Consider the following 144,179-nt stretch of genomic DNA (forward strand, 5'->3'; position numbering starts at 1 on the left):
CTTCCTTTAGCTTCCCCAGCTGCTTCATGAGCAAGAATCTCTTCTTTCTGAGCCTCCAGTTCCATAATAAAAGGTAGTCAATGCTATCCTTTCCTCAGAGGAGCTCTGAGCTCATGATCTAGGAAAACTCAAAAGCACCAATCCAAGTCTCTGTAAAACTAAACAGTAGAAAAGGAAAAAAGAGATTCAGCCTCATTTATTAACTTAATCAAATGGTTACTTTTAAGAGATAAGTATAGAGCAGGCAGAAGCTATGGAAACACAAAGTCTAGTCTTAAAGTCCAGGCAGAGCTATTGGGAAGTGAGATTACACTCAGGCCCCAGCTCTGGCATCGGCCACACTCAACTGTGTGTTGGTGTTTTAAAAGCAAGTGTTCTTCTCTTTGCTGTTGAGAACCTTCTGTTCTACACCTTGGAAGGAACTCAGTATCATGGTTAAGACTCAGCATGCTTTCTCCATTAGCTTTACCTACCCAGGGCGGGGTCATCAGGGGAGTACTAGAGGGGAGAAGGAGGCAGGCTAGGTAGAGAGGCAGAGCTAGTAATGTTCAAGTACTCACTATATGCCAGGCGCCATTCTATACATTATATCAATTGACTCTGAAATTTTCACAAGAAACTCATAAAGTAGGCACTATTATTGGACCCATTTTACAGTTGAAGGAACTGAAGCACAGAAAAGTTAGGCCACTTGCCTAGGTTCAGACAGCTAGTAAGTGGCAGTCAGGATTTAAACAACAGCAGTGTGGCTCCAGTTCTTAAACATTATGCTATATTGTCTCTACCTTTTTCTCTAGTTTTCATTTAAAGACAGCTGACAGCTCCAAGCAAGGGTAAAGTTTTCACATTCTACACATAATCCTACTCAAGCACAAGACTTGGAGTGGGCGCAAGAGAAAAGAGGGACATGAAAGACTCTCAACTTGTGAAAATTCACTGCCCAAAGCAGAGCAATGGGACATAATCATGAGCCCAGAACATATGGGGGTACTGGTGAGACATAGAAAAGCTGTTTCCACTGGGGTTAGGGGATTTAGTGGAAATCTCACTTTTAAAATGCAAAATCAAAAGTTAGGCTGTTGCTGAGTAGAATGAGACATGGAAGCAATGATCAAACTTGGAGCAAAATGCTCCCTTTCTCCCTCATCCCTCCAGGGGGGTACAGGGGTTGTGAAAGGCAGGAAGCAAGTTATGGGCAAAAGGCAAAACACAATTGAGTTCATTTGGGAAGTGTCCAGTCAGACAGGGTCTGTGGTTCTAAAGGCACTTATTGCACAGTGGGCCAAATGAATGCCCTTCCTTGTCTTTATCATTCACAAGCCAAATGGCAAGCCAGTACACATGAGCAGGTTAAAGGCCCAATGATAACATGAAGGGGCCCCAGCCTTCTCCTGAACAGAGTTCCCACCTGGGCTTAACTCCCACAGATAAATGCTGCTCTAGCTTTAAATATTGAAGAACTTTTGTATTCTTTTATAGAATAGTCAAGTCAAGGCAATCTTGCTTTCTTTTAGTATTACTATAACTTCTTTTGAACTGTGATAGAAGAAATCTCAGCTCCAGTAGGGAAAGCAGACAGCAGCAGAATTAGGCCCACTGCCAGACCCAAAGGAACTAGCCTGCCCCTGCCCATACTTCTGCTTCTGTTCTTCTCTATGCCCTTCTCTGCCACCCTCCCCACAAACTATACAGTTAGTCAATTGCCTAGGTACTTCCAAAGCATTCTGATTCTTATTTTGTAAACTAAATTTCTTTCTTCAGGATATTTTAGCAGAGAGGAGTCATTTCTTCCTTGGAATCTTCACCCATAACATACATATCATTATTGCAGGGCACAGCATGGTACTGTAAAGTCAGACTTTGATTCAAATCCCAACTCTTGCTTTGATTTTACTCATCTGTAAAAAGGTAAATTTTCCTACTCTAAAGGGAGAAATTAAAGTAATATAATGTGCCTAGCATAAAGCCTTGTACACAAAAAGCATTCAAAATATACCAATGCCTGTTTGGCTCAAGAAGAAGAAGCATCTGGGCCTACCTAGAAAACCCAGAGCCTTATTTCTAAAATGGCTTACTTAGCATCTCTGTTATTTATCTCTCAAAAGTAAATAATGGTGGTAGGATTGAAGGAAAAAGGCCCTATACCTCCTAGAGAAATTGAAAGATTAATAAAAAAAATATTTACAGCTGGGGACATCATCCCCTGTGTACATTGCTTTCCTTTCTCCAGCATGTGTGTTGGGGGGGCACAAAGCTAAAGGAGGAGTTCTCTTGATACCTGAGAGAGAAAAAGAAAAGTGGTACTACTTTTAAGATGGCTTCTTAGTTCTTTCCCTACATATTAACAGAAAGTTCAATGGATAAGAGCTCAGTGGAAGCATCTGAAAGCAATGTGGGGAAAGGGAAGTTTTCTTTGAATTTATGCAGTATGGTTAGGGAAGGGCATTTGTCACTTTGGTTCTTATCTTTTAATCCACATGAAAAACAACAACAGAAACTCAGGACATCAGTACAAAAGCATCTATAGCCCTAAAAAATGCAAACACTTGATAAGTGAGAACACTTTATTACAGAACATATACATTTCAAGGGGTGGAGAACAAAGGAGGATGTTACAGTCCAGTATTCCAAGATATGCCTTCCATTACCATATCAATCCACACCAAATAAACCTTTTAAAAACATGCCTCCATTCAGTTCAAACTTACAATAGAAACTACATTAGCTTCCCTCATCCAGCAGCTTTATAGGAGACTCAGTGAGCAGATGACTGGACTGAAAGATTTGTCTTCTCTGGTATAGACTCCTTTCTCAAGTGACTTTGTGTAGATACACATGGAAAAGTACAAAGGTCAGTTTGGAACAGTGAGTTTCTTCTTAAATCACTGTACCTTTCTTAGAAAGACCTCAACACACTACTCCCATGTTACACAGTACTTCCATGTTACATCCAGGTCAAGTTTAGGAAACAACAGAGAAAATGAGAATTGAAACCACTTTCTACTATGAAGGAAGTCATAGTAACTGGGAGATTCTCTGAACACATTCTTTTGGAGCACTAACACTACACAGTCTGGAAAAACACTGATCCACTTTAGACAGTACTTGGCTATTCTGGTGGAAATAATGCTGTATAGACCATATTCTGTGTGGTAACACATTGTGGGCACAAATTTTAAAAAAGATGTGGTACATATTGAGAGTGAAGATGTCTTGCCTTTCATAAGAAAAATGAGCTAACAACTGCTGTGTCACTTTAAATGCAAAGAATTCAACACAGACTGGAAGACATTTCAGCCTGTAACTGTGATCCTTTGGAACAAGCAAAGAGTATTTGCTTGGCATGTCCATGTCTTGGTCAAAAGGCTATTATTTAAAATGTTCTTTTTTAAAGAAGCTCCATTATGAAGTAGAGTGAAGATCTCTAGAACCAGAAGGAACTGAAGTGTTTTCGCAGAATTTCAAGAAAAAAAATTACACTCAAGCAAGGTGAAAACTTCTTCAAAAAAAAAAAAAAAACAACAAGAGGAATTAAAAGCCAAGTTCCAGAAACTTATCAAGGTAGAAAATGAGCCAAACACATAAATTAGAGAGGAAGGAGAGGCCCTACTCACCTTTCTACAATCTTGTCCTATCTTAGTAACCCAACCCTACTTCTCAGAGCCTTGTCCTCAGATTGGGAGCACATTTAAACATAGATTGGTACTAATGCCAGAGCCAGGGCTTCCTGGGGAAGTAGACACAAGGATAGTAAGACAGGTGATAAAAAGTTGCTTTAAAACATTTATATAAGTTAATTAAATCACCAAAAGATATAAGAAAAACCAGACTCTGAAACTGTACTAAATTTTGCACAAATGAAAACATATTGAAGAGACCCTTATTTTTGAGCCTGCTTTCAAACCAGGAACAAGTCTGCATCACTGTGGCATAATGAGATCTGTAGAAATGTATGTTTGTATACACACACGTTACATTATAAATCTTTGCTCTGGATTTCTTAACTTCCTCTGACTTGCTCTGGCCAGGGCCGGGACGGCAGAGAAGGGCAGGGACTCATACACCCAGCTTCTGCTTGGCCATCGAGGAACGGAGCTGCAGAGTCCCTTCCGCCCAAGACCCTGGGTACTGTCGCATCTTCTGCCACAGGTTCACTTCTTCCCCAGTCGAGTCCATCCAGTCCACCACTTCCCCATTACTGATCCCTGAAAAGAAACACCAGAGGAGGCTGAACAGGGACCCCACCCTTCAGCCCACCCTTCAGCTCACACCAACAAGGGTAGCCACCGCATAAAAGACAGTGTGCTATGAAGATGTGCTGTAACGGACAGCAGTCTTGGAACTATTTCCTAATGATTCTGCACAACTATTTCTGGGTTCTTGAGACTCTATCAGGAGACTTCTGATGGATGAAATGGGACAACAAAGGAGACAGTAGTTAGAGACCTCGTATACTAAGGCTGGTATGGAGCTCGGGTGTCTGACACCTCATGCCAGAGCTACTGTCCTTCTGTTATTGCCAACTTGACTTAAATTTGTTTTTAAATGAAGAAGCTGAACACCTTTTACTCTAGCTGTAAACTGTAGGCCTGAAGATAGGATTGTATCTGTCCTCACTCCTATTCTCTTGTACCTTTGTTCCTTCAATAAACACTTATTGAATGTCTACTGTGTGCCAGTACTTTTCTAGGCTCTGAGGAATACAGTGGTGAACAAAGCAGAAAAAGTCCTGTCTACAGGCATCTTACATTTGAAGAGGAAAGACAGAAAATATACAAGTAAATCAACAATAGTATTTCAGATAATGAGATAAATGTCATGAAGTTAGTAAACAAGGTGATTTGTAGCACCTGGATCAGGTCATCCTTTAGATAGAGTAGTCTGAGGGCCTCTTGGAGAAGAGAGTTGAGTCAAGATTTGAAGGATGGGAAGGAGCCAGCCTTTCTAGACAGGGGGAGTACTAATTGCTGAGATTTTAAAGTAAGAATAAGAATAGTATATTTGGAGAGCAGAAAGAAAGTCATTGTAGTTGGAGTATAGTGAGCAAGCAGGAGAGTGAAATGGGGATGGATTATAAAGAAACATAAAAGGTCTAGGTCATATGGGACCTGAAGGCATGCTGAGAACTTTGTTGTAAATACAACAGGACATCACTGAAGGTTTTTAAGCAGGGAATTGACTTGAACTGGCTTACATTGTTGTTGTTTTTTAAAAATTATACTAGATGATTTATGTTAAATGCTTTGTATGATTTATTAATATACAAATATTGTTTAAGGGCACAGGAATGCAGAGACTATAGAGAGAGAAAAGAAAAGGATCCAAGACCATGCCTTGAGAAACACCATTTAGAGTTTGGGTACCAAATGAGGAACCCACAAAGAAAATTGAGAAGGTGAGCAGTGAGTGAAAAAAGAATCAAGAGTGTAGTGTCAATAAAACCTAAGTATTTAAAGAAAAAGGAAGTGATCAGTTATGCTAAATAGCATTAATAATTCTAGTAAGACGAAAACAAAACTTTGGCAGAAGTAACTGCTCAGTGCACTGGTGGGACACGTGTCAGACCACAGTGGATTGAAACTAAAGGAGAGGTGGAGGAGTGGAGACAATTATTTTTAATAAATTAGATGGGAGCTGTGGGATCAAGGGAAGGTTTATTTCTGTTTCTTAAGATCAGAAATATCAGAGCATATCTGTTTTCACCTCCAGTAAGGAGGCAAAGAGAATAAACTGATCAGACAAAAAAGATAGGAAACTCCAGAAGTGAGGTCACTGACAGATGAGCAAATAGACTGGCCTGTTGCTAAAAGGACACTTCTTTCATTATAACCGGATGGAAGATGGAAATTATAGGTACAGATATAGGTGGGTTTTCAGATTTTTTTTTGTGTGTGTGTGTGTGTGTGAGTGTGTGTGTAGAGATGATGATGGTATTCCTGGCAATCAGGGTCACGTGTTTCTATACACATAAGGGTGCACATGAGGTTGTAGGTTTGATTCCCAGTCAAGGCACACACAGGAACAGATCAATGTTTCTGAGTGTCTCTCTCTCCATTCCTCTCTCTATAAAGTCAATAAATAAGTCGAAAAATTTTTTTTAAAAAAGGAGTGCATGAGCTCGACCTTCTTCTAGGCCTGCACATAATAGGTACTCAGTAAATATTGGTTGAACATTAACTTAAAGGAAAGCAGACAACTCTTGTAATAGAGAAACTTTGTAGGAAGGAAGTTGGGTACATTCGGAGTGAAATATGAAAGAGGCCTTTAAGATAGTGAAGGAGGGGTAAAAGCTCTCACCAGTGCCAACACCCAGCCTGACCCCTCCCAGGAAGTCATTGCTGGCTAGGGGCTCCCGGTCCCACACAGTCAGTTCCAGGCACATGTGTTGTAGATCTTCCAGCCTCACACCATTGTAGACAAATGTATGGTTGTAGTGGGGGTTCAGGGTCTTCTTCATCACAGGAGTTTTACGCTTACTGGCCTTGTTCCTCATGGGAAGGAGGTATCTGGCAGAGGGTGGGGGAGAAATCAACAACCTACTCAAGTCTGGAAATACTATCTAAATTCTCCTTTCTCCTACCACAGGCCTAACCCAGGAAGGTGAGTCAACTTTCCGATCCTAATACACATAATTCTGCCTTTGAATCTCCTGAAACAGAGTTCCTACTACCTCCATTAGATCATTCATCTGATTCAATTCCTTCATCCTGGGGGGGAAAATAATATAATGTTATTATATTAAAATGCTATATTGTATTAAAAATGGGTTTTAAACATGTTTCCATTCCAATTGGGCAAGGTCCTCTTTAAATAAAACCAGTGGTAGTAACTATAGGCATAGCCAAACATAATTTACTCAAGAACTTAATTTAGTAGATGATCTATAATTTGTGGAAAGCTAGTATTACTTAAATATTGTGGGGAACAAAGTCATGAGTCCCCAAATCTTGCCAGTCAGGGGACAGAGATGTTTTTTATTAAGAGCACACGTCTATAACAAAGGAAAAGTCAGACCTGTCTGTCTACCATCTTCCTCTTTGGCAATCGGCACTTCTGTCCAGTGCAAACTGAGCGCAGACCAATGTAAATGTGGTAGCGGAGGTTTTGGCCTTACCTAATTTCAGGAACGAAGTTGGGTGCTGGAAGTGGCAGAACAAACAAGTACAACATCCACAGAGAAAGGTTCGACTGGGTTTCTCTTTTAGCTCTTGTCCTGAAACTGGTTAGTTTCATGTTGGTCCAGGGACTCACCCCTTAACAAAGCTGTCTGAAGTCCCTCCTGATTTGGCAGCTGTCAGGTTCTTGGCTTCTTTGATCCATACCTGGAGCTCTCCCCCGTCCCCACCTTTACCTGTAAGGGATGTCAGCCAAAGCAAGTAAGCCCCTACTTTTCCAAAGTTCTCCTGAGCTCTGTCTACACAGCATCTCCTTTCCTTGCTCCTGAAGGTAGCAAGCTCCATAAATGGACCACACCTGACCTGGATTCTCAGTACCTAGCAGAGTGCCTGATGGTAAGCAACATATAGATGCTCAGTTAACAAAAACAACAGCAATAAATGCTTATCAAAATCTCGCTATGTGTCAGATTCTACATTAAGCAGTTAATTCTTAAAACTACCCCATGAGATTATATACTATTATTGTCCTTGTTCTATAGATGAGAAAATTGAGGCCTAGAGAAATAAAATTGCCTAATACGTATTGAATGACTTAAAAAAAGAAAGAGGACTCCTCTACTTGTATTCTTGATCCAACCCCCACTTCACAGAATTCATCAGGAATCATCAATTTCAACCCTGACCTCCCACTTTCTGTCTCTCTCTCCACTGGTCCCATCCCTTCAGTCTAAATATCTGATAATCTCAATCTCTCCTTTTTAAAATATCTTTTTTTAAAAAATCAATCTTATATGGTTTTCAACCTATTTCCCATGTCTCTCCATTCTTTCACCATCAATGTAAGAATCCACACTCTGCACCTCTACTTCTTTGCCTCATTCACTCTGCTTAGTTTCTAGTGAAATCTGATTTCTGCTTCAACTAATCCACTGAAAATGTAATCTAACGCTGATAAACCGTGTCTTCTTATTCTTCATTGGGCCTGTCTTCCCAGTACTCTTCAATACTCTTGACAATAACTGTCCCAGCTTCAAGCTCTCTCTTGGTGTTGCTTTCTCCTGATAACCTTGTATCTCACTGAATTCTCTTCCTCTCTTCAACCTTTATAATGGCAATGTTCTCTAAGGCTCTGTCCTTGCCTCTCTTCTCGAGTCACTTTGCACAGCCTCAATGGAGATGTTATTGATTCCCCACATCCTATAGTTAGACCTTGCTATAAGTATCTTTTCAAGAACTTTGGCTTTCAATTGCCAATAGCTCGATTTCAACCCCTTACCATTATAGGAAAGGCCCTTTATAGTCGGGCTCCAGCCTCATCAACAATTCCAGCCCCACTCCCACATCTACACAACGTAACTCCAGCCTCACCGAAATAAGGACTTCACTCCCTCACACTCACGTGCACCCCACATTTACCATGCTCATGCTCTTTCTTCTGGAAATGTTCTTCCCACTTATCCTCTTCCTTTTCTGCCTGGTAAAGTCTTAAGTCCAGTTCCATCATTACTTCCTCTTTACAGCTCTCCCAGATGTAACCAGGAAGAATTGATCACACCTGCATCTGTGTTCTTTTGGTATATAACTGTGTTTCTTGCTAAACTAATTCCCTCAAGGGAGGGCAAATGTCATGTCTCATTCATCTTACATATCCATAGTCACTAGATAAGAGTTGATTCACTCTACCCTGGCCTTCAACTTCCTGCCCCCTTCTTCCAACCAACCCTTTCTCACCCCAGAAGTTTCTGTTCTATTCTTCCCTCTTAGTAGCTTTCCACAGCTGGACCAAGACCAACTCAGTATAATGGCCTAAAAAAATTAAATTCCAACCCTAAGGCATTCCCTTCTGGTTGACAAAATGCAGATGAAGCTTACTTAGTAAGTAAAGGAATCTTCCGTAGATGACCCAGAACTCATCTCAATCTGGTCTTTCCAACAGTGCTAGCCACTAGACAAAACCACAGCACAAAGATCCTGTACAGAAGATAAGAGCTAAGTCCAGGCCCCCCCCCAAAAAAAACTCACTCTTTTTCCGGTCACTTCCAACAGGGAGTTTGGAGGTTGGGATGTATTTCAATGAAACCACCAACTCGCCTTTGTGTGATGGCAAACCAGTCGGGGACTCAGCACTGATCTGAAACACAGGGAAACCCAACAGGTCAAGCTGGGCTTGTTAGGAGTTGTTGGGACCTCTTGCTGAGGAGATTATAAAATTATCCCCAAGAACAGCTTCACAGCATGAGGATCCTTCTCCTTATGAATACAGTCCAGGTTCTCTAAGCCATGGCAGCCACAAGTTTCTAAGGCAGTTTCTTCAGTAGGAGATGCAGAAGAACCAACAAAAACACTCTGTAATGCCCACTATTTTGCCTCTTGGTCATACAACTACTAGATTTTAAATACCCTCAAAGGTCTTCCAGCAAGGTTGCCACACAAACTCCCAGGGGACTGGCACCATGATGAAGGATTTTGCTTCCAGTATTGTTAGTAATAGCCAAAAAGTGGAAACAACTTACATGTCAATCAATATAGGAAAGGTTAAATAAGTGATTTTAATGCCCTCATATGGCATGTGGCATGCAAACACCAAAGAACACAGTGAAGCTGTACATGCTGACATGGAAAGATATCCAGCATGAGTGTTAAGTCACCAAAGCAAGATGCAGAAAAGTATCCCACTTATACTAAAATATATTCATATTTGTACATGTGTATATATGTGTATGTGAGTAATGATTATTACCATTATCTCTTAAGTAGTATTTACTCTGTGCCAGGCAATGTTATAAGTACTTTAAGTATATCATTTTGTTTAATATCCAAGATAGTCCCATTATTCTCATTTTACAGATTGTGGAACAGAGGAACAAAGAGTTTAAGCAATTTGCCCAAGGTCACACAGTAATTGACAGAGGCAGGATTCAAATTTAAATGGACTGGTTTCAGAGTGCAAGCTTTTTTTTTCCTTTTTTTTTAAACCACTTTCACCCCTTTTATTCGACATAGTATTGAAAGTCCTAACCAAAACAACTAGGCAAGAAAAAAAATAAAGACATTCAAATCAGAAAGGAGAAATTAAAATTTTCTCTGATTGCAGATGATATGATATTAGATATAAAAAATTCCTAAGATTCCACAAAAAATCCTGTTAGAACTAATTAAAAAATTCAATAAAGTTGCAGGATACAAAATCAACATACAAAAATTAGTTGCATTTCTATACACTAACAAGGAGGTATTGAAAAAGGAAATAAAGAAAACAGTCCCATTTATATGCACTTCAAGAAAAATAAAATACTTAGGGATGAATTAACCAAAGGGTAAAAGATTTCTACACTGAAAATTGTAAACTTTGATGAAAAAATTGAAGAAGACCCAAACAAATGGAAAGATATTCATGTTCATGAGTTGGAAAAATTAATATTGTTAAAATGTTCAGACTACCTAAACTAATCTATAGCTTAATTCAATCCTTGTCAAAAGTCCAATGGCATTTTTACAGAAATAGAAAATAAACCCTTAAAACTTATATGGAACCACAAAAGAGCCCACATAGCCAAAGCAATCCTGTGAAAGAAAAGGAGGGCTGGAGATAATATACTTTCTTCAAACTATATTACAAAGCTATGCTAATTAAAACAGGGTGGTACTGGCATAATATATACACTGAGAGCAATGGAACATAATCAAGAACTCAGAAAGAAACCCATATATATGTGTCAACTGATGTTTGACAAGGAATCCAAGAATCTTTACTAGAAAAAGAAGAGTCTGTGTGTGTGTGTGTGTGTGTGTGTGTGTGTGTGTGTCCTTAACATGTTCACCAAGTCCAAGTTCGCCCCATCACCATGCCAAATCCCTGAAAAATGCAACCCAACCACAGTTCAGTCTGTTAGGAGCTGTCACAGGGAGCAGGAGTCCAGGAAAGTTCCCCACAGGAAAAGTCCGCATGGCACTGGAATTGTTGTCACCATTCTATACTTTGCAGCTCATGTCCAAGTCCCAATGACCGCTGCTTCTAGCTGGTAATGATTCAGGTAGACTGGAAAAAGCCATTTGCAGCATGTGTGGATATGGAGCTTCTGTTCTCCTCTGCCTGGAGAGTTGAGACCAGGTTGCTTTTCCCTGGAGCTCTGTGACTGTGGCATGGTAAAGAGAACCTTGGGATACACTAAGCTGGGTGACAAAGGTAAATTCATAATACAAGTTGGCAAAAGGAGGAAAGAGAGCTCTAAATTAGGAGTGGGTCCCAGCCTGAAATATGAGTGGGGCATTGAGGTAGGAGGGATAAAGGAAACACTATATATTAAGCAAAGCAGCAGAAAATAGGACTATCAACACCCACAACAGAGATCTTTGAGGGAAGAATAAAAAACCTGGCTATTCAGGCAAAACATAGTTAAGTGGCCCTTGTGAAAATGAGATCAGTTTACCTGCTTCTTGGAAGAAATACCCTAGGCTCGTCCACAGTGTCGTAGATGAGGCTGATGGCCCTGGGCACTTTCAGCCTTCAGTGGCAAACCCCAGCTTTCTGGGCAAGGTTAGGTCATAGGTGGTTGGAGCAGGGTGGAAGAGACTGAACCCTCCCTTAGAGGAGCGAGGGGGAAGCCCACCTTCCAGTGTCCCTGTTTCCTCACAGCAGAGGCGTGTAAGCCTGGCAGGCTTTAGCTCAATGACCTTCCTTTCCACTATTGGAGCAGGACACAGATGGCATCCTATGAGACCCCTTTGGGGCGTTGGAGCCTTTAAGGGTGTATCCTAAAAGCTGGTAGTTCCCCTGATCTCTATTGGGCTTTTTCTGCCTCTAGGTATCTTAAAAGCCATTCTCAGAAGATCTCGCTGAGGGGTTTGAGGATCCCCATCCGCCTATATAAATCTTTTCCATATATCTGGAGCTATTTGGAAAAAGACAAAACAGTGTTATTAGCTAGATCTAATAAAGAAGGTAGTAGTTTGCAGGCGAAAAAGATTTGGTGTCTCCTGTTCATCAGCATTCAAAAGAAATGTAAAAAAAAATTTTTAAGTAAAAAGCATGATATGGTATACCCGTCAGAGTCATTGGCCTGGTGTGCAGGATTCCCGGGTTTGATTTCTGGCCAGAGCATACAGGAGAAGCGCCCATCTACCTCTCCACCCCTCCCCCTCTCCTTCCTCTTTGTCTCTCTCCTCCCGCCCACAGCCAAGGTTCCACCAGAGCAAAGCCACCCCGGGCACTAAGGATGGCCCCATGGCCTCTGCCCCAGTCGATAGAATGGCTCCGGTTGTAACAGAGCAACACCCCAGATGGGCAGAGCATTCCCCCCTGGTAGGCATGCCAGGTGGATCCCAGTCAGGCGCATGCAGGAGTCTGTCTGACTGCCCCCCCCTTTTTTTTTTAAGTGAGAGGAGGGGAGGTAGTGAAACAGACTCCCACATGTGCCCGACCAGGATCCACCCAGTAACCCCCATCTGGGGATGATGCTCGAATCAACCAAGCTATTCTCAGTGCCTGAGGCCAACACTCAGACCAACGAGCTATCCTCAGCACCCAGGGCCATGCTTGAACTAATTCAGCCACTGGCTGTGGGAAGGGAAAAGTGAGAGACAGGAGAGAGAAAGGGGGAAAGAAGCAGGTGGGTGTATCCTGACCAGGAATCGAATCCAGGATGTCAGCAGGCTGGCCAATGCTCTATCCACTGAGCCAAACAACCAGGGCCTAGAGTTCATGCTTTTAACCACTCTACTGCACTGCACAGAAAAAACCCCAAAGAATACAGACAAACAACACTTTTTTCTTCTAAGGAATGGAGTGGAATAGTGAAAGGAAAAAGGACTTTCACATTTCACTCTGCATATATCTACAGTCTTTTTAACAAGCATAGCATGTATCACCTAAATCAGGGGTCCTCAAACTTTTTACACAGGGGGCCAGTTCACTGTCCCTCAGACCGTTGGAGGGCCGGACTATAAAAAAAACTATGAACAAATCCCTATGCACACTTCACATATCTTATTTTAAAGTAAGAAAACAAAACGGGAACAAATACAATATTTAAAATAAAGAACAAGTAAATTTAAATCAACAAACTGACCAGTATTTCAATGGGAACTATGCTCCTCTCACTGATCACCAATGAAAGAGGTGCCCCTTCCAGAAGTGCGGCGGGGGCCGGATAAATGGCCTCAGGGGGCCGCATTGATAAATCAGGGTACATATGTTGAGGGAAAATATCTCCAGATTATTTTGACATTTGATTATGCTCTATACCCCCCACCCAAAGTCAAATTGTCTTCCGTCACCTTCTATCTGGTTTTCTTTGTGCCCCTCCACCCCCTCTCTCTCCTTCCGGCCCCATCCCTTCCCCCCCCCCCCCCGTTACCATCACATTCTTGTCCATGTCTCTGAGTCTCATTTTTATGTCCCATCTATGTATAGATTCTTATAGTTGCCCTGGCCGGTTGGCTCAGTGGTAGAGCGTAGGCCTGGCGTGCAGAGGTCCTGGGTTCGATTACCAGCCAGGGCACACAGGAGAAGCGCCCATCTGCTTCTCCACCCCTCCCCCTCTCCTTCCTCTCTGTCTCTCTCTTCCCCTCCCGCAGCCGAGGCTCCATTGGAGCAAAAATATGGCCCGGGCGCTGGGGATGGCTCCTTGGCCTCTGCCCCAGGCACTAGAGTGGCTCTGGTCGCAACAGAGAGACGCCCCAGAGGGGCAGAGCATCGCCCCTGGTGGGCAGAGCGTCACCCCCTGGTGGACGTGCCGGGTGGATCCCCGTCCGGCGCATGCGGGAGTCTGTCTGACTGTCTCTCCCCGTTTCTAGCTTCAGAAAAATACAGGGAAAAAAAAAAAAGGTTCTTATAGTTCTTAGTTTTTTTCTGATTTACTTATTTCACTCCGTATAATGTTAGCAAGGTCCATCCATGTTATTGTAAATGATCTGATGTCATCATTTCTTATGGCTGAGTAGTATTCCATAGTATATATATACCAAAGCTTTTTAATCCTCTCAACCTCTGATGGACACTTGGGCTTTTTCCAGATCTTCGCTATAGTGAACAATGCTGCCATAAACATGGGGGTGCATTTCTCCTTTTGGAGTAGGTCTATGGTGTCCTTGGGGTATATTCCTAAAAGTGGGATAGCTGGGTCAAAAGGCAGTTCGATTTTCAGTTTTTTGAGGAATCTCCATACTGTTTTCCACAGTGGCTGCACCAGTCTGCATTCCCACCAGCAGTGCAGGAGGGTTCCCTTTTCTCCACATCCTCGCCAGAACTTATTCTGTGTTGTTTTGTTGATGAGCGCCATTCTGACTGATGTGAGGTGATATCTCATTGTGGTTTTAATTTGCATTTTTCTAATGATTAATGAAGTTGAGCATTTTTTCATATGCCTATTGGCCTTCTGTATGTCCTCTTTGAAGAAATGTCTATTCATTTCTTTTTCCCATTTTTTGATTGGATTGTTTGTCTTCCTGGTGTTGAGATTTACAAGTTCTTTATAAATTTTGGTTATTAACCCCTTATCAGATGCATTGTCAAATATGTTCACCCATTGTGTAGTTTGTCTTTTTATTCTGTTCTTATTGTCTTTAGCTGTGCAACAGCTTTTTAGTTTGATATAGTCCCATTTGTTTATCCTGTCTTTTATTTCACTTGCCCGTGGAGATAAACCAGCAAATATATTGCTCCAAGAGATGTCAGAGAGCTTACTGTCTATGTTTTCTTCTAAGATGCTTATGGTTTCACGGCTTATGTTTAAGTCTTTTATCCATTTTGAGTTTATTTTTGTGAATGGTGTAAATTGGTGGTCTAGTTTCATTTTTTTGCAGGTAGCTGTCCAATTTTCCCAACACCATTTATTAAAGAGGCTGTCTTTACTCCATTGTATTTCCTTACCTCCTTTGTCAAATATCAGTTGTCCATAGAGCTGTGGGTTTATTTCTGGGTTCTCTGTTCTGTTCCATTGATCTATATGCCTGTTTTTATGCCAGTACCAGGCTGTTTTGAGTACAATGGCTTTGTAGTATAACTTGATATCGGGAAGTGTGATACCTCCCACTTTATTCTTCTTTTTTAAGATATCTGAGGCTATTAGTGTTCTTTTTTGGTTCCATATAAATTTTTGGAATATGTGATCTATATCTTTGAAGTATGTCATTGGTATTTTAATTGGTATTGCATTGAATTTATAGATTGCCTTTGAGTAGTATAGACATTTTGATAATGTTTATTCTTCCTAACCATGAGAAGGGTATGTGCTTCCACTTTTTTGTATCTTCCTTGATTTCTTTTATTAATGTTTTATAATTTTCCGAGTACAAGTCTTAGTCTCCTTGGTTAAATTTACTCCTAGGTACTTTTTTTTTTTGGTTATAATAGTGAAGGGGATTGTTTCCTTAATTTCTCTTTCTGACTGTTCATTGTTGGCATATAAAAATGCCTCTGATTTCTGAGTATTAATTTTATATCCTGCCACTTTGCTGAATTCATTTATCAGGTCCAGTAGTTTTTTGACTGAGACTTTAGGGTTTTTTACATACAATATCATATCATCTGCAAATAATGATAGTTTTACTTCTTCTTTTCCAACTTGAATGCATTTTATTTCTTCTTGTTGTCTGATTGCTGTGGCTAGGACTTCCAGGACTATGTTGAATAAGAGTGGTGAAAGGGGGCACCCCTGCCTTGCTCCTGATGTTAACAGGATTGCTTTTAATTTTTGCCCAATGAGTATGATGTTGACTACGGGTTTGTCATAGATGGCTTTTATCATGTTGAGGTATGTTCCCTGTATTCCCAATTTTCTGAGAGTTTTGATCATGAACGGATGCTGGATTTTATCAAATGCTTTTTCTGCATCTATTGAAATTATCATGTGGTTTTTCTCCTTCCTTTGTTTGTGTGATGAATCACATTGATTGATTTGCGGATATTATACCAGCCTTGCCTTCCCAGAATAAATCCCACTTGATCATGGTGTATGATTTTTTCCATATATTGTTGGATCCGGTTTGCTAATACTTTGTTGAGGATTTTAGCATCTATATTCATCAGGCATATTGGCCTATATATTTTTTTTCTTTGTGTTGTCTTTGCCTGGTTTTGGAATCAGTATTATGCTCACATCATAAAAGGAGCTTGGAAGTCTTCCTTCCTCTTGAATTTTTTTGAAATAGCTTGAGAAGGATAGGAGTCAGTTCTTCTTTGATTATTTGGTAAAATTCAGTTGTGAAGACATCAGGCCAGGACTTTTCTTTGTTGGGAGTTTTTTTTATAACTGTTTCAATCTCATTTGGTGTAATCTGTCTGTTTAGGTTTTCTTATTCTTCCAGATTGATTTTTGAAAGATTGTATGATTCAAGGAATTTGTCCATTTCATCTAGGTTGTCTAGTTTTTTGGCATACAGTTCTTCATAGTATTATCTTACAATATTTTGTATTTCTGGTGTGTCAGTGGTTATTTCTCCACTCTCATTTCTAATTTTATTTATTTGAGTCCTCTCTCTTTTTTTCTTGGTGAGTCTAGTTAAAGGTTCATCGATCTTGTTTACCTTTTCAAAGAACCAGCTCCTAGTTTCATTGATTCTCTGTATTGTTTCTTTAGCCTCTATGTCATTTATTTCTCCTCTGATCTTTATTATTTCATTCCTTCTACTACATTTGGGCTTTACTTGCTGTTATTTTTCTAGTTCTTTTAGATGCAGGGTTAAGTTGTTTATTTGAGCTTTTTCTAGTTTCTTAAAGTGTGCCTGTAGTGCTATGAACTTCCCTCTCAGTACTGCTTTTGCTGTGTCCCATAAACTTTGAGTTGTTGTATGCTCATTATCATTCGTTTCTAGGAATTTTTTTATTTCTTCTTTGATCTCATTCTTAATCCATTCATTATTTAACAACCTGCTATTTAGTTTCCATGTGTTTGAGAATTTTTGAGCTTTTCTGTTTTGGTTCATTTCTACTTCATGCCATTGTGATCAGAGAAAGTGCTTGATATGATTTCAATCTTCTTAAATTTGTTGAGACCATTTTGTGCCCTAACATGTGGTCTATCCTACAGAATGTACCATGAGCACTTGAAAATAATGTATATTCTGCTGCTTTAGGGTGAAAGGTTCTGAAGATATCTATTAAATCAAGTTGATCTAGTGTGTCCTTTAAGTCTGCTGTTTCTTTGTTAATTTTCTTTCTTGAGGATCTATCTAGTGATGTTAGTGGGGTATTGAAATGCCCTACTATTATAATATTGCTGTTGATCTCACTCTTTATGTCCATCAAAGTCTGCTTTATATATTAAGGTGCTCCTATATTGGGTGTGTAGATATTTATAATAGTTATATTGTCCTGTTGGATTGCTCCCTTTATCATTATATAGTGGCCTTCTTTATCTCTTACTGTATTCTTTGTTTTAAAGTCCGATTTATCTAATATAAGTATTGCTATCCCAGCTTTTTTTTAAATTTCCATTTGCATGAAATATTTTTTTTCCATCCTTTTACCTTCAGTCTACGTGCATCTTTTGTTTTAAGGTGTGTCTCTTGTAGACAGCATATGTACGGGTCCTGTTTTCTTATCCATGCAGATACCCTTTGTCTTTTGATTGGATCATTTAATCCATTTACATTTAAGGTTATTATTGATATGTAGTTGTTTACTGCCATTTTCTTCTTTAAAGCTGTATTCCTCTTTTGCTATGTTCTTTTCCCACTTTGATCTGTTTACACCATGCCCTTTAACATTTCCTGGAGCATTGGTTTGGTTGTAATGAATTCCTTGAGATTTTTTTTGTCTGAGAAGCTTTTTATTTCTCCTTCAATTTTAAACGATAGCCTTGCTGGAGAAAGTATTCTTGGTTGTAGGTTCTTGTTCTGCATTACTTTGAATATTTCTTGCCATTCCCTTCTGGCTTCAAGTGTTTCTGTTAAGAAGTCTGATGTCATCCTTATGGGAGCTCCTTTGTAGGTGATAGCATTTTTTTCTCTAGCAGCTTTTTTTTTCTTTTTTTTTTCTTTTTTTTTAAATAATTTTATTTTTTTAATGGGGCAACATCAATAAATCAGGATACATATATTCAAAGATAACAAGTCCAGGTTATCTTGTCATTCAATTATGTTGCATACCCATTACCCAAAGTCAGATTGTCCTCTGTCACCTTCTATCTAGTTTTCTCTGTGCCCCTCCCCCTCCCCCTTTCCCTCTCCCTTTCCCCCTTCCCCCCGTAACCACTACACTCTTATCAATGTCTCTTAGTTTCACTTATATGTCCCACCTACGTATGGAATAATGCAGTTCTTGGTTTTTTCTGATTTACTTATTTTACTTCGTATAAAGTTATCAAGATCCACCATTTTGCTGTAAATGATCCGATGTCATCATTTCTTATGGCTGAGTAGTATTCCATAGTGTATATGTGCCACATCTTCCTTATCCAGTCATCTATTGATGGGCTTTTTGGTTGTTTCCATGTCCTGGCCACTGTGAACAATGCTGCAATGAACATGGGGCTGCATGTGTCTTTACGTATCAATGTTTCTGAGTTTTGGGGGTATATACCCAGTAGAGGGATTGCTGGGTCATAAGGTAGTTCTATTTTCAGTTTTTTGAGGAACCACCATACTTTCTTCCATAATGGTTGTACTACTTTACATTTCCACCAACAGTGTATGAGGTTTCCTTTTTCTCCACAGCCTCTCCAACATTTGCTATTACCTGTCTTGTTAATAATAGCTAATCTAACAGGTATGAGGTGGTATCTCAGTGCAGTTTTGATTTGCATTTCTCTAATAACTAAAGAAGATGAGCATCTTTTCATATATCTGTTGGCCATTTGTATTTCTTCCTGGGAGAAGTGTCTGTTCATGTCCTCTTCCCATTTTTTTATTGGATTGTTTGTTTGTTTGTTGTTGAGTTTTATGAGTTCTTTGTATATTTTGGATATTAGGCCCTTATCTGAGCAGTTGTTTGAAAATATCATTCAAACAACTTTCTGTTGGCTTTCTGTTTATTTTGTTATCAGTTTCTCTTGCTGAACAAAAACTTCTTAGTCTGATGTAGTCCCATTCATTAATTTTTGCCTTCACTTCTCTTGCCTGTGGAGTCAAATTCATAAAATGCTCTTTAAAACCCAGGTCCATGATTTTAGTACCTATGTCTTCTTCTATGCACTTAATTGTTTCAGGTCTTATGTTTAGATCTTTGATCCATTTTGAGTTAATTTTAGTACAGGGGGACAAACTATAGTCCAGTTTCATTCTTTTGAATGTGGCTTTCCAGTTTTCCCCAGCACCATTTATTGAAGAGGCTTTCTTTTCTCCATTGTGTGTCACTGGCTCCTTTATCAAAAATTATTTGACTATATATATGTGGTTTTATTTCTGGACTTTCTATTCTGTTCCGTTGGTCTGAGTGTCTATTTTTCTGCCAAAACCATGCTGTTTAGATTGTCGTGGCCCTATAATAGAGTTTGAAGTCAGGTACTGTAATGCTCCCAGCTTCATTCTTTTTCTTTAGGATTGCTTTGGCTATTCGGGGTTTTTTATAGTTCCATATAAATCTGATGATTTTTTGCTCCATTTCTTTAAAAAATGTCATTGGAATTTTGATGGAGTTGCATTAAATTGTATATTGCTTTGGGTAATATGGCCATCTTGGTTATATTTATACTTCCTAACCAAGAACAAGGGATATTCTTCCATCTCATTATATCTTTTTCGATTTCCCTTAACAATGGTTTATAGTTTTCATTATATAAGTCCTTTACATTCTTTGTTATGTTTATTCCTAAGTATTTTATTTTTTTTGTTGTTGCAATTGTGAAGGGGATTATTCTTTTGAGTTTGTTCTCAATTGTTTCATTTTTGGCATATAGAAAGGCTATTGACTTCTGTATGTTAATTTTGTATCCTGCGACCTTACTGTATTGGTTTATTGTTTCTAGTAGTCTTTTTGTGGATTCTTTGGGGTTTTCGATGTATAGGATCATATCATCTGCAAAAAGTGATACCTTTACTTCTTCTTTTCCGATATGGATGCCTTTTATTTCTTTGTCTTGTCTGATTGCTCTGGCTAGATCTAGCAGCTTTTAATATTTACTCTTTATCACTTAGCTTTGGTATTTTAATCATGATGTGTCTTGGTGTAGGTTTCTTTGGGTTTCTCTTTATTGGAGTTCTCTGTGCTTCTTGAACTTGTGAGAGTTTGTCCTGCATTAATTTCGGGAAGTTTTCAGCTATGATATGATTGAACAAAGTCTTTATCCCTTGTTCTTTCTCTTCTTCTTCAGGAACCCCTATGATGCGGATGTTATTTCTCTTCATGTTGTCACAGAGCTCTAAGAGTTTCCTCAGACTTTTTGAGTCTCTTTTCTTTTTTCTTCTCTGCTTTCTTGCCTTCATTCAAGTTATCCTCCAACTCACTGAGTCGATCCTCAGCTCTATCCATCCTGTTTTTAATTCCTTCCATTGTGGTCTTCATTTCTGATATTGTGTTTGTCATCTCCGACTGATTCTTTTTTAATATTTCAATATCCTTTTTTTTATAATTGCTATTTCTTTTTTTAGGTGTTTGTAATGACCATCCATTGTTGTTCTAAGGTCCTTAAGCATCCTTACAATCATTATTTTGTACTCCGCATCCGGAAGTTTGGTTATTTCCATATCACTCAGTTCAACTCCTGACGGTTTCTCTTGTGGTTTCATTTGGATTGCACTTCTTTGTCTTCTCATTTCTGTGTTTGGGTGTTTTGCTTGTAGAATTGGTTGAGTCTAGGCTTGGTGTTGTCTGCCTCCAATTTTCAATTGTGCTATTTCTAGGTCCTCTTGGGTTGGCATCAGCTATTTTTTGTAACCCACTTTCAGTTTTGGGTCACTTTGAAGTCTTGATTTGTTTGTTTTCTTAACAGGTGATAGTCTTGTTTACTGATCTCAGCAGGGGACTTCCTTGAAACTGTATCCAGGAATGGGATGGGTGTAACCTGAGACTCTGAAGGCCTCTTCCACCAACTAATCTCTCTGGGGGTAGGGTGTTTTCTCAGCTTCATTAGGGGGATGTGTATCTCTGATCTCCATGGAGACCTGAGTTACTGCCCCTCCTCCCCACTTCTTGTTTTCAGCTGTGTCTTGTTGGGCTGATTGGAGCTGGAGAGATGTCTGGAGATCTGTGATCCGGAAGCAATTCAGTTCTGTTTTGTGATAGGATCAGTCCCTTCCCCAGCTATGGCTGCCTCCAGTACTGAATGAGTCAGCTTTTTTAGGTCATCCCCTGCATTCTTTTGCTCCTCACCATCTGTCCCTCTCTCTCCTCTTTCCACTTGGAAGATAAGCCAGTCCTTTCAACACACCTCGCTCCCTGGTCGCCAGGCAAGTGGCTGTGAGCAATATTTTCTGCTCTTTTCCCTGGAGTGAGAGCCCCTCTGGGCTCTCAGCCTCACCCTCCCCTCCATTCCTGTAAGCAGGGGAGATTCAGGCGCTCCTTACCAGGATTATTGTGGCTTCTTCTTTGCTCCTTGGTTTTTGAGAGCTGTTCTTATAGTCCAGAGTTGGTTTTTCATGCTGATTGTTCTTAAGTTGATTTGTATTCCAGTTTGGTGGTGAGAGCTGGGAGTCTGTGCATCTGCCTACTCCACCGCCATCTTCAGGTCTCTCATGATTGCATTGAAACATCATGTCCGATAAACAGTATTTTTTAAGAGAAAGCTTACAAAGATTTGAGGGCTAGGTGGAAACTCTGTTTCAAGGATTTGAATATGCCACAATTTTTTTTGTATTTTTCTGAAGCTGGAAATGGGGAGAGACAGTCAGACAGACTCCCGCATGCACCCGACCGGGATCCACCTGGCATGCCCACCAGGGGCGATGCTCTGCCCACCAGGGGGCGATGCTCTGCCCCTCGGAGCGTCGCTCTGCCGTGACCAGAGCCACTCTAGCGCCTGAGGCAGAGGCCAAGGAGCCATCCCCAGTGCCTGGGCCATCTTTGCTCCAATGGAGCCTTGGCTGGGGAGGGGAAGAGAGAGACAGAGAGGAAGGAGGGGGGTGGGGGTGGAGAAGCAAATGGGCACTTCTCCTATGTGCCCTGGCCAGGAATCGAACCTGGGTCCCCCGCACTCCAGGCCGACGCTCTACCGCTGAGCCAACCAGCCAGGGCCTGAATATGCCACAATTTTTTTTTTTTTTTTTTTTTTTTTTTTTTTTTTGCATTTTTCTGAAGCTGGAAACAGGGAGAGACAGTCAGACAGACTCCCGCATGCGCCCGACCGGGATCCACCCGGCACGCCCACCAGGGGGCGATGCTCTGCCCACCAGGGGGCGATGCTCTGCCCATCCTGGGCGTCGCCATGTTGCGACCCTCCTGGGTGTCGCCATGTTGCGACCAGAGCCACTCTAGCGCCTGGGGCAGAGGCCACAGAGCCATCCCCAGCGCCCGGGCCATCTTTGCTCCAATGGAGCCTTGGCTGTGGGAGGGGAAGAGAGAGACAGAGAGGAAGGCGCGGTGGAGGGGTGGAGAAGCAAATGGGCGCTTCTCCTATGTGCCCTGGCCGGGAATCGAACCCGGGTCCTCCGCACGCTAGGCCGACGCTCTACCGCTGAGCCAACCGGCCAGGGCAAATATGCCACAATTTTTAAGTTCCCAATTATTTTTGTTACTTTTGATTAATAACTGTCTCTATCTCTACAGTCTAAATGCCGGGACAGGAGTCAAGCCTATTTTTGTTCATCTTAGAATGTCTGGCCCTTAGCCAAAGTACCTGGCACATAGTAGGTGCTCCCAAAATATTCACTGAATGAATGCAAGAGTGAATGGCTGAATGTCTAGGATGGGCAACAGCAGCCTGCCATCTCTGGTTGTGGGCAGCAGAGCTGCTTCACTCTATCGACCCTCTTGGCATGGCTCCATTATTTATGCTTTGCATCCAGAGCATGCGCTATACACACTAGAGGTGTCCTTTCACCAGCCTCTCTTCACCAGGGCTCCTCTGAACTAGGTCCTCATCATGAGCACATTAATGCCAGGAGGGCATATTCCTTATCACTTTAGAAAAATGTACCACATATCCAGAATGCACAAAGCTTAGTGTATGGAAGAGATGAATAAAAGAAGAGGTAGGTAACAGTGGTTACCGGAGGGGAAGGGGGTGAAGGGAGTGGATGAAGAGGTTAAAGGGGGTCAAATACAAGGTGACAAAAGGAGGCTAGGCTTCGGATGGTGAGCACACAATTGAGTACACAGATGTATCATAAAGTTGTACACCTGAAATTTGTATAATGTTATTGACCAATATTACTCCAATAAATTCAATTTTAAAAAGAAAAGAATGGATGTAGATGCCTGGAAGAGAAAACTGACTGGGAGGCAAATGGATTACTGGGCAGCAAACAACAACAACAATAATTGTACACCATTTTAAGTTAAAACAGATATGTAATACTGAAATGGTCTTTGTGTTGTTTAAAAATATTTACAAAATTTTCATTTCTAGATTGTGAACTTCAGTGAACTCAAGACTTAGAGTTTAGCATAAGCTGGAAATGGTGTTTGTTTCAGTAGCATATTTTCACTCTGGCTCAAAGTAACTGCAAAGGGCAAATACCTCCAGTTTAATACAGCTTTTCATTTGATGTGACATGTTTTCATTGGTGGTAGTTCATGATGGTTTATAGTAACATTTCCAATATAATTATATCAACCACAGGCCCCTGAGAGAATGACTTGTATGCCAAATACTTAAGAAATTCTAAATTGTTAATAATATGCTATAGTTTTGTGATCATTTATTTCCTGTTTTTACTAGTATTTAAAGGGACAAATTTAATATGTTACTTTTTTTGGAGGGCACTGCATCAAAATATTGGATGTATATTTCCTTTGATTCAGCAATTCCAACACCAGAAATTTTTCCTAGAGTTCCATTAGAAAAAGAAGGCCAAGATATATTACAGCATAGATTTATCAGCAGAAAAAAAAATTCTGAACAATTTAAATGACCATCAGTGGGGAAATGGTAAATAAATTATAACACAGGGACATGAAAGACTACTAGATAGCAATTAAAATGAAATAGAACTATAAGTGATGACATAGAAAGATGCTCATGATAAAGTATCAAATTAAAAAATCAAAATATATATACACAATGAGGTTTGTGTGGGCTAACATGTGTAAAAAGGAAAAAAAATGTAAGTCTATATGTGTACCTGTGCTGCTTCATACAAAATTTTTATAAAGATATCCAAGTAGTTGATAAATAGTGATTATTTCTAGGGAATGGAGCCTACTGTTCTTATACATATCTATGTGGTTTTAATTTTGAACCATGTATATATAAATCCTTTTATTCTAAATTTTCTTAATAAGTGATATTATATATACATACATATATGCATACGCATGGTAAAAAGTTCCAACATTATAAAAATGGCATATAGAGAAAACTAAATTTCCCTCCTACCTCAGTCTCTCTTCCTAGAGGCAGCCACCACTACTAGTTTCTTGACTATCTTTCCAAAAATAGTCTATACACCATGTCCTATTTTTAGCAGTTAAAATGCTAGTGTAAAAATTTTTTACAAAAGAACCTTGCCATTGAACGGTTCAAATAATCAAGATGCCCTAACTCTGTTTTAGCAACTTCATCTTAACTAGAATAACAATAACCTATTGAATGCCCATTATGTGTCAGGCACTAATTGATGCTTTGCATAAAATCCTGCAAAAGAAGAATATTTTCTCCATTTCATAGATGAAGAAACTAAGGCTTACAGAAGTTAAATGACTTGTCTAAGTTATTTTATAAATTAGGTGGATTCACTAGCTGGCAAACAGCACAACCAGGATTCAAATCCAGATCTGTATTCAGGCATTATTATTCACTGCTACACTGTCACCTGTGGTGACATCTCCAGGCCCCTGGCTTGTGTGACCAAGAGTACAGCAACGGGAACTCTATGCATTGCTTCACTTCCCACTTCTTTAGTAAAAAGCTTAGCTTGGCAAAGGAGTGCAGATTAGGATACCAAAGGTTAGCTTGGAGAAGAGATGCAAGTTAGGATGTTAGGATGTTCCCAGACTGTGGGAGGTTAAGAGGCAAAGGGAGGCATACAGAAGAAAGACTTTTCAAAGGAAACTACAGCTTCATCCTTCCCCACCTATACAAGTGCAACTGAAATTACTGTCAAACTCAAAATGTCCAGCAGGGTGCACTAGAACTCTACAGCAGAGCGCATTCAAACACATTAGAAGCATGTACCAGCAGAGGACACTGTAGACAATTCTACCTCAGATCCAAACTGGCAAGTTGTAAAAGCAGACTACCTTTCCATGCAAAGGGAGGCAATGATCCAACTTCTTATCGAGCTTCCAGGAATCCATCTGTACATCTGCTTCTCCAAGAAAAGTGTTTCTACCGAAATGACCGTGATGCCAAACTGAGAACTTCAACGTCCTCTGAGCCAGGAGAGATTCTGAGATCTCATACTGTAAAAAAAAAAAAAAAAAAAAAAAAAAAAAAAGCCCAAGATAATTAGTGATAATTCCTCAGCAAAGATTATTCTAAAATCTGAGCAACCATACCCAAAGTCCATAGTACTAAATATCAAATTACCCTAGTTCCTAAGCACTGTGAGTTTCCTCATTCAAAGCCTTCACTTACCGATGTGTTGGTTCTGGGGTCTCTTGGGAGGGACTCCAGTGCATGTCACTTTCAGACACTGTCTGTAGCCAGTCCAGGGCTACCTGCTAGGAGTCACAAGGCAATCCTAGGCTTGTAGCTGCCTTTATTGTGCCTAGGTTCTCACTGGGGAGGTCAACCTATGTACCAAGGCTGCTGCCACCATTAATGAGCCTCAGGAAGGTCAGAAAAAGTCCCAAGGCACCCTGACACTTGTCATCACCTGCTAGCTGTCCATTAGACTCAGCTTCTAAAAGAGCTTCTGGGAGTACATGAGTTACATGAGGCAGGTTCTCGGTGAGTTAACAGGTAGGGGTGAGTGTTTTATACAGAATCAAAGTAGGCACCAGTAATGGGTCTGCAGTCACTCAGCAGAAGTCTCAGTGTATGCCAAGGCCAGCTGCTACCTATCTGAAACCTGCAGATTTGGCAGTGAGGTGTACCCTGAGGGAGTTGGCAGAGAGGAGCTAGTATATCTCGCTAGGCTGATGCTGTGGAATTGTGGAGAATGGCCAAACACAGGAACAGTGGCATCTTCTCAGGCATATGTGGAAAAAAAGATTGGTCTTCAACCTAAAGCCACAGAACTCAGTCTTTCCCTGTGTGTCTCTGGCACTCCCTGAATTTGCCTGAACTTCCTTGAGAGTTTTCAAGAAAGACTGCCATGTGGGTCTAGGCTGGAGGTGATGAGCTGATCTCTCCACTGGAAGTGATCTTGGCAGGGCCCAGGGCCTCGGGTGGGAAGGGACTGGTACATCTCTCCTGACTGATGCTGTATGGAGGGGAGTGCTTAGTCTAGGAAATATGGCACCTGGGGGTGTATAAAAGAGAGACCCAATACGGAAACACCACTGGCTGTTTCTCTAGCCCTTTCCCCAAAGTCACTAAACCCACTGTCTCCCTGTGTGATCCTGGTCTCCTATGAGCCATTGTCCCTTCCGTAGAGCCCAGGGTGAGTGCCTGCAATAAGATTTTGTGCACTGCTCCTTTAAGAGGGCACCTGGGTTTTGAGCAGTCGCCTGTCACACCAGAGTAGATGCAATTCTCTCTGATTTTCATAGCCAGATATTATATGGGCTCTTCTCCCCAACTCTGGTGCTCTGGCCTAGGTAGCCTAGCATGGGATTGAGGCCCCTTGCTCTTCTGGGGGGAACTTCTTCAGCCGAAGTATCCCTTCAGATTCCAAACCACCACATATGAGTACATGGCCAGCCCTTTTCATGTTTCTGCCCATCTTTCCAGTCTCAACACGGCTTCTTCTGTATGTCCTTAGTTATGACTTTGGTTCGGATAGCCTTCAGATGTATATTCAGGTTGATCGTTCCATAGTTTAGTTGTAATTTTGATATGGTCCTAGGAGAAGGTAAGTAACTTCTATCTACTCTGCTTTCACCTTGGATCCTCCAAATGACTTTTTAAACCAATATTTGTGGCCATGTGAGTCCAACCTGACAACAATCCAAGAAAGCCAGATCACGTTTGCTCTTTTTGCCGGGAAGTCTGGATGTGAACAGATGCCCATAGTGTATCCTCAGACACAGACATGGCTACTGAAAACCATGTCAAACAACCACGTTGCAAAGGAATAGCTACAGCTTACTTAGTGCACAAGGCAGAGCACCTTCTTCTGCTCTCAGCGGCTAGATACTTACCTTGAATATCTCATCATATAGTGGATTGATGGTGTCACGCTTGATGCTGGTTTTTCTTTTTCCTTGCCGGGACTTGTCAGGCAGCAGATAAGTCTTTACATATCTGGAAACCAAGGAGAATACTGAGTAATTACCGTCTTTTCTTAACCCGTTCTTCACTTCCCTGCTATCCATATACATATGCCATGAGGAATTTAAAATGTCACATCAAGTCCTCTTAGAGATGCTATTCTTGCATTTTCCCAATTCTGGTCCCTTTCCCACATCTCTCCTAATCACTCTCAACCACACAGCACTGTCCACCCAGGAAGTGATAACCTCAGTTCAAGGGTTCCCGAATAGATACCAGGGTCTGAGCTCACCTCTCAGAGTATCGGTTACACTATAGAAACACTCACGGATTAGAGCGCTTCTTAGCTTCATCAGCGTAAGCCAGCTGGTGGCACTCCTTCACATGGACAACGAGAGTCTGTGTTTGCTGCTCATACTTCAGGGAAAAGGCAATCTTTCCAGTAACAAAGATGTTCCCGAAATCGCCAGCTTCACTGTAGATGCTCATGGTGCTGCCTATCGTACTCTGAAGATAAAGTACCCACAAACATCTGGCGAAAGCATACTCCCCTGCTCACCTGGCTCACATTCTTCTTCATGATAAAAACCACAGTCACTGAATAAAATAAAAGTTTCAAAAGTCCCTGCAACCAGCCAGTACTAACAATCTTGTACTCAGAGCATAAGAGACATCTAGTAGCACTCTCATAATCATTTAGGTTGATAAATCAGTTCATGCATGGCTCACACAGGCTCTTAGCTTTTCCTTTCCCATCTTTTTCCACATTTTTTTGTTAATTGTCACCTGCCCCAGAAAGTGGACATGGTATACAGGCAGGGCAGATCTAAGTTCATTATTGGTATATGTTATGTGTGCTAAAACACTGGCCAGAAGAGGACAGCTGCTAATTAAAACAAAGTGCCTTCATTATCTATGGATTGCTTTTATCTGCCTTATTCGTATCAAGGCCTACAGAAAGAAGTAAATGGGTCAGAATTGGGGAGAAAACCACACCAGAGGCAAAAAGACATCTTCCTCTCAAGTAGTGAAGCCTGCTCTTCCCTTCCTGTGTGTAAGTAGGAACAAACTCTAATATCCCTGGTTCCCAGCTCTTGTTCCTCCTAAACATCAATCTTCACACTTACGATGTAACTAGGCCCTGATTCTTAAAGGTTCTTTAAATTTCATGATTCTGATCAATATCGTTGCTTCTTAATCAGACCCTGATGCCAATTAATCCTGCCAGGGCCCTTCTTATGACACTCAGTACCTGTGAATGTGAGATTTGGGTTGAGGTCTGATGAAGAAATCTGGTCTTGCTTCCTTCATGGCCTCAGTAACTCTTTAGCGGAGAAGTTACAGGTTACAGCTCCCAAAGCTGTGACGAAGTACATCTCTAGCCCTAATTCTTACTTGACATAACAACCTCTAGGGCAGAGGCTCAGGAAGTCACCTAGTTGTATAGTAAGCAACTACGGTCTAATCTGAGGACGAGGACAAATGCATCTAAGTTACCTGGAAAGAGGGACTAGAATGATTTCCCTAGCTCATGACTCTGCACCAAAGAGGTGCTTTCTTCCTTCCTGGTATCGCAATATATCTAGAGCCAAAGAACTAATAGAACTTACCATGGAGGAGCCACTTCGCAGGCTGCTTCTGGCTAGTTTCTGCCGATGCAACTTCACCAGGTGGTCAATGTCTTCTTCTTCTTCTTCCTCTTCCTATAGTAATAAATCAAGATTCAGAGTTAACAAAAATAAGAAATAGCTCAAAGGCTAATATCCTTCCTTTAGTGGGAGCTGTAATTGTCGCTAAGCTCTGAGGTGTCATGTGAACATGCATACTCATATCCTAATTTTTATGTCCTCCCATTTCAGGCTTCTAAACTATATTCCAATCATCTTTCTCAAACATCAACAAACATGATTATCTTTTTTTTTTCACTTGACAGCCCCAGCCTAGCCATCAATTTACATTTTATTCAAAATAAGTATTTATTTGAGTATCTAACAATATATCAAGTACTGTATGGAAGATAAAAAAAGTCAGTGAAGGCCCTGGCCGGTTGGCTCAGTGGTAGAGCATCAGCCTGGCATGCGGGAGTCCCGGGTTCGATTCCTGGCCAGGGAAAACAGGAGAAGCACCCATCTGCTTCTCCACCCCTCCCCCTCTCCTTCCTCTCTGTCTCTCTCTTCCCCTCCCGCAGCCAAGGCTCAATTGGAGCAGAGTTGGTCTGGGTGCTGAGGATGGCTCCATGGCCTCTGCCTCAGGTGCTAGAATGGCTCTGTCTGCAACAGAGTGACACCCCAGATGGGCAGAGCATCGCTCCCTGGTGGGCATGCCAGGTGGATCCCGGTCGGGCACATGCGGGAGTCTGTCTGACTGCCTTCCCATTTCCAACTTCAGAAAAATACAAAAAAAAAAAAAGACAATGAAGACAGTCCTATTCTTAGTAATTCAGCAACCAGATTGACTTTAGTAATTTGGGAAAATAAAGATTCATGTTGCCTTGTCCTAAAGAATTACACAGGTAGATAGAGATTACCAGGTACTAAAATCAACTCTAGATATACAAAATTTCTTATGGTGTCCAAGTAAAGTATAAAGGTACTTACCATATCCACATTGAGACCAGGGACAGATTTGCTTCTGTCTCCCAAGGAGCCACTTTCATGCCCCACATCTTCTGGGCGAAGATCAATCACAGATTTAGTATATTCTGAGTGGAAGACCAAAATCCCAAATCAAAAGAGACCTACTATTCTCCATACCAAGAACCCATCAAGGGTATTCAGAATGATATTAAGAGGCCATGAAGGGAAAACAGCTACCTGAAGGCCTGAGAATCCTTCTGGTGTTCTTCTTGAATATCATTTCACTCTCATCGACATTTTGACTCCCAGGCTGAGTTTCCTAGGAAGGAATAGGGCACAGCAATAGAAAAGGATAGCTGAGTAAGTAAAAGAATGGAGTAAATAAGGATGGCTTCAAAAAGAATAAGGTTTGGGGAATTGATCCAGAATGGTGGAGTAGGTAGATATTATACGCACCTCCTCCCAGGATCACATCAAAATTACAGCTGAACTATAGAACAATCAACCTGGATAACCACCTGAAGACTAGCTGATTAAAAGTTTTATAACTAAGTATATACAGAAGAAGCTAATTTGAGACTGGTAGGAAGAGTGAAGATGCAAAAAGGGCTGGCTTTACACCCACGTGCCATGGTTGAGAATCTAGAGGGGTATCTCAGCTGCAGAGTCCACTCTGCAGAACTAGAGGTCTCAACCCCATGCCAGGCTTCCTAGTCCAGGGTACCAGTACATGGAAGAAGAGCTCACATAACATCGGGTTTTGAAAATCAGCAGAGATTCTGTCCAGCTGGGTGAGATGGGAGACTGCTGGAAACCTAGGTGACCTCTAAGAAAACAGTGCACAAAATCTCGCTGCAGGCACTCACGCTGGGATCCAGTATAGGAACGACAGTTCAGAGGGTACCAGCATCATACAGAGAGAAATTGAGTTGTGTGTCTTCAGAGACAGGGTTAAAGGGACAGCTACCAATGTTCCTGTGTTGAGTCCCTCTTCCACACTACACACTGACACCATCGGATCCAGGGTTGAACACTCATCTCCATACAGCACCAACCTGGAGAGCTACATAAACCCACCCTGTCAACTCCTTTAGGCACCACCTTGCCAAGCCTGCACTCAGTTGTAGGCTTTGCCAGCAGCAAACAGCCTACACTTGGATGGAATCATTTAAAAAAAATTCTCAAGGCAAGTATGGGGTAAAGACAGTCTGTTCAATAAACGGTGTTGGGAAACTTGAACAGATATATGCAAAAAAAAAAACCAACTAGATCATCTTCTTACACCATATACAAGAATAAACTCAAAGTGGATTAAAGACAAGTATAAGACCTGAAACCATAAAAATTCAAGAAAAAAAGGCAGTAAACTTTCTGACATTGCCCTTAGTAATATTTTCCTGATATATCTTCTCAAGCAAGGGAAACAAAAAGAAAAGTAAACAAATGGGACTATATCAAAATAAAAAAGTTTTTGCAAAGCATCAGAAACCACCAACATAATAAAAAGAATACAAACTGAATGGAAGAACATATTCAAAATTTATAAAGAACTCAGAAAACTCAACACCAAAGAAATGACACAATTCAAATTAGAAATGTGCAGAAGTCCTGAATAGACATTTCTCTAAACAGAACATACAAATGGCCAAGAAGCATACGAAAAGATACTCAATGTCACTAATCATCAGAGAAATGCAAATTTAAACCACAATGAACTATTACCTCACACCAGTCAGAATGGCTATCATCAATAAATCAACAAACAACAAGTGCTGGTGAGGGTGTGGAGAGAAGGGAACTTTTGTGCACAGTTGGTGGGATTGCAACGTGGTGCATTGACTTTGGAAAACAATGTGGAGGTTCCTCAGAACATTATAAATGGAACATCTTTATGACCCAGTGATTCTACTTCTAGGTATTTGTTACTTGGCCATAAATAAGAATGAAATCTTACCATTTGTGACAGCATGGATAAACCCAGAGGATATTATGCTAAGTGAAATAAGTCAGACACCAAAAGAAAAATAACATGATGTCACTTATATGTGGACTCTAAAGAACAAACTTAAAAGAAACAAACAAAATAGAAACAGACTCATAGATATAGAGAACAGACTGACAGTTGTCAGAGGGGAGGGGCATTGGGGTGGCTGAGTAAAAACGGTAAAGGGACTAAGAAATACAAATTCATAGTTACAGAATAGTCAGAAATGTAAATCTCAGCATAGGGAATATAGCCAATAATACTGGAATGACTATGTATGGTGCCAGGTGGGCACTTGAAACATCAAGGGGATCGCTTTGTAAAAGTACAGGATATGTAAGTGCTGTTTTTACACCTGAAACTAAAACAAAATAATATTCAATGTAACTGTAATCAAAAAACAAATTTAAAAAAATAAATAAAAATAAAAAATAATAAAGCTCAGAGTTTCACTAAACTATTACAAATTTAAAGAAAAGCTTAACTTAGAAATTTAATTTAATCCTAGGAAGTTGTACAAAACCTATATTCTCACATGTTTCAAGAAAATTTTTTTAAAAATGCTCTGAAGTGAATCTGAACTAAATTTTGTTTAGTTAAAATTTTTATTTAAATTTTTCTTGAGAAATAAAGTGAGGGGAGGAGTAAGGGATGGGGCAAAGAAAAAGAGAAAGAAAGAGAGAATGGATGAGAGAAGTTTACCTTTTCTACTTGAGATTTGGGAGCAGACATCTTCTTCCATTCTGGAAAGAGGCCAGACTTATCCAGAGAGTCTCTCCTGGAAATAGATACAGGAGTTGTAACAAAACCACCTCCTCCCTATCCCCTTCTCTCTAGGGACCCAAACTGTACGTATGGAAAGAGAACCACTGGCTTGGAATCACTGTAATAACCAAATCCAGAAGGTAAACTTCACATCAAATTTTCCTTGAAGGAACACAGATGATCAGATAAGCAACTTTGCACAAACGCAAACACACCCCCATTACTAAAGGACAGCAGCATCTGTTGCTACTTGTCCAGGAAGACTCCTCCAAGTCACAGCAGCCTGTGGAAGTTACCGTGCTCCTGCAGGCTATGATTAGAGACAACAGCTGAACTGCTACTGAAGGACTTGGGGCAAGGTCAGAGAAAAGACTTCATCTGACTTGCTTAGGAGAAGTCAGGAACACGGAAGGCACAGGAGCCCTGCATCCTGATGCTATAGAACAAAATGGGAACTTGGGTTGAATAGATGTGCAGGGACTTGGTGTGTGTGGGGGTGTCTCACCTGGATGCGCTGTCTGAGTCAGCCGTGTAGCTGTCCAGACTCTCACTTTCAGCTTCCAGTGTACTCTTTCCACCTTTTGGCTTGGGCACTTCAAATGGCACACTAGAATAAAAGCCAAGAGCCAAGATATAAAGGAAGGAGGCTCTCCTGCTGGAGGAGCTTCCTTTTAATCCATTCAGTGTTGACCTAATTGATCTTTCTAAGAGAAATACCTGAGTATACTTTCAAAACCGTTCAGCAGTTCCCCAGTGCTTTTGGGACTGAGTTCAAACTCCCTAGCATGTCAAGAAAATCCTTACGACCTGACCCCTGCTCACCTCTCCAGACTCATCTTTTACCCTCCACCTCACCTAATACTTTACTTTTCATAATGATGAAGCTCTTTTGGTCCCCTGAATATGACAATGCTGTCCCTCCTCCCTCTTTTCTCTGCCTGGGATATTCTTTTCACAGCGGTCATTCTTCTTCATCTGGCTGAACCTACCCCTTCTTCAGGTCTCTCCTTATATGTCAGTCTTTCCAGATCTCTCTGCCCATGCCACCCTAAGTCTATGTATTCTTAAAGCATCCTGATTTCTTCATAGCAGTCATTTAATTTGATCAATAACTTAAATGGATGATTTGTTTAATGTTTTTCTCCATGTGACTAAGTTCCTTCAGATCAGTGATAATGTATCTTATTCACTGCTGTGTTCCCAATGCCCAGAAGAGAAACTAGCATAGAGAGGGCACTCAAATATTTGTCGACTGAATCCCTGACTTAGTGCCCATAGTGAGACTTACATTATATACATAAATAGGCAGTGTGGTTTGAAGACAGTATTCAGAAAACCAGAATTCTTTTTCAGCTTAATGAAGTATGACCTTAGGCATTCAAAAGTACAGCCCTGATCTCTAAAGGAAAGGATACAATTCCTGGGCTTCTTACCTTAAGGATTTTGTGAGAGCATCAAGGAAAGAAAAATATATATTTTTGTTCAAGTATCTGAAGTAATTTCACTTGGTTGTCAGGACACCACTCTCCTGATCCTCTGACCTCACTGGCTACTCCTGATCAGTCTCCTGTGCTGGTCTTTCCACCTCTGGTCCTAGACCTCTAATCTTTGGATGTGTCCAGGCTTATTTCTTAGACTGCTTCTCTTCACTATCTAGAATTATTCCTAAGTGATCTTATTTATAGCCTCTTATTCTTTATAAGTTAATAACTTCTAAGTTTACCTCACACTCAAACACCAGACTTTTATTCCCAAGAACCTACTTGACATCTCTGTTTGGCTGTCCAAGCACAGCAAGCCCAAAACCAAAGCCCTAATCTTCTCCCAAACCTGCTCTTCCCTCAATTTCATCAAATGGCAAATCTTTCCTTTCATTTCTCATATCAAAACTCTCAAGAATCATCCTTGATTCCCATTTTTCTCTCACAATACAAATGCAATGTGTTGGCAAATCTTCTTGGCTCTATCTTCAGTGTATATCTAGAATCTGACTCGTTCTTACTCCCTCTATTGTCATTACTCTGCTCCAAACCACCACCATCTAGCTCCTGGATAGTTGCCATAGCCTCCTAACTAAACTCCCTACTTCTACTCTTGTCCCCACACAATCTATCCTCAATTCAACACCCAAAATGAGCTTTCAAAATATGAATCCAATATAGAATTACCATATGACACAGCAATCCCACTTTTTTTTTGTATTTTGAATTTTGTATTTTTCCAAAGTTAGAAGCAGAGAGACAGTCAGACAGATGCCTGCATGCACCTGACCGGGAACCACCCAGCATGCCCACCAGGGGGCGATGCTCTGCCCATTTGGAGCATTGCTCTGTTTCCACCAAAGTCATTCTAGCACCTGAGGGGGAGGCCATAGAGCCATCCATACTCAGTGCCCGGACCAACTTTGCTCCAATGGAGCCTTGGCTGTGGGAAGGGAAGAAAAAGATAAAGAGAGAAAGGAGAGAGGGAGGGGTGGAGAAGCAGATGGGCACTTCTCCTGTGTGTCCTGGCTGGGAATTGAACCCGGGACTTCCACACGCCAGGCCTACACTCAACCGCTGAGCCAACCGGCCAGGGCCGCAATCCCACTTTTAAGTATATACCCAAGATAAGTGAAAATATGTGTTCACAGAAAAATGTACACAAATATTCATAGCAGCATTCTTTACAATAGGCAATAGATGGAAACAACCCAAGTGTCCATCAATGGATGAATGGATAAATGAAATGTGGTCTATCCATACAGTGAAATATAATTGACAGTAAGAAAGAATGAAGTTCTGATACATGCTACAACACGGATGAACCTTGAAAACATTATGCAAAGTTAAAGAAGCCAGACATGAATGGCTACATTTTGTTGACTCCATTTACACAAAATGTTCAGACTAGACAAATATATAGAAAAAGGAAGCAGGTTAGGGACTGGGAGAAACAGGGAATAACTGCTTAATAGGTAAAAAGTTTATTTTTGGAGTGATGAGTATGTTCTAAAATTAGATCATGGTGATGGTTGTACAACATTCTGAAAGTACTAAAAGCCATTGACTTGTATACTTTTAGAGTGTTAAAATGATTAATTTTATACCATGTGAATTTACCTCAATTTGAAAAAAGAAAAGAAAATCATGTCACTAAGAGATCTCCATCGCACATGGAGTAAAAGACAGACTCCTTACAAGTGTCGACAAAGGCTTACATGATCTACTTTTCACCCCATCTGTGTCTCCATATCCTACCATTCCCTCCTCCTAACTCAGTTCCAGACTATTCAAACAGGCCGAACACAAACTCACTTTAGGGTCTTTATATTTTTTGCTTTCTCTGCCTAGAATGCTTTCCCCCATATACTCTCAGGAGGTGCTCCCTCATTTGTTTCATGTCTTTGTTCAGTGTCACCTTATTAAAACTTTTCTCTGGATAACCTTAATAAAACAGCGTATGCACACACATGTTGTCCTAGCACACCCTATCCTATTAGTCTACTTCATTTTCTCCATAGCTCTTGTCAACATCTTATATACATTATATTTACTTGATTATTTATTGTCTGTGTTTCTTACGACCAAATTTAAGCTACACAAGCAAGGGGCTTTGTTGCATTCATCAATGTGTCCTCCTACTTAAAACAATGCCTTCCAAGTAGTAGACATTCATAGATACTTGTTAATAAATGAACTAAATAACAAATGAACAAAGACTGAAGTAACCAAAACTTATGTTTTAGGCAGTAAACAATAAACTTCTCAAGTTATCATATGCTGTTTGAGATAGCTCTATGAAAACAGACAGGAGTGGTTGAAATCCTAGGTATGCAAGAGGTGAAACAACAGTCATTTCTTAAAAGATGTATTAGCTTTTTGGTCCAAGACACAGAAGGGAGCTTGATTTCATTTTTACTTTAAAATTATGCTTTTTTTCCCCTTTGCTCCAAAGAATAAAGAAGACAAAGTGGAACCATTCCTCCAGAGAGGCTGTTTAACAATGGCCCACGGAGATTGTTTTCTTCTTGTATTTTTCCCTAAAGATTAATGCATACAGATCCAGAGCTGATACATACAACCCTAGGGCAAAAAAGCAATTATTTGACATCAGTGCAGTAAAATAATAAACTAAGAGACGGGAGTCCTGGGCTTTAACTATCTGTATGATCTTAAATAAATCACTTATCCTGCTCTTTTTTTTCTGTAAAATTAGAGGGTTGAATTAAATTATCTCTGAAGCTCCATAATTTTATGAAAAATATCATTTATGGCCACTTAATCTGTTTTCATGTTTAGGATAAATAAGAGTCTCTGGGTCCAATGAGACAAGAGGTCATACACAGCCAGAAGCAGTAGGATTCAGAAATTACATTCTGACCGATGATGTCAGATATGTTAATCAGGTTCAGGACATAAAAGCCATTCTTATCCTACCCACAAAGGAAAAAGGGGGTCTCATCACCTAAAAGAGTAGAGCCACCCACCCAAGACTATGTGGATAAAGTCACACTAGTATAAGTCCTCATATCACGTCATCTATAGGTTCTTGGAAACTGTGATTTTAAGTGAAACAAGCTATAACAAAACAAATTTTACCACAGGATAACTGAAATAAACAACAGTTAAGTACTTGTGGCATATTTATGGTCACAGAAACACCACCAAAGTTCTAAATAAAGACCCCAAACACTTTAATATTAAATACTGAAATAAATGTGAGCTATACATACATTTAAGAAAACTTAATAAAAACAAGTAAGATCATTATTTTTCAACCTGCTTATTCCAGTTCAGGGCCATGGGTGGCCAGAGCCTGTCAGTTCCTGGCACAAGGTAGGAACCTGCCCTGGACAGGATACCCTTCCATCATAGAGGACACTCACACACAGCCACATTCACTCACCCCGGGACAATTTAGACACACCAATTAACCTAACACACACAGGTTTGGGATGTGGGAGGAAATTGGAGTACCCAGAGAAAACCCACACAGACATGGGAAGAACATGCAAATGTCACACAGACAGTGGCCCCAGCCTGGAATCAAGTTTTTGTTTTTCTTTTCAGTGTTGTAAGAAAATGACGTTGAACAAAACAATGTTATTCAAGGGTCTGCTATATATACATACAAGGAAACACTATACAAAAAGCAAAAACTGAATGATATTGATAGACCCTTGGTGCAGACACAGAAAGATATTGATGTTATATTTTCATTCCTTTTACACCTTGAATTATAACTTACATAAACCGCATGTTTAAGGTTGCAATTTGATGAGTTCTGACATGTGTGTACACTCATGAAACCATTACTACAAAAAAAAGATAGTGAGCACATATATCACTATCAAATCTTTCCTTGTTCCCCTATGTAATCTGTCCAGCCTTCTGTCACTAAAATTTGTATTTGAATTTTCTAGAATTTTAGATAAACTGAATCATACTGTGTATCTTCTTTTTTGTTTGGATTCTTTCACTCAGCATTATTATTTTGAGATTCATCTATACTGCTGCATGTATCAGTAGTCCACTCCTTTTCACTGCGGAATAGGATTCCTGTATAAACAAATGCCAATTTATCCCTTCACCTGTTGATAGACATTTGGGTTGTTTCTAGGTTTTGGTTATTACAAAAACAAAACCTGCTATGAATATTTATATATAAGTGTTTATATGAATATATGCTTTTGTTTCTGGTTGAATCACAAGATAGGTGCACATTTAACTTGTTAAAAACTACTAAACTGGCCTGAGCAGGTGGTGGCACAGTGGATAGAGCATCAGACTAGGATGCAGAGGACCCAGGTTCGAAACCTTGAGGTCGCCAGCTTGAGCACGGTCCATCTGGTTTGAGCAAAGCTCACCAGCTTGAGCCCAAGGTTGCTGGCTTGAGCAAAGGGTCTGCTGAAACCCAGCAGTCAAGGCACATATGAGAAAGCAGTCAATGAACAATTAAAGTGCTGCAACAAAGAATTGATGCTTCTCATCTCTCCGTTCCTGTCTGTCTGTCCCTATCTATCCCTCTCTCTGACTCTCTCTCTCTGTCTCTGTCAAAAACAAAACAAAACAAAAACAAAACAAAACAATAAAAACAGCTACTAAACTGATTTTCAAAGTGGCTCAACTGTTGTACATTCCTACCAGCAGTGTATGGTTATCCCATTTGCTCTCCATCCTCACAAACAATTAGTATGATCAGTCCTTTAAATTTTAGCCATTCTAGTCAGTCCACAATAGTATCTTACTGTGATTTTAATTTACATTTCTGTAGTGAGTAATGATGTTAAGTATCTTTTAAAGTACTTATTGCACTTCTGTACATTGTCTTTGGTGAAATATTTGTTCAAATCTTTTGCCCATTTTCTATTGAATTACCTGTATTATTGATTTGTGTTTTTATTTTATTGGGGTAAGACTGGTTAACATAATTATACAGGTTTCAGGTTCCTAATTCTAAAGTTCTTCCTTGTTCACTTAATGTGCATATATTATAGCTTTTTTTTAATTAAAATTTTAAGAAACCTCTAGGTCCATCCATACTGTTGCAAATGGTAATATAAGTCAGTCAGAGAAAGAGAAATACCATATGATTTTACTTATATGTGGAATCTAAAGAACAAAATCAATGAAATTACAAAATAGAAGTAGACTCATAGATACAGATATCAGACTGATGACTGCCAGAAGGGAAGGGGGTTGAGGGGGTGGGTGAAAAAGATGAAGGTTGGGTGGTGGGCATACAACATAATCAACAGTTCAAATGCTATAGAAATGTTTACCTGTAACCTATGTACTCTTATCGATAAATGTCATGCTGTTAAAGTTAATTTTCTAAATAACATTTAAAAAAGAAAAAATATGAAGGGATTAAGAAGTACTAATTGGTAGTTATAGAAACAGTCACAGGGATGTAAAGGATAGCATAGGGAATATAGTCAATAATATTGTTAATAACTCTGTGCCGTGCCAAGAAATATCAGAGGAAACAGTTTGTGGAGTATTAGGTTGTCTAACCACTATCTGTACACTTGAAACTAATACAAAATAATATTGAAGGCAAACTGTAATTGAAAAATAAAATTTAAAAAATTAAGAAGCCAATTCATGTGTACATTTAGACAGTCTGGTAGTCCATTCACCAAAACTACTAACAACTATTAACAGTAACTGTGTAGGGCAGATGCACCGGGGTTACTCATTTGATATATTTCTATACAGATTTTCAACAATCATATAAAATGTGAAAAGGCTATTTGCCTTTAGCTGAGGGAAAGTTAAAAATAAAACACAAATAAAAAGCCAGAAATTCACTAGCAGCAACGAGATGAGGAAAGGAGCACAAAGTCTTAAGCCAAACCGTTCAAAAGATCATGGCTAAGAAAACAGAAAAGTGATTCTGCTCAGCAAAACTCCTTCCAATGTGGAGATGTACAGAATGAGTGAGTGGCTAAGCAGTCCTGGTATAAGTAAAGGAAAACAAAAGTCCTCAAGATTTGTAGTCCCAGATAACCCTGGAAGACCCCAGCAGAGGCAGACAAGACTACTGGGGTGTGCCATCTCTCAGGGTGCTGGTATGAGCTCGAGTGCACATTCAGAGCTGGGTTGAGTAAACTGAGACATTTAAGAGAATTTCAGGAAACTAAAACTCAGCACCCCAAGCTGCCTTTTGCCCCTCCCCTAGGATTACAAAAAAAGTATACAGAAAGGAAATTCTATCCTTAAAGTATAGGTAGTAGTGGGAAAGAGCTAAATTGTTTCAAGTTGAGCTGAGAAGCCTATCAAGAAGAATTCACACATACTATATCAGAGGTAACAAAATATATAGGCAGAACTTCCCATGTTAAATAAAAATGAGTGAAATGGGAAAAAAATAATCTTTCAAATATAGAAATATGCCAATAGGTGGGAGGTGGATAGAAATAAGTTGCAAAATGAAAGAAGAACCCATTCTGGAGAAGAATATAGCCCTAGAAAAATAAATCACTTTCCTGTGAGTCTTACACTGCATAGGAATTGAATAAGAATATAGGTTTGGTAAAGCAGAAGAGCTCAAATACAAGTTAAAGTAACAAAATTAGAGGAAAAGGAAGATTGAGAAGAAAGAACAAATTAAAACCTGAATAAGATAACTCATTCAAATAAATAAATGAGAAATAGCATAAAGGAAGACAGGGAGGGAATAAGAGAGGAAGAAGAGAGAAATGGCTGAAAATCAAAGTAATAGCACAGAGGAAAGGGTTAGGATAATCATGCTTAATTGTATTCACCTTTCTCTTTTTTCTCTTGCATTTAATGAAAAAAGAAATGAACAGAAATGGAGAATAAGGAAATCCAATGTCCCTAAGGTAGAGAACTTAACAAGTGAAACAGAAAAAGAGTTCAGAGTGTATGGTACAAAAAATATTTTCCAGCAATGAAGGGAGAACTCATCAAGGGTACACTGTTACTAGGGAAAAATGATACATTGCTGAGACATATCCTTATTAAGTCACTAAATTTCAATAAAAATAAAGGGATTTGTTCAGGCATATCCAGACACACACACACAAATACACACACACACACACACACACAGAGTAAGTTACCTACAAGGGAGAAAAACAAGAGCTAGCTAGCTAGCTTCAGACTTCTTCACAGTTATATTCAGTGGCAGAAGACAGTAATATGTACAACATTCTTAAGAAAGCATGATCCAAGAATGTAATATCCTGCCAAGATATCACTCAAGTATAAAGGCACTAGACAGACATTCTTAACATAAAAAAATAAAATAAAAATAGCACCTGCAAGCCTTTCTTGAAAGAACTTCTCAATGAAAAATTTCAGGTAACTAAGGACAAGTAAAGAATTCAGAAATACAAAGAAATCATGGTACAATACATGGTTATAAGCATACAATCATTTTAAATATGAACTAAAACTAAACAAACATAAAACAAGCAGATGATTTATGATAGCATAACAGAATGTAAATGACATAATAATTTGAGTAATAAAAATGGAGTAGGGGAAAGAGTTGAGAGGAAGTGTAAGAAATCTAATCTCTTGCATAGCAAAGTGCACTGATAATGTATAATACCGAAACAGGTAGATTTTAAAAATGACTAAATGGCTGATTCAGCAGCTACACTCCTAATATCTATCTGCCTAAGAGAAATTAAAGCATATGTCCAAGCAGAAACTTGTAATGAATGTTCATAACAGCATCACTAACAAGAGCTCAAAATTGGAAACGACCCAAATGTCTATCAACAGATAAATGGATAAACAAATATGGTATCTACATACAGTGGAATATTATTTGGCAATAAAAAGAAATGAAGTACTGATACATACTGCCACACGGATGAACCTTAAAAACACTATGGTAAGTAAGAGAAGACAGTCACAAAGGACCACATATTGTGTGATTCCACTTAAATGAGGTAAATATATAGAAATCAAAAGTAGATTATTGATTGCTGAGGGATTGAAGAGGGTAAGAAAGCTGCAAGAGTAACAGCGAAAGGGTACAGGTTTTCTTCTAAGGTGATGAAAGTTCTATAACTGATTGAGACGAGGGTAGCCCAATGCTGTAAATATACCAAAACACACTGCATTGTACATTATAAATGGACGAACTGTATGGTGTGTAAATTTTATTTCAAAAATTTTCTTTACAAAATACATTTAAAAATTACTAATGGCTCAATATTTTCATAATATTTTTTCTTAATCTTAAAGGGATGTTAATAACTAAAATATTTTATGGTAAAAAAAAAGTACTGAAGATTTGCATTTTTTTTTTACTTTTTTTTTTTTTTACAGGGACAGAGAGAGTCAGAGAGAAGGATAGATAGGAACAGACAGACAGGAACGAAGAGAAATCAGAAGCATCAATCATCAGTTTTTCGTTGCAACCTTAGTTGTTCATTGATTGCTTTCTCATATGAGCCTTGACCATGGGGCTACAGCAGACCAAGTAACTCCTTACTCGAGCTAGCGACCTTGGGTCCAAGCTGGTGAGCTTTGCTCAAACCAGATGAGCCCGCGCTCAAGCTGGCGACCTCAGGGTCTCGAACCTGGGTCCTCAGCATCCCAGTCCAATGCGCTATCCACTGCGCCACTGCCTGGTCAGGCAAGATTTGCATTTCTTCAACTTTACTTCAGTGTCTTATTCTGATACAGTCAAGTAAAATTAAGCAAGATGTTTTTAATTTAATATATTATGATCCTCTATTACAAAGTTTTTTTTCCTGCCTCTCCATTTATGCATCCCTTTATCTCTATATGTACACAAAAGATATCTGAAATAATTTTCACATAATGTGGACACTGGGGGCGTAGAGATTTGGGTGATTTGTTGCTTTCTTTATTATTTCCTATACTGATTAAATTTTTAATGATAGGTATGTGTTATTTGTATTTGTCTTCAAATTGTCTTTAAAAGGTAAATATGCCAAAGTGTTCATGTTTACATATGGGTAGTAGTAATGGAAATATTATTTCATCCTTCTTTATTCTCTTCTATACTTTCCAAATTTTCCTATAATGAATATCTATTATTTAAAAAAATAGAATTAAAGGGATGAGTAGCAGTTCTCAATAGGATTGTTTGGGCCCTGGCTGGTTGGCTCAGTGGTAGAGCGTCGGCCTGGCATGCAGAAGTCCCGGGTTCAATTCCCGGCCAGGGCACACAGGAGAAGCACCCATCTGCTTCTCCACGCCTCCCCCTCTCCTTCCTCTCTGTCTCTCTTTTCCCCTCCCGCAGCCGAGGCTCCATTGGAGCAAAGATGGCCCGGGCGCTGGGGATGGCTCCTTGGCCTCTGCCCAGGCGCTGGAGTGGCTCTGGTCGCGACAGAGCGACGCCCCGGAGGGGCAGAGCATCACCCCCTGGTGGGAAAGAACATAGCCCCTGGTGGGCGTGCCGGGTGGATCCCGGTCGGGCGCATGCGGGAGTCTGTCTGACTGTCTCTCCCCATTTCCAGCTTCAGAAAAATACAAAAAAAAAAAAAATAGGATTGTTTGGTTCTTACCTGGGATCCTTCTGCTGCTCCTGAACAATCTTTCTTCCTGGCCACACATCACCTAGCTGTGACTGATGAAGGAGGGACTGTCCCGCAGTCTCTCTTTTATTCACTTCAAGATAAACAAAAGCATGGCAAAGTGGTGGTGATGTGGGGAGAAAGGGGAATGCATCACATTTGCAGAAGGGATAGTATAGAATCCTTATATTACCCACAAAAAGGTTGAACCCATGAAGGGAAGATACCACTAGTAAGAATACACAAGGATTCCACACCAGAGGATCACCCATGCAGGTCAAACATCTCAGGGAACCACCTCCAGAAAGGTCTGGTACCTGCAGGTTTGCGGCGCAGGGACATCCTGATTATCTCGCTGCCTGTGCGGTATGCAAAGCGATTTACTTTCTGGTCATAAAACCAGTCTCCAGTTGCCTTCTTCAGCTCTCTGGGAAGGAATAAAAGAAAATGACAGAGTGATAAAGAATGGTCCTTGACATTCAACCAACAAAGGGCTGATGTAAGAAATTGTCACCACAGCCAGGGCCTCATTTCCTCTCCCTAATCAGACATAGGAGACACTCACATTTCCTTGGTGCACACCTTGCACCTCCAGGTACCATTGCTTTCATGGATACGGCAGTCCCGGCATACCAGGTGATTACAACCCCGACAAGTGTTGGTCTTAGGAGTCAAACGGCCCATGTTCTCCTGGCACCGGGCACATGTACGATCGCTGTAGTGTTGGCTGCCCCTCTTGGCCCCCTTCCTCTTTATCTCCAGTAACTCATTCTTCAATCGCCTGCCAGGACCCAGAAGAGAAGCACAAGTGGATTTGGGATCTGTATACAATAGATATATAGGGGGGGTAGAGACAATAAAAGTATTCTGTTCTGTGAAAGCAACTACCTCAGAGCCCAAAGTCAATGAGGAGTTTTAAACCTCATGCACAAGTTCCTCTGAAAGTCAGATGAGAGGTATAAGAAAAAGTCCAATTCGGCAATACATCTAATAAGAGGTTAATAACCAAAATTTATAAAGAACTTCTAAAACGTAAGACCAGGAAGGTCAATAATCCAATTAAAAATGGGCAAAAGAAATGAATAGACACTTCTCCAAAGAGGACACACAGATGGCCAATAGGCATATGAAAAAATGCTCAACATCACTAATCATTAGAGAAATGCAAATTAAAACCACAATGAGATATCACCTCACACCAGTCAGAATGGCGCTCATCAACAAAACAACACAGAATAAGTGCTGGCGAGGATGTGGAGAAAAGGGAACCCTCCTGCATTGCTGGTGGGAATGCAGACTGGTGCAGCCACTATGCAAAATAGTATGGAGATTCCTCAAAAAATTAAAAATCAAACTGCCTTTTGACCCAGCCATCCCACTTTTAAGGAATATACCCTAAGAACACCAAATCACTGTTTCAAAAGAAAAAAAGGCACCCCCATGTTTATTGCAGCATTGTTTACAATAGCCAAGATCTGGAAATAACCCAAGTGTCCGTCAGTGGATGAGTGGATTAAAAAGCTTTGGTATATACACACAATGGAATACTATGTGGCCATGAAAAAGAAGGAAATCTTACCTTCTGTGACAGCATGGATGGACCTGGAGATTATTATGCTAAGTGAAATAAGCCAGGCAGAGAAAGACAAATGTATGATCTCACTTATATGTGGAATCTAATGAACAAAGTGAACTGAGGAACGAAATAGAGGCAGAGGCAGGGTCACAGGGACCAGAGAGACAGCTGTCAGAGAGAAGGGGATGAGGAGATGGGATCAGAGAGGGTGAAAATATTAGTGAAATTATATACACATAGCACACAGATACAGATAACAGGACAGCAAATCCTAGAGGGAAGGGAGGAGGAACTTAAGAGGAGGGGGCAAAGGGGGTATACAAAGGGACATGGGTGGGGGGTGAGGGAGTTATATTTGGTGGGACACTTGAATCCATGTAAACACAATAAATCAAAATTAATAAAAAAATAGATGTTGGATCTGGAAGACATTAAAGAGATGTCAAGGACAAACACATTTTGATTTGTAGCCTAATGAAATATTTTGCCAACTTTTAAAGATTTTTTTGAGAGTAGAACTCATTTGCTTGTGTTTCTGGCATGGTTAGGTTATTCTTGTGTTTGTTACATGATGAATCCAAAGTGAAAATGGGATAATTTTTAATTAGCAAAATTATAAAACCATTTGCAGCCAAAAAAAAAAAGTCCAGATATCATTGGTCAAAGGCCTAGGAACCCATGCTTCCTTCAGGACTCTTACCTAATCCTTTTCTCATCAGCTTTCCGGAGCTCCTCATCTCGCTGTAAAACACTGAGGATCAAATCCCTTTCCATCTCAGACAGAAAAGAAAGGTCAAGTATCTCCGACATGACTTAGTCTATTTTTTTTCTTCTACTCTTCTTTCTTCAAAGTGACCAGACTAGGAGACTTACCAGAGTTGCCTGAAACAGTAAAAAACAAAACAAAAAAAACCTAATTTCATATAGATAATTCACTCCACAATGGGCCCAAAGCCCTAGAATCTTCCAGTAGGCTACTTTCCTCTTGAGCCAGGCTAAAGAGACAATGTAGAAGTATCTGACCTATTTAACACCTGAATCCTGCCCTTAAGATGAAAGGGCTTTGATTTTTCAAAAACAAAAACTTATATATGACTCTGTAAAGGATTGGGTCTTTCAGCATAAGCATCTTAATCAGGAAAGAGCTTAAACCAAATGAGTCAAACTCTGCCTTCACTATGGAGACCCTCAATTGTCCAATTTTCAATACTTTTTACATGTTTTCAACTCCCAAGTGTATTAACACAAAAAATTAGCTGATATCTTCAGGGAAGGAGAAAACCACATGGGGACTCCTGCCAACTGAAGCCTAATTTCTCCTTTCCTTACCATCTTCCATGTTCCCAGGATTCAGTCAGCTTTCTGCTACATTTCAAAATTTTCACCACCTACTCTATCGTCCAAAGTTCTTATTGCTACCACTGCCTCAAGGGTATCTTCACCCATTTCATGCATGTTTGTTGAGCACCCACTCTGAGAGGCATTGTGTAAAGTTTGAGGGATAGAGAGATGAGTAAAGCATTTCCTGTCCTTAAGAAACATAAAACCAAATAATACTTCCATAGCACAGCATACTATGCAGCTATAAAAATACATCCTGGAGTGAAAAAGTAGTAGTTGCAGAAAGATAATGAATTTATCACTTTGGTAAAGTATTTATCAATACCTTTGTATATGCTGTAGGAAAAGAAACAGGATCAGAAGTAAGGCAAGGCCCTGGTTGGGTAGCTCAGTTGTTTAGAGCATCCTCCCAATACCAAGGTTGTGGGTATGATCCCAGGTCAGGGCACATAAAAGAATCAACCAATGAATGCATAAATAAGTGGAACAACAAATTAATGTTTTTTCTTTCCCTCCCTCCCTTTCTCTCTCCTATCAATAAAAATTTTTTTTAAAAAAAAGACAAGAAGCATAGTTTTCATCATATTTAGTTTGTGCTGCATATAGCATATTCAGGTAATTAGACCCCAGAAGTTGTAGGCATAGGGCTGGACCTCAGGAATAGAGACTATATCTGAAAAAATGCATTTGGTAATCATGGGAGTCAAAGAGCTAAGAAGAGAGAGTAAAAAAAAGAAATGAGGCTCATTCTTACCTTTTCTGCTCTCCCTTGAAATTAGACAACAAGCCTTTTTCAATTTAATATTTTTTTACTAATTCCCTACTAGAAAATAGAAATATAAAGAGAACAAAGCTATTTCCTGGTCTTTATTGAACTATACAACACTAATTCTTTCATAGGCCCTTTCTTAGATACTCTTGAGGAAATCTTTTTTTGTGACAGAGAGAGCGAGACAGAAAGAGGGACAGATTAGAGACAGGCAGGAAGGGAGAGGGATGAGAAGCATCAATTCTTTGTTGTAGCACCTTAGTTGTTCATTGATTGCTTTTGCATACGTGCCTTGACCTGGGGGGGGGTTTACAGCAGACCGAGTGATTCCTTGCTCAAGCCTGCAACCTTGGACTCAAGCTGGTGAGCCTTGCTCAAACTAGATGAGCCTGCGCTCATGCTGGCGACCTCGGGGTTTTGAACCTGGGTCCTCCAGGTCCCAGTCCGACGCTCTATCCACTGCACCATCACCTGGTCAGGCAGAAATCTTCTTAGTACTTATTCCTAAGGAGAACATATACTCTAAATAAGAACAAGAACTTTGTCAATTTCCTTTTTTTTTTCTTAAGTGGGAGGAGGGGAGATAGAGAGACAGACTCCTGCATGTGCAGGGAGCAGGATCTACCCAGGAACCCTTGTCTGGGGCCAATGCTTGAATCAATCAAGCTATTCTCAGTGCCTGAGGCCAATACTTGGACCAATTGAGCTACTAGCTACAAGAGGGGAAGAGAGAGAGAAAGGGGAGAGCAAGCAGATAAGAAGCAGATGGTTGCTTCTCCTGTGTGCCTTGACCGGGGATCAAACCTGGGACATCCACTCACCAGGCTGACACTCTATCCACTGAATCAACCGGCCATGGCCAATTTTCTTCTATGTATCTGGACCAGTACCTAACACATTATTTGGCACACAGCATTGCACATGCCACCACTATTATTCATCATCACTGTTGTCATCACCCCAACAGTTCCGCATTTATTGAGAATTTACTATATTCCAAGCAATAAGTACTTCACATACATTAACTAATGTAATCCTCACAGTAACCCTGAAAGTGAGTTACTGGTATTATCTCCAATTTACAAATGAAGACTCAGAAGTTAGGTTAATTTGCCCAAAAATAAACAGCAAGTAAGTGAAGTTGCTGGGATTCAAGTCCAATCATTCTGATTCTAAAGCTATTGCTTTACTGGCGCGGATCAGGCAGGATCATGGCCAAAGCAATTATAAAATATTGAACAGAGCAATCAAATGCATTGTGAAAATGAATTCTCATATGTATGATATGGCTGAAGTACTGGTCAAAAAATCAGCAGCTCCTGGATAACATAAGTATCATCAATTTCCTGATCCCAGACTCAGCTGGACCCTCACTGTCACCCATAAATCTTTTTACTTGTGCTTAGTTCCGTTCCCTTACCTAATCCCTTCAGGTTCTATTTTAATACTTCATCGCACACTCCTCCTCCCACTTCTCATTCCTCGAGTTCTATCAGACACCATAATCCCGAAATTGTGTAAAAAAATAATGTCTTTAGTGTCCTTCAGCCATAACCTCTGTCATCTCCCTATCTTCTCTCCCCCATCACTTGCAAATCTGACTCTTTTCAGAAAAGTCACATCCCACCTCCAGCCCTACCTTCAACCATGGCTTGCTGAGATTTATAACACTAATCCTGTTACCAGCCAGCTAACTGGAGATAGGATCTCGCAGAGTCACCAGTGGGGAGAAGAAAACAGAGTAAGAAAAGCATTTTAAAGGCAAGCAGGAAAAGGAAAGCACAATGAAATGAAGAGAAAGTAAAATGTAAGAAGGTAAAAACAAGCTTCAATATATCAATAAACATTAAAAAAAACATATTAGCAAAACTTACCCTTTCAAATATAGAGATTAACAGACTGGATACAATTTTAAAATTCAGCTATGGTGCCATTTTACAAGGGACATCTAAAACATAAGAACCAAGAAAGATTAAAAGTAAAAAACATGGGAAAACATATAGCAGGTAAATGCAAACCAAAAGAAAATTGAGGTAACTCTATAATATCTAAAAAAATAAAACTTCAAAAAATATAAAATATAAAGATCACTACATAGAGTAAATAAACTTATATACAATAATAAAATACATCCAAAGAAATAAAGAAAGACTAAGTACAACTAGAGTGAGAAATTGAAAAATCGACCATCAAAATGGGAGATTAACATACGTACCTCTTTCAATTATAGTATGCACCAGTTAACGACAGGGATATATTCTGAGAAATGTGTTGTTAGACAATTTTGTCATTGTTTGAACATCATAGAGTGCACTTACATAAACCTACATGGTAGAGTCTAGTATACACCTAAGCTATGGTATACGACCATGATGTATTGTTTACTGAAAACATTGTGTGGCATATGACTGTATTGCTAATACAAGCAGATAAAAAATGAGAAAGCTTCTAGACAAGCTGAGCAATAAAATAGGCTTGATTTAATAGGCATACACAGAATTCTACATTCAGTTGGGGAACTGCATTCTTTTCAAGCACGTGTGGAACATTTATCTCCACAAATGACCGTTGTACAACGTTATAATGCAAGTCTCAGTCGTTTCAAAGAAATCATTCTCATACGAACCATGGTCTTTGACCTCAAGGAAATTAAATATGAATTCAATAACAAAAGATATTTTTTAATCCCAATATATTTTGGAAATTTAAAGACACTTTTTGATACTACATGGGTCAAATAAAATGTCATAATTTGTAATAATTAACATAATTTGATCTAATTAACATATTCAAGAAACCTGCGGCCTGCCTCAATACCTTCACCACCCCCTTACCATAGGATAGAATATTTCCTAGAACCTCAAAAAGGAAAATATAGAATAAAAGTAATGCTTTCATGCAATGAGTTATGTGCTATATTTTTATGGTAAATAATACATTACATTTTGAAAAATATTACTCTGATAAAGAAGGGAGGCACAAATAAGAAAACCAGACCGATTTGAAGTTAGAAAACTTGTGACCTTACATATCTTCCAAATTGACTGACACTGAGATTCAGTGGAGAAAACAAGGCCCTAGAAAACTTGTTAAGGAGCTTCCCTGAAATTCACTCACAGGTGTGTAGTCAAAAGGGTAAGAATTATGAACAAAATCAGCTAACAAAATAAAAACAATACTCCTAGATAGAGAACAGACTAATAGCTGTCAGAGAGAAAGGAAGTTGTAGGGGCTGGGTGAAAAAGGTGGATGGAGTAAGAGAAAAACCCTCATAGACACAGACAACAGTATGGGGATTACCAGAGGGGAAGGGGTGATGGGGGAGGGAGAAGAGGGTAAAGGGGAATAAATGGTGATGGAAGGAGGCTCGACTTAGGGTGGTGAACATACAATACACTACAAAGATCCTGTATTATAGAACTGTATACCTGAAACCTATATAACTTTATTAACCAATGTCACACCAATCAAGTCAATAAAATTTTTTTGTTTCTTTTTTTTTTAATTTTTCTTTTATTAATTTTTAGAGAGGAGAGAGAGAGAGAGAGAGAGAAGGGGGAGGGAGGAGCAGGAAGCATCAACTCCCATATGTGCCTTGACCAGGCAAGCCCAGGGTTTTGAACTGGCAACCTCAGCGTTCCAGGTCGACGCTTTATCCACTGTGCCACCACAGGTCAGGCCTCAATAAAATTTTTTAAAGAAATAAAAGGCAAGGATTATCGACTGAGAAAACCACAGCTTGGATTACATAAGTGTCCAAACCTGAGCTCTGATAGACAATTTGTTCCATGTAAGTGGTGGGGTGTCAAGACTCAAACGAAATACCTTAATATAGCGTTCCTGTGGGACTTCATGCCCACAAGAAAATATTTTAGAAAATATGGTTTGTTTAATGAAAAAATTACAGACATCTATTTCTTAAACTTCAAGTTAATATTTGAGTACAAATACTTAGAAAAGGAACTAAAAATATACCACCAGAATGGGAGGTTAACATATTACCTCTTCTCCACCTAATTATTGATCATACAAGCAGATAAAATTGTGTAAACATATAAACAAGTTGAACAAAACAATAAGTTTGATATCATTATCTTATGTAGGTTTATATATTCAAGTGGATATATCCCATTTATGCCCTAAGCCTATAGATTAGGTCAAGGAGATAATAATTAACATATGAGCATTAACTCTAACACTAACACAGCTTGTTTTCAAGAAGGGTTGGGGAGAGCTATCTCAAATTATTTTAAATTCTGAAGATCGGACATGACCTGTGGTGGTGCAGTGGATAGAACATTGACTTGGAACAGCCATGCGGGCCCTGCAGTGGGTGCTAGTCCTGGAGAACTGGCGCTTGCAGGCCCTCTGGGCTGTGCCTCCTGCAGCCCTCCTGGCACGGCTCATGTGTTTGTTCCTGGTGGACAGTGAATTGTTCCAGGAGACCCCAATACAACATCTGGTGGCAGCTCTCCTGGCCTGACTCTGCCAGCCTGAAGTCCTGCCAAACCTAAACCTGGATTGCCCACTTCCTGGCCTGATGTCTTTCTCTGACCTCTATTCTAACTTCCTGGAGCATTTTGAGGCTGTCTCTTTTGGGGACCATCTTTTTGGGGCTCTGGTACTCCTTCCCCTACAGCAGCAGTTCTCAACCTGTGGGTCGTGACCCCAGCAGGGGTCGAACGACCAAAACAGAGGGGTCGCCTAAAGCGTTGATTCAGTGTCACCTTGCGCCTCAGCCTCTTTGGGAAACATGTGGGAGCCTTGCGAGCTCTGGGCCTGCCTCTGACCCAGTTGCCTGCGTCCCTGGAATGCTACATGATGCCTCCTGAAGACAACCTGACTCTCCTTCAGCTCTACTTCCGGGCCCTGGTTACTAGTGCGCTCCATCCACACTGATGCTCAATGCTCTATGCTGTGACTGTAGCTCATATCAACAGCTTCATCTTCTCTCAGGTTCCAAAGAGCTCAGACGAGGTAAAGGCTGCCCGCAGGAGCATGCTGCAGAAAACTTGGCTGCTGGCAGATGAGGGTCTCCGGCAGCACCTCCTCCACTATAAGCTTCCTAATTCTGCACAACGACCAGAGGGCTTTGAACTATATCCCCAGTTGCCCCGTTTGCGTCAACAGTACCTCCAGGGACTGACCGCAGGGATGTCCCAAAATGGGGTATCCGAGACCTAGTAATAGCTGCTATGGTTGAAGAGATGGATACATTCTCCTGCAGTTCACCAACAGATGCCTGGCCAGATAGAAGGGCTTTGTGTCCTAAAGGAAGGCAGGAGACAAAGGAGCAAAGGCTGGCCTTCCTGAGAACTGGTTGTTTGAATTTTTTGTAGCGGGATGAGCCCTACCATGATACCCTGCTCTCTAGAGCTCAGGATCTGGGGTTTATGAGGTTCAGTGGTGGGAGTGAAGGGCGTCTTAGCTATTTACCCCCTTTTGGGAGCAAGACAAACTGAGTACACCTTAGGCTTGGGCTTGCCCATACAAACACATATGAGAAGCAATGGAATTGATGTTTCCCATTCCTCTCCCTCACCTCTCTCTCTCTCTTTCTCTCTCTCTATTTCCTCTTTCTAAAGTCACTAAATAGAAACTTATAAAAAATAAATTCTGAAGATCTGTTTAAAAATGAAAAACTGAAGTGACGTCACGGAAATGGCGCCATGAGCAGCGCGTCCGACAGCTCTCCCCTAAATCACAACAAATTTATCAACTAGAAACAGAAAAATTTATCCTCGGAGCATTCCGGAGTTCCACACAAACTGATAGCGAAAGGACTGTTATCACTTGAATCTGAGAGACGAGGGTGTGGAGGAAGCTACCGCAGGGACATTCATTCAAGCCGCGAGGTTGTGCGCCTGTGTGCTATCAACAAGACCACCCTCAGATGCCGATAAGAAAGAGGAAATCGAATATTATGGATACAAAAGAAAGAGAGGTAACACAAATAGATGTGGAAAAATCTATGGAGAAAAGACTTAACATATTGGAAGCCTTGGAGCTAAATGACAGAGAATTTAAAATAGAAATCTTAAAAATACTCAGAGATATACAAGAAAACACAGAAAGGCAATATAGGGAGATCAGAAAACAACTCAATGAACACAAAGAATATATTACCAAGGAAATTGAAACTATAAAAACAAATCAAACAGAAATGAAAAACTCAATTCATGAGCTGAAAAACGAGGTAACAAGCTTAGCTAACAGAACAGCCCAGATTGAAGATAGGATTAGTGAAATAGAAGACAAACAACTTGAGACACAACAGAGAGAAGAAGAAAGAGACTCAAAAATAATAAAAAACGAGAAAGCCCTACAGGAATTGTCTGACTCCATCAGACAGAATAACATAAGAATAATAGGTATATCAGAGGGAGAAGAGAAAGAAAATGGAATGGAGAATATACTCAAACAAATAATAGACGAGAACTTCCCAAGCCTGTGGAAGGAACTAAAGCCTCAAATTCAAGAAGCAAACAGAACACCAAGTTTTCTTAACCCCAACAAACCCACTCCAAGGCACATCATAATAAAGATGACACAAACCAATGACAAAGAAAAAATTCTCAAGGCAGCCAGGGAAAAGAAGAGTACAACATATAAAGGAAGGCCTATTAGATTATCATCAGATTTCTCAGCAGAAACTCTACAAGCTAGAAGAGAGTGGACCCCAATATTTAAAGCCCTGAAAGAGAGGAACTTTCAGCCAAGAATACTATACCCATCAAAGCTATCCTTCAAGTATGAAGGAGATATAAAAACATTCACAAATACAGAAAAGATGAGAGAATTTATCAACAGAAAGCCCCCACTCCAGGAAATACTAAAGGGGGTTTTCCAACCAGATTCAAAGAACAAAAGAAAACAACACCACAAGTAACAGCTCCACCAAGAACACAATAAAACCAAACTTAAACTGTGACAACAAAGGAAAAAAAGGGGGGAGAGGATGGAGATTAACAGTAGCAAAGGACGATGAAGTGCAGAAATACTTATAAGATAGGGTACTACAATGAATATGGTAGGTACCCTTTTCATTACTTAATGGTAACCACCCTTAAAAAAACCACCACAAAAACACTTGACTTAAAAAAGGTAGCAACAGAGGAAAAAAGTATGGAACACAAACAAACAAAAACAAATGATAGAAAAGCAAAAGAGAAGAATCAAACTAGATACAAAACTAACAGAAAGCAATTTATAAAATGGCAGTAGGGAACCCACAAGTGTCAATAATTACACTAAATGTAAATGGATTAAACTTACCAATAAAAAGACACAGAGTAGCAGAATGGATTAAAAAAGAAAATCCAACTATATGCTGCCTACAAGAAACACATCTAAGCAACAAGGATAAAAACAAATTCAAAGTGAAAGGCTGGAAAACAATACTCCAAGCAAACAACACCCAAAAAAAAGCAGGCGTAGCAATACTCATATCTAATAATGCTGACTACAAGACAGAAAAAGTACTCAGAGACAAAAATGGTCATTTCATAATGATTAAGGGGAAGTTGAATCAAGAAGACATAACAATCCTTAATATATATGCACCAAACCAAGGAGCACCAAAATATATAAGACAGCTACTTATTGACCTTAAAACAAAAACTAACAAAAATACAATCATACTTGGAGACCTCAATACACCGCTGACGGCTCTAGATTGGTCATCCAAACAGAGAATCAATAAAGATATAGTGGCCTTAAACAAAATACTAGAACACCTGGATATGATAGACATCTACAGGACACTTCATCCCAAAGCGACAGAGTATACATTTTTCTCTAGTGTACATGGAACATTCTCAAGAATTGACCATATGTTGGGCCACAAAGACAATATCAGCAAATTTAGAAAAATTGAAATTGTACCAAGCATATTTTCTGATCATAAAGCCTTGAAACTAGAATTCAACTGCAAAAAAGAGGGGGAAAAACCCACAAAAATGTGGAAACTAAACAACATACTTCTAAAAAATGAATGGGTCAAAGAAGAAATAAGCGCAGAGATCAAAAGATATATACAGACAAATGAAAATGAAAATACGACATATCAGAATCTCTGGGATGCAGCAAAAGCAGTAATAAGAGGAAAGTTCATATCACTTCAGGCCTATATGAACAAACAAGAGAGAGCCCAAGTAAACCACTTAACTTCACACCTTAAGGAACTAGAAAAAGAAGAACAAAGACAACCCAAAACCAGCCGAAGAAAGGAGATAATAAAAATCAGAGCAGAAATAAATGAAATAGAGAACAGAAAAACTATAGAAAAAATCAATAAAACAAGGAGCTGGTTCTTTGAAAAGATCAACAAAATTGACAAACCCTTGGCAAGACTCACCAAGGAAAAAAGACACAGGACTCAAATAAATAAAATCCAAAATGAAAGAGGAGAGATCACCACAGACATCATAGATATACAAAGAATTATTGTAGAATACTATGAAAAATTATATGCCACCAAATACAACAATCTAGAAGAAATGGATAAATTCCTAGAACAATACAACCTTCCTAGACTGAGTCATGAAGAAGCAGAAAGCCTAAACAGACCAATCAGCAGGGAGGAAATAGAAAAAACTATTAAAAACCTCCCCAAAAATAAAAGTCCAGGCCCAGACGGTTATACTAGTGAATTCTATCAAACATTCAAAGAAGACTTGGTTCCTATTCTACTCAAAGTCTTCCAAAAAATTGAAGAAGAAGCAATACTTCCAAACACATTTTATGAGGCCAACATAACCCTCATACCAAAACCTGGCAAGGATGGCACAAAGAAAGAAAACTACAGACCAATATCTCTAATGAATACAGATGCTAAAATACTAAACAAAATACTGGCAAACCGAATACAACAACATATTAAAAAAATAATACATCATGATCAAGTGGGATTCATCCCAGAATCTCAAGGATGGTTCAACATACGTAAAACGGTTAACGTAATACACCATATCAACAAAACAAAGAACAAAAACCACATGATCTTATCAATAGATGCAGAAAAGGCTTTTGATAAAATACAACACAATTTTATGTTTAAGACTCTCAACAAAATGGGTATAGAAGGAAAATATCTCAACATGATAAAGGCCATATATGATAAACCATCAGCCAACATCCTATTAAATGGCATAAAACTGAGGACTTTCTACCTTAAATCAGGAACAAGACAGGGTTGTCCACTCTCTCCACTCTTATTTAACATGGTGCTAGAAGTTCTGGCCAGAGCAATCAGACTAGACAAAGAAATAAAAGGCATCCATATCGGAAAAGAAGAAGTAAAGGTATCACTTTTTGCAGATGATATGATCCTATACATCGAAAACCCGAAGGACTCCACAAAAAGATTATTAGAAACAATAAACCAATACAGTAAGGTCGCAGGATACAAAATTAACATACAAAAGTCCATAGCCTTTCTATATGCCAACAATGAAATATTAGAAAATGAACTCAAAAAAATAATCCCCTTCACGATTGCAACAAAAAAAATAAAATACCTAGGAATAAACATAACAAAGAATGTAAAGGACCTATATAATGAAAATTACAAAGCATTGTTAAGGGAAATCGAAAAAGATACAATGAGATGGAAAAATATTCCTTGTTCTTGGATAGGAAGAATAAATATAATCAAAATGGCCATATTACCCAAAGCAATATACAAATTTAATGCAATTCCCATCAAAATCCCTATGAGATTTTTTAAAGAAATGGAACAAAAAATCATCAGATTTATATGGAACTATAAAAAACCCCGAATAGCCAAAACAATCCTAAGGAAAAAGAATGAAGCTGGGGGCATTACAATACCTGACTTTAAACTATATTATAGGGCCACGATAATCAAAACAGCATGGTATTGGCAGAAAAATAGACACTCAGACCAATGGAACAGAATAGAAAGCCCAGAAATAAAACCACATATATATGGTCAAATAATCTTTGATAAAGGGGCCAACAACACACAATGGAGAAAAGAAAGCCTCTTCAACAAATGGTGTTGGGAAAACTGGAAAGCCACATGCAAAAGAATGAAACTCGACTACAGCCTGTCCCCGTGTACTAAAATTAATTCAAAATGGATCAAAGACCTAAATATAAGACCTGAAACAATAAAGTACATAGAAGAAGACATAGGTACTAAAATCATGGACCTGGGTTTTAAAGAACATTTTATGAACTTGACTCCAATGGCAAGAGAAGTGAAGGCAAAGATAAATGAATGGGACTACATCAGAATAAAAAGTTTTTGCTCAGCAAGAGAAACTGATATCAAAATAAACAGACAGCCAACTAAATGGGAAATGATATTTTCAAACAACAGCTCAGATAAGGGCCTAACATCCAAAATATACAAAGAACTCATAAAAGAACTCATAAAACTCAACAACAAACAAACAAACAATCCAATAAAAAAATGGGAAGAAGACATGAACAGACACTTCTCCCAGGAAGAGATACAAATGGCCAACAGATATATGAAAAGATGCTCAGCTTCATTAGTTATTAGAGAAATGCAAATCAAAACTACAATGAGATACCACCTCACTCCTGTTAGATTAGCTATTATCAACAAGACGGGTAATAGCAAATGTTGGAGAGGCTGTGGAGAAAAAGGAACCCTCATTCACTGTTGGTGGGACTGTAAAGTAGTACAACCATTATGGAGGAAAGTATGGTGGTTCCTCAAAAAACTGCAAATAGAACTACCTTATGACCCAGCAATCCCTCTACTGGGTATATACCCCAAAACCTCAGAAACATTGATACGTGAAGACACATGTAGCCCCATGTTCATTGCAGCACTGTTCACAGTGGCCAAGACATGGAAACAACCAAAAAGCCCTTCAATAGAAGACTGGATAAAGAAGATGTGGCACATATACACTATGGAATACTACTCAGCCATAAGAAATGATGACATCAGATCATTTACAGCAAAATGGTGGGATCTTGATAACATTATAAGGAGTGAAATAAGTAAATCAGAAAAAAACAAGAACTACATGATTCCATACATTGGTGGAACATAAAAATGAGACTAAGAGACATGGACAAGAGTGTGGTGGTTACCAGGGGTGGGGGGAGGGAGGACATGGGAGGGAGGGAGGAAGAGAGTTAGGGGGAGGGGGAGGGGCACAGAGAATTAGATAGAGGGTGGTGGAGGACAATCTGACTTTGGGCGAGGGGTATGCAACATAATTTAATGACAAAATAACCTAGACATGTTTTCTTTGAATATATGTACCCTGATTTATTAATGTCATCCCATTACCATTAATAAAAATTTATTAAGAAAAAAAAATAAATAAATAAAAATGAAAAACTGGGCCAAACTGATAGAAAACATGAATTAATGAATACAGTGGTATAAGAGAGACTTGAGTTCAAATCCTAGCTCTGCTATTTATTAGTTACATGACCTTGGTAGAGCCTAGAATAAAAGAAAAGGATGACATGTAGAATATATAGACTATAGAATTCGTTGTGAAAATAGAACTTAACTTAAAAATAATCATTGGGCCTGACGAGGCTGTCACAGTGGATAGAGCGTTGGACTGGGATGCGGAGGACCCAGGTTTGAGACCCCGAGGTCACTGGGTTGAGCGCGGGCTCATCTGGTTTGAGCAAGGCTCACCAGCTTGAGCCCAAAGTCGCTGGCTTAAGCAAGGGGTCACATCGCTCTGCTGTAACCCCCCAGTCAAGGCACATATGAGAAAGCAATCAGTTAACGACTAAGGTGCTGCAGCAGGGAGTTGATGCTTCTCACCTCTCTCCCTTCCTGTCTGTCTGTCCCTATCTGTCTCTCTCTCTGACTCTCTCTGTCTCTGTCACACACAAAAAAAATCATTGGTGTTCCCAAAATGGAAGCTGATATGAGTTAGAAAAACACTAAATAATGTTCCTGCATTGGGCAGCAAATAACACAGATTTTGCTGTGTTTAATTTGTTGGGCACATGAGTACCGCCCCTCCCAAACATGCAGTACGCATATTAATGTTAAAACAGTAATATTTATGCTCAAACTAGAATCTTCTACCAGACACGACCTTAAGGACAGCCACTATATCTGGACTTCATACCCCAGGCACACACTTAGCACAGTGTTTGAAACACAGTATTAGTTCAATAAATGTTTACTGAATCTCTTTACCCAGATATCAGTTTGTATTTATATATTTAAACTTAAACTCACAAAATCTGATGAGTGGTAACAGAGCTGAGAGAAAAGTGGTTTTTTTTCCTGAGTCAGTATGGTATTTTAATTAATAGCATGGACTCTGGAGCCAGACTACCTTAACTTGAAACCCAACTTCACCATGTACTAACTATATGACCTTGGGCAAGTTACTAAGCCTATCAGTGATTCCGTTTTCTCATCTGTAAAATAAAGATAATCACTGTGCCTACCTCTTGGACTTGTTATAAAGATTAAATGTGTTTTTAAAAATATGTAAAACAGCCCTGGCCGATTGGCTCAGTGGTGGAGCATCGGCCTGGCGTGCAGGAGTCCCGGGTTCCATTCCCGGCCAGGGCACACAGGAGAAGCACCCATCTGCTTCTCCACCCCTCCCCTTCTCCTTCCTCTTTGTCTCTCTCTCTCTTCCCCTCCCGCAGCCAAGGCTCCATTGGAGCAAAGATGGCCTGGGCGCTGAGGATGGCTCTGTGGCCTCTGCCTCAGGCGCTAGAATGGCCCTGGATGCAACAGAGTGACGCCCCAGAGGGGCAGAGCATCGCCCCCTGGTGGGCATGCTGGGTGGATCCCGGTCGGGCACATGCGGGAGTCTGTCTGACTGCCTCCCCGTTTCCAGCTTCGGAAAAATGCAGGAAAAAAAAAAGTAAAATACTTAAAGTAATGTGAACACAGAGAATGCTATGTGTTAGTCATTTTTATTTTGTCAGTTTTTATATGTACATTTGTGCTTTAAGACCTAACTGGGTCTTGCATAATAACATTTATTTCCTTTTAAAGAACACAAATGAATTGTTAGTAAAACTGCATCTAGACACCATTTTATGATTTGGGAATTTTTTTTTTTTTTTCTGAAGCTGGAAACGGGGAGAGACAGACTCCCGCATGCGCCCGACCGGGATCCGCCCGGCACGCCCACCAGGGGCAACTCTCTGCCCACCAGGGGGCGATGCTCTGCCCCTCCGGAGCATCGCTCTGCCGCGACCAGAGCCACTCTAGTGCCTGGGGCAGAGGCCAAGGAGCCATCCCCAGCGCCCGGGGCCATCTTTGCTCCAATGGAGCCTCGGTTGCGGGAGGGGAAGAGAGAGACAGAGGAAGGAGAGGGGGTGGAGAAGCAAATGGGCGCTTCTACTATGTGCCCTGGCTGGGAATCGAACCCGGGTCCCCGCATGCCAGGCCGACGCTCTACCGCTGAGCCAACCGGCCAGGGCCGGGAATTTTTTTTTTTTAATGAGAAACTATGCTTCAGGAAACTTTAGAGATAGACAGAAGAATTTCAGAAAAATTGATCCATGCTCAAAGGTAAAACAACTGAACTGGTTTTAAATTATTCCTCTAAACTTACAAGTAGCAATTATGTGATTGTCTTATACATAAATTCTATTGGATAATCAGTTGCATCCCACCAGAGTGGTATGATAAAAGCATTTCGCTGTTTGGGCCAAGGACAATGGACAATTTTGGTAAATTGTATACCTCACTGAATATGAATGAGAGTCTTTTAAAGGGCATAAGTTTAACCAAGAAGCCCTAAATTAAACTGATATTAAGTAAATGACTCTATGTTATACACAGAAATTCATTAGTGATGTGAGAAGATAGACACTTCTAGGTGTCATATTCTGTATGCCTTTGAATAAAGATATTTATAACTGATTTAGCTATGTCAAGAAATGTGACGGGGTCCAGACCTGTAAAAGATTAGGATTGAAATTGGGCTACAAATTATGACTGGTTATAAAAATTTGGGATTATAAAACATCAGTAGACTTTTACTTCTGGCCGAGATGCAGTAAAAAAGGAATGGATTTCTGCTCTCCCAGAAACATGACCCCTTCCTTCCTCTCTCCCCCCAAAATGGATAAAATAATGAAGTAATGGTGGTTTCCAAGACACTGCACTTCAGACAATAAAGGACTGCAATCCCTGAGAGACAGGAAACAAATAGGGGAAGCCGTCTCATTTTCCGCTCACTGTACTGAGTCAGTTTGCAAGCCATTATGCAGAGAGAAAAAATGTAGGCAGTACCTGGCAAAGTCCCTGAGTTGAGGTGACAGAGCTGAGAGCATGGGAAAACCCAAGTGGGTACAGTTCATAAGAAAGAGAGCTGCAGAGGTCTCACTTGAGTATTCAGCAAAGGACTGATCAGTGCATGGCATGTCTGTGTCAACATCACCTTATACCTGGGAAAAAACCAGCTAAAAGGATTCAAAATAACAGTGCCTGTCACTCATACAGGTCCAAGAGTAGTAGTGCCAGTCTCACCAGCCAAACTGAAAAACCTCATGATTTACAGGGCATGGGGCAGAGTACCCAGAAGGCTCTTGCCTCACTAATGGGAAATAATTAGTCCTAAACTGTGCACTGCTCTGTTCCTAGCTAACAAATATAAACAGCAAAGCCTGAAAGGATCAATCTGTTTCCAAGTAAGTCAAAGTGTATCCCAGAACTGAGCTCAAGAATATTTATAGTAATATAAAAATACACAACATCCAATAAGATAAAATTCACAATATCTGGTACTGCCCAATTAAAAATTAGCAGGCTTGTGAAAAAAGTAGGTAAGTAGAGCTCTGGCTGGTTGGCTCAGCAGTGGAGTGTTGGCCTGGCATGTGGAAGTCCCAGGTTCAATTCCCAGCCAGGGCACACAGGACAAGCGCACATCTGCTTCTCCACCCCTCCCCCTCTCCTTCCTCTCTGTCTCTCTCTGTTCCCCTCCTGCAGCCAAGGCTCCATTGGAACAAAGTTGGCCTGGGCACTGTGGATGGATCCATGGTCTCTGCCTCAGGTGCTAGAATGGCTCCTCTGAGACAGAGCAACGGCCCAGATGAGCAGAGCATCGCCTCCTGGTGGCATGCCAGGTGGATCCCGGTCAGGCACATGTGGGAGTCTGTCTGACTGCCTCCCCACTTCTAACTTCGGAAAAATACAAAACAGAAAAAAAAGAAAAAGAAAAAAGTAGAAAAGTACAGTCCATGACGAGGAGAAAAGGCAATAAAAAATTGACAAAGAACTGACATAAATGTTAGAATTAGCAAACAGTCATTAAAATATTATAACTGCATTCCATAATTAAAAAATTAAAGACATCGAAAATATATTAAAAGCTTCAAATCAAACCTAAAGATAAAAACTATAATGCCTGACATGAAAAATACACAGGATGTTATTAACATCAGATTAGTGAACTTGGAGACATAGCAATAGAAACTATGCAAATGAAACATAAATACAAAACAGTGAAAAAAAAAAGAACAATCCACTAATGAGCTGTATAACAACTTTAATCTTATAATATGCATGTAATTGGACTGACCGAAGGAAATGGGGAGACTGAAGAAATATTTGAGAAAATAGAGGAAATAATGGCCACATATTTTTTTAATTTGATGAACACTATAAACTCACAGATCCAAACAGCTCATTAATTTTATGCACAAAAACAATAAAGAAAACCATACCATATGGCACAAAATCATCAAATTACTTAAAATAAAAGATAATGAGAAAAACTTAAAAGCATCCATGCGGGAAGGAGGTGTTACATATACTGGAATAAAGATAATGATGAAAGAAAATTTATCATTGAAAACAATGCAAATGACAAAACAGTGGAATACGTCTAAAATACTGAAAGGAAAAAAACTGTCAACCTAGAATTCTAAACCCAGTGAAAAATTCAAAAACTGAGGTGAAATACTTTTTCAAACATGCAAAAGTTGAAATAATCACCCGCAACCCTGTACTATAAAAATGTTTAAAGAAGTCCTTCAAGCAAGAGAAAAATAATACCAGATAGAAATACTGGTCTACAAAAAGAAATGAAGAGTACATGTAATGTTAACTATGTGAATAAAAATATTTTTTCTTATTTTTTTTTTGCTCTAAACCAGTGGTAGCCAACCTGGTCCCTACCACCCATTAGTGGGCGTTCCAGCTTTCATGATGGGCAGTAGTGGAGCAACCAAAGTATAAATAAAAATATAGATTTAACTATAGTAAGTTGTTTTATAAAGATTTATTCTGGCCTGACCTGTGGTGGCACAGTGGATAAAGCGTCGACCTGGACTGCTGAGGTTGCTGGTTCAAAACCCTGGGCTTGCCTGGTCAAGGCACATACAGGAGTTGTTGCTTCCTGCTCCTCCCCCTTCTTTCTCTCTCTCTCTCTCTCTCTCTCTCTCTCTCTCTCCCCTCTAAAATGAATAAATAAATAAAAATAATTTAAACTTATAAATTTAAAAAAAAAGATTTATTCTGCCAAACTTAGCAAAAATCTGACATAAAGTACTTGGCAAGTAATTATTATTATATGCTTTAACTTGCTGTAACTCTGCTTTATAAATTTTATAAAGTAAAGTTACTTCCCTACTTTATACATCACAATTACTGTGGAATCGGTGGGCGGTTAGAAAATTTTACTACTAACAGAGAAACAAAAGTGGGCGGAGGTATAAAAAGGTTGACTACCCCTGCTCTAAACAGTCAATTATATTTTTAAAAGAGGTTTAAATAATATGCTGTAAGGTTCAAAACATATATACAACCAAGTTTGAAACCTTACAAAACCTGACTTCAAGATGTATTATAAATCTACAGTAGTCAAGTAAGTATGGTATTAGCATAAAGATAGACAAATAAATCTATAGAACAGAATAGAGTGCAGAAATAAAACCTTATGTTTAGAGTTAGTTCATTTTTTTATAAAGGTGCAAGAGAATTCAGTGAAGAAATGATCATCTTTTCAACAAATGGTGCTGAAAAAACTAGATATCCATATGCAAAAAAATAATGCAAACATTTTTTAATATGATACCTAAAACATGATCCAGAACTGGATAAATTGGACTTCATCAAACTTAAAAACTTTGGAAGGTGCTGGCCTGACCAGTGGTGGCAAAGGAGATAATGCATCAACCTGGAATGCTGAGGTTGCTGGTTCAAAACCCCAGGCTTGCCCAGTCAAGGCACATATGGGAGTGGATGCTTCCTGCTCCGCCCACACCCTTCTCTCTCTCTCTCTCTACCTCTCTCTCTCTCTCTCTCTTTCCCCCCCTCTGACCTCTTTAAAATTAATAAATAAAATCTTAAAAAAAAGAAAGATGCTGATTAAAAATAAAAAGACAAGCCATGTAATGGAAGAATATTTGCAAATAGTATATCTGATAAGGATCTGTATCCAAAATATATTTATATAAAGAACTCTCAAAACTCTATAATTTAAAAACAACAACTATATTTTAAAAATGGACAAAAGATTTAAACAATTAGATCATCAAAGAAGATATACGAATAGCAAAATAATCACTTGAAAAGATGTCATTAATCATTAGAGAAATGTAAACTAAAATCACAATGATATACTGTTACACTTTATTAGAATGGCTAAAATTTAAAATATACCAAAAGTTGGCCAGGATTTAGAGCAACTGGAACTTTCATGCACTAAAGTAGAAATGTAAAAATAGTACAACCACAATGAAAAACAGTCCGGTACTTTCTCTAAAAGTTATACAGACATCTCCCATATGGCCCAGCCTTCTCATTTTAAGAATTTACCAAAGGAAAGCAAAATCATATGACTATGCAAAAACTTGCATATGAATGTTAATAATGGCATTATTTGTAACAGCCAAAACTGTAAATAATTTAAATGTCCATCAAGTGGTAAATGGATTATAAAGTATGGTATATCTGTTGCTTATTGACACAAGTGAATACTTCTCAGCAATAGGAAAAAAATGAACTACTGATACATAGCAATATGAGTGTATCTTAATAATTATGCTGACTGAAAAGAGTCAAAAATAACACATAGTACATAATTTCATTTATATAAAATGCTAGAAAACGTAAATTAATAAACAATGACAGAAAACAGATCAGTGGTTACAAGGAGATATGGTATAGAGAGGGACAAGAAGGAAAGATTACAAAAATTTCATAAGGAAATTTTTGAAGGTGATGTATATGATCACTATCTTGATTTTGGTGATGGTTACATAGTATTGAAGATATCAAAATTTGTCAAATTGTATACTTTAAATATGTGCCATTTAATGTATGTAAATTATATTTTAATATTTTTTTAATTTTTAAGATTAAATGTAACTAATCATGCCTGACCAGGCAGTGGTGCAGTGGATAGAGAGTCAGACTGGGATGCAGAAGGCCCAGGTTTGAGACCCCGAGGTCGCCAGCTTGAGTGCGGGCTCATCTGGTTTGAGCAAAGCTCACCAGCTTGGACCCAAGGTCGCTGGCTCGAGCAAGGGGTTATTCGGTCTGCTGTAGCCCCATTTTCAAGGCACATATGAGAAAGCAATCAATGAACAACTAAGGTGTCACAGCAAAAAACTAATAATGATTGATGCTTCTCATCTCTCTCCATTCCTGTCTGTCTGTCCCTATCTATCCCTCTCTCTGACTCTCTCTCTGTCTCTGTAAAATAAATAAATAAATAAATAAATGTATGTAACTGATCATTATCGTAATCAGAAGAATACTTAGAAGGCATTAAGAGACTTTAAATGCACTCAAATAATAAAATGTTGTTTTATGTTAAAGGTGGGTTTTCTTCCATAGATAATAACTAAAACAGATTAAATTAAAAATGTTTCATTATTTCAATGAGATATAGTTGACATACATATATATTATATTAGTTTTAGGTTTATACCATAATGATTCGATATTTGTATATATTGCAAAATGAACACCAAAAAAGTCTAGTTATTATCTGTCAATATACATAGTTACAAAATTTTTTTCTTCTGATGAGACTTTCTGAGATTTACGCTCTTAAGCAACTTTCAAATATGCAATACAGTATATATTAATTATAGAGGCCATGGTGTACATTATATTTCCTGACATTTTATAACTGGAGTTCTACCTCTTTACTCCCTTTACCCATTTTGCCTACCTCCACCGTCCTCCTCTGGCAATCGTCAATCTGCTTTCCGTATCTGTGAGCTTGAATTTTTATGCTGAGTAAAATAAGTCAGACAGAGAAAGACAAATACCATATGATCCCACTTTCTTGTGTAATCTAAAAATATATATATTTCAATTATTATTTAATTTTTTTGCCTAAAAGGTATGTTTTATCTTCCTACTCTTCTAAATGAAGAATTTCAGTGAGTTTGCAATCATTTGTTAAAAATGTGAAAAGACAGCGTGTCCGAGCAGGAAAGATGGAACAGCGTCAAAACATCTGTAGAATTATTTCCTGGAACTATAATATGGGTATCATTAAGTGAGTCCACCCAACTTATTTTATCTATAGGTGTGTGTGTTTTATGAGGCATCTTTCTCAGCTATGACAGTCATTAAAATCAAGTATAAAAATAAACAAAACTTAAAATCATACCTTCAAAAGCTGTATCATAAACCAAAATTTTGTTTAAATGAAGTACACAATGTCATTGCTGTCATCGAAATGAGACCCAAGGTCTCATTAATAAATATTAAAATTAATTTTAAGGTGTTCATTTCATCTTTCATTCTCTATTTAATTTTTGCCAATTCTCTATTATATATAATATTAGCACAGTGGTAAATACATAGTTTAAAAATAAACCTATGTATAGTTGGGGTGATCAAAAATCTTGAAGGTAAGGAACAGTAATCAAAAAAAGTTGGGAAACCGTTTACTTAAGGAGGGTGAAGGGAAACCATTCTTACAAACTGCCATATGTTATCATGATTCTGTTTGCCTACTGTTATGATGTATGTCAATTAGGAAAGAATAAATCATACTGATGACTGTACTGGAGCTGCCCTAATGCAAGTAGGGCAGCATAATGAATAAGGATTTGTGCTGCCATAAGGTACATTCCAAAGTGGACTCTATTAACTAATTGTGAACAAGGCAATTACAGTATCTGAAGCAGACCAATCTAGAGTACTGTTAGAATTAATACCTATTATGTTTGTGGGTTTCCAAAACATGGATAAATCATAGCACAAAAGGCTAGCAAAATCCAGCACCCTTTGGAGGGAAAAAAAAACTAATTATTTAAAAATCTGAAGATAAACGAGAGTGGATTTTAGATCATGGGAAAATGAGACACAACAGAGATTAGGTGGGGTGTGTGCAGAACTAAAAAAAAAAAACAAAACCAAAAAACGACTCCATGGAGAAAATAAAGTATACAGGCCATAAAAATCCTAGAAAAAACAGGAAATAAAATCACAGAATTCTTCATAGCGATGTTTTCTGACATATCTTTTTGGATAAGGGAAACAAAAGAAAAAATAAACAAATGAAACTATAACAAACTAAAAAGCTTTGGGACCTCAAAGGAAACCATCAACAAAATGAAAAGACAATCCCCTGAATGGGAGAATATATTCACCAATACATCTAACAAGGGCTTACTATCCAAAATGTATAAAGAACTTATAATAGCCCTGGCCGGTTGGCTCAGCAGTAGAGCGTCGGCCTAGCGTGCGGAGGACCCGGGTTCGATTCCCGGCCAGGGCACATAGGAGAAGCACCCATTTGCTTCTCCACCCCTCCGCCGTGCCTTCCTCTCTGTCTCTCTCTTCCCCTCCCGCAGCCAAGGCTCCATTGGAGCAAAAGATGGCCCAGGCGCTGGGGATGGCTCTGTGGCCTCTGCCCCAGGCGCTAGAGTGGCTCTGGTCACAATATGGCGACACCCAGGAGGGTCGCAACATGGCGACGCCCAGGATGGGCAGAGCATCGCCCCCTGGTGGGCAGAGCGTCGCCCCCTGGTGGGCGTGCCGGGTGGATCCCGGTCAGGCGCATGCGGGAGTCTGTCTGACTGTCTCTCCCTGTTTCCAGCTTCAGAAAAATGAAAAAAAAAAAAAAAAAAAAAAAAGAACTTATAATACTCAATGCCAAAAAATAACAGCCCAATTAAAAAATTAGCAAAGGACCTGAATAGCCACTTCTCCAAAGAGGACATACAAATGGCCAATAGATAACTGAAAATATGTTCAAAATCAATAATTATCAGAGAAATGCAAATTAAAACCATAATGAACTATCACCTCACATCTGTCAGAATGGCTCTCATCAATAAATCAACAAACAGCCCTGGCTGATTAACTCAGTGGATAGAGTGTTGGCCCAGCATATTGGACATCCCAGTTCAATTCCCAGTCAGAACACACAAGAGAAGCGACCATCTGCTTCTCTTCAACTCCCTCTCCCCCTTCTCTTTCTCTTCTCCTCCCACAGCCAGTAGCTTAATTGATTCGAGTATCGCATTAGCCCCAGACAGGTGTTGCCAGACAGATCCTAGTTGGGTTGTATGCAGGAGTCTGTCTCTCTATCTCCCCTTCTCTCACTTAAAAATAAATAAATAAATCAACAAACAACAAGTATTAGCAAGATATAGAGAAAAGGTAACTCTCATGCACTGTTGTTGGGAATGCGGATTGGTACAGCCACTGTGGAAAACAGTATGGAGTTTTTTCAAAAAATTACAAATAGCCTTTTGACCCAGCTATCCCACTTCTGGGAATTTATCTGAAGAAACCTGAAACACTAGTTCAAAAGGATATATGCACAATGGTATACTACTTGGCCAAAAAAGAAATCTTACCCTTTATGACTGCATGAATGGACCACCTAGAGCAGCAGTTCTCAACCTGTGGGTCGCGACCCCAGCGGGGTCGCCTAAAGCCATTGGAAAATACATAATGCATATCAGGTATTTACATTCCGAATCATAACTGTAGCAAAATTACAGTTATGAAGTAGCCACCAAAATTATTTTTTGGTTTGGGGTCACCGCAACATGAGGAACTGTATTGCGGGGTCACGGTATTAGAAAGATTGAGAACCACTGACCTAGAGGGTATTATGCTGTGAAATAATCCAGCCAGAAAAAAGACAAATACCATATGATTTCACTCATATGTGGAATCGAATGAACAACATAAACTAATAAATAAAATAGAAACAGACTCAAAGATACAGAGGACAGCCAGATAGCTGTTAGAAGTGAGGGGGTTTGGGGGACTGGGTGAAAAAGGTAAAGGAATTGCCCCTGGCCGGTTGGCTCAGTGGTAGAGCGTCAGCCTGGCGTGCGAAAATCCTAGGTTCGATTCCCGGCCAGGGCACACAGGAGAAGCGCCCATCTGCTTCCCCACCCCTCCCCCTCTCCTTCCTCTCTGTTTCTCTCTTCCCCTCCTGCAGCCAAGGCTCCATTGGAGCAAAAAGATGTCCCGGGCACTGGGGATGGCTCCTTGGCCTCTGCCCCAGGCACTAGAGTGGCTCTGGTTGCAACAGAGCGACACCCCGGAGGGGCAGAGCATCGCCCCTGGTGGGCATGCCGGGTGGATCCTGGTCGGGCACATGCGGGAGTCTGTCTGACTGCCTCCCCGTTTCCAGTTTCGGAAAAATACAAAAAAAAAAAAAAAAAAAGGTAAAGGAATTAAGCAACAACAAAAAAAATTCATTGACACAGACAGCAATGTGGTGATTACCAGAGGGAAAGGGGGTGGGGGAGGGAGAGGAGGGTAAAGGGGGATAAATATAAATGGTGATGGAAGGAGACTTGAGTTTGGGTGGTGAATACACAACATAGATTATGTATTATAGAATTATATACTATTGTATACTTGAAATGTATATAAATTTATTAACCAACGTAATCCCTATAAATTCAATCCATTTAAAAAAAATAGAAATAAAGTTTCCAGGGATGCAATCTTCCCTAAATTCCCTTGCTTGGATCCAGACACCTATGCACAAAGGCATTCGCTGATAACATCTTTTTGGTTGGTAACAGCTGAGTAAGCATGCAAATTGCTGACAGTCAATAAAATGTTCACATTTAAATACTATGTTGGTTATTTTCTCAACAGTTCCTTTCAATTTTAGGGTGATGTCCTCCTCAAAACATTCTAAAGATATTCATTAAAATGTGATTGTCTCGGTGCTCACTTAAGAAGCATATATACTAAAATGTGTCTGTCTTAGATTTGTAGTCAAGGCCACTTAGACAAATTTAAGATATATTTAAGTTACAAAGCTTCTAACTCTGGTTTCTCAGATATATCCAAGTTCTCTTTGGATATAGAACCCCATCCATCACCCAAGCCCCTTTCGGCTGCTGGATGAAATAATGTAAATGTATCTGACCTTAAAGATTCTTCTGTAAAACCTCAATCTGCTGTCATGGTAGATATGTCTGAATGTCTGGGTGGTTTCAGGCCTTCAAACCCTTTTTCTTTCAGACACTGAGTTCTGTATTCTGCACTGTTTACAGAATGCTTACTAGTTAGAAGGCCAACTATGTGCTAAGAGCTATGTTAGCTGGCTAAGGATAAAAGAATAATGCATTGACCCTGCCCACAAAGAGCACAGTCTATTAAAGGAGATATTTAAATAATCATAAAAAGAACACAGTAATCAAAGAAATAGGAGTACAGAGTATTATGAGAATACTAAAGTGGGGTACCTAATCCAGCTTGGGGCAAAGGGGGCTAGAAAGAGGTACCAGCAGTAACATAGGAATTGGTTGTAAATAATGTGTACCAGTTGGTTAGACAGGTTAAGTGCACACAACTTACAAATGCAAGGAGGCATAATGCAACATGGTATGGGCCAGCAGTGCAGCGATACTGGATAGTAAACTGTAAGGAAGGACGTGGAAGAGGCAAGTGGGAGCATATCACTTGGTCAGAGAAACTTGATCGGCTACGCCCAGAAACATGGCTAATTAGCCTTTGACAATGGGAACAACTGAAGTATTTTAGGTAAGGTAAGGATGTGTTAGAACACCGTAACAGTTATGCAGAATTTAGATTTCAGGAGGCTGTGGTATAAATCCAGGAGGAAGATGATAAGAGCCCAAAGTCCAGGGCAGTGGGAGGAAAGATAGAAAGGGACATATTGAAGAGGTCAAGTCTGCAGGACCTGTGAATGTTTTGTAATATAAAGTAGCCTCTTATTTTAGGACTTGGAGTGCTGATAAGCTAGATTTCTTAATAAGAGCAGTGTAACATGGAATAGTGCCTACCAACACTGGAACTGGCGCCAAATCATAGCTTCACTACTTTTTAGCTGTGTGGCAATGGACAAGTTATTCAACCTCCCTGACTCTGTTTCCACGTTTGTAAAAAACAGTGATTAATAACAATAGCTCATGCTTAGGGCTATGATGATTCAAGTATACATCATGAGCAAAGGGCATAGAATACTGCCTGGTCTAGCATAAGCAGCCAATATTGGCAGCTGATTAATTTTAATTATTATTAACCATATGCTTTGGAAAATATAGGAGCATGTGGCTTTTCTGTCATCTGAAATTTGAGAAATCTAATCAGTATTCTTGCCCAGATGGAAAGCCACCGTACCCCTTTGCACAGAAATAGGCTGACAAACATAAATATTAAGCAAATGTTAGTAATTAGATACGATCAGTTTAAAAGGTACTTATTTATACACTGTTCCAGACAGGATTTAAAGTGACTTACTGAGATATACAAAACATAATAAAATATCATAAATTTTAAAAAATAGGATCAAAAAGAAGAAAAAACAAGAGCAGGAACAAAGTAGCGAAGTCAGAATCAAGGTTCTACAACCAAAGGACAACTGAGGCTTCCAAATGGTTGGCTGCATTTTAGACTTCTGCAAACTTGCGTGTGGAGCACACCTATGCCTCAGACAAATACCCAGGCCTGCCTGCACTAGGTCCATTCCCAAAAGTGTTACGATAGCCATTATAGCCAGTATTTTTTCTCCTGAACAATGAGAAATTTATAACTAGCTTTAAAGTCTACAAGATTCTGATTTTGGTTTTCATTAAATTTCTTTTGTCCTCACAATCTTTTTCAAATTAGGTTCTACAAAAGTGTAATTTGCAGACACAGGCACTTTGTAATATTAGCTCCTTTTAAGATGATAGTATGATGACAATGATAATGATGGAAAGGGAGGGGTGCAGGTAGGGAAGAAGAAAGCAGTTAATGTTTCCATAATGCTCACGATGTACCAAGCTCTTTTCTAAGCACTTTACATATTGCGTTTCTCCATGAATAACATGCACCTTTTTTCTGAAACATTTGTAGGCCTAAAAACCGGGTGTATCTTACACAGTGGTTACAGCATTTTAAATGCAATTTAATCCTCACAATCATATTATAAGATAGGTTCTATATGACCGTATTTTACAAATGAGAAAAGTGAGGCACATATTGAGCAAATAACTTGTCCAAAGTCATACACCCTGTAACTGATAGTCTAGTTTTTGAAGCCAAGCAGCCTGATTCCAGAGTCTGAGCTCTTCAACACTATGCTACATAGTAGCTTCATATTCTGATACTATTGCTTGTACATGGTGATATTTGGAAAAGGGAACATCTTACCTAGAAGTAGAAGCAGTTTTTGAAAAAGTTTTCAGCTAATAACAAATGTACATTTGTTTTAGGTGAGAGGAGGGAGTTAGTGAGACAGACTCCCAGACTCCTGCATGTGCCCAGACCGTGATCCACCAAGCAACCCCGTGTAGGGCCAATGCTCAAGTACCCAGGTACTTTTTAGCAACTAAAGCTGCCACATTCCAATGGAGCTATCCTCAATGCCCCAGGCCACAATCGAACCAATTGTGCCACCGGCTGCGGGAGAGCAAGAGAGAAAAAAGGAAGAGAGGAAGGGGCAGAGAAGCAGATGGCTGCTTCTCCTGTGTGCCCTGACGTGGAATGGATGTGGGATGTCTATATGCTGGGCTGATGCTCTATCCACTGAGCCACTGGTCAGGGCACAGACGAACATTTGAGAGGCTCTTGGCCTAGCTTGCTTTCTCAGTCCCCTGACTTCCCCATGCAATAATGTATAACAGGTTCAGAGTAACTCTATGCATAGGAAAAGACTGATTCTGCTCATCCAGAACATTTCTTCTCAAGGATGGTAGGAGCATATGGGGACGGAGAAAGTAACTAAAATATAGTCTCTTTTGTTAGCTCTTAGAATCATGAATGTGGCCAATTTTCTCCAGATTGAACTAACAAAGCTACCTTTTTTTAAAGTTTATTTTTCAATTACGGTCGCTATTCAATCTGTTATAGTAGTTCCATGTATACACAATAGTGGTTAGAGAATCTTATACTTTATAAAGTGATTCCTCAATATTTCAAGTTACCTTTCAAAATCATCAAACTTTGTTCAAAAAATGGTTTGAAGAAATTCCCACTGAAAATAATATATATATACTTCTCTAAAGTGAATCCCAGAGGGAAGCTAGATATTATATAACACACACACACACACACACATATTTCTCTCCTGAAGAGTGGTTACTTGGATACATGAAAATGTGGTCTTATTTTCATGACTTCACACGTTTTTCCTACTCCTCAGCAACTCCAGGTGTTTCAAACCTACCACCAATCCTAGAAAGCAAATCTCCACAAACATAATACATAGAAGTAGAAAAGATCATAAAAACAGAACCATGCATCCAGACATCCCCCTTGGCAGAAAAAATGCATAAATTAAGACAAATTCCATTGGCGTTCCCGCTTATAAGACCTACACTTGAAACCTCATCTCCCATGAGCCAGGCACTCACAAGAGCCCCATGAAGTTGATGAGGTGAAGGACGGCAAGTTCATCCTCTTCTCTATCCAACTCCCTTTCCCTAACAGCACAAAAGCTTTAAAAGATTGAAAATCCCCAGCGAGAAGAACAGAATGTTTTAAAATCTAGTGGTTATTCATTTACTTGCATAAAACATTTTTTTGTCTGGTGAGACTCAACACACTGTCATTTTTCAATAATAAGCCTCATCACTTTAGAACACCATTATCTTTCCTTAGTCAACAGGCTTTCAGAAACCAGCACTCCTACAGAAAAGACCTTCTCCTGCCAGGGTCACAGATGCTAGGAATTTTTAAACTGAACTCTAGCTACCATCGAATTCTTTCTTGCAGTCTACGTCACTTAAAAAGCACCCACACAGTCCCCTTAAATGAGAAATCATGATGGTTCATGACTAATCCAACCCATGTTCACACATAACTGTGATTTCATGCATTTGGTTTCTTTTTTAATTTTAGGGATGCTGTGATCGAGCTATGGCCACAGAAACCTTAATTACAATCAACCAACCTGTAGTTGAACTTAAATTGAACTGTATACCTGACTGATAATTTTAGGATGCTATTTAAAGCCAGTAAGGCATAAAATAAATACTAATTTCTTACAGATAAAATATTAATACATACATAAGTATATGTATACAAAAGAGTTGTTATATATTGGAGAATATAAAATAAAGGTAAAATATTAATAGCCCTCTTTTCCTCCTAAACTGTCTGCTTAGCCACTGCTTAACCATAATTACTTTACACATTACATCAAATCCCTAAAACAAGATTAGTACATGCATTGTCAACATCTGGTCTATAGCTAGAAGCGATGTCCTAACATTAAAAAAAAAAAGTAAAGTATATTAAAAAATAACCTAAAGTATTAAAACTGCTAAAATTCTAAATTGCATGTCTATATATTTGTTTTATCTTCAATTCTGAAAGTACTTTAAGTTCTAAGGGAGGAGGAGGTGAGTTTTCATAATTCAGTTAATTTAACTTACAATAAAGTAAGGCACTCAAAATGTGTAGATGGACGTTCCTAGCCCCAGATATGTAAATATTTATACCAGTATTATTATTTCTAAATAGAACTACACATTCAGTAATCAGCATATCAGTGAAGATGCCCTTTTATTTTATAAAAATGAATAATCTCCCCCACTAGAAAGCAAGCTATATGAGCGAAAGAACTTCAATTTATTCATCTCTGTACATTCAGTGCCAAGAGTGCTTGTCTGCCACATAATGGGCACACAATAAATATTTGTTGAATGAATGAGCTGATATAAAAAATACCATATATCAGATTCAGCCACACCCAAGAATTTATCACCCAGCACTTCTCCACTTTTTTATTTTATTTTTTTTAGATTTTATTTATTCATTTTACAGAGAGGAGAGAAAGAGAGAGAGAGAGAAGGAGAGAGGAGCAGGAAACATCAACTCCCATATATGCCTTGACCAGGCAAGCCCAGGGTTTCAAACTGGTGACCTCAGCATTCCAGGTCGACACTTTTATCCACTGCACCACCACAGGTCAAACACTTCTCCACTTTTGATACCACTAATTCAAAGACTCCGCTTCAATTACAACCCCTGTCCTTCTAGGCTTACCACACTGGTTCTCAGACCTCATGAGGCCTTCCATAGTTCCTTCTACTTAGGCCCTGTCAGCTCCTTCCTGTCTTTACTTCCTTTCCTAGACAGTCTGGATTCTATTGTTGTGACTGCACTCTTGTCAATGTCCTCAATAACCCATCTTTTCATTACAAATATCTGATAAAAGCGTAATCCTAGAAGTGCCCAAGTGTTGTGCCTTTATGACTGGGACTCCTGAGATCTACTAGCAAAAATAAAAATCACAATCTGGTGGATTATTATTATCAATATAAATTCTTAGTCACTAAGCTTGCCTCAACACTGCTTAACACTCCAAATATGCATCCCTGGTCCTAATTTTCTCTCTGGTCACTGCGATAACTATTTCAAACCTTCCTCAGGGACTTCAAATCTCCAGCCCTAAACCTTGCCCCATCTCAGCCATTGCTCTAAGAAGATGACTTTTCATCTTACATCACAGAGAAATAAAAATGCCCTCAGGTAAACTCCTGCTGTCAAATCTATAAACTTATTTTAATTTATATATATTCAATTTTTGTTCTTCTAACACTAATGTCCTTCCCCTTGCTTAAGGGTAACCCCTCTACCTCATTCTGGATCCTTTTCCATCTGGCATAATGACTCTGTCCTATAAGGACTTTGTTTTATCAATTATCCCTTTCTTCCCATCAGCTTTTAAAGATTTCTAAATCTCTTCTAAATTAAAGGAAAAAAATCTCTGGATCTCAACCCTTCCTTTACCACCACCCCCTCTCTGCCCTTCAGAGCCAAATTTCCCTAAGGAATTGCCCATACTCACTGCCTCCATTTCCTCATATCCTAATCATTCCTTAACTCATCAAAGTCTAGAATCCCCTTCCCTTTCCTGAAATTGCTCTAAGGTCACCAAGAACCTTCTAAATCCAATGGACAATAGTCTTTACCTTTGAAGACCTCTCTGAATCTTTAGCACCCTTGACCAGTTTTTGATGGAGCCATTCCATTTTGGAAAAACATATCCTACTGCTATTCAAGTAGATGCATATATATATATATATATATATATACACACATATATATATATCATAAGAATGTTTGATGATTGAACCAGCAAAACAAAACAAAACACAACTATTTAAACATCTACCAATAGGAAACTGATTAAATAAATTATGGTATATACATATAATGGAATATAATGTCACTGTTTTTGTTTTTGTTTTTGTTTTTTTGTATTTCTCTGAAGCTGGAAACAGGGAGAGACAGACAGACTCCCACATGCGCCACACTGGGATCCACCTGGCACGCCCACCAGGGGTGAAGCTCTGCCCACCAGGGGGCGACGCTCTGCCCCTCCAGGGCATCGCTCTGCCGCAACCAGAGCCACTCTAGCGCCTGGGGCAGAGGCCAAGGAGCCATCCCCAGCGCCCGGGCCATCTTTGCTCCAATGGAGCCTTGGCTGCGGGAGGGGAAGAGAGAGACAAAGAGGAAGGAGGGGGGGTGGAGAAGCGAATGGGCACCTCTCCTATATGCCCTGGCCGGGAATCAAATCCGGGTCCCCCGCACGCCAGGCCAACGCTCTACCGCTGAGCCAACTGGCCAAGGCCATATAATGTCACTGTTTAAAAAAAGAAAGAAGTACCTGGGTTCGATTCCCAAGCAGGGCACACAGGAGAAATACCCATCTGTTTCTCCTCCCTTCCCCTTCTCCTTTCTCTCTGTCTCTCTCTTCCCCTCCCACAGCCAAGGCTTCATTGGAGCAAAGTTGGCCTGGGCGCTGAAGAAGGCTCCATGGCCACTGCCTCAGGTGCTAGAATGGCTCTGGTTGCAATGAAGCAATGCCCCAGATGGGCAGAGCATCACCCCCTGATGGGCATGCTGAGTGGATCCCTGTACAGTGCATGTGGGACAGACGTCAGACAGACGTCTCTCTGCCTCCCCTCTTCTCACTTCAGAAAAATACCAAAAAAAAAAAAAATGAAGTAGTTCCATATATACTGACATTGAAAGCTTGTCACAAATATTAAGGAAACAATACAATGCAACACATATGTTATGACTGATTCTATTTGTATGTTTTTAATTTTTATGTGTAGGCAGGAAGAAAGGGAGGAAGGAAAGAAGGAAGAAAGAAAGGAAGAAAATATTTACACAGGCATGTAAAATGTCTGGAAAGACACAAATTTAATATTGTCATTTCTGGGGAATAGGATATGGTAAGGAGAACAGAAGACTTACATGTTATGTTTTACTGGGTCAAGTAATAAAAAAATATATAGTCAGTCCTTATGTATACCAACATTTCCAAAGTAGGTAAGAAAGAAGTTCAAATGAGATCAAAAGGGAATGGACTGACAGACTGGGTGAAATCTATTTTAGTGTTTGCAGAGCTAAGGGAGAATAAAGAGAAAGGTGAATAATTTCAAACACGGAAAGAGAGATAGTTTAAAAACAAGGAGAAATAAGTATCCAATAGATGAAGAGCAGAAACAGATAATTATTGAAGGAAGATCAAATGACCAACACATAAAAAAAAGTAAAAGTTTCACTCTTACTAGTAATAAGATTTTTTACTTGTGCCTATCAATTCAGCAAATTTTTAAAAAGACAATATTCAATTTTTAAGAGGGAAGATGTAGGGGGTAATTTCATACTTAGTTGGCAAATGTTAATTGGTGAACCTTTTAGTGAAAACAATTGTGACAATCTGATTTCTTAAAAAAAAACTGAACGTCATAGAACTATCACAATTGTGATTAAATTATTGATTATGTGAGACATTGTTTAACACATACCTCCTCAGTTGGAAAAAAAAAAAAGGCATCATCTACCCATCCATTTTTTAAAAAGACCAGCATCTCTCTTCTTCACTACATCTTAAAATCACCTAGCCTAGAAACTGGCACATTGTAGGCCCTCAGTAAATCCACCTATGTTTTCTTATAAATTGCAAGCAATTGTTTAAAGACACTGATACTGCCTGACCTGTGGTGCTGCAGTGGATAAAGCATCAACCTGGAATGCCGAGGTCACCAGTTCAAAACCCTGGGCTTGCTCGGTCAAGGCACATATGGGAGTTGATGCGTCCTGCTCCTCCCCCCTTCTCTTTCTTTTCCTTTCTCTCTCTCTCTCTCTCTCTCTCCTGTCTCTCTAAAATTAATAAATAAAATCTAAAAATAAAACATCTATATTACAACACTGATACTAAAGCTATTCTTATACCTGACTTGATAGAGCTACAAACAAGGAACAGTGTAGATGCCATGGAAATTTCCCATGTAATAAGAATTACTTGAGTTCTAGTTAGATTTGGATAGTCACACATATGAAAGCCACAGTGGTCCATCATTTCAACTATTCTGCCAACAGTGTTCAATCTTCTGCCTTCTTATATTTCTGTTACAGTCACCTAGAAAAATACTCAAACTAGACTGTCCACACTCTGTTTCTACACCTAGGCTGATGAGTGATGGAGAGAATGGATACGAGGTTCTGTAACTTGGGGCAGAGACACATTTAAGTTATCCAAACCTTCTTGGCTCATTATAAAGACGCAATTTTGCCCTGGCCGGTTGGCTCAGTGGTAGAGCGTCAGCCTGGCGTGCAGGAGTCCTGGTTTCGATTCCCGGACAGGGCACACAGGAGAAGTGCCCATCTGCTTCTCCACCCCTCCCCCTCTCCTTCCTCTCTGTCTCTCTCTTCCCCTCCCGCAGCCAGGGCTCCATTGGAGCAAAGTTGGCCCGGGCACTGAGGATGGCTCCATGACCTCTGCCTCAGGTGCTAGAGTGGCTCTGGTCGCAACAGAGCGATGCCCCAGATGGGCAGAGCATCACCCCCTGGTGGGCGTGCCGGGTGAATCCCGGTCGGGCGCATGCGGGAGTCTGTCTGACTGCCTCCCCGTTTCCAGCTTCAGAAAAATACAAAAAAAAAAAAAAAAAAAAACCCAGGCAATTTGAATGCTATACCTCTAAATAGTTCCTCTTTCCATCCCTCTCAAATGCTATTCCAACCCCACATCACTCATCAAATAGAACCTCCCTCAAAACCTTGTCTTTCCACAGCTCCTTCTTCCTCTACAACCTCATCAATCCTGCCCTTTTTTCTCTCCTGTCTCCATGGAAGAGCCACCTCCCTCTCTCTAAGGCCAGTCTTTTCACCTCTTTCACTCTGGAGCCCCCATCCTCTTGTTTTCTCAACGACCTTGCATCATCAAGTTCTGTGCCATCTACACATAAATGGGCTCACCCCCACCTATATTTAAACAAAAACAAAATTAGTTAACAACATTTTTAACCATAAGAAACATTCTCTCCTTCCCATCACAGCCAAGGCCCTTCAAAGTGTATACCATATTCCTTATCAGTCCTCAGTGCTTATTCTCCAATTCTCTACAATCTGCCTTTTCTCCTCCTGCTGCACTGATCTCATCATTGACCTAATTGCCAAATCTAATGAACATGTTTTTAAATGTTTTATAGTGTGTTTTATCTGATTACAAGAGGGATACACATCACAAACAGAGTTATGACATATGACAGACTAGAGAGAAAAAAAATTACACTATATAACAGGCAATGGGTAGATTTCCTTAATAAATATAATATTCTTGCAAACAAATTAAACATGCAACATATAACCCAAAAGAAAAATGTGCAAAGGATATTAAAGAGAAAATCTCAGGGAGAATGCAAATAGCTAACATACATGAAAAGATCCTCTGCCTCACCAGTGATCAGAGAAATGAAAGTTAAATCATTTGGATAGTATTTTTCACCTAGCATATTGGCAAGAATTAAAAAGAATATCCATCTTCAGCAAGGGCTTAAGAAAAGACAATATTAATGGTGACAGTATAAATTCTTCTTAGATGTCACTTTGGCAGTGCCTACTCACATTTTTTAAATATATGTCTTTTGACATAACAATTCTCCTAATAGAAAGTTATCTCACATAAGTATTTGTGTGTTGAGCATCTTACATCTACATCCATCCTTTATCATTGTGCAAAGATACTTATTTCAGCCTTGGGGTGGCTCAAACGAGGGTAATAAACAAATGAGATATATACATGTGGCAAAATATATGACCAACTTAGAAGTTCAGGTCAATAGGACTTGCTGATAAATTGGATGTTGGGGGTGAAAGAAAGACAGGAATCAAGGGTGACCCTAGGTCCTTACTTTGAGCAACTGAATGGTGGATGCTGGTGCCATTTTACTGAGATAGGAAAATCTGAGGGAAGGGTTTGGGGCTGTGAAAGAATCAGGAGTCCTGTTTTGACCATGTTACACTTGAGATGTTTATTTGACAACCAAGTAGAGATGTCAAATAGGCCACTGGATAGATGAGGCTGTAGCTCAGAAGAAAGGTTGATGCCTGACCAGGTGGTGGCACAGTGGATAGAGCATCGGACTGGGACATGGAGGACCCAAGTTCTAAACCCTGTGGTCGCTGGCTTGAGCATGGGATCAAAGACATGACTCCATGGTTGTTGCCTTGAGCCCAAAGGTCACTGGCTTGAAGCCTAAGGTCACTGGCTTTAGCAAGGGGTCACTCTGCTGTAGCCTCCCGGTCAAAGCACATATGAGAAAGCAATCAATGAACAACTAAGGAGACTAAGGAGCCATAACAAAGAATTGATGCTTCTCATCTCTCTCTCTTCCTGCCTGTCTGTCCCTATCTGTCCCTCTCTCTGTCTCTCTCTGTCTCTGTCACAAAAAAAGGGTTGAATCAGAGACACAAATTTTAGAGTGATGAGTGTATCGATACATGGTATTTAAAACCATAGGGCTTAAAAGAAAAACCATAGGACTACATGAGTGCTTCTAGGAAGATTCTAGATGGCAAAAAGTCCATGGACTGAGCCCTGTGTCACTCCAATGCTGAGAGGTCAGAGAAATAAATTTAGTAGAATAGGGGCTGAGACAAAGTTTTCTGTACAAATGAGTTTCAAAGAAGTTAAGACACATCAAATGGTGAAGAATCACATACTGTATTTATCACCATATCAAGGGCCCAATTCCTTCCAAACCTGTATTTTAAGGGATTCTAGTCCTCTTTTCTTTCTATTTCAAAGCACATTTAAAAAGAACAGTACTTTTTTTTCCTTCTACATTATGTGTGGTTGACTCACAGTATAACTCTCCTAATACAAAACCAGTCAAGTACCATACAAGTAGCACCCAGCAATGGCTTTTCCATAAAGTTCATAACCCAACAACTACTTCATTTCTAAAAGGCTAAAGTAACTTGAGGTCAGAAACTTAATTTGTGGAATCTTAATCTTTTGGGCTGTTCACTTTCTATTGTACTGTAATTTTCTCCAGCTTCTTATTGAGCTTACCAAATGTCTAAAACATATCAAGACATCTGACAATCCATACCCCCTCCTCTTAGAATAGCCTCCCTTCTTACCCACCAGAAGCATAGCATTTTTACACTTCCACTTTAGACTTCAGAAGTTTCCATCCAGAGACTTGTATCTTAAAAAAGAGAGAGAGAGGAAGTACTTCCAGCTAGGTCATAGTTGTCATCAGGAGTAAAATCTCAAAGCAAAACACTGCAGAAGGAAACTATGAGAACTTGGCCCAGGGAAACCTTACAGCTGGGGTCACAGGCAGGGGTAACTTAGTTTCAGTTCCAGAAGACCATAAAGGAGTACCAATTCCTAGAACAGTAATGTCATTCATTAATTCATTTAACAAAATATTAGCAAGCATCTATGTGTCAGGCCCTCTTATGGAACTTACATTAATGAGAGGGGAAAGGGACAGACAATAAGAAAGAAAAATGAGCCTGGCCTGTGGCGGCACAGTGGATGGAGCATCGACATGAAATCCTGAGGTTGCAGGTTCAGAACCAGGGTTTGGCCGGTCAGGGTACAGACAAGAAGCAATCAATAAATAGCTAAAGTGAAAGAACTATGAGTTGATGCTTTTCTCTCTCTGTCTCTGTCTCTGTCTCTCTCTCTCTCTCTCTCTCCTTTCTCTCTCAAATCAATAAATAAAATCTTTTAAAAATAAAAAAGGAAAATGAATAATATACAAACTATGTTACATTAAAGTAATATGGTAAGGAGAAGACACATAGAAACTTCAGGGAAAGGGTGCATGTTTAAAAGGATGGTTAGAGCCTAACCTGTGGTGGTGCAGTGGATATGGCATCAACCTGGAATACTGAGGTCGCCGGTTCAAAACCCTGCACTTATCTGGTCAAGGTATATATGGGAGTTGATGCTTCCTGCTTTTCCCCCCTTTGTCTGTCTGTCTCTCTCTCTCTCTCTCCTCACTCTCACTCTCTCTCCTCTCTAAATTGAATAAATAAAAAATAAATAAATAAAAAGGATGGTTAGAAAAGGCCTCACTGAAGTGACATCTAAGCACACATTTCTTGCTGTCAAACTTCAATGCCTCAGAAAGGCATCTTTCGTACTTCAATCCCACCGTCACCAGACTTCAGGCCCTTAGAGGCAAGGTATTCCCAGTTACTAGCACAAATAGTGTTAATTTCTCAGGCTTAAGACAAAAGGAGCTCCAAGATCTAGACATTGCCTTTAAAGAGGTTACACCTTTCAGGTGAAAAAAAGAACGAAGTATGAAAGGTGTTAAGGGCTTTCCTGTGGTGTAAATAAAGTGATTTAGGATAAGAATAACTGGTAACTCTACTTGGAGGAAGGAATTATGTGTTCAGAAAGGCTGTTCCTGCCTGACCTGTGGTGGCACAGTGGATAAAGTATCGACCTGAAACGCTGAGGTCACTGGTTCGAAGCCCTAGGCTTGCCTGGTCAAGGCACATATTGGAGTTGATGCTTCCTGCTCCTTCCATTTCTCTCTCTCTCTCTCTCTCTCCTCTCTAAAATGAATGAATGAATAAATAAATAATATATTCAAAAAGGATAAATCACAGAAAGGCTGTCCCGAAGGAGGTGACTTTAGAGTTAAATCTTGAATAGGAATTAAGAGCAAGAGAGTGATATGGGTGGTCAGTTATCTTTTCAGGAAAAAATAAATAAAGAAGAAAGAAGTTTGAGCAAAGATCCAAAGATGAGATCATGGAGAACGCTATCCCTGCTTAAAGTCCTCCATCCATCCCACCATAAAACAAGCCAACACTCCCTTCAGGCCCTCTGACCTGGCTGTTGGGAAGTCCTTTTCAGTACCACATTCTCATTTCTCCCCTAGCCAGCCGGAAAGGAAGAGGTTGAGCCAGGCACACATCCCTAGAATCCAGAGTTACCCATTTCTAACTCCAGAACAATCACTGTTGAGCTGGAAGCCCTGGAGGTTTCATTCAGCCAGGTACACTCAGGGGTGTGTACTTATAGTGGCAATGTGACAGCTGGACCCCTGTTGGAATTGAAATGAAGTGGGTAAGATACTAGTGAGGTAAGTAGTCCAAAGTCTCCACAGTGTGTTCAGGTTGGAGTCAAGGACCAAAACTTGTGTATGCTTCAGCTTGGAAGGGGAATTTTTAATCACAGAGTCCTCACTTGGGAGCTATTTAGTATAACTAACATCTAAGCCAGCAGAGGTGGTGTGACAGAGGATAGGAACACAGCTGTGCAGTCAGATGGCCCAGTTCTGCCCCTCTTCTGGTGGGTGATTTGGGACAAGGCACTTAACCCGAGTCTCCTTTTCATCATAACTAACAATTATAATTGTAGTGTCTACTATAAAGAGTTATCATGAGGATTATATGAGATAATTACTATGTCAAGAACTTATCACAGCGCCTGGCTCAGTGGATTCTAACTACCATTATTAGTAGCAGCCTTTAAGGGGAAAAGCTCAGAGTATCATCCCGAATGCTACATATCCTCACAGGCCAATTAACCCCGAATAGGCCTCCAAACTCCATTTCACTGCTCTGACCTGGAGTGAGTGCCCTGAAGCTGTGTTATCAGAAATGTCCCCACCCCCACCAGTTCACAAGCCAAGTTGGTGGTGTTTTTCTACTAGAATTTTCAGTAGGTGTTAAAAAAAATAAAACTACAACAGGAAACTTCCTCAGGGCCTCAACTCTTTGCATCAGACATTGTTGTTCCCCACAAACCAGCAGGTAAACACATTAGGTCATTAATACCTTAATATTAATGGACTTCTGAGGGGTGGAGTTGGGAACCTGAAAAAGCAGAAAATAAGCTAGTTAAAAATAGGGGGTCCAGGGCGTACTGAAGATTAATTTCTGCCACAAATGTTCAGGGTCTAGGGCCAACCCTGCCAAAAGCTGTATTGTGGAACGTTAAGGTCCTGTGGTTCTGAAGAAGTAGGGTACTGGGGGAAGGAAAGTTTAGTTAATGAGAAACAGATCACTTGTTCAAGCTACCAGAATCCGAACCAAAATATTTTACCAGAAAACCAACCATTTCATTCTACCGTATGGGCCGGAGGCGCTCATCTACCCTCTTACAAAGCATCGCGGAAGACCTAAGTGTTCTGGGACCTTTCTGAGGGCTCTGGGGACCCTCCTCGCGGAGCAAATCCTGGAAGCCTGCTTGAAGGGTGGCAAGAAAAAGCAGTTGAGCTCCAGAGCCCACAGCCGGGTCCCCAGCCCCAAGTGCTGAAGGAGCTCACTCGAGGGCGGAGCGGGGGCCGACCAGCCCGCAGGCAGCCTTTACCTGTGCCGGGCCGGCCGACGTCCAAGAAGACGATGCTGCCCGCCGGCCGGAAGCGGCGCGGGGCAGAGACCACGCGGGACGGCCGGGACCTGCGACAGAAAGCAGCGGAAGGGTGGCCCGACGCCTCCCAGGACACAGATCCCGCTAGGAACTGGGCCCCACCCCCGCCCCAGGGCTGGCTCTCGGGATGAGCCCCAACTCGGACAGGCGGGAAACGCCGGCCGGTCCGCGCGGGGCGAGACGGGGGACAGCCAGGAGCACAGCCCGCGTTCGCGACGGGTGGTGTAAGGGAGGCACCGGGGGAAAGCACACCGGCGGGGAGGGACCGCTCCTAGGACGGCAGTGAAGGAATGGAGGTGGCGGTCCGGAGAGGCCAACGGGAAGGGGGAAAGGAAAGCCTGGGAAGCGAGGGGGGTAGGGAAGGGCGTAGGGCTCTGAGAGGGGGGTGGGGGCGCAGCGAAAAGGGGCTGGGGTCGGGGAGGGGCCCTGGACCTGGCGCGAAGGGGCGGCCTCTGGCCGCGCACCCACCTGTCACCTGCAACAGGTGCCGCGAGAGGGCGAGACGTCCCAGTGTGGGATTCGGGCCAGGGTCTAAGGCTCCGGAAAGACTGCAACCTCGCTTAGGCGGCTGGCCCTTCTCACCCTCCCGGGAGGCGGAAAAAGCTGCAACTTTCCCTGGAGCGGGGAGGAGCTGGACTCTTAAAGGGACCGCACAGCGCTCCAGGCCCCCCAGTAGGGGACCACACCACCCCAAGGGGAGCTCTGAGAGCCAAAGCCTTAAAGCACTGGAGGGATGCCCTCCCGGGTTAGAAAAGGGAATTTGGGAACTAAGGGTAGGGGGTCTTAGACTAGACCTGACCTTGCTTTCACTTCCATCTGTGGTCACTCTCTCAGATAATAAATTACCTGCCTCTGCCGCTCCAGAGTCAAAAGTTCTCAAACTGTAGGGTACTTTTAGGAAGATGAAGCCTCTAAACCATATAATTTGGGAAGATAAAATATGAGACCATTTTGATCCTTTGACTTTTCCTATTTTGTGACAAAGAAAAATGTCTAAAATAGAAATGTTTTGCAAAAAGGTCATAAGACTATATTCACACAGGGACACAACTGGGTAAAACATTGAACTCACTATTAATCAAAGGAGAACAAATTAGAATAAAAATGACATTCTTTGGCAAAGAATTTTGTTTGTTTTAATAACTCGTAATAATGACAAAGTAGTCATCAGACAAGCTCCCTCATTACTGCTGGTAGGAGTGTATGTTGGATAAAAACACTTTTAGACAGCATGTGAGCAGTATTTATCAAGAGACATTAAAATCTTCATATCTACCCAGATTGCAGAATTCTCTCCCCTTCTTTTCCTCCCTCTCTTTCCCTCTATTCTTCTCAAACAGCCAAGCTCAAGTCCCTCTCAAATGTCATCAGCAATTAAACACGTTCAATTATTTACTGTCTTTTAAAAACTTCCCCCTACACACAAAGTACCCCTTTATGGGCAACTTGATTGAAAATGTACTTTACAGGTACATTTACAATCTCTATTCCCTTTCTTCTTTCTCAGCAATTTGGCTTCCTTCCGTAACAATTCACTGAAACTGTTCTCAACAAGATATCCAGCCAATGACCTCCATGCCAAAAAATAAAAAATAAATAAATAAACAAGGCATACTCAGTCCTTGCCTTGCTTGGCCTCTCCCCTACATTTAACACTGGTAACCATTTCCTCTTCCTTGAAAGTCTTCCTGTGGCATCTATGACACATACTCTTCTGCTTTTCCTCCTACCTCTTCTCAGTCTCCTTTGTAGACTCCACTCTGCTATCTAACCTCTGAAAGCCAGACTTTCTCAGGAAAAAGCTACATGTACTTTCTCCTAAATGATCTCTTTTACTCATTTGGTTTTAATTACCATTTATATGGTCACAACTATAACTGTATATATCTGTCTAGACATTGCCACTGAGCTCTGCCTTTTTTTTTTTTTTTTTTTTTTTTTTTTTTTTAGTGTGAGAGAGAGGCAGAGAAAATTAAGGGAGAGAGATGAGAAGCATCAACTCGTAGTTTCATCACTTTAGTTGTTTATTCATTGCTTCTCACATGTACCTTGACCAGGGGGAGAGAGGGACTCTAGCTGAGCCAGTGACTCCTTGCTTCCAAGCCAGTGACCTTGGGCTCAAGCTGGTGACCCCATGCTCAAGCTGGTGAGCTTGTACTCAAGCCGGTGACCTAGTGTCCCAGGTCGATGCTCTATCTACTACACCACCACTGGTCAGGCTAAGCTCTGCTTTCTTGACATCTCCACTTGGATGTCTTGCAGGCACTTCCAACTCAACAAATCCAAAGATGAACCTACCATCTTTTCTCTTAAATTTGCTCTTCCTCCAGTGTTTCTTATCTCAGTATAAAATTTTTTTAAAAAATTAAAATAACAAAACCAAGGCAGAAACTTGGCACCTAACATAGTACCTGACACATAGTAGACTGTCACTAATAATTATATAATGAATGAATAAATGTGTATTCCACAAACTTTTTGTACAATGATGTTATTGCAGTATTACTTAGAATAATCAAATACTTGGGGGAAAAAACCTAATGGTTAAGTAAATTAGTGTAGCCATACAATAGAATATTATATAGCTAATAAAATTAACACAGTGGTCCCTCCTTATCCATGAGAGATACAGTTCATGAACCCTAAGGGATTTCTGAAACCACAAACAGTGCTGAACCCTATATATACTAGTTTTTCTCCCTATACATACATACCTGTTCACTTAAAGGAAGCACTTTACAGCTTCTCTTTCGTATAAATGGCAGCATCACTATTCTGTGCGTTGGGGTCATTATTAAGTATAACAAGGGTTACTTTAACCTAAATACTTTGATACCATGACAGTTGATCTGATAACCAAGAGAGCCAGATATCAATAATAGGCAGGTAGTGTAAACAGCGTGAATATACTAGACAAAGGCATGGTTCACATCCTGGGTGAGATGGAGCAGGACAACATGAAATTTCATCACATTACTCAGAATGGCACACAATTTAAAATTTGTGACTTGTTTATATCTGGAATTTTCCATTTAATATTTTCAGAACACAGTTGACCACAGGTAACTGAAAGCATGGAAAGCAAAACCACAGATAGCAGGGAACTATTGTATTTAAACATAGTTCATAATAGGAAAATGCTATGTCTAATATTAATTGTAAGTAGGATATAATATTTATATAAAATATTATCACAAATAATGGAAATAGGTCCATATGTATGGGGGGAAAGGCTATAAGGAAATACGTAAAATATTAATAGTGGCTATCCCTAGGTGTTGAAACTAAATGAGTTTTTCATTTTCCTCCTACTTTTCTGTATTTTTCAACTTCCTTATAATGAGCGTGTATAGCTTTGATAATGTAAAACATCATTTTAAAATGTTTTAATAGAGAAAGAAAAAATCATCTTAATTCTAGAAGACAAAACAGCAAAATTCAGGCCCAGGGTCTACCAAGTGTTTTCTTTCATGCTTGAATTCTTCAATACCTTGCACATAATCTGAAGTTCAAAGAAGCCACTTCAAAAAGGAAATCTTTTCGTTCTGTCTAGCTTTGCCTACTGCATCCTCGAGGCCTCTCTCTGCTTAGCCCTAGGCTTTGAATGTTTTCACCTTCATAACCTAGCCTGTAGGAACTCAGACCAGGCACTTTTCTCTGCTCCTTCTTCACAGGTGGTGCTTCACAGGAGCTGGAAACACCCTCAAGCCAGAAGGGACTTCAGAAGACATTTAGTTCAATCTTCTTATTCCACAGCAAAACTTCCAGATACAATTTCAAATTTTACTTCTTTATACGTGAGCGCTTCCTAATTCTCCAAAGTCCACCTCATTAAAGTGTATGTATGATGATCTGGCTTCTTTACTCTAAGACAGTATCACTAAACCAGCTGCAAATACAGAGACAAACTTAAACAATAAACCAAAACAAAGTTAGTAATGGCCTGTTTACAGATTCTATGCTTTGCAAACTGCTATCCATTTCTGTTTGATCCTCTTTGTTTGCTACAAGGATTCTGTGCTCAAATTCTTATGCCAAATATTTTGTGGAATCCAATGCAATGCAAGCAAACCAGGGTATCATCTTGTGCAATAATGTAAACAGAAACTTCTGAATTATTATCCTATATATAGTATGTAAGCTCTTATCGCATAAGGAATGTTTGGATTCAATGAGTGGTTCAGTTTTACCACATTGAGGGAGTCCTGGCTGGTGCAAACTGATAGGATAAAGTTTTTTCTCAGCCCTAGGTGACAGAATGTTTCAGTATTGAGTATGGTTTTTTTTTTTTTTGGAAAGTGTTAAATATTTTAAAAATACATAAATGTATAATCAATAAAATTACAAGTATATGCACACTACCCAGCTTAAGAAATAAGGCATTACCACTGCAATCAGAACCTTTTATATACACCACCATCCCTAAGTTTTCACTCTCACAGATTTGATCTTGATCATTTCCATGTGTATCTTTATACATTTACCACCTATGTGTCTATCCTTAAATAATATGTACTACTTCACAGAAATAATATTACCGTCTGTACTTCATTCAGTTTGCTTTCCTCACTCAACAGTATGCTTATGAGATTCATCCCTGTTAACTAGATCTAATTCATTATCACCGCTATAGAGCATTCCAGGCATAACAATATTGTGATTTATATGTGTTCTCTTATTGATCAGATACTTTTCAATTGCCAAAATCTTAATTCTGGATGCCAGGAGACTCTCTATTTCTTGTTGGGTAATAGTTTACTTTTGAGAAAAAAAAAAAAAAAAAGACTGAACAAAGAAAGAAGGCTTCTTGACCAAGCATATTTAGTACACTAGTGCTCTATAGTGATTATAGGGTGTACAAAGTAGATTCAACCTCTGGTTCAGTCAAATTAAGGGTTTCTCAACCCCCACACTATTAACATTTTGGACCAAATAATGCTTTGGTGTTCACAGCTATCCTGTGCATTGTAGGATGTATAGTAAAATCTATAGCAGAATCTCTGACATATAACAACTAGACACCAATAATGACAACTAAAACTGTCTCCAGCTATCGCCAAATGTACTTAGTTTAGAACAACTGGTCAAGATGTAATGAGCACCTTTTTTTTTTTTTTTTTTTGTATTTTTCTGAAGCTGGAAACGGGGAGAGACAGTCAGACAGACTCCTGCATGCGCCCGACCGGGATCCACCGGGCACGCCCACCAGGGGGCGATGCTCTGCCCCTACGGGGGGTCGCTCTGCCACGACCAGAGCCACTCTAGTGCCTGGGGCAGAGGCCAAGGAGCCATCCCCAGCGCCCGGGGATCTTTGCTCCAATGGAGCCTTGGCTGCGGGAGGGGAAGAGAGAGACAGAGAGGAAGGAGGGGAGTGGAGAAGCAAATGGGCGCTTCTCCTATGTGCCCTGGCTGGGAATCGAACCCAGGTCCCCCGCACGCCAGGCTGACGCTCTACCGCTGAGCCAACCGGCCAGGGCCTGAGCACCTTTTATATGCAAAGCACTTTAGTAGGTGCTAAGAGAAGAAATAAGATGAATAAACACTGAAATGAAAAACTAAAGTGTCTTCTCATTCAAAGATATGTACTGAGCAGATAATAAATGGAAAGTATATGGTGCTAGGCACTGGAATTTTGGTAACTCTTTCCTCATGGTGTTCACCATTTATTGCATGGGGTGGGTGGAGACAGACAAACTATTAATATACAATTATAATACAATGTGAAAAGTGCAAAGCTGGGTAGATGTGCAGGTTATTTGGAAATATCTAGCAAGGCCACTTCCTCTAGCCTGGTGGGAAGTGGTCAGTGAAGCGTTCCTAGAAAAAGTAATCTCAAAATATAAATAGGAATTTCCTAGACCAAAAAGGCATTCCAGGCAGAGAAAATAGCATAAACATGAACAAAAGCCTGATTTTAAAAAGATAGCAACAGAGAAAAGAATTATGGAATACAACCAAAAAAAAAAAAAAAAAAAAACCACCAAAAGCTAGAAAAACAAAAGAGAAGAATCAAACAAGACACAAAACTAATATAAAGCAATGTTTAAAATGGCAATAGGGAACCCACAAGTGTCAATAATTACACTAAATGTAAACGGATTAAACTCACCAATAAAAAGGCACAGAGGCCTGACCTGTGGTGGTGCAGTGGATAAAGTGTCGACCTGGAATGCTAAGGTTGCCGGTTCAAAACCTTGGGATTACCTGGTCAAGGCACATATGGGAGTTGATGCTTCCTCCTCCTTCTCTCTCTCTCTCTCTCTCTCTCTCTCTCTCTCTCTCCTCCTTATCTCCTCTCTAAAATGAATAAATAAAGTCTTAAAAATAAAAAAATAAAAGTTGTCCACTTTAAAAAAAAAGGCACAGAGTAGCAGAATGGATTAAAAAAAAAATCCAACTGTATGTTGCCTACAAGAAACTCATCTAAGTAACAAGGATAAAAACAAATTCAAAGTGAAAGACTGGAAAACAATACTCCAAGCAAATAACATCCAAAAAAAGCAGGCATGGCAATACTCATATCTGATAATGCTGACTACAAGACAGCAAAAGTACTCAGAGATAAAAATGGTCATTTCATAATGATTAAGGGGACACGGAATCAAGAAGACATAACAATTCTTAATATATATGCACCAAACCAAGGAGCCCCAAAATATATAAGACAGCTACTTATTGACCTTAAAACAAAAACTGACAAAACTACAATCATACTTGGAGACCTCAATATACCTGATGGCTCTAGATCGGTCATCTAAACAGAGAATCAGTAAAGATATATTGGCCTTAAACAAAACACTAGGGCACCTGAATATGATAGACATCTACAGGACATTTCATCCCAAAATGACTGAGTATACATTTTTCTCCAGTGTACATGGATCATTGCCAAGAATTGACCATATGTTGGGCCACAAAAATAACGTCAGCAAATTCAGAAAAATCAAAGTTGTACCAAGCATATTTTCTGATCATAAAGCCTTGAAACTAGAATTCAACTGCAAAAAAAGAGGGAAAAAAACCCACAAAAATGTGGAAACTAAACAAGATACTTTTAAAAAATGAATGGGTCAAAGAAGAAATAAGTACAGAGATCAAAAGATATATACAGACAAATAAAAATGACAATATGACTCAGAATCTATGGTATGCAGCAAAAGCAGTGATAAGAGGGAAGTTCATATCGCTTCAGGCCTATATGAACAAACAAGAGAGAGTCCAAGTGAACCACTTAACTTCACACCTTAAGGAACTGGAAAAAGAAGAACAAAGACAACCCAAAACCAACTGAAGAAAGGAGATAATAAAAATCATAGCAGAAATAAATGATATAAAGAACAGAAAAACTATAGAAAAAATTAATAGAAAAAGGAGCTGGTTCTTTGAAAAGATCAATAAAATTGACAAACTCTTGGCAAGACTTACCAGGGAAAAAAGAGAAAGAACTCATATAAACAACAAAATCCAAAATGAAAGAGGAGAAATCACCACAGATATTGTAGATATACAAAGAATTATTGTAGAATACTATGAAAAACTTTATGCCACTAAAGTCAATAATCTAGAAAAATGGATAAATTCCAAGAACAATACAACCTTCCTAGACTGAGTCAAGAAGAAGCAGAAAGCCTAAACAGACCAATTAGTAGGGAAGAAATAAAAAAAAACTATTAAAAACCTCCCCAAAAATAAAAGTTCAGGGCCAGACGGTTATACTAGTGAATTCTATCAAACATTCAAAGAAGACTTGGTTCCTATTCTACTCAAAGTCTTCCAAAAAATTGAAGAAGAAGCGATACTTCCAAACACATTTTATGAGGCCAACATAACCCTCATACCTAAACCAGGCAAGGACAGCACAAAAAAAGAAAACTACAGACCAATATCTCTAATGAATATAGATGCTAAAATACTAAACAAAATACTAGCAAATTGAATACAACAACATATTAAGAAAATAATACATCACAATCAAGTGGGATTTATCCCAGAATCTCAAGGATGGTTCAACATACATAAAACGGTTAACATAATACACCATATCAACAAAACAAAGAACAAAAACCACATGATCTTATCAATAGATGCAGAAAAGGTATTCGATAAAATACAACACAATTTTATGTTTAAGACTCTCAACAAAATGCGTATAGAAGGAAAATATCTCAACATGATAAAGGCCATATATGATAAACCAGCAGCTAACATCATATTAAATGGCACAAAACTGAAGGCTTTCCTCCTTAAATAAAAAACAAGACAAGGTTGTCCACTCTCTCCACTCTTATTTAATGTGGTGCTAGAGGTTCTAGCCAGAGCATTCAGACAAGACAAAGAAATAAAAGGCATCCATATCGGAAAAGAAGAAGTAAAGGTATCACTTTTTGCAGATGATATGATCCTATACATCGAAAACCCCAAAGAGTCTACAAAAAGACTACTAGAAACAATAAGCCAATACAGCAAGGTTGCAGGATACAAAATTAACATACAAAAGTCCACAGCCTTTCTATATGCCAACAATGAAACATTTGAGAATGAATTCAAAAAAATAATCCCCTTCACGATTGAAACAAAAATAAATAAAATACCTAGGAATAAACATAACAAAGAATATAAAGGACCTATATAATGAAAACTACAAAGCATTGTTAAGGGAAATCAAAAAAGATTCAATGAGATGGAAGAATATTCCTTGTTCTTGGATAGGAAGAATAAATATAATCAAGATGGCCATATTACCCAAAGCAATATACAAATTTAATGCAATTCCCATCAAAATTCCAATGACACCTTTTAAAGAAATGGAACAAAAAATCATCAGATTTATATGGAACTATAAAAACCTCGAATAGCCAAAGCAATCCTAACGAAAAAGAATGAAGCTGGGGGCATTAAAATACCTGACTTCAAACTATATTATAGAGCCACGACAATCAAAACAGCATGGTATTGGCAGAAAAATAGACAATCAGACCAATGGAACAGAATAGAAAGTCCAGAAATAAAACCACATATATATGGTCAAATAATTTTTGATAAAGGGGCCAGCAACACACAATGGAGAAAAGAAAGCCTCTTCAACAAATGGTGCTGGGAAAACTGGAAAGCCACATGCAAAAGAATGAAACTTGACTACAGTGTGTCCCCTTGTACTAAAATTAATTCAAAATGGATCAAAGACCTAAAAATAAGACCTGAAACAATAAAGTGCATAGAAGAAGACATAGGTACTAAACTCATGGACCTTGGTTTTAAAGAGCATTTTATGAATTTGACTCCAAAGGCAAGGGAAGTGAAGGCAAAAATAAATGAATGGGACTACATCGGCCTAAGAAGTTTTTGCTCAGCAAGAGAAATTGACAACAAAATAAACAGACAGCCAACTAAATGGGAAATGATATTTTCAAACAACAGCTCAGATAAGGGCCTAATATCCAAAATATACAAAGAACTCATAAAACTCAACAACAAACAAACAAACAATCCAATAAAAAAATGGGAAGAGGACATGAACAGACACTTCTCCCAGGAAGAAATACAAATGGCCAACAAATATATGAAAAGATGCTCATCTTCATTAGTTATTAGAGAAATGCAAATCAAAACTGCAATGAGATACCACCTCATACCTGTTAGATTAGCTATTATTAACAAGACAGGTAATAGCAAATGTTGGAGAGGCTGTGGAGAAAAAGGAACTGTCATTCACTGTTGGTGGGAATGTAAAGTAGTACAAACCATTATGGAAGAAAGTATGGTGGTTCCTCAAAAAACTGAAAATAGAACTACCTTATGACCCAGCAATCTCTCTACTGGGTATATACCCCCAAAACTCAGAAACATTGATACGTAAAGACACATGCAGCCCCATGTTCATTTCAGCATTGTTCACAGTGGCCAAGACATGGAAACAACCAAAAAGCCCGTCAATAGATGACTGGATAAAGAAGATGTGGCACATATACACTATGGAATACTACTCAGCCATAAGAAATGATGACATCGGATCATTTACAACAAAATGGTGGGATCTTGATAACATTATACAGAGTGAAATAAGTAAATCAGAAAATACCAAGAACTGCATTATTCCATACGTAGGTGGGACATAAAAATGAGACTAAGACACATTGAGAAGAATGTGGTGGTTGGGGGGGGAGGAGGGAGGGGAGGGACACAAAGAAAACTAGATAGAAGATGACGGAGGACAATCTGACTTTGGGGGATGGGTATGCAACATAATTCATTGACAAAATGACCTGGACATGTTTTCTTTGAACATATGTACCCTGATTTATTGATGTCACCCTAGTAAAATTAAAAAAAAAAAAAAGAACAAAAGGCTAGAAACACTACGCCTATCCAAATGAAGGTGGTGGTGTTAGAGCATGACATGTAAGGGAAAAAACGATCACAGATGAAGTTAAAAAGATGGTGTAAAAAAAAAAAAGATGATGTATTAGTTAGCTAGGGCTGCCATAACAAACACAACAAACTGAGTGGCTTAAACAACAGAAACTATTGTCTCACAGTTCTGGAGGTTAGAAGTCTGAGATTAAGGTGTCTGTAGGGTTAGTTCTTCTGAAAGGTATGAAGAAGAATCTTAAAAGTTTTTAGCTTTGCATTTTCAACCTCCAAAGAACAAACCAGTCCTTCAAATCAGTTCCCCTCTTCTAACTTCTAGTGGTCTGTTGACAATCTTTGTCATTTCTCGGATTATACAAGCATCACCTCATTCTCTCCACATGGTGCTTTCCCTATGCATGTGTCCTTGTGTCTAAATTTTCCCTTTTTGTAAAGATAGTAGTCATATTGTATTAGAGTCTTCTCTAATGACCTCATCTTAACTAATTACATCTACAATGACCTTATTTCCAAATTAGGAGACATTCTGAGGTACGTGGGTTTAGGACTTCAACATATGGATTTTACGGAGGCACATAATTTTACCCATAACAGGTGGGTAGGAATTAGAATTTCAGAGGCCTTGTCAGTCTTGTTAAGAATATGGACTTTCTTCACAAGCAGATTGCAGCCTTTCAAAGAGGCCTGGATGGAGTTCTCCACTCCATCATTTTGGTGACACTACCCAAATTATTCTTTCTATGACTAAATAATTAATATTCCACTGTATGAATATGCTACATTTTGCTTATTCATTTATCAATTGATGGACATTTGGGTTGTTTGCACATTTGGCTATTATGAATAATGCTGATGTAAACATTCATGTATGAACTTTTTTAACATATGTTTTCAAACATCTTGAGTTTGCACCTGGAAGTGGAATTGCTGGGTCCTAGAGTAACTCTATATTTAAGGAATTGCCAGACTGTTTTCCAAAGTGGCTGCACTATTTTACATTTTCATCAACAATGTATGAAGGTTCCAATTTATCTAAGTCCTCTATGACATTTGTAATTATTGGTTTTTTGATTATAGATATCCCAGTGGGTGTAAAGTCATATTTCCTTGTAGTTTTGATTTGCATTTCCCTAACAACTAATGAGGTTGGTTATCTTTTCATTTACTTTTTAGCCATTAGTATATCTTCTTTTAAGATATGACCATCCAAATATTTTGTCCATTTTAAGTTATTTGTATTTTCATTACTGAGGTATAAGAGATCTTTACATATTCTACTTGCATTCTTGAGAGGTGAAGGCGGTAGGGGAAAGGGAGAAGGACATTTTTAGGTGGGTAACTGACATGGAGTTATATGCAAATGTCAACAGCAAGTTTGATGCTATTGGCCATCCCTTCCTTGGCAAAGTTTCCTCTGAAGCATCAGAGATTACTGGCCATCTTTCTTTTTTTTTTTTTTTAAATAATTTTATTTTTTTAATGGGGTGACATCAATAAATCAGGATACATATATTCAAAGATAACAAGTCCAGGTTATCTTGTCGTTCAATTATGTTGCATACCCACCACCCAAAGTCAGATTGTCCTCTGTCACCTTCTATCTTGTTTTCTTTGTGCCCCTCCCCACCCCCTATCCCTCTCCCATTCCCCCCTCCCCCCCCCCCCCGTAACCACCACACTCTTATCAATGTCTCTTAGTTTCACTATTATGTCCCACCTACGTATGGAATAATACAGTTCCTGTTTTTTTCTGATTTACTTATTTCGCTTCGTATCATGTTATCAAGATCCCACCATTTTGCTGTAAATGTTCTGATGTCATCATTTCTTATGGCTGAGTAGTATTCCATAGTGTATATGTGCCACATCTTCTTTATCCAGTCATCTATTGATGGGCTTTTTGGTTGTTTCCATGTCCTGGCCACTGTGAACAATGCTGCAATAAACATGGGGCTGCATGTGTCTTTACGTATCAATGTTTCTGAGTTTTGGGGATATATACCCAGTAGAGGGATTGCTGGGTCATAAGGTAGTTCTATTTTCAGTTTTTTGAGGAACCACCATACTTTCTTCCATAATGGTTGTACTACTTTACATTCCCACCAACAGTGTATGAGGGTTCCTTTTTCTCCACAGCCTCTCCAACATTTGCTATTACCTGTCTTGTTAATAATAGCTAATCTAACAGGTGTGAGGTGGTATCTCATTGCAGTTTTGATTTGCATTTCTCTAATAGCTAAAGAAGATGAGCATCTTTTCATATATCTGTTGGCCATCTTTCTTAATCTTCTCAGAATCTACTTTTTCTGCCCATACCTTAACATTTAAAGCTTAAATGCCACATTGATTTATTCAGAAGAAGTCTGAGGGCACTAACATTTACTAGTGACTACTATGTGCACTGTTTTTAAGGACTGGAAATGTAGCAGTAAACAAAAGAAAAGATCTTGAATACATGGAGCTTACATTCTAAGTCAATGAAAAATAAGCAATAGCACTAATAGCATAATGGCAAACACACATAGCATTACTATGCTGTTTTAAGGTATTAATGTAAGATACACATACATGTAGTCCTCACAAGAATTCTATGATGTAATTACTGTTATTATTATCCCCATTTTACAGATAAAGCAATGGAAGTGAAATATTTAGGTCTGGATCTGAAACCATATAGTGGCTCCAGAATTAAGGCTTTTAACTAGTACTCTATGTTACCTCTCAACAATAAATAAATATATTAACTAGTACTTGCTAAGAGGTAGCCAAACTGGTATTTCAATGATTATTCTTCACCATTCAACTCCAGTCTATCTAAAAGAATTCTAGAAATCAATTGGAGGAAGGGAAAGGATTTTTTGAAAGGAATTCATGGGAGTAGAAAGTGCTAGTGTTCCCCTGTTCAAGCCAAGTTAAAAGTCTCCAATTAAGCCTTTCAAGAGGGAAGACTGGCTTCTTATTTCCAGGCTGGAGTCTTGCTGTATTACAGAAAATGTTAGTTCTCATGCTTATGTTGCCACTTAAGCAGGAAGAGTCCATGGGAGAACCTCACATGTGTCCTTTGGTGGCTGCAGAAGATAGACACTCATGCTTTACTTTTACCTGAATAAATCTGAAGGGAGAAGGCTGGTTGCAGTTGTTCACAATGGCAGGGCAAAGGCATAGACTTCTAAGGTACCAGGTTTTCAATGGGCCGGATAGTTTCCTCTGACTGTAGCTGGTATCTCCAACAGAAGAATGAGGATCTCATGAGAAGAAAGTTGTGTGGGCAAGAGCCAAGGTGGAAGACAGTCAGAGGGTCTTACAGAAAATGTAGCTGGCATCTCCAACAGAAAAATGAGGATCTCATGAGAAGAAAGTTGTGTGGGCAAGAGCCAAGGTGGAAGACAGAGGGTACATTGCTCCCATTAATAATGGTAAAGGGAAGAGGTCCCCACTAGGGAGATAGGGAGTGAATGGGGTCCCTGAAGAAACTACAAAAGCACATCACACAAAAAGGCAATATTTTCGCAACTACCTCACAAAGGATATTGATAGCCAGATTACACTGGCTCCAGTCAATTTAGCCTGTCACTGTTCCTTTAAGACTCCCTCTCCCTATCTATACCCCCCCTTGAATGTCTGAGGAGCCAGCAGCAGCACAGCAAGTAGGGGAGGGGGTGGAGCAAGGAGAGTTAAAGAACAGACCAAGTCACTTTTCCTTTACTAGAGATCTGTGGCATCTCCAGTCAAACTGCACTGGAGGTTAGGGGCTAGAACAGAAGCTTTAAATTAAATGTGAGATTTTAAAAAATGTTTTGATTTTGAATGTTTGACTATTTTAATGCTTATGAATTAAACTATTGTAAATATCTGAGAGTAACCAAAAAGCTAGTGGTTTACACATATAACATAATATGGGATAGTGACACGTTACCTTAAAAAAAAAAAAGGAATAGAGAGTGATGGGGTGAAATTGTATATATGTTAGTCCACGGAAACATCTCAGAAAATGTGACACAAATGAAGTGAAGACCAAGCCATAAGAATATCCTTAGCCTTCACTTCTTTTCAGTATACATATTCTCCTTGGATGATCTCATCTTTGGAAGGTTTCAATTTCTCCTGATGGCTCTCAATCTTGTATCTCTACTCTAAATTTTCTCCTGATATTCAGACTCATATACTTAATGTCTATCAGATAGCCCCACATCAATGATCATTACCACCTCAAATTTAACTTTTCCAAACTTAAACTTCCTCTTTCTTCAAACAGTTCTGACCTCAGCGTTTTCTATCCTTAATGTGCACTACAAGTAGCACAAATTAGAAACTCTCCTCAAACCTAACTAGTCTCCAGATCCTATTGTTCTCATCACCTAAATAGGTCTCTAATGTCTTCCCACTGCCAGACATAATCATCTCTCTCCTGGACTACAACAATAGTTCCTAACAAGTCACTCTAGTTCTCATCTCTTTTCCACATTGCTGCTTAAGTAATCTTCCCTAAATTTGAACAGGATCATGGAGAAACCCAGTGGCATGTGATAGTTCTCAGAACTGAGTTTTTCATGTGGGTTAAAAGGACTTTCATGATCTGAATCCTATACATCTTACAAGCCATCTCTTTCACAATGACTTGTTCTTCAGCACTCCTCTTCCAGACAATTTAAATGATTTGCACTTTCTTCCAAACACTAAATTCTCTATGTCTCTTCTAGCCTACTTTTTTCTTCTCCAGGCTAAGCTTTACTCATTCTTCAACTCAAATGTGATCTTTTCTGAAAAGCTTTCTTTGCACCACACTAACATTGCTGTCCCTCCTCTGTGCTCCTATTGTCCAATAGCACCATTTATATACATATTTCTGACATTGCACCGACTCCACCACATGCTCATTCTTCCTGTGGTTGCCGCTCCCACTGAAATGTGAGTTCCTCCAGAGAAGGACCTATTCCATTAATCTCTATATCCATAAGCCTGGCATATAAAATAAGTTCTTTTTCAAAATCTAGACTATTCCTCTGCCTGAGCTCTTCTTTCCCACACTCATCCTTATTCTTTAAACTTACAGTAATTCCTAAAGATTCCATTAGTCTAAACCCATGGGATATATGTGTGCTAAATAGCTAGCAGATTTGTTCCTCCTAGGGCTGGTTCTGAACCAGAAGCAATGTTGCCCCTTTAATCAGGGGACAGTTGGAACTGTCTGGAGACAATTTTGGTCTTCACAACTTGGGGAACGGATGGTATGCTACTGGCAAATAGTTTGTAGAGACCAGGGATGCTGTTTAACATCCTATAGTGCATGGCATAGTGCCCCACCCCTACAGAAAAGAAGTATCCAGCCAAAAACATCAACAGTGCAGAAGCTAAGAAACCCTATCTGAGAGAAAGCAAAACCCCACAGCTATAGTAAACTTTTATGCAGAATTACAGAGCTACTTGTGGACTTCAGTCCTATATTCTGGGGTCTAGGATAATGAGGAAGAGGAAAAAGGGAGTCTTAAAGATAAAGTTCTTGTGGGCTGGGTTTTTTTTAGATGATCAAAAATACATTTGAATGTATGCTAAAACCCATATTTGGGAAAATGCTCACTTACAGAAATGAGCCATTCTACAAATGGTCCAAAGGGCTTTAACTGAATTCAGAGAACTCCTTAAAGCTATTATTTTGGACCCAAACTAAGCATTCTAGATAAACCCCTACACAAGTGGAAAACAAAGGATTAACAAATATTTTTTAGCTATTTCCATATGACAACACTATATAAAGTGCTTTATATACAATATCTCTTTTAATACTCACAATAGCACTATAAATTAGACACTGTGGTTATCTCTATTTTACAGATGAGGAAATTGTGGCTCAAGAAGTTAGATAACACATTAGTGCTAAATGAAGAAATAAGTACTTAAATCCAATGCCTTTCAATTACACCATGCTAGGATGATTCAGTGCTCAAGGCACATAAAAATCAAATTCTCTGATGGTGAGAATGCAAATTACTATTTGTATTATGGAAGAAAGTTTGGTGGTTCCTCAAAAAATTAAATGTAGAATTACCATATGACCCCAATTCCTCTACTGGGTATCTACCCCCAAAACTAAAAAACATTGGTATGTAAAGATACATGCACCCCCATGGTCATCACAACATTATTCACAATGGCTAAAACATGGAAACAACCAAAGTATCCCTCGACAAAGGATTGGATAAAGGAGATGCAGTACACATATACACTGAAATACTACTCAGCCATAAGAAATTATGATATAGTGTCATTTACAGCAACATGGATGGACATTGAGAACATTATACTGAGTGAAATAAGCAAATCAGAAAAAGCTAAGACCTGTATGACTTCACGCATAGGTGGGATATAAAACTGAGACTCATGGACATAGATAAAAAAAAGTGAAGTGCTTAACAGGGGGAAAGGGATGTGGGAGAAAGGGAGAGGGAAGAAATGGGGGAGGGATGTAAGGAGGGACAAATATAAGGTGATGGAAAATGATTTGACTTTGGGCAATGGGCACACAATGTAATCAACAGTTCAAATGCTATAGAAATGTTCACCTGAAACCTATGTACTCTTATTGATCAATGTCACCCTGTTAAAATTAATTTTCTAAATGAACTTTTTTAAAACTTAAACTCTCAAAGCAGAGGGTATCTTCTAACAACTTTCAACATTTTATTTCTTGTCAGACTTAAAGAACAAAACGTACTTTGGCATCCATGCTAAGTCCAGTTGATCTTTTGTTTGGTTCTATACATTTGAGTAGGGCCCATCTTCTTTTGGTACATTTCCATTTGAGGGCACAATAGTCCAATAAGATCATTCCTGGGCTGTGAATCAAAAGATATAAACTCATTAATCAGGTATACTTTTAAAATTGACTGTTACTTTTACCTCACTATTCCTTTGTTTTTCATCTGGAAAATGATTAAGTTTTATTAGGATAACAATAGGCTATGATATATGGGCTATTGCAATATGCAAGTTCAGTGTCCCTTCTCAGGACCAGACCCACTCCCTAGCCAAATGCCCCTAGGATTCAGTCTTCCTTTTCCTCTTTCCAAAAGTCTTTTTACTATTTCTACCCCTTAGAGTTCTTTATCCCCCTTCTTTTTCCAAGTGAGAGGAGGGGAGTTAGAGAGACAGACTCCTGCATGCACCTCGACCGGGATCCACCCAGCAACCCAGTCTAGGACCTGCTCTGCCCATCTGGGCCCATGCTAACCACTGAGCTATTTTTAGTACCTTCAGCAGAGGCTCCAAGGAGCCATCCTCAGCACCCAAGGCCAGTGTGCTCAAACCAAACAAGCCATGCTGTGGAAGGGAAAGAGAGAGACTGAGGGGGTGGGGAAAGAAAGAGAAAGGGGAGGAGGGGTAGAGAAGCAGATGGTCACTTCTCCTGTGTGCCCTGACTGGGAATTGACCCTGGAACATCCACACGCTGGGCCAACGCTCTACCACTGAGCCCACTGGCCAGGGCCTCTTAGAGTTCTTTAACATCAGTATTCCCCTTTCTTTATTCTGCAGAATGGGAAAAAATGTTAATACTCCAGAAGACAATCACAGAAGTTCTTTTTATGCAACCTGTTACATCATTACTAAATAAATCCTTCCATTACAAGCAGTAACTATTGCATGGGCCATAATCAGAGGAAAGCATGGATCATGTAATTTTTCTGTTGTTATTAAGAACATCATTAAAGACTGTTCAAACACCATATATAAAACTTCATAGAAATGAATGGTCGTCATTGTAAAAGTGTTGTGCCAGCCTTATAATAAATAATACCTCAATTACTCAATCATCAATAGTTGCCCCAATGCAAAGGACAGTTTGTGCTGATGCCATAGCCCATAGTCTGACCATTGCATATCACACACAACCTGCATTACTAGCTTTTCATTCACTCTGCTTATACCCAGAAGCAGAGTTAATGGAGGGCGCACTGCCCTGGGCCTCAACTTCTGAAGGGTCCTGCAAAACCCCAACTTTACACTTTTTTTCTAATGTAAGGGACCCAGTATGTGTATGGGGCCTCAATTGACCTTAATCCGCCTCTGCTTCTACCTACTCTAATATCACAAGCTTCATTTTCAAGGATCTTGAGTTCACATCTCTACCGACCATGCTGTTGCCATTTCTTTTTTACAATTCAGCTCAAAATTGTTCTCTTCAGACTTAGAGGGAGAAATTATCTGCACATATCTTCACATGTGCTCAATCTCTGCCTCCTTCTAAAATTCTCTTTGAGACTTGTGGTGGCGCAGTGGATAAAGCATCGACCTGGAAATGCTGAGGTCGCTGGTTCAAAACCCTAGGCTTGCCTGGTCAAGGCACATATGGAAGTTGATGCTTCCAGCTCCTCCCCACCTTCTCTCTCTGTCTCTCTCTCCTCTTTCTCCTCTCTAAAATGAATAAATAAATTTTTTTAAAAATTTAAGAAAAAAAATTCTCTTTGAGGTTCTTCTTGAACTTCTGTTGGACAATCATGGGCTATTCTTAATGTGTAACCAAAAGTATGCAAGAATAAAGCCTGACAAAAATTAACAGCAATTAAATGTACAGACAATTAGTAAGAAGCTTCAACAAATTTGCTGAGTATTGGCACATATTTTGAGCAAACAAACAAATTTACTGAGAGTCTACCCTTCCCAGATACCTTTCTATGTGAAGCTCAGTAAACTTGTAACTATCCCCCCCCCCACATGAACTGAAAAGGTACAACATATTTCCATAAAGAAAGACATTTATTTGACTAGCAGAATTAAAGTGCAAAGCGTTCTTCCTTTTGAAATAACAAGATTGTTTTCCTCTGTACTCTAAGTCTTATGATTGGCTTGTAACAAATTTTTCTCATTTCCATTTCTTTAGTTCTTTCAAAAAAGCATAATCACAACAGGATCTCATTATAGTAAAATGAGGTGCTTGAAGAATAATAGAACAAGAAAGAAATAATAAGCTTGAAGCATGATGTCCAAATTTCATCCTTCTGTTACTACTAGTAACTAACTATCCAGAGGAGGAAACTGATAGAAAGTTGATGCTCTGAATTAATGAGACAAATACCATATTTTTCATCCGATAAGACACACTTTATTTTTCCCCAAAAGTGAAGGGGAAAATGCCCGTGTGTCTTAGGGAGTGAAGGTTTGTTTTTTTTTAGCTGCTGCGGGTTCCTGGACAACTAGAAGAGTATTTGAACATTAAAGTCTCTTCTCATTTGTTAAAAACAGTGCTGATGGTTGTTAACACTGCTGTTGAGTTTACATTTTTGAAATATTATTGTGGTATATATTTTATTAAATATTTTAACACATGTTGGGCAGATAAAATATATTATGCTCACTTTGTTAAGGATGGTGCTGCCCACGTGGAAGCCCGTTGCCCAGCTGATGATATTAGTTGCCATTCTTGTTTTGGATGGGCGTGATTGTATTAGAATGTGTTGGAGGAGGTCTTTCGCGCCAAAAGGTTTTAAAAGGAAGAGAGATCACATTAGTTGTTCCGGGGGGAGAGTGATTACGTTCTAGGAGAAGCCTATGCTGTAGCAGACCAGAGTAAGGCCATGTGGAGGAGGCCAGGAGAAGCAGCCAAGATGGTGGAGTGCTGAGTGAGAAGCCAGTTTGTGCAGAGTTTGTGCAGGGAGAAGGAAGGAGATGGGGAACAGAGGTGAATAAGGCTGGTGAGCTAGAAACCTTAGATTCTAGGAAACTCGGATAAGTCAGTAGCTTTGTGAGCACTGAATGAGTGGGTTTTGGAGCCCAGTGTGTGTTTTTACTTGCCTGCCAGGTGCAAGCTAGAATAAAGATGATGACTTACCAGTTTTTGGCTCCGTTGTTTCATTACCATCTGTCCAAATCTAATGCGAACCTTCATGGGCCAGGCAGCTGTGATGGTGGCCGTGCCTACTGGCTTTACAACACACCATTTGGTTGAGAATATTTTTTTTTCTTATTTTCCTCCTTAAAACCCTAAGTGTGTCTTATGGAAAAAAAAAAGTAATCAGATAGGACATCTGCTAAAGGGGGGAAATTGTGCATTGGCACAGATCAGCTAGCTCAGAGTTGGTTCCACTCTGTGTACAGCTCTGCTTGTCAGATTCCCCCTACCTGGGAACTATTTCCCAGCTTAATTTATAAACTTGTCAAAAGGGTTGCTTATTTGAGGTCAGCTTAACACTGGGCAATAAAAAATTAAATACAGAGGTTAGGGGCAATATGTTCTAAACATACATAATACTATCATTTCTTTTGAGGAGACACAGAAATCAAATGGCAGCAATTTTTTGCTCTTAGGATTCTGAAGGAAAACAAAATCACCTTGGCATCTAAAAAATAAGTTCTGAAGACTGAAGTTATCCACAATAAGATTGCATTCCCTTCGGAAACACATGTATATCTGCAGTCCTTTTAGAATTAACCTTTTCAGGACTGCTGGAGAATCAATCCAGTCTTAACTTCTCTCTCTGAGTTGCCTTAGTCTCTAGAGGTTTCTATTTTGCATTCCAAAGGAGTTTTGTATAAGGCAGCCAGCTGTGCAACTGTTGCTTATTGACCTATGCTTCTGGCTTAGGTTTCTCTGAGTGTGAGCACTGAAGAAGACAGCCCCTCCCAGAGAACACACAAGCTCTGCCCAGCACAGCAGGACTTAGTGTGGGTGGGGTCCATCCAGTGCATCAAATATGACATTCCTGAAAGGGACTGAACTCTGAAACCAGCCAAGGTCTGCTTCCTCCTCCTCTGTGCTTCTCTTTCCTTCACTTGCTCCTGCTTTGTACACACTACCACAGATGGGGGCAATTGTGAAAATTCCAGAAGCCCAACCTTTCAAGCTGGCACTGCTTCAGGAATTGTGGATGTTTTAAAGAAGTGTGTAACTTACTTAAAAAGGATATTCATCAAAAGGTTAGCAATGGTTATTTCTGTAGAGTGGGATTTCTGGAGATTTTTATTTTCTCTTTGTGGTTTCCTAAAATTTTTTTATCATAATCATGTATTACTTGTATAAAATTTTAAACTTATTTTTTTAAAAGGTAACCTTCCTCAATGAGTCAGTTTTATTTCCCTGGTGCTCTATCTCCAAGCATTGTAGAACAGCCCAGAAAGTGTACAGAAAACCACCCAAGTGGGGAGTTTTCCAGTTCCAGCATTATTGTTCTTTAAAAGCTTGGGGAGATAAGGCAAAAGATGAAGACATGAGCAGACTTTATCAACAGAGCCGCAGCAGGAAAATACTTCAATCCAGATGGTTCAGATGAATAGAGATTGTGAAAATATTACTTACAGTGAGTGGTCAGGATTACAGGAAATAACAAGGGATAGTGCAGTATGCATAGGAAGCCACTATCGTCCTTAGAGCTGAGGGGTTAAGAAAAGTAATAAAATTACCAGAGCACAGTGAGGACTAGAACCATGAAGGAAGAAGAGCCCTTTGGGTGCTTTACTTGTGCAGGTATGCAGCTATTATCAGAGATGGACTTGCCAGAGCATGGAGGTAATGGGGAAGAAATACTCTGAACCTCTTCTCTTTGCACTATTTGATGTCTTACTGTTGCTTCCCTCTTATCAAACCCAACTATAAACCAACAGGCAAGGGAACCAAGAATATACAGTCTGCAGGGGTACACCTCCTAAGACAGAGAGTGAAGCTAGGAAGACTAGAAACTGTTTTATTTCCAACACAAAGGAGACACAAATTCTACGAGCCACCATATCACTATCATGAAGTGGTACCAGTCAATTATATTTTTATCTGGAATCTAATTATAACATTAACCATCATCAGTTACTTTTCATCGAGCAATCGAGGAAAGAAATGTGAGATAAACAGATAATTGATTAGTATAAAATATGCATATCTCTCACAGTCCCCACCTGCTGAGAAGATAGGCAGTACTTCCTCATTCCCTTCAACCTCCTTCCCACACACACATACACATACACACCCATGGAACAAGGTCTCCTCCACATACAATCCTTTCAATAAATATTGCTGGAAAAGATGCCAGGCTAATTAGAGTTTATCTTGCTCTGGATCCAAATTCTCATCTGCTTTAAGTCAATAAGGAGAGTTAGAGCCTAACATAGCACAAATTAGAACGGTAAAAGTCCTGATCGAGAGAGAGCCTATATACTCCAAAAGACTCAAAAGACCTCACCAGTCTGTATTGACAGGAGCAACAGGAAGCATGTATGGAGATAAGTTCTCAGGATGTTGACCTAGGAGGAATAAATATAAAACTTGATATGTTTGAAGTCATCAATGCAGGCATATTCACTCAGAATTCAAAACTTAAAGTGTTTACTCATGTACTGAAGTTTGTTGTAATGGATTGTTAAACTGGCTAATCATAGTCTGATCTCAAAGATAGCCTGAGGTCATTGAAATAAAAATGCATGAACTTTTCTAACATCCTACAAAGGAAGGGTCCTAAAAGTTTTATGGAAATGGTTATAATGGAGTGGATCTATTTGCATACTGCTTAGCTACCCCTATCCATACTTCTTAGGAAAACACATAGGACAGTACCATCACCAAGGCATTAGAAATATGTGTTGATACCCTTAGTCTTACCTCCCTTTCCTGGGCAATTCAGTCTGAAGGCCACTTGGTGGGGGCAGAGCAAAGGAGTTATCTGGAGGGCAAAATGTTAGAACTTATGTGGGATAAAGAAGGCATGACATAAGGCAATGGAACCCAAGCAGGGCAAGGGGGGCACATATGCAGGTATGGAGGACATCACACACAGAAGCAGTCTGGTATGGAGTATCAAATCTAAATTGGGAAAAGAGAGTGGACTGGCATGAATTGCTGGCACCCAGATAGTGTTAGGGGAGTGCCCATATTAAAGGGCAGTACAGCAAGGGAAGATATAGCCAGGGCAGGGTGAGAAGGGTTTCCCCCAGGACAGGCGCCCTGACATGGGCTATCAGAGTCCGAGGACAGTGAGGAAAATCAGCCACATGGAGTGAAGGGGGCTGCCTGGTGTGGGAAAGCAGAACTCCTTGCAAAAGGAGTGAACAGATGACAGGGTATCAGAGCTCAAGCAGAATGAGAAAGACATCACTTGACCAGGTGGTGGTGCAGTGGATAAAGCATCAGACTGGGATGTGGAGAACCCAGGTTCAAAACCCCGAGGTTGCTGGCTTGAGTACGGGCTCACCAGCTTGAGCACGGGGTCTCTGGCTTGAGAATGTGATCACAGACATGACCCCATGGTCACTGGCTTGAGCCCAAAGCTAGCTGGCTTGAAGCCCAAGGTCTCTAGCTTCAGCCCAAGGTCACTAGCTTGAGCAATGGGTCACTTACTCTGCTGCAGCCCCCTGGCCAAGGCACATATGAGAAAGCAATCAATGAACAACTAAGGAGCTGCAACGAAGAATCAATGCTTCTCATCTCTCTCCCTTCTTGTCTGTCTGTCCCTCTCTTTGTCTCTCTCTCTGTCTATGTCTCTGTCACACATAAAAAATGAAAAAGACATCAATGTGGAAAGGTGTCCTGGCATAGGATGTCCTAGACTAAGTGTGGTTAGGAAGGTGTCCAAAATGGAGCACAACTCAGCATGCAAAGTCAGAGCTGAGCAGAGTGAGGAAAGCACTCACACAGAGATGCAGCTTGGTAGGCAGTATCAGAACCCAAGGAAAATTAGAAGGGTGTCCATGATGAAAGGCAGCCATGCACCAGAGGTCAGATCCTAAACAAGGTAAAAGATTGCATTCATGAACTGAAGTGAGAGCCTAAAACAGATGTCAGAGTCTGAGCAGGGCAGGGATGGCATGCAAGGGTAAGACCTGGAGTGGGATATCACATCCCAGAAGGGTGAGAAGGATATCCATATCAAGGGAAAAGACTTTCTGGTATGGGATATAAGAGTCCAAGCAGGATGAACATGGTTTCCATACAAATAAAGAAGCAGCCTAGAGCAGAGTGTGTGAACCCAAACAGAATGAGGATTATGTCCACAGGGAGAGGCTGTCTGATGTGGGTGTCAGAGCCCAAGCAGTATAAGGAAAGTATCCATGTGGGAAGAGGAACAGCCTGGCATTGAGGATACAGAGCCTGACCAAGGCAGTGTGTGGAAAGAATCCCTGCTGTGGGGTGAACCAGCATGGGGTTTAAAAACCCATGTGGAGTTATGAGGCCACAGTGGAGAAGGAGATTGGGGGGGGGCAGTGTACAACATCTGAGACTGATTGGTATGGAATGGGTATCTCCACAAAATGATAGCCTGGTATGGGGTAGCAGCAGCCAATAAGAATGAGGGGGCTGGCCCTGGCCAGTTGACTCAGCGGTAGAATGTCAGCCCTACATGTGGAAGTCCCGGGTTCAATTCCAGGTCAGGGCACACAGGAGAAGTGCCCATTTGCTTCTCTACTCTTCCCCTTTTCTTTTCTCTCTATCTCTCTCTTCCCCTCCTGCAGTCAAGGCTCCATTGGAGCAAAGTTGGCCCGGGCACTGAGGATGGCTCCATGGCCTCCGCTTCAGGCACTAGAATGGCTTCAGCTGCAACGGAGCAACACCCCAGATGGGCAGAGCATTGCCCCCTGATGGGCATGCCAGGTGGATCCTAGTCAGGTGCATGTGGCAGTCTGTCTGCCTCCCCACTTCTCACTTCAGAAAAAAATAATAATAAAAAAATGAGGGAGGCATACATGCGGAGGGATGACAAAGCATTAGGTGTTAACACCAAAGTAGGGTTAGAAGGGTATCTCCGTAGGGGAAGGGGTAGTACAGGGAATGTAGATTAATTATATACAAGGAACCTAATAAAATCATTAAGGATAACTAAAGACAGGTTTCTCACTGCCAGAGAGCTACCAATATGGTAAGGGGAAAAGCTAGAATAAATTTGTGGTTTTGGAAGTGGAGGTATCAATGAGAACTCAGTTTTCAATATAAAAATAAATATGTTTGTATGTGTATATACATACACATTTAGATAAATGGCCAAAGATAGATGTATATATATATACACACACCCACACACATAATTAATTGCATACCCACACCAACCCACACAGATACACACACACCCCTCTGCATTATTTCCTAGCTCTGTCTGCTGAAAGGACCTAGAAGCAATAACACCCTATAGCAGTGATCACACATAGCACCCAGATCTTGTTTTTAAAATGCCATTTTCTGCTAAAAGAAATCAGAACTCCTTGGTGAAATGACTTACTACAGGGCTGGGCCAGGAAAATGGTAAGATGGGTCTGAAATACCTTTTTGTACCAGAAAGCAAGGAAGCAAACAAATGATAAGAGAATGATGGGGTCATGTCAAAAGGACAAATAAGCCAGTTTGAAAGAGCTCCCTATCAGTGGCAATTTGAGCATCAAATTAATGAAAATAAAAAATTATTGAATACAATCAGAAACCATGAATCCATAGTGATGTAAGTAAATAAATAAATTTTGATGAAGAATGATGAGCTATTTACAGGGTTTTTTTCTTTTTTTACATTTGATTATGCTGCATTCCCATCACCCAAAGTCCAATTGTCTTCCTTCACCTTCTAACTGGTTTTCTATGTGCCCCTCCCTCCCCCAACCCCCTCCCTGTCCTCCCCCCCACCCTGTAACCACCACACTCTCTCTGAGTCTCATTTTTATGTCCCATCTATGTATAGATTCATATAGTTCTTAGTTTTTCCTGATTTACTTATTTCACTCAGTATAATGTTATCAAGGTCCATCCATGTTGTTGTAAATGATCCGATGTCATCATTTCTTATGGCTGAGTAGTATTCCATACTATATATGTACCAAAGCTTTTTAATCCATTCGTCCACTGACGGACTCTTGGGCTGTTTCCAGATCTTCACTATTATGAACAATGTTGTCATAAACATGGGGGTGCATTTCTTCTTTTCAAACAGTGCTATGGTGTTCTTGGGGTATATTCCTAAAAGTGGGGTAGCTGGGTCAAAAGGCAGTTCAATTTTCAATTTTTTGAGAAATCTCCATACTGTTTTCAACAGTGGCTGCACCAGTCTGCATTCTCACCAGCAGTGCAGGAGGGTTCCTTTTTCTCCACATCCTTGCCAGCACTTATTCTGTGTTGTTTTGTTGATGAGCGCCATTCTGACTGGTGTGAGGTGATAGCTCATTGTGGTTTTAATTTGCATTTCTCTAATGATTAGTGATGATGAGCATTTTTTCATATGCCTATTGGCTATCTGTATGTCCTCTTTGGAGAAGTGTCTATTCATTTCTTTCGCACATTTTTTGATTGGATTGTTTGTCTTCCTGGTGTTGAGTTTTACAAGTTCTTTATAAATTTTGGTTATTAACCCCTTATCAGACGTATTGTCAAATATGTTCTCCCATTGTGTAGTTTGTCTTTTTATTCTGTTCTTATTGTCTTTAGCTGCGCAAAAGCTTTTTAGTTTGATGTAGTCCCATTTGTTTATCCTGTATTTTTCACTTGCCCATGGAGATAAATCAGCAAATATATTGCTGCGAGAGATGTCAGAGAGCTTACTGCCTATGTTTTCTTCTAAGATGCTTATGGTTTTACGGATTTTATCCATTTTGAGTTTATTTTTGTGAATGGTGTAAGTTGGTGGTCTAGTTTCGTTTTTTTGCAGGTAGCTGTCCAATTTTCCCAATACCATTTGTTGAAGAGGTTGTCTTTAGTCCATTGTATTTCCTTATCTCCTTTGTCAAATATCAGTTGTCCATAAAGGTGTGGGTTTATTTCTGAGTTCTCTGTTCTGTTCCATTGATCTATATGCCTGTTCTTATGCCAGTACCAGGCTGTTTTGAGTACAATAGCCCTGTAGTATAACTTGATATCGGGAAGTGTGATACCTCCCACTTTATTCTTCCTTTTCAAGACTGCTGAGGCTATTCATGTTTTCTTTTGGTTCCATATAAATTTTTGGAATATCTGTTCTATATCTTTGAAGTAAGTCCTTGGTATTTTAATCGGTATTGCACTGAATTTACAAATTGCTTTGGGTAATATAGACATTTTAATGATGTTTATTCTTCCTAACCATGAGCACGGTATATGCTTCCACTTGTTTGTATCCTCCCTGATTTCTTTTAACAATGTCTTATAATTTTCCAATTACAAGTCTTTAATCTCCCTGGTTAAACTTATTCCTAGGGACTTTATTTTTTTGGTTGCAATGGTGAAGGGGACTGCTTCCTTAATTTCTCTTTCTCACAGTTCATTGCTAGTGTATAAAAATGCCTCTGATATCTGAATATTAATTTTATATCCTGCCACCTTGCTAAATTCATTTATAAGGTCCAGTAGTTTTTTGACTGAGACTTTAGGGTTTTCTATATACAATATCATATCATCTGAAATAATGATAGTTTTACTTCTTCTTTTCCAATTTGGATGCCTTTTATTTCTTTTTCTTGTCTGATTGCTGTGGCTAGGACTTCTAGAACTATGTTGAATAAGAGTGGTGAAAGGGGGCACCCCTGCCTTGTTCCTGATCTTAAGGGAATTGCTTTTAATTTTTGTCCATTAAGTATGATGTTGGCTGTGGGTTTGTCATAGATGGCCTTTATCATGTTGAGGTATATTCCCTCTATACCCACTTTGCTGAGAGTTTTGATCATGAATGGGTGCTGGATTTTATCAAATGCTTTTTCTGCATCTATTGAAATCATCATGTAGTTTTTCTCCTTTCTTTTGTTTATGTGATGAATCACATTGATTGATTTGCAAATATTGTACCAGCCTTGCCTCCCAAGAATAAATCCCATTTGATCATGGTGTATTATTTTTTTCACATATTGCTGGATCTGGTTTGCTAATATTTTGTTGAGAATTTTAGCATCTAAATTAATCAGGGATTTTGGCCTATAATTTTCTTTCTTTGTGTTGTCTTTGCTTGGGTTTGGAATCAGAATTATGCTCGCCTCATAAAAGTCTTCCTTTCTCTTGAATTTTTTGAAATAGCTTTAGAAGGATAGGAGTTAGTTCTTCTTTGAATATTTGGTAGAATTCACTTGTGAAGCCATCAGGCCCAGGACTTTACTTTTTTGGGAGTTTTTTGATAACTATTTCGATCTCATTTGTTGTAATCGGTCTGTTTAGGTTTTCTGATTCTTCCAGATTAATTTTTGGAAGATTATATGTTTCAAGGAATTTGTCCATTTCATCTAGGTTGTCTAGTTTTTTGGCACACAGTTCTTCATAGTATATTCTTACAATATTTTGTATTTCTGTTGTGTCCGTTGTTATTTCTCCACTCTCATTTCTAATTTTATTTATTTGAGTCCTCTCTCTTTTTTCTTGGTGAGTCTGGTTAAAGGTTCATTGATCTTGTTTACCATTTCAAAGAACCAGCTCCCGGTTTCACTGATCCTCTGTTTTGTTTATTTAGTCTCTATGTCATTTATTTTTGTTCTGATCTTTATTATTTCCTTCCTTCTACTACTTCTGGGCTTTACTTGCTGTTTTTTTTTTTTCTAGTTCTTTTAGATGCAGGGCCAAGTTATTTATTTGAGCTTTTTCTAGCTTCTTAAGGTATGCCTGTAATGCTATGAACTTCCCTCTCAGGACTGCTTTTGCTGTGTCCCATAAATTTTGAGTTGATGTATGCTCATTATCGTTCATTTCTAGGAATTTTTTATTTCTTCTTTGATCTCATTGTTAACCCATTTGTTATTTAGTAACATGCTATTTAGGTTCCAAGTGTTTGAGTATTTTTCAGTTTTTTTGTTGTGGTTGATTTCTAGTTTCATGCCATTGTGATCAGAGAAAGTGCTCGATATGATTTCAATCTTCTTAAATTTGTTGAGACCACTTTTGTGCCCTAACATGTGGTCTATCCTAGAAAATGTACCATGAGCACTTGAAAAGCATGTATATTCTGCTGCTTTAGGCTGAAAGGTTCTGAAGATATCTATTAAATCGAGTTGATCTAGTGTGTCCTTTAAGTCTGCTGTTTCTTTGTTAATTTTCTTTCTTGAGGATCTATCTAGTGATGGTAGTGGGGTATTGAAATCCCCTACTATTATAGTATGCTTTTGATCTCGCCCTTTAAATCCATCAAAGTCTGCTTAATATATTAAGGTGCTCCTATATTAGGTGCATAGATATTTATAACAGTTATATCTTCCTGTTGGATTGCTCTCTTTCTCATTATGTAGTAACCTTCTTTATCTCTTACTATAGCCTTTGTTTTAAAGTCCATTTTGTCTGATATAAGTATTGCTACCAAATCAAAACCGCAATGAGATATCACCTCACACCTGTTAGATTAGCTATTATTAACAAGACAGGTAATAGCAAACGTTGGAGAGGCTGTGGAGAAAAAGGAACCCTCATTCACTGTTGGTGGGAACAACCATTATGGAAGAAAGTATGGTGGTCCCTCAAAAAACTGAAAATAGAACTACCTTATGACCCAGCAATCCCCCTACTGGGTATATACCCCCAAAACTCAGAAACATTGATACATAAAGATACATGTAGCCCCATGTTCATTGCAGCATTGTTCACAGTGGCCAGGACATGGAAACAACCAAAAAGCCCATCAGTAGATGACTGGATAAAGAAGATGTGGCACATATACACTATGGAATACTACTCAACCATAAGAAATGATGACATCGGATCATTTACAGCAAAATGGTGGGATCTTGATAACATGATATGAAGTGAAATAAGTAAATCAGAAAAAACCAGGAACTGCATTATTCCATACGTAGGTGGGACATAAAAGTGAAACTAAGAGACATTGATAAGAGTGTGGTGGTTACGGGGGGAGGGGGGAAAGGGAGAGGGAAAGGGGAGGGGGAGGGGCACACAGAAAACTAGATAGAAGGTGACAGAGGACAATCGGACTTTGGGTGATGGGTATGCAACATAACTGAACGACAAGATAACCTGGACTTGTTATCTTTGAATATATGTATCCTCATTTATTGATGTTGCCCCATTAAAAAAATAAAATTATTTAAAAAAAAATAAGTATTGCTACCTCAGCTTTTGTTTTATTTCCATTTGCGTGAAATATTTTTTTTTCCATCCTTTTATCTTCAGTCTATGTGTTTCTTTTGTTTTAAGGTGTGTCTCTTGTAAACAGCATATGTATGGGTCCTGTTTTCTTATCGACGCAGCTACCCTATGTTTTTGATTGGATCATTTAATCCATTTACATTTAAGGTTATTATTGATATGTAGTTGTTTATTGCCATTTTATTATTTAAAGCTGTATTCCTCTTTTGCTATATTCTTTTTCCCTTTTGATCTGTTTACAACAGGCCCCTTAGCATTTTTTGCAGCATTGGTTTGGTTGTAGTGAATTCCTTGAGTTTTTTTTTGTCTGGAAAGCTTTTATTTCTCCTTCAATTTTAAATGATAGCCTTGCTGGATAAAGTAGTCTTGGTTGTAGGCTCTTGTTCTGCATTACTTTGAATATATCTTGCCATTCCCTTCTGGCCTCAAGTGTTTCTGTTGAGAAGTCGGAAGTCATCCTGATAGGGGCTCCTTTGTAGGTGATAGTCTTTTTTTCTCTAGCAGCTTTTAATATTTTCTCTTTATCACTTAGCTTTGGTATTTTAATTATGATGTGTTTTGGTGTAGATTTCTTTGAGTTTCTCTTTTAATGGAGTTCTCTGTGCTTCTTGAACTTGTGAGATGTTTTCCTGCCTTAACTGAGGGAAGTTTTTAGCTATGATATGTTTGAACAAAGCCTCTATCCCTTGTTCTTTCTCTTCTTCTTTAGGAACCCCTATGATGCGGATGTTATTTCTCTTCATGTTGTCACAGAGCTCTCTTAGAGTTTCCTCAAACTTTTTGAGTCTCTTTTTATTTCTGCTCTGTTTCCGTGCCTTCATTTATCTTGTCTTCCAACTCGCTGATTCAATTCTCAGCTTCATCCATCCTGCTTTTAATTCCTTCCATTGTGTTCTTCATTTCTGATATTGTATTCATCATTTCCGACTGATTCTTTTTTATTATTTCAATGTCCACTTTTATATTTGCTATCTCTTTATTTAGGTATTTGTAATGAACACCTATTGTTGTTCTAAGACAGGGGTCCCCAAACTACAGCCTGCAGGCCACATGTGGCCCCCTGAAGCCATTTATCCAGCCCCCGCTGCACTTCCGGAAGGGGAACCACTTTCATTGGTGGTCAGTGAGAGGAGCATAGTTCCCATTGAAATACTGGTCAGTTTGTTGATTTAAAATTACTTGTTCTTTATTTTAAATATTGTATTTGTTCTCATTTTGTTTTTTTACTTTAAAATAGGATATGTGCAGTGTGCATAGGGATTTGTTCATAGTTTTTTTTAATAGGACCTCCAACGGTCTGAGGGACAGTGAACTGGCCCCCTGTGTAAAAAGTTTTGTGACCCCTGTTCTAAGATCTTTGAGCATCCTAACAATCATTATTTTAAATTCTGCATCTGGTAATTTGGTTATATCTGACTCATTCGGGTCCTTTTCTGGGGATTTCTCTTGATTCATTTGTGTTGCATTTCTCTACCTTCACATTTTGTCTGTGTAAAAGAATGTTTTGGCCACTGGAGTCCACTGGGTGTGGCCTCTGTGTTCCGTAGGTGTGGTCTCTATTTACAGTTTTGAAGTATCTCCTCTCAAAATACTTATTCATTACAAAAGATAAAATAGTAACTTTACAATGGAGAAGCCTGGTAGATACCTCCTTAATAAAGTAATCAAAGTGAACATTAATAGTAATGGAACAAATAGAAATCATTTACCACCTGATAAGACATGATAAGAACAATGCAGCATCACTGCTGTGATATTTCTGTTAATGATACTCTATCAGTCATAGATTAATGAAAGAAGCAAAACCACAACAAATTTGTTACAGATTTTTTAAGACCTTATTTATTCATTTTAGAGAAGAGAGAAAAAGAAAGAGAAGGGAGCAGAGCAAGAAGCATCAACTCCCATATGTGTCTGGACCAGGCAAGACCAGGGTTTCAAACCAGCAACCACAGTGTTCCAGGTTGATGCTTTCTCCACTGTGCCACCACAGGTCAGGTGAATTTGTTACATATTTGACTTTATGGAATTGTGGGAGCTGTTTAAGCAGTGTATGCAAGACTGTTGTCTTTGCGTCTGATGCTGGAGTTGCTATCTGCAGGTCAGGCAGCTGGTAAGGTAAGTTAGATGCAAAGCAGGGGATAAAAAAGACAAGCTAGAACCCATAAGCACAAGCCAGAAGATATTGTTGTCTCTGCCCTTCATGCATCCCACAGGAGCTAGGCCCTTCATTGTGAAGCTAAGCATACACCTGACATGGAGAAGCTTAAGGACAATCTAGGTAAAGACTTGGAGGTCCACGTGGTATTTCACACCAACAAGGTAAACCAACAGATAAGCACAATATGTGTAAACTAAAAAATGGCTACTGCTTCACTTTCATCCTCTGCATCTTCTACATGAATCTCTTTTGTGGCCCACCTCAACAGAAATATACAGAAAATGGAATTTTGGGAAATGCAGTTCACTTTAACCAGTTGACAAATTACAAAGCCACCAGAGATACATAAGATGAATTTAATCATAAGAAAACATCAGAATAATCCAAATTGAGGAACGATCTACAATATAACAGTGTTTCTTTCAAAAGTTTCAAGACCATGAAAGTTAGGGAAAGCCTGAAGATTTATTCCAGACTAGCAAGTTGTTATAATTTAACATAATGTATAATTGTGTCCTGAATATCTTTGCTCTGAGGGACAACTGGGACAACTTAAGTGGGGTCTGAGGATTAGATGGTAATAATATATCAGTGTTAATCTCTTGATATTGATGATTGTCTTGTGGTTATATAGGAGCATATCCTTGATTATCAGAACTACAAGCTTAAGGAATCTATGGAAATACACACTTTAGTATTCTGAGGTATAAGGGCAGCAGGTTAGCAACTTACTCTCTAAAGTTTCCAAAAAAAATACTTGTATTTGCCACCTTTTTATGTTTTCTGTACACTTGTGGTTGTTTCAATTTTTTTAAAAAAATCATAACAATATGCATTGGTAAAGGGAGGACCTGTATCCTTGACAAGCTCTGTATTGGCCGTACTCTGAAGGCCAGATATGATGGGCGAAACTGCAATGAAACTACATTCACTGATCTCAATTGTTGGGACCTAATGAGATCACAAAGTGGTAAAGATCAGGTGACAACCTAATCACAAAATAGGAACCATTACCACAATAGTATGTAGGGACTGAATGGTAGTCTGAGTGTTTTGATCCATGAAGAACTGTGGCAATGACTGATTTATCATAGGACCACTAGAAATAAAATACATGGTTGGTCTATTAAAGTTCTTCTTGACATATATAAGAGAAAAACTTACAGGCCTCCTGAGAAAAAAACTAACTTCCTCTGGTCATCATAAAGAAAATGCATGGCTTCTTAACTAGTTTCCAGTTGTAAATCAGTTCACAGACACACAGCCCCCCTGACTAAGGAAGGACCCTGCAATCAGCCACAGATATGTATCATGAGTCTCCCCACAAGGTCTTGTAATTTGTCAGGGTAACAGTGCTAGAGAAAAAGAAATAGTCAGACATTCTGTAGATTATTAGATACTGCCTGTGAAGGTACACTGATCCCTAAACTACTGAAATAATGACTATTATCCACTGATAATAGGGAACCTATGGAACTTAGATGATATATGAAGTCTGGGCTTGAATATGTTTTATGGTGGGACTAAGTATGCATTCTATGGTTATTTCCCAAGATTGAGAACATATAATGGAAATAGATATATCTATTCACTGGCAGAATACCCAAATTGATTCTCCGATCCATGGAGTAAAGGAAAATCCATGTGGTATCCCTTGGAACAGCCCCTTACCCCTACCACGATAGTTAAATCTAAAGCAGTATTGTATCTCTGAAGGATCAATGTCACATCAAAAACTAAAAGATACTATAAAGGCAATTTCTGCCAGATCCCCATTTAACTTATTTGTTTGGCCACTGTAAGTCAGATGGTCTGTGAAAAATTATCACAGATTTAATCAAATTATACCAGTTGTAGCTGAAGGTATACATTCGACATCTGTACTGTTATGCAGTTATTGACCTGGAAAGTGCATTCTTTATCATTTCAATCAATAAACAAAATCAGCAACAGTTTACATTTATAGGGCAGGGACAATAGAGTAGCAGTGTACCTTTATTTTTGCCTCACAGTTATGTTAACTTTTCTGCTCACTATAATACATAATCTAGAGGACACTTGATTGTCTTGATATCTCAAAGAACATCACACTGGTTCATTACATTTATGACATTATGTTAAGTGAAACTAGTGAATAAGAAACAGCAAATAAATGAATATCTTATTAAAACATACTATGCCAAAGAATAGGGGAAACCTGGGAAAAGTCTAGAGACCTGCCAGATTGTTGAAGTTTCTAAGGGTCCAGGGGTATGGGGCATGGCTGTATATTCTTTACAAAAACTAGGATATATGCCCCTGCACTTACATCATCTACCATAAATAAAGAGGCACAATGCTTGGTGAGCCTCTTTGGATTTTCTTTAAATTTTTTTTTAATTTATTGATTTTTAGAGAGAGAGGGGGAGAGAGAGAGAGAGAGAGAGAGAGAAGGGGTAGGAGCAGGAAGCATCAACTCCCATATGTGCCTTGACCAGGCAAGCCTAAGGTTTAGAACCGGCAACCTCAGTGTTCCAGGTCGACATTTTATCCCACTGCGCCACCACAGGTCAGGCCTTCTTTGGATTTTGAAGGTAATATTTACCATATCTGATGTGCTGCTCTGTCCCATTTACCAGACTCTTATAAAGCTCCACTTTTGAGTGAATCCCAAAGCAAGAAACAGTTTTGCATCAGATCTTAATTGCAGTGGAGGCTGATCTATCACTTGGGTTTTAAGACCCAGTAGACCCAATGTTATTCAAAATGTAGCAGCCAGAAAAGCAGTATAAAACCTCTGACAAGCCCTGATACAAAATCACTGTTAAGATCACTATGGATTATGAGTAAAACCATGCCCTCCTCTGTTGAAAAGAATTCTTTATTTGAAAAAGAGCTACTGGTTTGGCCCTTACTCATTGCTCAGTGGATAGAGTGTCAGCCTGGCATATGGACAACCTGGGTTCAATTCCTGGTCAGGGCACACAGGAGAAGCAATCATCTGCTTCTCTCCCCTCCCCCTTCTCTCCCTCTTCCCTTCCTGCAGCCAGTGGCTCAATTACTTAATGCATCAACCCCAGGCACTAAGGATAGCTCAGTTGGTTCAAATGTCAGCCTCAGGCAGTAAAATTAGATAGGTTGATGCAAGCATCAGCCCCAGGTGGGGTTACCAGGTAGAGTAGTCCGGGTGCATGAGGGAGTCTGTGTCACTTTCTCCCCTCCTTCTTCTCCTCCATATATACAGTGTGTCCATAAAGTCATAGTGCACTTTTGACTGGTCACAGGAAAGCAACAAAAGACGATAGAAATGTGAAATCTGCACCAAATAAAAGGACAACTCTCCCAGTTTCATACCTATTCAGTGCAGTTCGATGTGGGCTCATGCACAGATTTTTTAGAGCTCCTTAGGTAGCTATCCCGTATAGCCTCTACAGACTCGTCACTGACTGATGGCCTACCAGAACAGGGTTTCTCCACCAAACTGCCGGTTTCCTTCAACTGCTTACCCCACCGAGTAATGTTATTCCTATGTGGTGGTGCTTTGTTATAAATGCGCCGATATTCACCCTGCACTTTGGTCATAGATTCTAATTTAGCGAGCCACAGAACACACTGAACTTTCCTCTGTACCGTCTACATCTCGATTGGCATGGCTGTGGGCTGCTCCGCTGTATACACGGTGTTACGTCATCATCTGCACATGCGCACATGCTGCCACATCATCCTACAGAAACTGGGAGGGTTTTTCTTTTATTTGGTGTTTCTTTCATCTTTTGTTGTTTTCCTGTGACTGGTCAAAAGTGACTTTACGGACACACTCTGTGTGTGTGTGTGTGTGTGTGTGTGTGTGTGTGTGTGTGTGTGTGTGTGTATGGCTGCTTTTTTACTATTGGGCTCCTATACATACTGAACACCTGACCACGGGACACAAAATGACTATGAAGACCAAACCCATCTTCATGAATTGAGTGCTATCTGATCCAGAAAACAATAGAATTTATCAGAAACAGCAACATTTTGTTTATGGAAGTGGAAGAATTTTATATCTAGAATAACATATGAGGAGCACTGCAAATCTACTCCAGAGTAAAACAAGCATAACTGATGAAATCATATAAAAAGCCAGTTAAAGTTCCTGGAAATTATCATAGGGCAAACAACAAATGGAGAAATACTTTTAAAAATCTACTAAAAGTCAATAGGAACAGCAAATATCTGTGGCAGTTCAGCCAAGACCCTTTCCTTCTCTCCCCACCTCACAGCTGGGTTAAATGGAAGTACGCCTTCAGGGAAATGTGGACAAAAAGACAGATTTCTCTCCCACCTCAGTCCCCCAATCAAGGGTTCCATTGGAAGAAGCAAGTCACCAGCACTTCTCATCCCCTTCTTATTCTAAGTTAAATAAGCTAAACTCCTGGTGCATATGGCCAAGAAGTGGGGGCCATGTGCCCTCACCAGGTACTTCTGCCTCTTAGAAGGCATAGGCTCCGCACCAGGCATAGCAGGCCAGAAGACTGTGCCCCGATGGCCCCTGCTCCCGCTCACTCTATAACTAAGAGGTCCATATCAAGAAAAGTAAAAGGAAAAGACCAAACTCTGCTGCATCCACACAGTAGCTGAAGAATGGTTCAGAGACCTTTCCCAAGGGAGAGGCAGTACATAATAACAGAGAACTCCAAAGTTCGCTTTATGGTAACTGACTGAATTTGAAGCAGTATGTGGAAAAGTTCAGGACTAAGGGTGCTCTTTGATACAATGCACACTCTTTGATACAATGCGCATTTTGGTAGTAAGCAATTAAGAATAGAATAACTCCACCCCAGCAACACAATAAACTGTAGGCCAAAAAAACATACCAGAAAGAATGAGGAGAAGAGAAATCTAATCTATTACAAACTTCCAGCATGTGCCTCAAAAACCATCCTTAAGAAATTTTCCAAATTTAATTGGATCAAACTGGAGCAATTTAAGCCCCAGGGCATTCTCCAAAACAATAGTGCAATCAGCCAGACATTAGTGAAGCCTAAGAGCTGAGTGTGATACCTACAGAGGTAGACAGTTTACCAGAGAGGACAGGGGGAGGGATCCCAGCTCTCCTTCTGCAGCCTGGTGGGCTCCATACCCAAATGAGGAAAGTTGACAGGGCCTTGAAAAGACAGTATAGTGCACTGGGAGAGCACAGTGCTATTCAGAGAATCAGGACTGAGAGTCACTTGTTGCAGAAACTGAATGAAAATATACAGGCCTATCCAATCTCTAAAAATGTGAAACAGGTGCAAGGTTTTGTAAAGATTTGGGGGTTTGGGAGCACTTTCATTCCCCACCTGGCACAGTGCCTCCATCCCTTTACCTGGTAAAGAAAGGGCACATGTGTAGGACTGGGGATCAGAGCAGCAAGCTTAGTTTGAGAAGGCAAAAATACTAGTTTCACATATTAAAGCGGTGGCCATCTCCCAAGGCTACATTTTGAGTTAGATGTATCTATGACTCTAGAGTTAAGGGTCAGACACTGTGGCAGAGACAACAGAACGGAAAAGTACTCCTAGGATTTTGGTCTGCCAAAGGAGTCTGGGTCATCCACAGAATTCTCAACAGGTGAGGGATCATAAATTGATTGATTATACTGGTCCCCCTTCCCTGAGAGTGAGGGTTGTAAATAAGCCTTGGTTTGTGTAGACACTATATCTGGCTTAACCCAAGCTTTACCCTGTGGTCCTGCAAACCAGATTGCCACCATTAGAGGATTAGAGAAGCCTTGTCATTGGATGGCACGTAATAGAAATATATACCTTTCTGCAATGGATCCACTCATTTGCCCAACAAAAAGATAAATTCAACTTTTAGGTATGTGGGCAATTACCTCTCTAGCTAATCAGGATTGGCATGTTGGGTATTGCCACTCCAGGTGGGGGATCAAAAGGCCCTAAAGCAGTATATTAAGGAGAACAATAGGATTAATACTCTTAGTTCATCTGATATCACCAATACTGATGCTGAAACCTGGCTTTTGGCACATACTGTCAATAACACAAGGCATGGGTATTATTTTTCTGTCAAATTACCCAGGTCGCCCATCAAACTGCTGATGTATAAGGGCCTCAAAATACCACCATTAGAGTCATGGATAACTCTGATCAGTTTTGGGATGGGTTTATGTGCCTTACCCTGGGTTATAAACATTTTTTTTTTTTTGCATTTTTTCTGAAGCTGGAAACAGGGAGAGACAGTCAGACAGACTCCCGCATGCGCCCAACCGGGATCCACCTAGCACGCCCACCAGGGGCGATGCTCTGCCCACCAGGGGGCGATGCTCTGCCCATCCTGGGCATCACCATGTTGCGACCAGAGCCACTCTAGCGCCTGAAGCAGAGGCCACAGAGCCATCCCCAGCGCCCGGGCCATCTTTGCTCCAATGGAGCCTCGGCTGCGGGAGGGGAAGAGAGAGACAGAGAGGAAGGCGCGGCGGAGGGGTGGAGAAGCAAATAGGCGCTTCTCCTGTGTGCCCTGGCCAGGAATCGAACCCGGGTCCTCCGCACGCTAGGCCGACACTCTACCGCTGAGCCAACCGGCCAGGGCCTGGGTTATAAACATTTGAGCACCTGAGCAACCTATGTGAGAACAGAGAAATCACTCCAAACAAAACCAACCCAATTATACCAAGAATATAGGATTCATATCACTGTGTATTCATTTTTTCATATTAAAGGATAGTGACTGGTTTGGCACTGACTGGTCACATTACCCAGGTATTTATTGGATGGCCCCAAAGGGAACCCAATGGTTGTGTGGCACAAATCTTTCACCTGGTGTTTAAGCCACTGCACCCTGGGTTTTCCCTGGGCACAGGGAAGAATCTGCCCCATAGTAACAACTTCCAACCTTTCCTCAAGGACAGGTAGGCACATTCTGTTTTTCATTGGTATGATCATTTGGCCACCATCTTTGTCCCTTCCACTGGTCATTCTAGAACACATAGAAGCCCTTATTGACTCCACATGGCAAGCTTTGAATGATAGCCAACAAAGCCTGTCCTTACTGAACACTGAAATGTCTCTAATGACAAAAGTTATCCTCCAAAATAGAATGGCCTTGTACTTCATTACTGCCTCACAAAAAAGTATCTGTGCCTTAAGCCAACCAGACTGTTCTGTGTTTATACTTGATGAGTCTATCAATATGCCATCCTTACTAAATCATGTAAGGGCACAAGTGAATGCCCTGAGTGATCCAACCTCCATCCTAGGGAACTTAATAAATTAATGGTTCACATCATGGGGCTCTTGATGGAAAAAGTTCTCCCTGATTTTGGGAATTATCATCTTAATCTGTGTTTTCTCTTGTATGTGCCTGTATTGTTGCTGTGACGTCTGTCTCTAATACAGCCAGATATCCATCAAATGATCCACCTTTATGTTATTGAAACCACTTGTTGACTGCTTAGGGCAAGTGTGGATGAGGTGGAAGTGTGTGAATGTATGTGCTGGTCACAAGGGGAGGAGTATCGGGGAAGGTCATCAAGAAGGTGTGACCACCAGTTTGACCCTTAAGCTGGACCTGGGAAATCAGAGGTTCCTCACCCTCACCTCAGTGTTTTAAAATATGTGCTCTATTTGTCTGCCCTGCTCCCAGAAGCTGCTCCCAAAGACATGGCCTGGAGATAGAAATATGGTGCTGAGACTGTCTGGACTGGGTACGTGACTAACCCCAGTTAAGTCTCCCTGGGGATGTGACTTAACCCAGTTAGGGCCTTTATGTAAACTTTTAAGATACAATGGGTAGGTGCAGAAAACAACTCATCTTATGATTTCCCTAGATAAGCCTCATGAGTTTCCTTGTCTATTAAACCTACCGCCTACCAATCTGGAGTGGTCTGCCTTTTTCTTCTGTCTTTTCCTGCCCTCTTCATATGGAAGCAGGTTTCAGACTACACCTGGGAAACTCCCAAAAAGGCTGCAACCCAACAAAAATTAATCCCCCTTTCATGATAAAGAAGAAGAAGAAGAAGAAGAAGAAGAAGAAGAAGAAGAAGAAGAAGAAGAAGAAGAAGACAGAGGAGGAGGAGGAGGAGGGAGAGGGGGAGGGGAGGAGGAGGAAGAAGAAGAAACACTCAAGAAACTAACAAACTAGGAGGAGAAGGGAACTTCCTCAACTTGATAAGGAACATCTACAAAAACCCCACAGTCAACATCATTCTTACTAGTGAAAGACTACATGATTCACCCCTACAATCAGGAACAAGACAAGTTAATTGCCATTTATAATCAACATTATACTGAAGGTTCTAGTCAGAATAATTAGGCTAGGCAAAGAAACAAAAGGCATACAACTTAAAATAAAGGACTAAAACATGCTATGTGTAGATGGAATAATCTTGTTTTAAAAAAACTCTAGTGAATCCATTAAAGAACAATAGAACTAATAAATGAATTCAACAAGTTTTCAGGATATAAGAGCAATATACAAAATCAATTGTATTTCCAGCCTGACCTGTGGTGGCGCAGTGGATAAACTGTCAACCTGGAATGCTGAGGTCATTGGTTCAAAACCCTGGGCTTGCCTGGTCAAGGTACATATGGGAGTTTGATGCTTCCTGCTCCTCCCCTTGTTCTCTCTATCTCTTCATCTGTCCATCATTCACTCTCTCTCTAAAAATGAATAAATAAAATCTAAAATTTTTTTTTAAAAAATCAATTGTATTTACATAAATACAAAAACCAATTGTATTTCTGCAATGAATGATTTGAAATTGAAATTAAGAAGATAATTTGATTTACAACAACAAAGCAAGGGTAGCACTATTACATCCTCAAAGCTCTCAGGCAGAGTTGAGCATGAGGGAAGCCACATCCTCCTACAATTTGGAAAGGCCTTTTACATTACGATTAGCTACCTTCTAAGGTACCATCTCCATTTTACCAATGAGCCACCAGTGGCCACGCTGAGCTTCTCCTGGAATGCATCTATAATCCAAGGCCTTATAGGAACTTGGGTCTGAAGCATTACCAGGTGGGAACCATTTAAGGCCTTGGTTTATGAAAAAGCAAAATAGGATGACAAAAGTTGGTGCTCAAGAGGAGAATATGAGGATGCCGCTGGGGGTAGGCACTTAGTCAAAAATCCCATGTGAAGCCAGGTAGACTCCTATTTGGTCCAGTGACTCCAGGAGGCATAGTTAGGACTCAACTTGAAATGTAGAGCCACGTGGGACTTGCTGGAGTCCTGCTAGGAAGCTTCCAAAGAGTACTGCTGGGCTTTGCCCCAAAGATAGGTGGTATATTTGTGTGTGATTTCATATATAGTCTGAAGAATTAGTGACATATAAGGGATATGTTGCCTCAGAATACAGATATACCTAATATGTGTTGCACCAGTCTGAGTGTAGTGGGTGGTTTAATGGTGAACAATTGATGCTTGACCGTTCGTGATTTCTGGCCCTTGCAAGACTAGACAATGCCCAGAAACTTGATAAATGAGTCCAGGCCTTGGATCTTGTGAAGGGCAATTGCCTAGCCACATAGGTATAGGTGGTCAGTATGTATAGATCTGCTCATACTGATTCCTCAAAGACCCCTCAGCATAATGTTATCAATATAGTGCAAAAAACAGGACCTTTCCCACTGTAAGGTTATTTAAATCCTGGCAGCAGAGGTTATGTGCAACTGCAAAGCTATGTAAATATCCCATTGGGAGCTGCATAAATGTATATTGAGCCCCTCTAAAAGTGCAAGCAAAACTGAACCTGAGATTCTTCCACACTGGAAACAGAACAGATCCATGAAGGATGCTTCTTGTGTACGTGCTATGTCCCCAATCTGTTCTATCATATTAGGAATTGAAGCCTTAATGGGGTAACCTGAGCATTGAGGTTTTGAGAGTAAATAGTGAGGCACCGTTCATTAATAGCTGGCTTAAGTACCAGTCAAATGGGCTATTGAAATGTAAGATTGTAAGTTTAACAACTCTTGACTCAAGCAAGTCATTAATGACTCAAGCAAATTGTTAATGACAGTGTGTGGGGGCCTTCCATTCCCCTCTTTAAGTGTATATTATGGAATGTTTACTACCTTGACTGGAGGAGAAAGAGTCCTTGACATCCATTTGGTGAGTCCCACCAGGAAAACCAAGGATTTGTGCTTGTTCCAAATGGCACGGAATAGTGTCAGTGCATCCATGCCTACAGAAGAGAAAGAAAAAGCCAAGTCTGTCACCACAGGAATATTTTGGAGGTGAATGGTTCCAATAGTTAAATCTAAATGTGTCTGTGCATATTAGTTTGTTTTGCTGGCAATGCTTGTAAGAAGGACTCCCCTCTCAGGAACTTAGAGGGGTTGCCTAGAATGACAGTGACTTGGGCCCTGGTGTCTAACAGGGCCAATTTTTATTATCTCAATGGACCGCCAGAGTAGAATAAGAGCCATTGTCCTTGGGAGGTGGGACAAGCCCCAGGGAGCTGATTTCCTAGGATAGAGGCTTAGGTGGCTACCAGTCCTAAAGGTTAGGGGAATGATCAGAGGGATTAAACAGCAACTAGGTAGCAAGTGAATGAATGGGAGAAAAGGGCTGTAGCTGGGATAATGCTAGTTTCAGGGCCTGCAGTTTAGAGACCGGCTGTCCAGGAATCAAGTGGCCAGGAACCCCAAGTTTTAACAACTTCCAGTAAAGATTTGCCTGTATACTTCTATAAGGGGAAAAATTAGGTCAAGGGTTTATTGGGGAGGGAATGAGGAACCCTTTCTGTTGAAGGAAATTTATTTGAGGGAGACCCCTTCTAGAACAGCAGGAGTGGAGGCCATGAGTCTGAAGTATCTCAGCATCTGTGTAGGAATCTTCTCCATGTTTAGTAACCATGTCAATTCCCTCCAATGCCTTCTGGATGGTTTCAGCAGTCCCAATAAAATATAGCAGTGCCTCCCTTTATTTAGGGGAGTATCCTATAAAAAGAACTTTCTGACCTTAGGGTCGAATGGGGCCTCTTAATAATTAGAAATGGAAATGGAGTCATTTGGTTCACAATGGTCATAGAAATGATAAACCCATTGGACTGTGCCAATTTTGCACAGCAGGACCTTATCTAATATTTTCCATTCACTATGAATCTTAACAATAATCACCATGATGGAAGAATGGACATAGCACCAGGCAATAAACATCCAGGTGAAGAGAGAAGGTGCTGGTATGAATATCAGTGACCCTAATAGCCTTTGCCTTCCCTTATCCCTCTTCGTCTTTACTGGAGGATACGTTGGTGGCAGGGACGCCTCATGAGACACATTTATTGGTTCTGCTCTATTCAGAGGAAAGTTGAAGGGATTCAGGATCTGTGGTAACTCAGAGTAAGCAGATATATAGCCCAGATGGATCTTTTTTTATTATTTTATTTTATTATTTTAATGGGGTGACATCAGTAAATCAGGATACATATATTCAAAGATAACATGTCCAGGTTATCTTGTCTTTCAATTATGTTGCATACCCATCACCCAAAGTTAGATTATCTTCTGTCACCTTCTACCAGATGGATCTTTGAGAATGCAATTGATTTTAGGGTCTTTAGAGATTCCAGACAGTTGACACATTTCAGCAGCTATGAGTATCAGTTTAGAGCCTGTTCCAAAAAGCCACCATTACAAATCAGCTCCCTTCTCTCCTTCCTGCTGCACAAAATCTTTAAGTAACATTTGAATTTTAGTTAAGGTATAGTTTCTGATCTGTTTCTACTTCCTGATTTTCTCCTGTTAACCTTATGTGTTGTTACCAGAAAAATATGTGGATGATGTCCTGTGAGCCTTCTTCATAAGAAGCCACTTTTATTTCCAGGGTGACCCAATCCACCTCCCAGAATTAGAGTGGGCCTCCATTAGCACTATATGTACAGGTCCTTTGTGTAAAGTCCCCAGGCCCCTGGAGCTTAGCCAGAGCCTTGGCATATTAGTATGTGGTGGCGCTAAGCAATGCCCAGGAAGCTTCTACAGGGGTTTTACTTTCGTTAAGGAGCTGGTGTACTTTCTCTGGGTCCTTAGGAGATGTTGGCACCAGATATTCAGGGCATTTATGTTTTTCCATTAACTTTTTAGCAATATTATGTCAAGAATTTGACCCACAATATCCCATCAGGTCAGGGGGCAAAGTATGACAGTGGCAAGTGAGACAGTGATGCTAAAACTGTAGGCCTCTGCTGCAGTTTTGACACTGCTGCAATGACACCTTTTGATGGTGTCATTGGTTTCCTCTTGTAAGGCCATTTCACTCATCTGGATTAAGAAAGGTAGTTCTGGTCCAACCTACAGCCTTAGCAGTCACAGGCAGAGGTCTCTCTCTTCCTTACCTATGGTAATATCCTTTCTTCATGACTTCAGCCTGGAGACTCTCCTTGTGCAGTGACAATAGCCTGGCGACCCAATTCACCCTCCTTTGCACTCCTTGGCTTCAAGGAGTGGAAGACCCCCACATATGTTAATAGTCAGTTAAGACCTTTGTAATTAGTGGTCTAATCATCTCATTAGATCATATGGCCTCGATCCTGCTGCTCTGGGGTCATCAGTGAATTATTTGGGCAGCAGTGACATTTTAGGATGGATACCTTAGGAAACACACAGCAGAGGTAAAATGCAAAAGCATATAGCAATGCAAGAGACCTCCAGAAAGCACTGCTGTATTCCCAGATGGCATTGCTCACCTGGCTTAGCCAGTTAGTAAGTCAGTTGCAGCTAAAGGGCAATCATACAATCCTGCCAACTATGCCAAATTTTCTGTTTCAGTCTTGGTCTATAGATAGTAATGATATCAGCTAGGAATGCCTAGGGCATTCACCTGGGCCTGTGCTACTTGTGGCACCACCACAGACATTTCCCAGTGTGACCAGAATCAGTATTGTGGCTGGAACAGCATTTGAGGTTCTTATCATGACTACAATATGCACCTCAGCAACAACTATCAAGGGACTTTGAAAATACAAGATTTATTATGTGTAAGTCCTGAAAAGCACACAACACACCCAGGGCCACACAGCGAGGTCAGAGGTAGACAGTGAGAGTACAGACCTAGGATTCTGCCTTTATTTGGGTCGAGGTTGGGGTATCTAGGGCTTTGTGGGTTCACTCTGTATTGGTGAATTTAAAACATAAGATTAAGAATTAAACTATAAGAAGGGAAATGTAGGGTCGCTTAAGTGGTCAGTTATCTAGGGTCACCAAGGACTTTCTACAAGGGAAACTTCATTGGTGGGCAGCCTGGCTTTATGTCTGTTGTATAGCTGGAAATATATTTATTCAAGGTGGATGTCTTTGAAATGGATGCCTTGGCAATAAAAAACTTAATGTCAGGCACTTACATTACAATAAAAAAAAGCTTACTGTCAAGCAGTTACTCTACAAATTTATACTACACAAAATGATTAAGATGACAAATTTTATGTTATGTGTTTTTACCACAATAAATAAAATAAAATAGATCACGGAATCTCTGCAGCTGTATTTTTTTATTTCAAAATTATTTTGTATAAGCTTGTTCCTTTCCATTTCCTTATCCATTTATAGGTACATAAAGTCCTGCTAGGGTATTGATCAAAACTATGTACATAAAATTTATAATCAATTTAGGAATACTGAGATCTTTACAACATTGGGTTTTCCAGTTCATGAATATGGCATGTCCATTTGTTTAGGTTTTATATAATTATACTTCCATCAGTATTTTATGGAAATAGATACTGCACATTTTTTATTTATACCTAATAACTTTATTTATTTGTAGGTATTGTAAATGGTATTGATTTAAATTTGTTTCCAAATTCATTATTAGCATCATTAGTCACCTTGCTAAATAAAATTATTATTTCTTAGAGACATTTTCTGTAAATTCCTTTGGCCTATCTATATCAATAATAATTTCAGTGAATAGAGTAGATTTTATTTCTTCCTATCCTGTATGTCTATTTTTTACTGATTTGAAATAGTATCTTACTATAACATATTGATTCATGTTACAATTTGATACATTGTAGTATCTATCAAACTTGCTATTTTTTTCCTAAATATTTAACCTTTAAACAATGAAGCATTTGCAAACAGACTCTTACTAAAAATTACTCATATTTTGATAGATGACTATATTAGATATTTCATTAGAAATGTTTTCACTCTTTCAATGAAAATAATTCTTCTTTTCAATGAAAATAATTTCAATGAAATTATTTCCTAATCTATTTCAACATATTGTTAATATTAGAAACATTTCATCCTTTTAATACAAGATGACATAGACTACGCTCATTAATAACATCTGCCTTTCTGGTTAATTGTTTTATTATTTTAGATAAAATAGAACTACATTTTGTGACATTGAAAATTATCTAATATACTGTATTAATGAAAAGTTTTTATAATCCTAGAAACAATTTAGAATTTAATAAAATCAATATATTTTTAAATGAACAATTAGTAGAATATTTCCTGCCTCTTAGGTAGCTGGATGTCTGCAACCAACTGTAGAAAGAGACTGCTAATATGTTTTCAGTGACTAAATCTTTGAATATAATTTATACATATACATGGATGCAGTTTATAACTTTAAATAATTTTAATTTGAGTAGTATTTCTAATATATAATTTTTAAAAATTCCATGTTAAAACATGAAATTTGAGTTCAAGGCTCACATTATTCGCTAACAAATTAATACTTTGGCCTCAAAGTATATGAAAAAATTTAACTGCATTTCCCATACATTTCATGTCTTCAGTTTATTGAGCATCATTTATTATGTGATGTAGACATTTCACATTGATCACTTTATACATATTTTACTTTGGATTTTTTAATCTTGCAATCTTAGTAGCAAAAATTGAAGATGAATTCTAATTTTTATAACCTCTATTTGTCTTCTTAAACAAGAATTTAGTGGTCAAAATTGGTGTCTAGCATTATTGTTTAACCTAATGTTTTTAACAAACTAGAAATGATCCCTGAAAGTATAGTCTCACCTAATGTTTTTAAAATAAACATAAACTATATATTGACAAAATATTTTGGGTACTGTGTTAAATAAAATATTATGAAATTAAAAACAAAAGATATGCCTGACCAGGTGGTGGTGCAGTGGATAGAGTGTCATACTGGGATGCAGAGGACACAGGTTCAAGACCCCAAGGTTGCCAGCTTGAGTGCGGGTTCATCTGGTTTGAGAAAAAGCTCACCAGCTTGGACCCAAGGTCGCTGACTCGAGCAAGGGGTTACTCAGTCTGCTGAAGGCCCACGGTCAAAGCACATATGAGAAAGCAATCAATGAACAACTAAGGTCTTGCAATGGAAAACTGATGATTGATGCTTCTCATCTCTCTCCGTTCCTGTCTGTCTGACCCTGTCTATCCCTCTCTCTGACTCTCTGTCCCTGTAAAAAAAAAAAAAAAAAGAGTGATATATAAACTTAATTTAGAACCTATTTTGATATATGGCTACTTTGTTTTATAAATTTATAGAGGCAAAATTAACAAATAGCAATTATATGTACTTAAGGTATACAATGTGGTGTTTTGATATTCATATACATTGTGAAATTATTACTACAATCATACTAATTAACATATCCCTCACCTCATACAGTTACTATTTTTCTTTTGTTTGTGGTGAAAACACTTAAGATCTACTCTTTTTGCAAATTTCAATTATACAATACAGTACTGTAACCTATAGTCATTATGCTATAAATTAAATCCCCAGAACTTATGCGTCCTGCATATATCTGAAAAGCTTGTGACCTCTGACCAACTTTCCCCATTTTCCCCACCCCATCCCTTAGCAACTACTAATCTATTTTCTGCTTTTACGAATTTGAATTTTTTAGATTCCACACATAAGTGAGAACATGCAATATTTATCCTTTTTTGTTTGACTTGTTTCACTTAGCATAATGTCCTCCAAGTTCATCCATGCAAGATTTCCTTCTTTATAAGACTGAATATTATTCATTTTATATATGTAATTTATTCATTTGTTTGTCAATAGACACTTAGGTTGTTTCCATATCTTGGCTACTGTGAATAATATGGCAATGAATGTGGAAGAGCAGATATCTCTTCAAGATCCTGATTTCATAGCCCTTGTTAGTTGTCTCAGGGGTAGAGCATCGTCCAGGCATGTGTAAGTCTAGCGACCATCTGCTTTTCCACTCCCCCTCTTCCTCTCCCACAGCCATGGCTCAAATGATTTGAGCAAGTTGGCCCCAGGTGCTCAGTATGGCACCATGGCTTTGTTTCAGGTGCTAAAATAGTTCAATTGCTGAACAACAGAGCTGTGGCCCAGCTGGGCAGAACATTGCCTGGTAGGGGCTTGCCGGGTGGATCCCAGTTGGGGAGCATGCAGGAGTCTGTCTCTGCCTCCTCACCTCTCACTTAATAAACAAAATAAAATATACTCTGATTTCAATTTATTGCTTAATTTACTTTTCAAATTGGTCATTGTTAGTGTATAGAAATGCAACTGGTTTTTGTTTGTTGATATTTGTATCCTGCAACTTTGCTAAAATCATTTTATTAGTTTTAACAGTTTTTTTGTGGGGAATTTTTAAGGTTTGCTACAAATAAGATCATGTCAATTGTGAACAGAGATCATTTTACTTCTTTGATATTTGAATGCCTTTTATTTCTTTTAGTTGTCAAATTTCTCTCTCTAGAATTTTCAGTACTATTTTGAATAGCAGTGGTGAGAGTGGGCATCAGATGCTTAGATCTTAGAAGAAAAGTTCATGGTATTTTAAAAGGTAGCCTTGCTGGATAGAGTAGTCTTGGTTCTAGATCCTTGCTTTTCATGACTTTGAATATTTCTTGCCAATTCCTTTTGGCCTGAAGTCTTTCTGTTGAGAAATCAGCTGACAGCCTTATGAAAGTTCTTTTAAGGTAACTGTCTCTCCCTTTCTGTTTTTAACATTTTCACTTTGTCTTTAAGCTTTGTCATTTTAATAATGATGTGTCTTGGTGTGGGCCTCTTTGGGCTTATCTTGATTGGGATTCTCTGTGCTTCCTGAACTTGTGTGACTTTTCCTTCACCAGGTTAGGAAAGTTTTCAGCAATTACTTCTTCAAACAGGTTCTCTATCCTTTGTTCACTCTCTTCTCCTTCTGGTATCCCTATGGTGCAGATATTGTCATGCACAATGTTATCCCAGAGGCCCCTTAGACTTTCTTCAATTTTTAAAATTCTCTTTTCCTTTTATGTTCTATTTCAGTGCTCACTGTTATCTTGTCATCGAAATCACTATTCGATCCTCTGCTTCATCTGACCTGCTATTGATTTCTTCTAATGTAGTCTTCATTTCAGATATTGTGTTCTTCATTTCTGACTCACTCTTTTTTATAGGTTTTATATCTTTTAATGCTTTCTATCTCTGCTTAAGTTCTCACTGAGATCATCCATTCTAAGTATTTCACCACTGAGTATGTTAGTTGTGGGCTTTTCATACATGGTTTTTATTGCCTTGAAGTAGTTTCCTTCTACTCTTAGTTTGTTGTGTGTTTTCATCATGAAAGGGTGTTAAATATTTTTAATGATTTCTCTGCATCTGTTGAGATGACTGTGTGCTTTTGTCTTTCATGTGGTTAATGTGGTGTATTACATTGATTGATTGTCATATGTTGAACCATCTTTCATTCCCAGGTATAAATCCCACTTGGTTATGGTGTATAATCCCTTAAATGTGCTATTGAATTCAGTTTGTTAGAATTTTGTTGAGCATTTTGCATTAATATTCATCCAAGATATTGTGTAGTTTTCTTATATCTTTGTTTGGATTTGGTATCAGAGTAATGCTAGCCTTACAGAATGGGTTTGAAAGTGTTAATTCTTTTTTAAATGTTCAGTAGAATTCCAAGTAAAGCTATATGGTCTTTGACTTTTCTTTGTTGGCTTTTAATTACAACTCTAATCTACTATTAGTTATATGTCTGGTCAGATATTTTTTAAATTTCTACATAATTCAGTCTTGGTAGGTTTTATGTTTCTAGGAATAAATTTCTTTTAGATTATCCAATTTCTTAGTTTATAATTGTTCATTTAGTTTTTTACAATCATTTCATTGTTGTGACATCAGCTGTCCCCTTTCATGTTTAATTTTAGTTATTTTAGTCTTCTTTTTTTTCTTAGTTCAGCCAAGAGTTTGCCAATTTAATCGATGTTTTTAAAAACCAACTTTTGTCATTGATATTTTTCTATCGCTTTTCTATTCTCTATTTCACACATTACTACTTCAATCTTGATTATATATTTCCTTTTCCTTACTTAGAGCTTAGTTTCTTCTTTTCCTAGTTTCTTGAGATGTAAAGTTAAATCACTGATGTGAGATCTTTCTACTTTTTAAATTTAAGCATTTACCACTATAAACTTCCTCTGAATCCCATAAGTTTTAGATTTTAAAAATCAGCTTTATTGAGATATAATTAACAATTAAATTGTATATATTTTAAAATATACAATGTGATGACATGTGCAATTTTTGAAATAATTATCAAAAATAGGTTAATTATCAAATTCATCACCTCATGTAATTAATTTTTTGTGTGTGGTCAAGATCACTTAAGTAAACTTCAAATACACAACACAGTATTATGAACTGTTGTCACCATCTGTATGTACATTAGGTCCCCAGAGTTTATTCATCTATATCTGAAGGCTTACACCTTTGATCAGTATGTACTCCTCTACCCCATTTCTAAGCCCCTGGTAACAACATTTCTACTCTCTGTTTCTATGAGGTTTTTTTCCCCCATTAGATTTCATATATAAGTGAAACTACACAATAGATTACTTTCACTGTCTAATAATCTTACTGCACATGTCTTCTAGATTCATTAGTATTGTTGCAAATGGCAGTATTTCCTTCTTTTCTAAAGCTATATAATATTCCATTGTGTATATGTATATGTGTGTGTGTGTGTGATATCTCCATCTTCTATATACAGTCATGCAGTAATTGACAGTCAAGTTATTTTGGGTTGTTTTATAGTTCCTCTGTTTTTTCTTTCTCTACTGCTGTCATCATTTGTGAATTAATGATTATTCAGTGCTATGTATTGATTCCCTTCTCTTTATCTTTTGTGTGTCTGCTGTAAGTTTTTATTTGCTTATTGATTGCTATGATGCTTACATAAAACATCTTACAGTTTCAAGTCTATTTTAATCTTAATAACAACATAACTCAATCACATACAAAACCCTCTACTTTTACTACCCCACATACCTTATGTTTTGATGACCTGATTTACATCTTTCTACATTGTATATCCATTAACAAAATTTATAGCTATAATTATTTTAATACATTTTCCCCTTAACGTTTTATTCTTGGATGGCAGGGCTTTTTTACATTTTTTTCAGCACATTGAATATATCACCCTAGGTACTTCTAGCCTGCAAGGTTTCTGATGAGAAATATACTGATAATTTAAATTATTTTTCCAGTTACAATTCACATTCAGTATTATTTTGCATTAGTGTCAGGTGTACATAGAACATGGTGGTCAGACAATCATACACTTCACAAAGTGTTACTCCTCATATTTCCAGTACCCACCTGGCACCTCACATAGTTATTACAACATTATTGACCATATTTCTTTTGATGCTGAAAATTTAATAAGAACTTACTTATATGTAATGACTTGTTCCTTCTCTTGCTCCTTTGAAAACCATCTCTTTGCTTGTGACTTTTGACAATTTGATTAAATCTGCATTGGTGTAGGTATCTTTATATTTTTCCTAGTTGGAGTTTTTTTAGCTTTTTGAATTAGTGTGTCCATTTGTCCTCAGATTTGGGACATTTTAGACCATTAATTCTTCAAATAGTCTGTCTGTCCCTTTTCCTCTGTCTTCTATTTAATTTATATATTGTTCCTCCTATTGATATCCCCTTACTCTGTTCCCTTTATTTTTATTTATTTTTTGCCTCTACCTTAAGTATTTTAATTATTTGAAGTACTTCTTCAACTTAACTGATTACATATTTGCCATTTTCTACACATGCGCTCCCTCTCGTGTCTCTTTTCAGTACTGCAGCCTCTCTGTACTAGGCCATAATACTGGAATTCCATCTAGTGTCTGTTTATGGTACTGCACACTCTACTGCATGTTGATCTTTGTTCTCAGAGGTTCCCAACCTGGAGCCTAATTCTTGTTAGAGATCAGATTCAGGCAAGACAAAAACCAACCACCCCAAAATTCAGAACAGTGGATATATGTTCTACTCTTATCTTTCTCTCTCTAGAAAAAACTAGGGAGTTGGGAGTTTTCTTCCACCATGCCTACTGTGCTAGAAAGAGGGGCTCTCATGAGTTAATGCAACAATTTTTTTTTCTAACAGGCTTTGATTCAGTTGGTTTCATGTTTACTTGAGGTGCAAGAATCATTTAACTGGTTTCTTGACTTCTTATCAAGGCAATTGTTCGGTGTATTGTTAACTTGGTGTTTCTGTGGAAGAAAGAGGTTCTAGGGCTTCCTATTGTGACATTTTGCAGATGAAACTACACATGAGTCAAGTCATACTCTTTTTTTAAAAAACAGTTTTGATTTATGTTGGGCAGATAAAATATATTATGCTCACTTTGTTAAAGATGGCGCTGCCCACATGGAAGCCTGTCACCCAGGTGATATTAATGTGTGTTGGGGACAGGCTGTGGGCAGGCAGGATCCTTGTAGCCTGGGGCTTGGTTTTAGGACTAAGCCTTTCCCACCCCTTATTATTCATTTTAGAGGAGAGAGAGAGAGAGAGAGAGAGAGAGAGAGAGAGAGAGAGAGAGAGAGAGAAGGGGGAGGAGCACAAAGCTTCAACTCCCATATGTGCTTTGACCGGGCAAGCCCAGGGTTTTGAACCGGCAACCTCAGCATTCCAGGTTGAGGCTTTATCCACTGCGCCACCACAGGTCAGGCCTTTCCCACCCTTTTTGATGTGAGGTTGTGCAATCCCATCATGCCTCAGATAAGTGACTTTGTATTAGAGACTTCCCTATTTTGTATATTGGATTAAAGGTTTTGATTTCTACACTATAAAATGGGGACAGAACAGGAGCTTGTTCTCTTAGTTCCTGAGATTAGCATTAGAGGAGACAGCAGAGAGCAGAGAAGGGCCACATGGAGGAGGCCAGGAGAAGCAGCCAAGATGGCAGAGTGCTAAAGGAAAAGCCAGTTTGTGCAGAGTTTGTGCAGGGAGAAGGAAGGAGATGGGGAACAGAGGTGAATAAGTCTGGTGAGCTGGAAACCTTTGATTCTAGGAAACTCAGATAAAGTCAGTAGCTTTGTGGGCACTGAATGAGTGGGTTTTGGAGCCCAGTGTGTGTTTTTACTTGCCCACCGGGTGCAAGCTAGGATAAAAGATGATGGCCCACCAGTTTTTGGCTCCGTTGTTTCTTTACCGTCTGTCTGAATCCAATGCGAACCTGCATGGGCCGGGCTGCTGTGATGGTAGCCCTGGCTACTGGCTTCACAATTTATAATGCACATGTCATACAGTTAACTCATTTAAAGTGTACAACTCAGTGATTTTTAATATATTCACAGATATGTGTAACCACCACCGCAGTCAATTTTAGAACATTTTCATCACCTCAAAAAGAAACCTTGCACAATTTAGTTGTCACCCCCACCTCCATCTTTCCAATTCTTAAGAAAACACTAAACTGCTTTATGTCTATAGATTTCTCTATTGTAGACATTTCATATGAATGGAATCATATAATATGGCATCTTTGAAAACTGGTTTGTTTTGCTTTGTAGCAGAAAGCAACCCAACAGAGGATATCAGACACTCAGATAACTTAATTAGAGGAAAGAGAATTTATTAAAAGCCAGCAGAGCACACAGGACTAGAAACTCCAAAGACACATGCTCCTCAAAGTTAATTTTCTTACAGGTTATATACGTTTTACAGAATACAGGTTTTCATGCAAGGGGATCATGATACCTTTGTCTAGAAGTGTATATCACTCTCATGACTCCAGGAGGGGAGGGTGAGTTTAGGTGAGGTCAGCAAATGGGAAGGGGTTTCTGGACCAGTGGTCTCAGCTATGTACAAGTCCTATCTTCCTTGTTTTGTGTAGCAAGTGGCCCTGAGCAACCTTTCAGAGAACTAGGGGAAGTAGTTCATCCATAATTGGCTGACTTATCTACCCCTGCAGGTTTCTTTACCTTGCATTCTTCTTGTTTCATCCTCCTCAAGGAACAGGGGTGGGGAGCTAACTTCTCCTTCCTTAGCTTAGCATAATGTTTTCAAGTTTTAATCCATAGTATAGCATGCATCAGTACAGACATATTTCATTTTATTGCACTTTGATTTGTTGTGCGTTGGGCAAACAAGCTTGTAACAGGTTTGCTCGCTTATATATTGCCTAATGTTGCATTGGCGTGGGGCAGCACCATGTGTGTATAGTCTATGGAAGGCTGCAGGTGCTTGCCCTCAAGGAAGCAGATTGCAAGATGCAGGCCCCTCTTCCTGCTTGAGAGGGGCCATTGTTTGCTATTGTTTGCAGGAGAAGGGATATATCTGCCTGGCCGGTTTTGGCCAAGTTGGGGCTTGGGAGCCCTGAGGATAGGGAAGCAGTTTTCCTGGCCTGTTTGCTCATCCGCCATTACAAGACGTTATTAAATAGAGTGGCCCACCATTTTCCTGCTCCACAGTTCCTTTACCTTCTGCCAGAATCCAATGAGATCCTGCACAGCCACTGCGGCAGCCATTGGCCATACATTGTACTTTGCAGATATTGTGTTTTCTACAAATTGAAGGTTTGTGACAACCCTGCATGCCACAAATAGATATTTGTAAAAATTTTAAATTTCTCATTATTCTACCTGTTATTGATTTGAACTTTCATACAATTGTGATAAGAAAAGATACTTGGCCTGACCTGTGGTGGCGCAGTGGATAAAGTGTCGACCTGGAAATGCTGAGGTCGCCGGTTCAAAACCCTGGGCTTGCCTGGTCAAGGCACATATGGGAGTTGATGCTTCCAGCTCCTCCCCCCCCTTCTCTCTCTCTGTCTCTCTTCTCTCTCTCTCTCTCTGTCTCTCCCTCTCCTCTCTAAAATGAATAAATAAGAAATTTTAAAAAAAAGAAAAGATACTTGGTATGATTTCAATCTTACATTTTTTTAAGAGGTGTTTTGGGACTAAACATATGATCTATCCTGGAGAATTTCCCATGTGCGCTTGAGAAGAATGACTATTCTGATGCTGTTGGATAAAATGTTTGTTATATGTCTGTTAGACCTATTGAGTATAAAGTATCGTCCAAGGCCAATGTTTCCTTATTGATTTTTCTGTCTGGATGATACACCAATGGTGAAAGTAGGATAGTGAAGTTCCTTAATATATTATAATGTTGTCTATTTCTCCCATCAGAGATTACTATACAAGGGTGAACAAAAATAGGTTTACAGTTGTATTACAAATAAATAATACAATAATTAATAATGACATAAGAATAAACTCTGTGTTTCCTGTACTCACAACTATAATCCTACTTTTGCCAACCCCTATATTTAGGTGCTCTGATATTAAATATATAGATGTAGATACAGCTAGATATATATGGATATTTATGTATGTATACATTTGTTATATTCTCTTGATGAACTGACTCCTTTATCATGATATACTGACACTTTTTGTCTCTGTTTACAGGTTGGGACTCAAAGTGTGTTTTGTCTGCTATTAGTATAGTTACTTCTGCTTTCTTTAGGTTTTCCACCTCTTTCCTTTGAACCTATGGATGTCATTAAAACTGAAGTGAGTCTCCTTTTTTAAAAAAATTTAATTTCTTGGGGTGACACTAATTAACATAACTATACAGGTTTCAGGATCCCAATTCTACAACATATCTCTGTATATCAAATTAATTGTTCACTGCCCCAAGTCAAATCTTCATCCATCACTATTTATCCCCCATAAACTCTCTTCTACCTCCCCACATGCTGGCAATCACCACACTGTTGTCTGTCCATGAAGTTCTTTTTCGTCCTCTTTTGCTCTATCCCTCTACTTGTCTCACTCAACGCCCTGCCCCCAACAGTTGTCACCTGCTTTCTATGTATGAGTAATAGTGACTATTGGTAAACAAACAAACAAAAAACTGAAGTGAGTCTCTTGCAGGTAGCACATAGTTGTCTTTTCTTTTCTTTTTTTTTTTTTTTTGTCCATTTATCCACTCTATGCCTTCTGTTTGGATAGTTTAATCCATTCACATTTAAAGTAATTATTGACAGGTAAGGACTTACTCATAAGCCCTGGTGTTTAACCCTCTGCATTGATAATTGGGCTGTATGGCTTGGATAATAGGAAGATTAAAGGTGGGTAATCATAAATAAGATCTTATGGAGTTAGAATATGTATAAAAACATTTGGGTTTGCCTATAAGAGCCTCAGACAGTCCTGACTATTTTCCACATTCCAGCTCAAGAGGCACTGACACCCTCTTGAAATTAGAACACTTGATGCCCTAACCCAGGTACAAGCCCTAGACACTGACTCTTCAGCAGATACAACAGATTAGGTACATAAAAACGTGGCTAGAGTGGTGCCTTGGTGAGATAGTGTATTGTGCAGGATGTCAGATTGCCCTCGAAATACAGTGACTGTTCATGAATTAACGGCATGTCTTTTATGTTCTAAACAACATCCAAGGCAACTGCCAAAGGAGTCTGGACCATTCACTGCTGCTCCTAACTTGTGAAAGATTACCAAATTGATTATATTGCCCCCCTCTCTCTGAGAGTGAGGGTTGTAAATAGCCTTGCTTTGTGTAGATACTATATCTGGTTTAACCCAAGCTTTAACCTATAGTCACACAAACCAGGCTTCCACCACTAGGGTAGAAGAAGCTGAGTGCCACATATAGACACACTTGTCACACAGACAGTGATGGGGAAGGAAATCTCATTTCAAAGGTCATGAGATGAAAGACTGGGCAAAAGAACATGACACTGAATGAAGGTTCCATCTCCCCTATAACCCATAAGCCAAAGGGTTAATAGAAAGGAAGAATGGATTATTATGCAGTAGATTACATAACTAGCAAGTGAAACATTACAAAAGTGCCATCCCAGGCTTTAATATATTTGAATAATCACCCAGTAGGTCTTGTTGCTCCATATATCAGTCCACAGACCCAAGTGGAAACACCCAATAACATGAAGGTATATAAAGTTATGGAAGTTGAGAGAGACAGCCATGGCTCTGACTCTCACTGTAGATCAATGTGCTATGCTGCTGAAAATGCCAAACCCCATCACGCCTGGGAAAGGCATTATTTACTGGAATTTTCAACAGGAGGGCCTATCAGGATGAATGACTTAATTCACCCCCCTTGGGTGAGAGGGAACTAATCAATCACCACTGGGATCCCATTGTACTGTTACAAGCTAGAATTATTGAAACATACCGTACCCAGAATGAAACACATACCATTAAAAGAGGGGAGAAGGTAGAAGTCTTGGTTTGGCACCCCTAGACTATATTCTCATGCCTGACATACTGCCTCCCCTGGGCAACATATATGGTATATACAACCGAGTCAAGTTCCTAAATCTGCAGCCACATTAATATCTAAGGATTAGGCTATAAGTGTAATTTTTATAGAAGGGAAAAACCTCTCCATACAAGTTTCTACTAAATATCTGTCTTTTACCTTAGATTTCTACTGCTCCTGTAGTATCTGGTCACACCTAGTATCTCATCTTTAGAGGACTGCGAAGACTTGAGTCTAGTTATAGGTCTAGAAGTGGTGATGAAAATGGATCCTGGGGGAACTCAGTATTGTCTTGCATGTCACCTACCTACAGGCAATGTAGTGTCAATCCCCATAGACACTGGGGAGGCCCATATCTCTGTGTAGAGGCTGCTACAATTGGCGGAATGTTGCCACCAATGAGGGTAGAAAGGCCACTCCTGGGGGAGTTGGGGAAGACATTTGATGGGGCAGGGGAGGCCAATTTTCCTTCCACTGCAGGGTAGACCACTTCCAGTGGCAGTGGGGAAACCACTTTTACTCCCCCAAAATAAAATTCTGGGGCCAGACAGCTACACCAGTGAATTCTACCAAGCATTCAAAGAAGATTTGGTTCCTATCCTTCCTAAAGTCTTCCAAAAAATTGAAGAAGAA

General features: G+C 39.5%; 1 protein-coding gene and 1 pseudogene across 4 annotated transcripts; one reads left to right on the plus strand and one right to left on the minus strand.

The window, feature by feature from the left end:
- Positions 1 to 2,550: 2,550 nt before the first annotated feature.
- Positions 2,551 to 86,149, minus strand: SYTL4 (synaptotagmin like 4). Of its 4 annotated transcripts, XM_066249786.1 has the most exons (23): positions 86,014 to 86,149; positions 85,486 to 85,574; positions 84,951 to 84,989; positions 84,105 to 84,214; positions 82,288 to 82,351; positions 80,027 to 80,120; positions 49,363 to 49,436; positions 46,079 to 46,260; positions 44,368 to 44,583; positions 44,120 to 44,229; positions 43,794 to 43,896; positions 33,300 to 33,401; positions 32,732 to 32,807; positions 30,283 to 30,364; positions 30,067 to 30,170; positions 29,080 to 29,172; positions 27,798 to 27,976; positions 27,400 to 27,502; positions 25,393 to 25,554; positions 9,141 to 9,249; positions 7,252 to 7,351; positions 6,298 to 6,506; positions 2,551 to 4,205 (listed from the first exon to the last, which is right to left on the minus strand). In XM_066249786.1, exons 8-23 carry the CDS (start codon positions 46,186 to 46,188, stop codon positions 4,057 to 4,059), a joined length of 2,007 nt encoding a protein of 668 aa, XP_066105883.1. In that variant the 5' UTR covers positions 46,189 to 46,260; positions 49,363 to 49,436; positions 80,027 to 80,120; positions 82,288 to 82,351; positions 84,105 to 84,214; positions 84,951 to 84,989; positions 85,486 to 85,574; positions 86,014 to 86,149; the 3' UTR covers positions 2,551 to 4,056. The 4 variants fall into 4 exon arrangements, with proteins under 4 accessions (XP_066105883.1, XP_066105884.1, XP_066105881.1 ...); XM_066249787.1 differs by lacking the exons at positions 80,027 to 80,120; positions 82,288 to 82,351; positions 84,105 to 84,214 and having other exon boundaries at positions 30,067 to 30,134; XM_066249784.1 differs by lacking the exons at positions 80,027 to 80,120; positions 82,288 to 82,351; positions 84,105 to 84,214.
- On the plus strand, positions 51,792 to 52,727 carry LOC136317668 (RNA polymerase II-associated protein 1 pseudogene; annotated as a pseudogene).
- Positions 86,150 to 144,179: the final 58,030 nt, after the last annotated feature.

Source organism: Saccopteryx bilineata, chromosome X (genome assembly GCF_036850765.1).
Source record: "Saccopteryx bilineata isolate mSacBil1 chromosome X, mSacBil1_pri_phased_curated, whole genome shotgun sequence".
Taxonomy (NCBI): domain Eukaryota; kingdom Metazoa; phylum Chordata; class Mammalia; order Chiroptera; family Emballonuridae; genus Saccopteryx; species Saccopteryx bilineata.

Coding starts and splice junctions, on each gene's coding strand:
- SYTL4 (XM_066249785.1), bottom strand. CDS start 46,188: ATGTCGGAGATACTTGACCTTTCTTTTCTGTCTGAGATGGAAAGGGAT. Junction 27,977..29,079: donor TGCGAAGTGGCTCCTCCATG/GTAAGTTCTATT, acceptor CTTTATCTTCAG/AGTACGATAGGCAGCACCAT. Junction 9,250..25,392: donor GCCTCCCTTTGCATGGAAAG/GTAGTCTGCTTT, acceptor CCTGTGTTTCAG/ATCAGTGCTGAGTCCCCGAC.